A 143,818-nucleotide genomic window follows, 5' to 3' on the forward strand; every position below is an offset into this window, starting at 1 on the left:
GCTCCTGACGGCGAGGTGGCGAGCCCAGCGCCGGCCGGGCGCGGTGCAGACAAAGGCGGGTCTCAGGGCTGAAGAGTTAGTTACCTGGGCGCCTGTGAAAATACAAGTTCGGCGCCCCTCTCTCTCCCGCCCCGAGATTCTGGTGCCGCGTGTTTGGAGTCGGCCCAGGGATATGCATTTTTGTTCCGCACGCGGGCACTTCTGATGCACGTTTTGAGGAAGTACTGAAATATCACTGAAATTAAGAAGGCAAGCTCTAACTCTACCACACACCCTCCCAGGGAAACTTCTTCATTTAACTGGAAGGACTGCTTCAATAACCTGCTTAGGCTGGAGGCTGCAACACCCCCCTCTAAGGGAAATCGGTTCAGATACGGACAGGGCTTGATAACACTGCGTGTCGGACGCTTATCTGGCCGGAGCTAAATTGCTTCGGACTGAGCTCTGCTTCCATCTGTACAGCACCTTTCCTCACTGTAATCCCTGGCTTTTTGTCTAAATGAAGAACTATGCAGAAAATAACAAGTTAGAAAGGTCACCACTTTTAGAATCGCCTGAGTAGAACCAAAGGTGTCTCTAATCCCAAGGAAATCTTTTTAAAGAATATGCGGATGACTTGCATATAGATTAGATACATGGTACATTGAGGAGCGCTAGCAATCTCTTTTCCACCTGTGTGAGTGACGGAGTTGGGAAGACGCCCTCCCCCAAGCCTCATCAATCAGAATGAGACTTAGAATAAAAGTAACGAAGTGTAATCCTCTGTAGAGAGAGCAGCCCTTGAAGACGGATGTCACCGATTTGACCAGTGTCACTCATGTTACCCGAGGTAGGAGAGAATTCAAAGTCTTGACCCAATAATGGAGACCCGCCGATTTCAAGAGCTGACCTTGAGAACTGAGCATATTTAAGCTTTTTCTTAAATATGTTTAGACTATATTATCTCCCAAGGAATGGAATCTGAAGGAGGCTCATACTCCAGTCCCCACCCCTCCTGCCTAACAGGACGAGCAGTCACATCCCCTGTAAGGCCTGTGGCAGACCACTCAACTCAGACCAGGGTCACTGTTCAGGACCACCAGACCCAGCCTCAGGGGTTGTACAGCAAAAGCGGGAAGGAGTCTGAGAGGTAGACTTCGAGATTCACTGGAGGAAGTGCTAATGGTCTTTCCGGGCAGGTGTGTGAACCTCCAGGCAGTAGACCTGGGTTAGGATTGGAGAGATGTGGGTGTATGCAGTGTGGGTGGAGGGCTCCCTCCTTTTGTCTTTCTGTGTCTTCCTTTGTGATGCTCAAAGGAAGGTTACTTCTAGAGTTGAGAATTGCCCCAACCTTTTTTCATTTTTCATTTGGAGGTTAAACCTAAGAGTAATCAACCAATATTTGTTGAGTCCCTATTATGTGCCAAGCATTGGTCCTCACAACAAACCCTTTGAGATACGTAAGGCAGTCAGACCTCTCTTGGTTGCCAACTAAGCTAGTAGACAAAAGGGAGGAATGGACTGTCGACATGAACAAACTGTGACAAGGGTAGTTGTCCAGTGGGCCTCAGGAATTGCTGGAACCAGAGTCCCCTCTCTGCCCCCATCCCTCTGTTCTGCTTCTCTCTGCACATCAGCTTCTTGTTGTCACACCAGCTTCCTCCACATGGCTGGGGACAAGGCCCGATAGCTCTCAAGGTCATATCTTCAGCCTCACCATCAGACAGGCTGAGGGCGACGATCTCTGGTCTCAACAGTTCCTAGGGAAGGACAGTTCATTGGTCCAGCTAAGTGCCCACCCTGAACCAAATGATGAGGGTCTGTAAGAACATAACGTGTACACCGCCATTGAATTACATTACTGAAGTGCAGAAAGAACATTTCCCACAAGAAAAGGGAAGACAAAGCAATAGATATGCATTATAATTAGAATTCTCATTGTTTTCAAACAAGGACACCAAGATAATATAGAAATATTTTTATTTGCCACACTTTTATCCAAGGAAACCAGTTAGAATTCATACACAATTTCAACCTGATAAAAAGTTATTTTGATCAAAAGAGACACTTAAAGGTATAGCATACATGTGGTTCCAGCCTCTGTGTGTGTGTGTGTGTGTGTGTGTGTGCACTGTGCCATGAGGATACTATAGCTTAGTAATTCTGGGTTTCCATATAGCAATCAAAGGAGCAACAGGGGATGTGTGGGAAGACAACAGTATAATTTTTGAGCACTAACTCAAACTAACAATAACAATAATTAACCTAACTCCCTATTATGTCCAATGAACGTTAATAGCAATCTTGCAAAGCAAATATTGTAGCCATTTCACAGATGAGGAAGCTGAGACAGCTGATAAGTAACTTGCTTTTGGCCATATGTAGAAGAGGAACCAAAATTAAAGCACAGGTCTGTCTTTAACTCCAGACCTCTAATTTTTAAACCTCACCTGTTTGCCCTTTGCAGCCACACTCTTAACACTGCCACTAAACTCTTAACTTTTTACCATGAGCCCATGCTTAGATAGAAGCCCAAGACTTTGCAACCGTTGCACAGAAGTTGCACAGAGTTGTTGCTGACCAAGTATACGTATGATAATTAAGTAAAGTGCCTTACTATAAGCTTAACATTAACGTCTATAAATTATTGAAGGCAGTTTGTGGCATTATCTTAATATAAAACTCTTTCCTTCCTTCCTATCTTCCTTTCCCTCTCATCTCATCTTCCCTTCCCTTCCATTTTTTAAAAAATTTATTTATTTATTTTATATTTATTTTTGGCTGCGTTGGGTCTTTGTTGCTGTGCACAGGCTTTCTCTAGTTGTGGCGAGAGGAGGCTACTCTTTGTCGCGGTGCGCGGGCTTCTCATTGTGGTGGCTTCTCTTGTTGCGGAGCACGGGCTCTAGGCATGTTGGCTTCAGTAGTTGCAGCACGTGGGCTCAGTAGTTGTGGCTCACGGGCTGTAGAGCGCAGGCTCAGTAGTTGTGGCTCACGGGCTTAGTTGCTCCGCGGCATGTGGGATCTTCCCGGACCAGGGCTCGAACCCGTGTCCCCTGCATTGGCAGGCAGATTCTTAACCACTGCACCACCAGGGAAGTCCTCCCTTCCATTTTTCTATTCCATTTCTCCTCCCTTCCTGCTATGAGACACAACAATAATGTGGGCAAGAACATGGATGCTGAAGGGAGAGGCATGCAGGTGGCAGAGAGAGAAGACTGGTGTGGTTGGACAATTGATTATGTTGAATAATGATGACCAGATTTCCCACTGTTGGAGAAAATACTAACATGGAAAAGGGGAAGGCTAAAAAGAACCCTGAGGTGTTGGATTGGAAATACAGGTATCATTAGGAACTCATTTTTAAAAATGTAAACAAATATAGAAATATATATAGTTGACCCTTGAAAAATGTGGGGATTAGAGGCACTGACCCACTGCTCAGTTGAAAAGCTGAGTATAACTTTATAGTCAGCCCTCATACCTGTGGTTCCACATCCTTGGATTCAACCAACCTCAGATGGTATAGTACTGTAGTATGTATTTATTGAAAAAAAATCTGAGTATAAGTGGACCCATGCAGTTCAAACCAGTGTTATTCAAGGCTCAACTATATATGTATGTCTATAAATATCATATATAATATATATCGGCTGTTAAATATATATGCTAGGAAATATATAATATTTAATATTATGTGTACATTGTATACATTTCCTAGTTCTGTCCTCTGAGAGGATAGACATGCAGTGATATCTCAGTAGCTATGAGCACACTGCGTATACAGATTTTGGTTTCTAATACCATGCTCCACTAAAAGGAACCAAGACTGTATGATCCATAATGATAGACACATGTCATCAGACATTTGTCCAAACCCATAGAATGTACAAGACCAAGAGTGAACTGTAATGCAAACTATGGACTTTGGGTGATTATGATGTGTCAGTTCTATCAATTGTAGCAAATATACTATGGGGGATGTTAATAATGGGGGAGTCTATGTAGGGGCATATGGAAATCTCTGTACCTCCCTCTCACTTTTTCTGTAAACCTTAAACTGCTCTAAGAAAAAAATAAAGTTCAAAATTTTCAAAAAACATTTATATGGGAAAAAAAGAGTAACCAAGACTCTGAAGAAATGTCAGATTTTAGGGCTGAAGCAGGAGAACTGCAAGATAAGCCTAGAACATCTTGTGCAGAAATTAAGGAAAGGCTCAAAAACTGATAGGGCCATGCTAAAAGGATAAAGAAACTGGATCAAAGAGGCTCCCGTTGGCCATGCTGAGGACAATTTGAGCATGAAAATAAATATTACAGTAACAGATTATAACCTGTTAAGTAAAATAGGAATCCATGAGCTCATCATGATATAACTCAGTAGGGAGAGAAAAAAGCTCTTCCTTTGCAGTATAATGCCAACCAATAAACAGAAAATCACTGACCAACCTGTTAGTGGTTCAGACTGGAGTTGTCAATGGAGGCTAAGAATGGGTGAAGTTTCAATGAGGAACAGGATTTTAGCATATTATTGGAACATTTTCCAACAGTTAACAAGAAAAATAGTAGTTTTACAGTGAAGACATCAACATGAGTAGATGATCAAGGTCAACATCACCAGTGATTGGACAGATTGACATAACGAGAAAATTGAAGTTTCTCAGGAATGCATGCCTGAGTCTGGGCATGAGGCAACATCCAGTGGAATCAAGTTGAGTGTCAGCCTACGGAATATAAGGGCTGTATTCTCTTAAACTCTCAAGGACATGATAGACAGAAGACTGAGGAACTGCTCCAGATTGGAGGAGGCCAAAGAGACGTGACAACTAAATGCAATGTATGAAGGAATCCTAGACCTGAAAACCAAGAAAGACATTTGCGGGACAGTTGGCAAAATTAAAAGTTGAATAGGTTCTTTGAATGGTAGTGTTGTATCAGTGTTGATTTTCTGACTTCTTGGGAGGTCCTTGTTTAGGGAAATGCACATTAGAGTATTTAGGGGTGATGTAGAATCAGGGCTGAAGCTTGTAGTGAAATGGTTTAGAAAAAGACTAAGTGTGTGTGTGTGTGTGTGTGTGTGAGAGAGAGAGAGAGAGAGAGAGAGAGAGAGAGAGAGATGTTAAAAGTTGGTGAATCTGGGTGAAGGCAATATCGGAGTTTTTTTGGACTGTACTTGCAACTCTTCTGTGAGTCTGAAATTATTCTGAAATCATTTTTTAAAATTAAAATTGCTACGTGCTAATGGAACTATAAAGCAGTGGTTCTCAGATCTGGGGAGTCTCAGTCATTAGCACCTTTGAGTATCTGATAAAATCTGTGGGCTTTTTTTCCCAGAAAAACTGCATAAACACAAAATGTTGCATACAGTTTCCAGGAGTTCATGGTTGCCTTCAAGTCCAGGCAGAAACCTCTGGTTAGAAGAGCTTCTCATTTAAAGTACTGAGAAAAATGATGATGTTTACTTCCCTTTCCAAGAATATAGCAGGCTAGGTTATTTAGACCAACAGTTGAAAATACTTGATAAAATATTAAAAACATATTTGTAAAACCACTGAAGAGTTGACAAAAATGGTAAAGCAACTAGCAGGCCAGAATCTAAGGACAGGATATAAATGGAATATGGCAGTTGCTTTTGCTCTGCTGATTACAGGCAAACTTTGAACCTGAATTTTGACAGCTTCCAGGGGCAGGAATAACAACTGTCAAAGCCCAGAGCCTGCCAACGGTGAAACATCTGTTAAGAGACCTTCTACCTGGATTCTCCCCCAGGGCCTCCAGAACTGCGTTCTCAGGAGGAATAGTGAACCAAAAGTAGACTTCTCTCTGAATCTTTTAGGAAAATTTGGTTTTGCTGAGCCTTATTAAATTATACCCATGAACCAACCCTGGCATGGATTGCACCTCAAACTCATGACACACCAGTAACCAAATAATCTCAAGCAATAAATTTAGTTCAAAATGATCCTGAACTACTGGGACTCCTAAGTACCTGGAAGATATAGTAATCCCATATCTGGGATATATATATATATGTATATAAACAAGAACTTACAGATAACAGAAACCATCCTACAAAGACTTCAGATATGGGATTACCAGACAAAGATTGTAAAGAAATTTTACTTACTAGGACCTTTTTTTAAAAAAAGTGATGAAACAATTTTAAAATACCGATTTTATGCCAGAGTTACATCTTTGCTGCCATTTAAACATACAATGAAAAACCTTTATCAAGAAATGAAGGTAATAATATTTTAGGGTGTACACAAGCAAAATCTTTAGAGAATTCTGCATTAGCATGAATGAGGCTACATCTGTCCTTGTGCACTTGGAATTCAGTGGCTGTGGATCTTCAACGGCCGTGGCCCCCTTTCATTTACTGATGTTTCCCTTAGGCCAACACAGGTCTGGACATGTAGTAGTAAGTCAATAAATATTGGCTGAATAAACAAAGCATAATTTTCGAGGAGATACTTTTTGTTGCTGAAATAGCAACATGTGTATGAATGCCTTTCTTAGCAAGAGACACATTCATAAGGTAGCTGAAATATCAATTGAGCAACAGTGATGTATAAGGTTTGGTGTGTCTGTACTTCTACATCTGCACTTCTCAGTTATAATGAATTCAGTTTCAATGCTTCAGGCAGATAGTCTCAACAAGGAGCTACACTGAGTCAAATCAAATCATCAAAACAAAGTACCAAGTGTTTCTTATCCCTAACATATTCAGATACAATATTCAAATAAAAATTATTTGCAATTTAAGCCAAAATGTTACTGAGATGAAGGCCTTCAAGACCAGTTTTTTTCTGCACATTTTATTATGAACATTTTCAAATATACAGAAAAGTTGAAGGATACTACAATGAACACCTATATGCCCTCAACCTAGATTGAACAATTATTAAGATTTAGCCATATGTATTTTAACTATAGTTTTTTTGTGTGTGTCATTTGAAAGTATGTGTTTGAACAACTTTCCCCCTAAGCATTTTAGCATGTATCTCCTACAGTTAGAATAATGTCCTTTAAACCCATTGACACACCATAACAACCTCTAGAATCTAAAGTTTCTATAATTGTCCCAAGAATGTCTTTTATAGTTTTGTTTTGAATTTTTTTTTTTGGAACAAGCATTCAATTGACCTTCATGCATTGCCACTGGTTTAAGCCTACATAGTCTCCCTTAATCTAAAATAGTCCTTGTACCTCTCATTTTTCGATGACAATCCCTGTTGGAAAATCACACGGCAGTTGTTTTATACAATGTCCTTCATTCTACATTTGTCTGATTGATTTGTCCTGGTGTCATTTAACTGTTCCTTTAGCCCCTGTATTTCCTATAAACTGGAAGTTAGCCTAGAGGCTTGATATGACTAAAGTTAAACATTTTTTGGCAAGAATATTTCATAAATGATGTGTTTTTCATATGGTAGCAAATCAGGAGGCCAAAATGTCAGGTTGGACCATGATTACTGATGCCAAGTTTGATCACTTGGTTAAAGTGTTGGCTACTGAGTCTCACCATTCATTAATCACACATAGAGTAGAGACTTTCATGGTGGTCCAGTGGTTAAGACTCCATGCTTCCAATGCAGGGGGCCTGGGTTCAATCCCTGATCAGGCAACTAAGATCACACATCCCTTTGGCATGGCCAAAAAAAAAACATTTTTTTAAGTAAAAAAAAAAGATCTGTGGAGTAAAACATGAAAGCCACAGTCCTTCATATTCTTTCATTTATATCTTTTTCACGAAGTAGGACAGCCAAAATTTTAAATTATTCTTAAATTTGAAAGTGCATGCTATCGGGGCTTCCCTCGTGGCGCAATGGTTGCGAGTCTGCCTGCCGATGCAGGGGACACGGGTTCGTGCCCCGGTCCGGGGGGATCCCACATGCCGTGGAGCGGCTGGGCCTGTGAGCCATGGCCACTGAGCCTGTGCGTCCGGAGCCTGTGCTCCGCAACGGGAGAGGCCACAACAGTGAGAAGCCCGAGTATCACAAAAAAAAAAAAAAAAAAAAAAGAAAGTGCATGCTATCATTAAAAACATTCTTGTTGATATTTGTAATGACAAGTGTATTTTATAAAACCTTCTAAGCTCTTTATTAAAAACTTCTCCTGTAATTTTTGGACTTCCCTGGCAGTCCAGTGGTTAACACTCCACACTTCCAATGCAGGGGGTGCAGGTTTGATCCCTGGTCAGGGAACTAAGATCTCACAAGCTGTATGGTATGGCCATTAAGAAAAAAAAAAGTCTCCTGTAGTTTTTCCAATGAAATAAAACCTTGTTCTGTTTGTGTCAATCTCCTAATTCTTGGAAAGAAAGAGAGGAAAGAGAGAGAGAGAGAGAGGAAGGAAGGAAGGAAAAAAAGAAGGAAGGGGAAAGGAAGGAAGGAAGAAAAAAGGAAGGAAGAAAGGGAGGGAAGCGAAGAAGAGGGAGGGAGGGAGGAAAGAAAGAGAAAGGAAAAGAGAAAGAAGGAGAGAGAAAGGAAGGAAGAAAGGGAGGGAAGGAATGAAAACAGGAAGAGGGAAGGAGGGAGGGAGAGAGGGAGGAAGGAAGGAAGGTAGGAGAAAGAAAGAAAATGAAAAGAGAAAAAGGAAGGAGGGAAAGGAAGGAAGGAAGAGGGAGGGAGGGAGGAAAGAGAGGGAAGGAGGGAGGGAGAGAGGGAGGAAGGAAGGAAGGAAAGAAAGGAGAAAGAGAAAGGCAAATCACGGTTGACGCCTGCAGTTCTTCCCAAGTGACAGCGTCCTGACTGTCCATGTGATGTAACTGGGCCTTGAGAGTTCCTTCTGAAGAGACCAAAGGAAGAAAAAAGAAGTTGGGCTTAAGCCACACAAATTTAGATTGAGTTGCCACATCTAAACTTATTAAGCAGATAAAGAAGATGCTTTATTTGGTGCCGTTTACACAAAGCTCACCCACATGTCCCTCAACTATGGTAAAGGAGCAGAATGTGAGGAGGGCCTCAGAGGACTTGGCATAACAGAGAGTTCTGTGCTCTCTGCTGTAACATCAAGCAAGTCAGTAAGTCCTGAGCAAACACAGCTGAATCCTGGGATGAAGCAACATGTCAGCAGGGGAGCTGGTGCGGAGCAGAGACCAGAGCCCATTAGAGTCAGAGATTGGCACAAGCTCTGAGATTGCAAATAAGGTCAGAAAGGAGGCAGAATCTGACATTCCCTCATTCTGCCAACACAGAAGACACAGTGCAAACACATGCTCATACATTTCCTTTCCAATAGATTTCCCTTCCAAAGCCAAGTATGATTTATGAGTTGTAAAGAGTTGCAGGCAAGTTGGGAAATACTGGGCTTCTCTACCATAGGATTTCTGGGTGCCTTTAATCTATTAAAATGTGTTGAGCATCCTCAAGAGGGAATATGGTCCCCAGTGTTGTTCGCATGTCCTTGGTCACTGAACTCTTTTCTCAGAGGCCATCTCACACAGCTGGAGTGCCTGGGCATGCACTCTGAAAAATGCTAAACTATACAAGCCCCAAGGACCCCGAGGATAAATGGACCAAGAGGTCCACCCTTGCGAGTAGAAAAGTATCTACGTTGGCCATGAAAACTTCCACATGCAGAGGATCCTTTAGCCCAGGAATTTCTTGAAGCTCTGTTGGATATCCCAGCTATATCAGATTGCTTCAGGCTGGCAATAAATGCCACCTCCAAGGGTGGATGGATGATGGTCTGTTCCATGTGAGCTCATTGGCTCAGCTCCAGAATGTCTTGGGAGCTCCATGGCAGTCAACAAGCATTTTCAGGAGTGAACTATGAACGTTTTAATGTTCTTGCCTTGGGAGATGAGTGTCATGGGCCAAATGGTGGCCCTCCAAAACACATCCACACCCTAATCCCTGGAACCTGTGAATGTTACCTTATTTAGAAAAACAGTCCTTACAGATGTAATTAAATTAAGGATTTTGTGATGAGGTCATCTTGGATTATCCAGGTGGACCATAAATCCAATGACAGGTGTCCTTACAAGAGTGAGGCAGAGGGAGATTTGAAACACACAGAGGAGAAGACCATGTGAAGATGAAAGCAAAGATTGGAGTGATGCAGTCACAGCAACCACTAGAAGTTGAAAGAAGCAAGGAATGGATTTTCCTCAGAGCCTCTGTAGGAAATGTCCCGCTAACACCTTGATTTCAGACTTCTCGACTCCAAAACTGTGAGAGAGAAATTTCTGTTGTTTTAAGCCACCCAGTCTGTGGCAATTTGTTACAGCAGTCAAACCAATACTCATGCTTCCGCACCAATCTGAACCTCAATATTGATTCGCTGGCTCCAGAGGCTGTAGAGCCAGTAAGTGTCAACCCCCTCTGCCACACGTGGTTACATGCAGTGTCCAGAGGCAGCTCCCGGGGCCCCAAGGGAGGATCTCTTTAACCGATGAGTCTGTTGAAATAAACATTTTCATCCGATATTTCGGATTCTAACCTGAAATTGTGTAGTTGCCCTAAAGCGAAGTTCTTCCTAGAAATTTTATCTTGTGGAACCCAGAGAAACCTTTAGGGATTATCTGGCACCCCTCACTCCTGTACCTATGGAAACCATTAAGCTCTGAAGCTGAATTTCTTCTGTTACCTTCTTGTATGCCTTCATTATCGTTAAACAGTTACTGAACACTTATTTTGTGGAATATGCTGTTAGACCCGAAACATAAGCAGGTCAGGTATGTCTAAGACCTGATTCCTGTCTTCAAAGGTTACCACTGAATTAGGGATGACTATCTAGTTTTATTGGGAAAGAATCTTTTTTACAACCTCACTTGGAGAACCCATGTAATGATTAGCATTCTGACTAATGTAACTAGTTACATTAGATGTAATTACACTTAGATGTAACTCTGGAGCCTAACTAGAATTTCTAGATTTCTTAGGTTGAAGTCATCTTTTTGCACAAACTTTAAGCATATGACCACACATACATATTATTTCTGTTTGTAGATCTCTCCATCCCCCCTTCTCCTGGCAACAAGATCTGCCTCTTTCAGAGAATGGATCCTCCCTCACTCCAAACAGAATTTTAGGGCACCTGCCAGGCTTCCCACCGGCCTATGCCTCTCTTGCTCCTCCGTCCCTGGGAAGGGCATGCAGTCTAGGCTGGACCAAATCATGCCCACGAACGATGTGTTTCTCCTACTGGCCCCTTCAATCCACTCACCACCCTTCTCTACCCTATTCTGAGGCCAAGTTTCCGACACTTCAGCTGACGGTTACATTAACACAACTTGACATCAATCCTAACAGTATATTTAATTTCAGTTTTTGACCAATTATTCCAAAGCAAAATTATACCTAACATTGACCGAGCACTTGCCAAGTGCCAGGCACAGTCCAGTGAACTTGACGCACATTAACTCAATAATTCTCAGCAGTTTGATGAGGCAGGAGCTGAAGGGAGCACTCGGGTTCAGTGAGTTACCCGCGTCCCGCACCTCCGAAGGGGCCTCACTCCGTATCTAGGGCCTGTGCCAGGAACACATCCCCGACTCACAAGGGACTCTGAGAGTCCCCATCAGAGGTGCCCCTGCACCGCGTATTTCTGAGATCAGATGGGTGTTTAACCTCACCCACCTCCCTCACTTTCCTCCCTGTGATGCTCCACGGCCCACCTCTCCTGCGGTGGTCCTCACAGCTGCCTCTCTACACCGCCCAGTGCCTCACTTCCTTGCTAATAGGACCATGAGGACTAGTCTCTTGGCTGTCTAACTTCTGGGTATTCATTGAGAGACTGAATATACGAACGGACAACAGCCAGGTCATATACGACAACAGAACTCTGACCCACAATCTGCTGCAACCAGCCCAGGAAGCCAAACCACAACCACTGCAGCAAGCACCCCGGAACGGTCAGCACTTAATCAATAACGGTCAGCTTCCCTAGTTTTTGGCCCTGCTTCCAATTCAGGACCAATCAGAGAAAGCCAAATAAGCCACCGTCGCGAATCGCACAGGACGACCCCGCCCCCCGCCCGCCTCCAGCTTCCCCAGGACAACAGCCTCGGATCAGTGCACACCTGCAGCCTTCCCTTTTTCTGTTAGGAGCTTCCCCAGGCCTCCCCGTCTTTGAGTCTCTGCCAAACGCAGGAGGGCGGCTGACTGACTCTGAACAGCAAGCTCTGCGTAAACAGCCTTTGTTTTTCTCATTTGGGTGATCTTTGCTTATTTCCACCTCTCTTTAGTTTTAACTGGCTCTTACCTCTTTCTCTTGATACCCTGACCACCTCTGCCCTTCAGATAACCTTCACCCCTCCCTCTCTCTGAGGCCTGTCCCCCAGCCTCGAATCTGCCCCATTTCTGCACGAATGAACCAGTCTAACAAGCGTCAGGCTTTCCCTGCAGTGACTCATCAATTTCCTCATCGGGCCACACGATTCCATGGCAGGTGAGACCTCAAGCACGGATTGACACCCGCAGAGCCTCATTTTAGCCCCAGACCTGAGGAAGCAGTTGCCATAGCGATAGATGCAGCGGGCGGGCGGGAGAGTGGCTCACTGAAGCCAGCCCACGCCGGGAGGGGCCGGGCCTTCCGCGGCGTCGGAGCAGTTCAACTCCCATTCTCACCTCCTCCCCGCCCCCACCCCCGAACACAAAAGGGCTGGGAGTGGGGACTGTCCGTGTGGATCCCTCTTGGAGCCTTGGCTTAGCGCATCCCCTGGGTTGGCTGTTAAAGGTTGGCGTCCCTTGGTTGTGCCGCTTAGCCTGCGTTGCTTAGCAACGAAAGAACAAACAACGTAAATCGAGTCTCCCTCGAGTCTCAGCGAACGCCTCGTTTGCATGGACGCAATCTCAGTGCGCAGCGTCAACCTGGGGGTGGAGACGGTCTAACCCTTTTCAAGTGGAGGATTAACACATACAGCAAAAAGGGCACAGAGCTTAAGTGCACGTCTTGGAAACTTGTAACTAGCACGCAGATCAAGACAGAATATTTTCAGGACCGCACAGAATTCCCTCCTGCCCTCCCGATAATCAAGACCCACTGCCCCGTATCTGGGGGTGATTACCATCACCATCGATTTGTTCTGCCTGTTGTCTTCTTCTTTTCTCCTCCTCCTCCTCCTCCTCCTCCTCCTCCAACTCCTCCCCCTCCCCCTCCCCTCCTCCTCTTCTTCCTTCTTTCTTCTTCTTCCTCTTCCTCCTTCTTTCTTCTTTCTCCTCCCCCTCCCCCTCCCCCTCCTCCTCCTTCTTTCTTTCTTCTTCTTCATGTTTCAGGTGCACAGCATTTCAATTCGACATTTTATAACTTGTATACACTACGAGGTGGTCACCACTACGAGTCTAGTTACCATCCATCACCATACAATTGACCCCCGTCACCCATTTCTCCCACCCCACCCACCCACTTCCGCTCTGTTTACCACTAATCTGATTCTGTATCTATGGGCTTGTTTTTGTTTAGTTTGTTTGGTTTTTTTTTTTTTAAGATTCCACAAATGAATGAAATCATACAGTATTTGTCTTTCTCCGTCTGCCTTATTTCTTCCCCACCAGTCAGTGCCACCAAAACCCTGTATCCCTTGATCCTAAGCCTGAGAGTTAGGGCATCCCAGAGCCGGAAGGCCCAGACAGTCACTGCATCTCAGCCTCAGGCATTAGAATTCTGTTTCCCCCAGACAGTATTTCACTTCTCTCCAATTAGTTTCCTCTTCTAATTTTAAAAACTGCTTATTCTGAAATAATTTTAGACTTAGAAAAGTTGCAATAATAGTACAGATTCTCATACACATTACACCCACATTCCCCAAAGGTTAACATTTGCTTTGCCATTCTCTCTATCCAGACACGGGTAATTTGTATATGTTAATGTTTCTAAACCGTTTGAGAGTAGATTGTAAACATGTTGCCTCTTTGCCCATAAATACTTCACCATATATTTCTTTTTTTTGGAAAAAGGGACACTTTCTTACATAACCACAGAACATTTATCAAAATGAGAACATTAACATTGGCACACCATTGTTATATAATGTACAGACCTTATGCACATTTTGCCAATCATTTACAAATGTTCTTTTTTTTAAGTTGCCCTTTTTAAAATTATTTTTATTGTGGTAAAATATACATAACATTAAATTTGCGGTATTAAGTACATTCACAACGTTATGCAACCATCACCACTGTCTTAGTCTGTTTGGGATGCTACAATAAAAATGCCATAGGCTGGTTGGGTGGCTAGAAACAGAAATTACTTCTCACAGATCTAGAGGCTGGAAGTCCATGATCAGGGAGCTGGCAGATTGGGTGTCTGGTGAGAACCTGTTTCCTGTTTCACAGACCGCCATCTTCTCACTGTGTCCTCACAGGACAGAAGAAGCAAGGGAGGGCTTCCCTGGTGGCGCAGTGGTTGAGAGTCCGCCTGCCGATGCAGGGGACACGGGCTCGTGCCCCGGTCCAGGAAGATCCCACATACCGCGGAGCGGCTGGGCCCGTGAGCCACGGCCACTGAGCCTGCACGTCCGGAGCCTGTGCTCCGCAGCAGGAGAGGCCACAACAGTGAGAGGCCCACGTACCACAAAAAGAAGCAAGGGAGCTCTCTGGGGTCCCTTTTATAAGAACACTAATCCCTCTCATAACCTATTCACTTCTCAAAGGCCCCATCTCCCAATACCATCAAATTGGGGATTAGGCTTTAATGTGTGAATCTGGGGGGACACAACAGTCTATAGCAACCAGTATCCATTTCTAGTACTTGCTCATCATCCCAAACTGACACTCTGTACTCATTGAACAATAACTCCCCATCCGCCCTGCCACCCAGCCCCTGGTAACCACTATGTATTCTGTCTCTATGAATTTGACTATTCTAAGTACTCCATAAAACTGGAATCACACAATATTTGTCTTTTTTTGACTGGATTATTTCACTAAGCATAATGTCCTCAAGGTCAATCCATGCTGTAGCATGACTAATGTCCTTTATAAGGAAAAATATTTCTTCCTGGGCAGGATCCAATCCAGAATCCATATTGCATTCAGTTGTCATGCCTCTTTAGTCCCCTTTAATAAGGAACAATGCCTTAGTCTTTTTTTGTTGTTCACGATGTGGACATTTTTGTAGGGTGAAGGCTAGTTGTTTTGTAAAACGTCTCTCGATTTGATTTGTTTGCTATTTCCTCACAATGAAATTCAGGTTATGCATTTTGAGCGTGTTGTGCCCTTGTGTTGCATCATATCAGAGCCACCTGTTGTCAATTTGTCCCATTAGCGGTCACATTAACTTTGATCACTTGGTTAAGATGGTGGCCAGGTTTCTCCACTGTGAAGTTAGGGTTTTCCCTTTCGTAGTATCCTGTGGGGAAAGAGCTTGAGACCATGTACAAATCCTGCGTCTCATTAAACTTTCACCCAATGTTTTAGCGTCCACTGATGATTCTCCCTGACACGGTTATCACTATGGTGGCTCCAAATGGTATTTTCTCATTCCATTATCCCTCCTACGTTCATGTGTCGATATTCTATCATAAGGAAGAGCTTTCCCTTCTCCCTATATATTTATTTTTTTACTTACATAATTATATCCATATGCCCTTGTGGATTCTTACTTTAGGCTATGATTATAATAGAATAAAGTAAGAATAGTTATAATTCAGTAATATCATCATCTTAGATTTGTCCAGTGGGAGCCTGCTCAAGCTAAGTATCTTTTGTCTTTTTGATAGGTTCCTATGATTCTTTGAACATTTCCTCACTGTCTGGCAGAATAATATGTTTTGGGCACATCTTGTATCTTGAACCGTGAAACTGGCCATTTCCCTGTGGAGCTCTGGTTCCTTTTAGTGGAGAATGGCATTTGGAACGCCCAGATCTGGGCGCTGGCTGAGCATCAAGACCCTCTTAGCAGATAGAATGGGGCACGCCAGCATTAGCTATGTGGCACTTCAGCCTTTACACCAGTGCGTTCTCACACCAGTTCTGGTTCTCAGTTGACTGCTAAGCTACAGATATGAAAAATCATGTGTTTGTTCTGGGAGGTGGATTACAAGTGACTGATTTTCTTCTTCTTTTTTTTTTTTTTGGCCATGTCATGTGGCTTGCAGGATCTTAGTTCACAGACCAGGGATCGAACCCGCGCCCCCTGCATTGGGAGCACAGAGTCTTAACCACTGGGCTGCCAGGGAAGTCCCTTCATTTTAAAGATGTATGTATTCATGTCCCCTTGCTACTGTAACAAACTACCACAAACTTAGTGGCTTAAAACGACACACATTTATGATCTTATAGTTGTGGAGGTCAGAAGTCTGAATGGGTTTCACTGGCCTGCAATCAAGGTGTCTGCAGGCCTAGGTTCCTTCTGGAGGCTCTAGGGGAAACTCTTGTTTCCTTGCCTTTTCCACCTTCTAGAAGCCGTTTGCATTCCAGGCTAGCGTCCCCTTCCTCCATCCTGAAAGCCAGCAATTGCATCGCTCTGACCTGTGCTTCTGTTCTCACATTTCCTGTGACCCTGACTCTCCTGCTTCCCTATTCTGAGGACCTCTGTGGTTGCACTGTTCCCCGCTGGATGATGCAGGATAACCACCTTCTCAAGATCCTTAACTTAATCACACCTGCAAAGTCTCTTCATTTTTTGGGGGGGGGGGGCTTTAACATGTGTACAGGTTGTGGGCGGACATCTTTGGAGGCCCATTATTCTATTCAGTGTATTTTATCTATTGTTAAATAATGAACACAAATTGCTGTGGTAATAAAAACGTTGTAAGAAAGAAGGGCCCAAGGGACAGCTGCCCTCTTGCTCACCCCTGCAACTCTTGATGGCATCTGCCTCCAGCTCCTGAAGCATCCCTCCACTTTGGCCAGAGGGCAGCAGAGACAGGAACTGGTGACAAGGTGGCCCAAGCTGGCCCCAAAGGCAAAGCTCCAGGGTCACCGCCCAGGTGAATGGCTCCAGACCCGGTGGGGGCTCTCCTTCCAACCCCCAGCTCCCCGGGAGAGACGTCCCCTCTTTTCGGGTCTCTGAGATTCCTCAGGCTGGCGTGCATTTTAGAGGCAAACTCAGAGGACACTGTGGGGCGCCTGGGACTCGGTTTCCATTTTGAGTGGCTGGATTGCAATCACGGGATGGTGGAGTTTAGCTTGTCTCCGTGCATCTCCTTCAGGAAGCGTCCGCACGGCCGTCTTCCTTCGCAGCCCCTCAGCTTACTAGCCCCGGCCCAGCCTGCCCTGCGAACTGTGCCCACCCCGCCCGGCAGGGGTCCCACGTGATCCCGGACCCCCCGCCCGCCCCCCTGCCCCGCCTCCGCTCTAGCTCCTGGCCGCCTCTCTCCTGCTTTCTCTGCGACCCCCAATCCCTACTGCTCTGGACACTCCTATTTGCTTTTCTCCGTAATACAAATATTGCCCTTTTACGAACCTCCCGCCCCCTGCAGGCCCCTCGATTCTGAGCCAGGTCTCGCCGGGAGAGTCGGGACGGATTCCGCTGACTCGGCGCCCCTTTCCCTGCGGGCCCTCCGCTCCCTCCTCGAGTCCCCGCCGGCCCTTGCGGGACCTCGCGCCCACCCAAGGACACCGCCCCTCTCGGGCCCGGCGGCGACCCCGGAGGGACAGGATCCAGGGGTGCCGTCGCGCCCCGCGCCCCTTGAGAAGCCCTTTCCGGGCTGGGGGTGCGGTTATGGTTGGTTCGGGGTCTCCTGGGACGGCTGGGATTGCGCCTGGGGTCGAACACCTTTGTTAGTGTCGCGTGCCACCCTTTCCCTCGGACCGCAGCCCCTGGAGCTGGGCAGGGGTGGAGGGCCCCCCGGGGCCCCGCCTGGCACCACGCGCGCGCCTGCAGGCGGGTCTCGCGGGCAGCGCGCCCCCTGGGGGTGCAGCTAGAGACTCCTCACCCACCCTCTGCTGCCCCTAACCCCATCGCACAGCATCTGAGCGGGAAGAGGGAAAAGGGAAAAGGGAGCCTTGCAGAAAAGGTGGCAGGGGCCACGAGCAGGAGGCTGTTTCCCAGGCGATCCTCTTGCGCTTAGAACAGAAATGGCATACCCTATCCACCCCTCTAAGGACTCGAATACCCATCCTCAGTGCTCAAAGGACAATTATTTTTAACCTCTTTATTGAGATATAACTCACATTACCATGCCATTCATCCGAAGTGTACGCTTCCACGGTTTATACACTCACAGGGTTGTGCCATCACCACCACAATCAGTTTTACAGCATTCTCCTTTCTGTAAAAAGAAAACTATTCCCATGAGCAGTGGCTCCCCCTTCCTGCTCTCCCCCCAGCCCCTGGCAACCGCTAATTGGATTTCTGTGCCTATAGATTTGACTAGCCTGGACCTTTCATGTAAAGGAAATCATTAGACTCTGTAATCTTTTGTGGCTGCCTTCTGTCACTCAGCATAACGTTATCAAGGTCCGTGGATGTAGCACGGAACAGTGCTTCCTTCCTTTTTCTCACCAAATAATATTCCACTGTGTGGATACAGAGCATTGTATTTCTCCATTCATTCGTTGATAGACATTTGGGTCGTTTCCACTTTTTGGCTATTATGAATAATGCTGCTGTGAACATTTATGAGTACATTTTTGTGTGGACGTATGTTTTCAGTTCTCTTGGCTATATTCCTGGGAGTGGAATGGCGGGGCTGTATGGTGACTCTGACATTTCAACGACCCGTCCAAGACCTGATTTTAGCTATTTGGGAAAGAGGGAGGTGGGGCTAGGTCAGAAAGCAACCAAACAGGCCTGCAGCAGCACAGGATAACTACCTCCCAGCTGATGACAGAGAGCCTTCTGTACAGAAAGCCTACCCTGTGGAGACCTACGAGAGGAAACACAAGAGCCAGCTCAGAGAGGGCTCGGTCCAGTGAGGACATGCTCCTCCCGGGGATGGAGACGGAGACAGACAGCCCAACTCCCAGCGGTCACCCTTTCTCACGGAGAGGGCAGAAATCCAGGGGAACGCCCAGCAGTGGCTGTTTGGGGTGGTGAGGGTGTGGGGAGAGGGCGGCTTTACAGCTGAGATAACATCTGCGTCCACCTCCAGGAGACTTTGCAGCAGAGAGGGGGAGCGGCATGGGTTAAAGCCCAGCCGTGTGAGCGCGCTTGATGCACTTGGCCGTGAGAAAAGGAGGACAGGAGTGGGGCAGACAGGCCCAGGAGGGCAAACTGAAGCCTGACTTCGATGCCATGCTAGGGAGTTCTGACTTGAACCTTTAGGTCCTGGGAGCCAGCCAGGACTTGGGTGGTCAGCCCATGACCCGGAGCCAAGCTTTTGGAGGAGGGCAGGGAAGGAGGCCTGAAGCGGGGGCTCTGGGTGGAGGCTGCCATAGGAGAGGGATCAGGAAAATGTCGGGGCAGAGACCGGACGTGAGGGTGGGGAAAGGGGGGAAGAGGCGTATGGGAACCTCACAGGACTGCAGGAAGGTGGGAGGCGGTGAGGGAGAGGGAGAGCCGCCGCAGTCATAAAGGTTTAGTCCTTTCTTCCAGGGAGAAAGAATGGCTACGACCTGGACCGCGCCCAGGGCATGTACAGTTGCTCAACGCTTTTACTGTGTGCTTCTTTCCACTGAGCTCCAATAAGGAAACAGCTTCAGATGAAAACGCAGCTTCTTTGGGTTCGGGAGAAAGCCTTCACTGTCCGTCCCCACGGAGGGGGGTGGAGCTGCCCATTACATGCCTCCCGCCCCAGGCACACACAGTGCCCCAACCCCCCGCCCAGCCCCACTTCTGCAAACCCCTCCGGGCTCCTCCTAGAAGGCTCTTTAGGGGCCACCCTAGGGTCATCAGAAGTGTGAAAAGGAAATACTTGTCTCCAGAAGCCATTCTTTTTCTTCCTTCTTTCCTTGTTTCTCTGTTTCTGTGCCTCTTCTCTCTACTCCCCTGTTCTTCTGTAAGAACTCAGAACTGCAGCTGCCAGTGTCTCTGCAGGGCCCGTTCCCAGGGTGCTGTGGCTTCTCCGCCAGCCCTAAGGCTCAGGTACAGGCTGAGGGTTTCCGAAAGAGCCCCTGACTCAAGGGATCAGAGGAAAAACACATTCCCTAAGGATGCATGTGGGCAGAAAATCTGGGCTGGGGGCAACAGAGGAGCAAGCCAAAGCACTTCCAGGATGCTGACGTTCCTGGTAAGCTTCACAGCACGCTTCATTACTTACCCTTGGGGGGTCAAGTCTGAGGTCAGGGAGGATTGCTAGTGCAAAGGGTTTGAAGTGGAAGAAAGCATGATGAACTTGGTGAGGGTGAAGAGTGGGGGCAGGTGTGGAAGCAGTTCCCAACTTTGGTATTCTTGCATGCCACTTTCTTCCCAGGGAATTTTTGGAATCAGCCCAGACCGCAGAGGTGGTCAGATGTCAGTGTAACCCTGGTCCTCATCCAACTGTTGCTCCTTATTGCCAGAGTGTGACAGGTTTGGCAGCCTGCAGTGACACGAGGGCCAAGTCTGAGCTGCAGGCACAAGGGTTATCCTGGCCTTCTCTGTGCCTTCTGCTGCATTACAGCATTACAGCCCCGGTTCACATGCATGTTCAGCTTTGCCCACATCCTCTTGGCAATTGGATCTTTTCATAATTCTACAACATTGTGAAATGTTTAGACATCAGGAAACCTAAGGGAGTTGACATACAATTAGATAATAATAGTACATTTAAAAATAGCTGATGGATTCGCATTACTTTTCTCTGAGTTGATGGTTAAAATCCCCATAAAAACTGCAGGGTCAGATTTCTCTGACTCATCTATAAGTGGTTTCTGATAGTTTTAAGTAAGGATTAACTGCATCAAAGCTGGAATGAATACAAGCTTCTGATCCAAAGTAGATTTTTAGTCTAATTTCATCCAGGTTACAGTCTCAGAGCCAAGAGCTAATTTAATTAATGTTTATATGAGCTTTAAACGTTATTAACAATAGTGTGGTGCATTGTGACAGTCATGGCCCCCACAAATGGTGTCCTGTGTCCTCATTCCCTTTCAGTGTGACTTTGCTGCTCTTCCCTAAATCAAGAGGTGACACCTGTCTCTCCACCCCTTGACTCTGGGCTGGCCTCCTGACTTGCTTTGGCTGATAGAATGCAGACGAAGTGACACTGTGCAACCTCAGAGACTAGGTCTTCAGAGGTATTGAAGATTTCATTTTCAACGTCTTGGAGCAGACAGAGACCATGTGGAGAGAGAAGCCCCACCAGCAGCCCAAACAAGGTCCCAGGATGTGAATGAGGCCACCTTTGACTCCAGCCTCAGTATCTCCACCAGCAGTCTGACCTGGGGAGACCAGCAGAAACTTGGGAAACAATACCTTGTTGTTTTAAGCCACTAAAGTTTAGGGACATTTGTTATGCACAAAAGATAACAAATATAACTCGTATCCTAAATGGTGGCAGAATGGAGTCCTTTCCTATAAAAATAGACCTCATTCCTAAAAACAAATGAGACATTTCCTCACTTTCCGGAATGGTACGGTAGAGGTTTCACCAAGAAAGAAAGAAAGAAAGAAAGAGAGAGAGAGAGAGAGAGAGAGAGAGAGAGAGAGAGAGAGAGAAGGAGGGAAGGAAGGAAGGAAAGAAAGAAAGGAAGAAAGAAAGAGAAAGAAAACAGGGTTGTTCAGGAAAGTCTGTGTTTAGGTTTGAAAGCCAAAATATAATAATGTTTATCAATTTTTTTAAAAATTAAGTTTTATTATTCAGACTAAGAGCTCGTTAGGGAGAAAAAAAGAAATTGATAAACGCGTTCCATGATTCCCTCTCATTTGTCCTGGTCAGTGCTTTGTTGGCTTCCGAAGGAGTTGGAACCTGCCCTCCTAGCACCTGACGCTGAATTAGCAAAATTGTGCTCTCTTTTTCTGCCCTCTTTCCTTGCTGGTACCTCCTTCACAGCAGCTCTCACCGCACTAGATACACTGTATCTCTCCCCCTGATATCATGACCTTTCTCACTTGCAGGCATTTGAATTAAATTTTATTTATTTATTTATTTATGGCTGTGTTGGGTCTTCGTTTCTGTGCGTGGGCTTTCTCTAGTTGTGACGAGCGGGGTCCACTCTTCATTGCGGTGCGCGGGCCTCTCTCTGTCGCGGCCTCTCTTGTTGCGGAGCACAAGCTCCAGACGCGCAGGCTCAGTAGTTGTGGCTCACGAGCCTAGTTGCTGTGCGGCATGTGGGATCTTCCTAGACCAGGGCTCGAACCTGTGTCCCCTGCATTGGCAGGCAGATTCTCAACCACTGCGCCACCAGGGAAGCCCCAGGCATTTGAATTAAAATGCATCTTCCTATACCAGGTTCATGTGCCAGATGCACAAATGCTAAGATGCGGAGGCTTGCAGCACAGAAAGTGTTTATTCACGAGACAGCCACGCGAGGAGATGGGAGAACAAGTCTCAAATCTGCCTCCCCAAAGGCGAAGGGCTTGAGATTTTTACGGGATAAAGAATCAGAGTGGCCTGAGGTGTGGGGAAAGAGGATCAAGGCCAAGAAAAAGGTGAAGTAATAGGTGTTCTATGAAGGTGTATCTGAATTACATGCTTCTATGGGATGCATGTTCAGAAAATGGCAGTGTTATCCTGATCGAATTTGGAGAACTGTCCAATTTCTGAAAAACAACTTAAGCAACCATTACCGTAGCGACCCCATAGGTCAGAGGTGTCATCTACTTGTGATATATTGTCTAAGCTACATGAAGCTTGGGGGGAATGTGGTTTGCAAGAACAATTAAAGCGAGCTAAGTCGGTGAAGACAGGTTACAGAATATTACTCATTAAGCAAGTTATAGTATAAGGGATATAAGTGAAGACTCCTGCCCTCAGTTTCAGGATTTCAGGAAGGGCCTCTTTGCTCTTTCACTGAAAAAGAAACACATGATGACAATACTCCTTTCATGGGGTTCTCTTGAAATTAAGGAATTTGATAACAGGATTTATTCCCTTTTTCACCAGAATACTGGGCAACAAATACCTAGAGAAAAAGATCCAGGTACGGAATTACTGTTTATCCTTTTTTATATTTGTCTCTTTACATATTTTAAATTATTTTAAATGTACATACTGTAAAATACACATTTGATTTTGGTACACAGCTCTGTGCTTTTTTTTTTTTTTTTTTTTTTTTTTTGCTGTACGCGGGCCTCTCACTGTTGTGGTCTCTCCCGTTGCGGAGCACAGGCTCCGGACGTGCAGGCTCAGCGGCCATGGCTCACAGGCCCAGCCGCTCCGTGGCATGTGGGATCTTCCCGGACTGGGGCACAAACCCATGTCCCCTACACTGGCAGGCAGACTGTCAACCACTGCGCCACCAGGGAAGCCCCTAGCTCTGTGCATTTTAACATACGTGTAGATATGTGTATCCACTACAATCAGGATAAAGAACAATTCCAACACCCCAGAAAATTCTCTTGCATGCTCTTTTGTTGTCAACCCCTCTCCCAATCCCCAGCCCCTGGCAACCACTGGCCTGTTCTCCCTTCCTACAGTTTTGCCTTTCCAGAATGCTGTATAATGGAATCATGTACTATGTAACTTTTTGAAACTGGCTTCTTTCACTCACCCATTCATGTTTTTGAGTGTGCAATATTGTAATTTATATATATTTGGTCACTCAGGTGACCAAATATAAATTTCTCATGTATATATTTGGGCTTCCTCCATAGTTCCTCGCTTACAGCTCCCAAGATCCTTAGAATTTCCTGAGTCATGAAAGCAAGGGGGAAAAAAAAAGAGCAAGGGAATAATAATTGGTCTCTTATCCTCAGTTCCTGAAATTCTTCAGGGAAGGTGACTTTTGAGTCCCACCCAAGACTGGGGCCTTGATACCAGGAGAATCAATTAGGGGATTAGAGGGTTGGAACTTTCATCACCACCACCCCCCAACCTCCAGGGAGGGGAGAAGGGGCTGGAGGGTCAACCATTAGCCAACAGCCAATGGTTTAATCAATCATGCCTATGTAATGAAGCCTCCATAAAACCCCAAAGGGACAGGATTCAGAGAGCTTTTGGGTTGGTGAACACGTGGAGGTTGGGGAGAGGGCCTGGAGCATGGAAGCTCCATGCCTTTCCCCATGCCTTGCCCTATGTATCTCTCCATCTGACTGTTGATTCCTAACAAGCCAGTAATCTTGTGAGTAAGTGGGTTTTCCTGAGTTTTGTGAGCTGCTCTAGCAAATTAATGGAACCCAAGGAGGGGGTCATGGGAACCCCTGATTTATAGCCAGTTGTTCAGAAGTACAGGACGCAACCCGGACTTGGGGTTGGCATCCTGAATTGGAGGGGGTCGTTGGAACCTCCAATCTGTAGCCAGTTGGTCAGAAGCACAGGCTTCCACTGGCGTCAGAAGTGGAGAGTGGTCGTGTGAGATTGAGCCCTTTACCTGTGGAATCTGGTTCCATCTCCAGGTAGATTTAGTTGAATTATTGGACACCCTACTGGCACCCAAGAATTGCTTGTTGATATGGGGGAGCATCCATACACAGACGCACACCACACACACACTGGAATTGGGTCCAGGAACCCTTTGCAAGGTGTATAAATAATTTGTTCCTTTTTCTATGTGAGTAGTATTCCATTGTATAAACGTACCATTGTTTGTTTATCTGTTCACTCACTGAAAGATATTTGGGGGACTTCCCTGGTGGTCCAATGGTTAAGAATTCGCCTTCCAATGCAGGGGATGCGGGTTTGATCCCTGGTCAGGGAGCTAAGATCCCACATGCAGTGGGGCAACTAAGCCTGCATGCCACATCTACTGAGCCTGCGCACCACAACTAGAGAGAAGCCCGCGCACCGCGATGAAAGATCCCATGTGCCGCAACTAAGACCCAATGCAGACAAAAAATAAAAATAAAAATAAAAATAAATAAAATAAAATAAAAAGATATTTGGGTTGTTACCAGTTTGGGGCAATTATAAGTAGAGCTGCTATAAATGACTCTTTATTTAAATTCATTAACTGTAATGTTATTTATTTCAAAACTACTTTATCAGCAGAAATATTAAACTGTAGTTTATGACACTTTAATTTTATTTAAAGTGTTTATTCTAGTAATTGGGGGGTAAATTAACATTTATCTTGTATTCACTTTTATTACATAAATATAGATTATTAAATAAGTACCATGACTTTTCCCCACAAATCATGACAAGGCAAAGATCAAGTCCATATAATGGATACAAATAAAGTAAAATGGTGGTTTGGAGCAGGGCAGTTTTACACATGATCTGAAGATGGAGAGATAGAAGTTAAAATTTTTAAAAATTTGATGCACTTCGGTTGGACCTTAGAAAGTATTCAATATATTGGCAGCCAGAAATGGATAAGGAAAGGCATGGATTTGTGGATAAGTTTTTGGCATCCTTGAGGGTAGTTTTGGGTGCAGAAAGAACTGTGTGGATGTTTATTTTTGCTTTACATTTTAATTTCCCATATATGAAAGTTACAAATCCTAAATCCTTATTCTCTTATTAGTTATTAAAGTTTAGGTTACAGATCTCATTCTTCTTAGTATACATCTAGTAAACCTGAGGCATCAGTTGAAAGAGGTTTTTGGATTTACTAAGTTAATGAACCATCTTCAACTCTTTTAAACTACATTTATACATATAATGTAATTGATTTCCCTTTAAAGTATTTTTGTTGCCCAAATTAACAACAAAAAATATTCCTGAATACTACGTAATTATAGGAAATCGAATAAATTAATTTACAAAGAAGCAAAGCTTAAGTTCTCTTAATCCTTTCAGTATGGTGAATCAACCTAGTAAGACTCCATCCTTGAATCACAAATCTAAATTAACTATTTAGTTACACATTTTAAATTGGTGATAAATGGCTGACCTTTTAATTGGTCAAATTCTATTAAATATTCCAAGAACATAAAATACCAAATATGCACAAATCCTACCTGACAAATTTCATGTTAATACTATGGCTTTGACTTTCATAAAGTTTTGATATTTAATTCTAAATCTTCCCCTATTAAAAGGTATTTACCCAGAGGAAAGGATGGTTACCATTCCAGGTAACTGAGGCTACTCAGGCCAGGGGCTTCAGACAAACGTGAGTCCTGATGCTGCAGACATTTAGAATGGAATAGAAATCTCTGCCTGACAGTCATGCACAGCCCTTTCCACAACTGTTTTGTGATAATTCAATACAATTGACCCTTGAACAACATGGGGGTTGGGGGTGCCAGCCCTACTCCCACCCCACCCCGCTGTCAAAAGTCTGCAAATTGATAAATGACTCAACCAAGGGCAGGAAGCTGAAACAGTTTGGGTAGGATCAGGACTCAAGCCCTAGTTCTTTTGATACATACTGTGGTCTCTAATCAAACACAAACTTCCCCATACTTCACTGTACCACGTGGAACAAGATTTTTAGTAAAGGAGCCAAGTGATCAAACTTAACGTGACTCACAGTGGGACACCTAACGTTATGTTCCTCCTGATGTCCTAGAACATGAAGTTCTTCAAACAACCTATGAAGACTCTTGCCAAAAATGTTTAACCTGAACAACATCAACCCTTTAAACTTACCTTCCAGTTCACAGGAATACAGGGGAGAGTAGTTAAATGGACACTGTATTAGTTAGTTATTGCTGAGTAACTAATTACCCCAGACCTAAGCTACTTAAACAACAATGAACAGTATCTCACACAGTGGTCCAAGAGAAGGCAAGGAGAAAGCCCCAATGCCTCATATGAACTAGTCTCAGAAGGCACAAGCTGTCACTTCTGCCATATTCCATTTATTAAAAGTGAGTCAATAAGGACAGCCCACACTCAAGGGGAAGTTCCATCTTTTGAATGGGGAGAATCAAATAATTTGTCAACATATTTTAAAATCACCACAGGGGTTATTTTAGTTTAAAAAAGATAAAGAAACCAGAAGAAATGTGTGAATGCTGCTTGGATCCTGGATTTTTTAAAAAGTCATAAAAGTCATTTTGAGGACAATCATGCTTAGTGAAACAAGTCAGACGGAAAAAGATAAATACTGCATGCTATCACTTATATGTGGAATCTAAAAAAATAAAACAAACTAGTGAATATAACAAAAAAGAGGGCTTCCCTGGTGGCACAGTGGTTGAGAGTCTGCCTGCCAATGCAGGGGACACGGGTTCGTGCCCCGGTCCGGGAAGATGCCACATGCCGCAGAGTGGCTGGGCCCATGAGCCATGGCTGCTGAGCCTGCGCATCCGGAGCCTGTGCTCCGCAACGGGAGAGGCCACAACAGTGAGAGGCCCGTGTACCACAAAAAAAGAAAGAAAGAAAGAAAGAAAGAAACAGACTCGCAGATATAGAGAACAAACTAGTGGTTACCAGTGGGGAGAGAGAAGGGGGAGGGGCAAGATAGAGGAAGGGGATTAAGAGGTAAAAACTACTACGTATAAAATAAATAAGCTACAAGGATACACTGTACAGCACAGGGAATATAACCAGTGTTTTATAATAAGTATAAATGGAGTATAATCTTGAAAAATTGTCAGTCAGTATGTTGTACACCTGAAACTTAAGTAATATTGTAAATCAACTTTACCTCAATTAAAAAAAAGTAAGACACAATGATATGTTGTCTACAAAAGTCTCACTTTAGATATAAAAACACGAAGATGGTTGAAAGTAATGGGAAGGAATATATGCACCTTGCTCACATAAGCTTAAAAAACTGGTATTACTATATTAATATTACTCAAGTAGACTTCAAGACAAAGAGTTTTGTCTGAGATAAAGAGAACTATTTTATTATGATCAAAAGATTGTCAATAGAAAAACATAAAAATCCTAAGTGTGTGTGCATCTAATAAAAAGAGCTTCAAATACACGAAGTAAACATTGACAGTATTGAAAGGAGAAATAAACAAATCCACAGTGAGATTGAGACAAACATCCCTCTCTCAGTATGCTTATCTGCTGAAAAAAATAGTAAACAAAAATTAGTAAATGTATAGAAGATTTCAATAGCATTATTGACCAGTTTGATCTAAGAAACATTTATAGACTGCAGAAAGAAAAAGAAAAAAGCCATAAAAGTCATTTTGAGAACAACTGGAAAACTTGAATATGAAACAAATATTAGATGAATTAAGGAATTATTAATAATTTTCATAGATATGACAGTGGCATTGTGGTGACGTGGAAGAAGATTTTTGTTCTTAGAGAAGCACACAGAAGTATTTAGCAATGAAATGTCATGAAGTCTGCAACCTGATTTTAAACAGATCAGAAAAAAAGGAGAGATAAAGCAAATGAGACAAGGTATTAACACTTGAATCTCAGTAGAGTACAAATTATTCATTGTACTGATTTTTGACTTTTTCATACTTTCAAAAATTTTCAAAATAAAAATAGGTAAATATATTAGGATAGTTTGGTGTCAAATTAGGGGTGAGTTTCTCAAATTCAAGACTGAGGAATTAGGTTGTCATCCTTGGTTTGCCAGAAGGAAAAGGAGACCCTCTGCTTTTAGTAAATGCTCTTCTTTTGTCTAATATTCCTGGCAAGTGGGTACCACATTAGCTTCAAAGAACTCTCCTCCTGTAAGAGACACAGGAAGAAATCCCTGTGGATTTCTATATGGGGCTCCGTCTGCAAAACCAGGCAACAAAACCACTTTGAAGACATTAAAGACACACAGGAGAAGCAAAGCCAAGCAGAAATTGATGTCAAGGAGAAAAGCCGGTGTACTTTACAAAAAGCAGAAGTTCCAGGGCCTTCCATGAAAGTCTGAGAAGGAAGAGTGGAGGAGGTAAGGAGGTGGGGAAGGAGAGCCCCCTCAAACTTCCAGCCCAGGATATCAAAGAAAATCACCAAGAAGCCTCTGTTAGACACTGAGAGACTCTGGAAGAAAAGAAGGAGAGAATTGAGTTTGAGGTCAACAAACGAAGGTCTCAGGTTTATGCCTCTGTAGGCAGATAGGATGGGCGTCCCCGGAAGAAGAGAACCAGACATACTTTCTAACACAGGGGTCCCCAACCCCTGGGCTATGGACGGGTACCAGTCTGCACAGCAGGAGGTGAGTGGCAGGCGAGTGAGCAAAACTTCATCTGTATTTACAGCCGCTCCCCATTGCTCGCATTACCGCCTGAGCTCCGCCTCCTGTCAGATCAGTGGTGGCATTAGATTCTCAAAGGAGCGTGAACGCTACTGTGAACTGTGCATGTCAGGGATCTAGGTTGCTCGCTCCTTATGAGAATCTAATGCCTGATGATCTGAGGTGGAGCTGAGGCGGTGACTCCAGCGCTGGGGAGCGGCTGCAAATACAGATTCTCATTAGCAGAGCGGTTTGACTGCACAGAGACCATAATAAATCAATTGCTTGCAGACTCATATCAAAACGCTATCAGTGAGCAGCAAGTGAAAACAACCTCGGGGCTCCCACTGATTCTGCATTATGGTGAGTTGTATAATTATTTCACTACATATTACAATGTAATAATAATAGAAATAAAGTGCACAATAAATGTAATGCACTTGAATCATCCCAAAACCATCCCCCCACCCCAGTCCGTGGAAAAATTGTCTTCCACGAAACCAGTCCCTGGTGCCAAAAAGGTTGAGGAGGCCATTTTGGCCTAAGCCATTTTGTGATCTAAGCCTGTCTACGATGCCTGCCTTTGACCAGGCCAAGGAAATAACTTAATCGTATCAGAGACAATAAATCAGTTATAAGGACTCCCAGTTCTGTTTGAAGGTAAGGATTAGCCTGAAGCTCACTCTTGAGCCATCTTGCAGGATCCAAACCCCCTTGAGCACTCAACCACCAGACTAACTGGAACCTAGGAAATGATGATGCTGACCTCTGCTGACCCTCGAGACTTCAATCAACTAGAACCTGGACTCTGTCAATCTTTTCCCCAATTCTAGGCTGAATTCTCCTCTGCCCAAGCTCCCTTGTGAATATGCATATACCCTTGGCTTAAAACTTCCTCAGTTTTGTTCTTGGGGAGACACTGCATTGGGAAATATCCTTGGTGTTTTCCTTACTTGATGCAAGTAATAAATCCTATGTTTCTGTGTTCTTTGGCTTGGTTGTCTTTTGTGGCTTGGCATTCTCCAAGAGGCGAACCAAGTTTTCGGGTAACATCTTCAAAAGAAGCCTACATCCCCTACTTTAGAATACTCAAAGGGAATCCTACATATAGAATTTGAGGTTAATAGTAAAATAAGTTAATAAAATAGTATTTCAACATCCCATAATGATTGAATAACTCTTATTGACACCAAAACATTTCATCCATTTAATAACATGTGGTATTATTTTTAGCAACTAGATATTGATCTAAAAATCACATTTTATTGAAGTACATTAGAAGCAAGTAGATAAAGTCAGAACGTGGGACCGTCTACAGCAGCGGTCCCCAACTTTTTTGGCACCAGGGACCGGTTTCGTGGAGGACAATTTTTCCATAGATGGGGGGGAGGGGGGATAGTTCAGGCAGTAATACAAGCCATGGGGGGATGGTTCAGGCTGTAATGTGAGCAATGGGGAGCGATGGGGAGCAGCAGATGAAGCTTTGCTTGCTCACCGCTGCTCACCTCCTGCTGTGTGGCCACGGACCAGTGCCGGTCTGCAGCCCAGGGGTTGGGGACCCCTGTTCTACAGGATAACAACCCACTGGGGAGACTATTCTAGATAAAAGAATGTTATGAAAAAAGGAAATCTCAAAACTTGGAAATAGAAAAGTGATGATTTAGTGTCCTGTTTTTTCAATGTCACGCTGGGGCATTGCCTAACATGCTAGGGTCGTGCACCTTCATTTCAGGCTATTTAAGATTAATGAAGGTATTTCACAGTTCTATGAGTAAAGATGATAACATCTATAAAACAGAGTGATGCAGATGATTCTTTTCTGATAGCAACTGGGATTAATTTTGTCTGGTAGAGATGCAAATGATTTCTATTTGGTAGCAAAGATCATCAAAAAGATTTTGATTTTAATTTTTATTTTCTTGAAGGTTGTTAACCAGTTTTACAAAAAAACTCTAACTTAGCAATCATTTTCTGATGCCTCAGTTTCTCAAAGTTTCTTTCAACCAACTTAATCATCTTGCTGCTTCCCTTATTACTGAGTTAATTAAATATTTAATACCTAGTTCCTTTATGTTTATAGGAGACTCAGGTTTTGCCTTTTTAAAAATTCTACATTGAAAAGAGACTTGAAAAACATAACACTAAATGCAATAGGGGGACCTTGTTTAGATCCTGTTCTCTAACAAACCAGTTGTAAAGACATTTTTAGGGAGATGGAGGACATTTACAAGATGGTCTAAGCATTAGATGATATTAACGAATAAGTGATAATTTTGTTAGGTGTAAAGATGGCATTGTGGTATGAAGGAAAAGATCATATCTATATATATATATTTAAGTGTATGAGTTATCTAGTGCTGTGTAACAAATTACCCCAAATTATGCTATTTTAAAATGTAGGTTTTATTATTATTTATGTATGGCAAGGCCAATAGATCAGAATATGAGTGCCACTGAAAATATAGTTTTCTATACTCCTACATCCCAAGAGAAGGGAGCACACCACACCACACCACAGGTGAGCTACATGGGGAAGCACCTGGGTCAGTCTGGAGGCAGAGGGACTGAGGGGAACATGTGGGCATGAGACTTTGTTGTGGTTTCTATGGGAAGGAACAGGCAAGGCAGGGAAAGTGGGCTTAGGATTGCCTAGTCTGAAAAATTTCAGTGGGCTTTGGGGCATGGGGGCTATCTCTAGTTGTCTGGTCCCTGGCTATGTGGTCACTGGTGCAGGTAGATAGTGGCCCAGAGTGTGAGAGCCTGACGGAGGAGGTGGTTGGGGTGTGGGCTCTGGATTAACTGGTTTGCTTATGAAAGCTATGTTCTCTTTTTTAATTTTTAATGTTTTATACAATTTTTAAAGGTTAAACTCCATTTACAGTTATTACAAAATACTATATTCCCTATGTTGCACAATACATCCTTGTAGCCTGTTTTACACCTAATAGTTTGCATCTCCCACTCCTCCATTCCTATATTGCCCCTCCTCCCCTCCCTACTGGTAACCACTAGTTTGTTCTCTATATCTGTGAGTCTGCTTCCTTTTATTATATTCACTCATTTGTTGTATTTTTTAGATTCCACGTGTAAATAATATCATATAGTATTTGTCTCCCTCTGTCTGACTTATTTGATTTAGCACAATGCCCTCCAAATCCATCCATGTTGCTGCAAATGGCAAAATTTTATGGCTGAGTAGTATTCCATTGTATGTATACCACATCTTCTTTATCCATTTATCTGTTGAGGGATACTTAGTTTGCTTCCATATCTTGGCAATTGTAAATAATGCTGCTATGAACACTGGAGTGCATGTATCTATTTGAATTAGTGTTTTTGCTTTTTTTGGATGTATATCCAGGTGTGGAATTGCTGGGTCATATGGTTCATATGGTAACTCTATTTTTAGTTTTTTCAGAAACTCCATGCTGTTTTTCACAGTGGCTGCACCAATTTACATTCCCATCAACAGTGTGCAAGGGTTCCCTTTTCTCCCTGTCTTTGCTGATATTTGTTATTTGTGATCTTTTTTGATGGTATCTGTTCTGACAGGTGTCAGGTGATATCTCATTGTGGTTTTGATTTGCATTTCCCTGGTGATTAGCAATGTTGAGCATCTTTTCATGTGTGCCTGTGAAAGGCATGTTCTATCCCTGGGAATTGGCTAGCCCTGGGAGGGACAGTCTTTCCAGGCCCCAGAGATAAAAACATCAGAAACACATGGTTAATACACATAGCGACTTTAAAAAATTTAGTATTTCATACAGTTTCCGAGAGTCAGGAATCTGGGAGTGGCTTTGCTGGGTGGCTCTGGCTCACTCAGGGTCTCTCAGGAGGTTACCATCCAGTTGCTGGCCAGACCGCGGTCATCTGAAACTTGACTGGGGCCAGAGGCTCTGCGTCCCAGATGGCCCAGGCATCTTGTTTTCTCTCTGTTGGAAGAGAGTTCCTTGCTGACTTTGGCCAGCGGCCTCAGCTCCTCACCAAGTGGGCCTCTTCAGAGGGTGGCTGGCTTCTCCCAGAGCAAGTGATCTGACAGTGAGTGAGAGAGTTAAGCCACACTTACAAAAATAAATAAGTATCAGAAATGACATAGCATCACTTCTGCCGTATGCTATTGGTCAGACAGACAAACGATGGTCCATTGTGGGGGAAAGGGCTGCACAGAGTATGAATAGCAGGAGGCGGGGTTCACGTGGGCCAATTTGCAGACCACCACGGTCCACCAAAAATTCATATCCTTCCTACATGCAGAAGACAGTCAACCCCTTCCAGAGTCCCCAGAAATCTCATCCTCTTAGAGCATCTGCTCAATGCCCAGAACCTCATAATGTAAATCAGGTCTGGGTGTTATTATAGTTCCTTAAATCCAGTTTCTCCAGTACAGTTCTTGACAAGTTATCTGCTGCACCCCACCCCCTCTGTATTAGTCAGCTCAGGCTGCTATAACAAAATACCACAGACTGGGGGGGGGGGCGGCTTAAACAACAGACATTTATTTCTCCCATTTCTGGAGGCTGGAATTCCAAGACCAGGGTACCCGCATGGTTGAGTTCTGGTGAGGACTCTCTTCCTGGCTTGGAGCTGGCTGACTTCTTTTTTTTTTTTTTGGCTGACTTCTTACTGTATCCTCACATGGAAGAGAGAGAGACAGAACTAGCTCTCTGGTCTCTTTACAAGGGCACTAATCCCATCATGAGGACCCCACCCCCATGGCCTCATCTAAACCTAATTACCTCCAAAATCTCCACCTCCAAATACCATCATATTGGCGGTTGGGTCTTCAACATGAACTTTAAGGGGACACGAATATTCAGTTCGTAAACCCTCTCCTACTGAACATACAAGGGGACAGACAGAATAACCACTCTAGAAACTCTTGCTCAAAACGGGAGAAGATGAGAGCATGAAGAAGTTGCTGGCCCATATAGATTCCAAGCCAAGCACACATCCTAAGTTCCTTAATTATGTCTCAAGTCTTGGGAACCATACTCCAAGGCTTGGGACTGGGCTCTTGGTTTTTCCCTGTGAGTCATGCTTCCTTTTTCGTGAGGAAAGGTATCGTGCTATAACAGGAAAGGTGTCACGTGTTCGCAGCTGAGTAATAGTCTCAGCCTGCTTCCTGCCAGTAGAACTTTGAGGGTCCAAAGACCTCTTTGTATTTTGTACTGGTTCTGTCCCTTTCGGTCCAAGTTGGTAATGATCCTGTACATAGAATTCTCAGAAAAACTTTATGGATTTCCTGCGAAGCTCCATGGGATCTACTCCATTAGGCAAAGTCAACACCCCTAAATCTCTTTGAGATGAGACCTTCTCCACATAGATAGGGCTTCTGCAGAGAGCTGAGGGGCAATGATCCAAAGCTTCTAGGAGCACTGTTTTTTTTTTTTTTGGCCGCACCGCTGGCATGCAGGATCTTAGTTCCCTGACCAGGGATCGAACCCATGCCCCCTGCAGTGGAAGCGTGGAGTCCTTAACCACTGGACCTCCAGGGAAGCCCTGAGGAGCACTATCCTTTGATTGAGAGGGTCTGTGAGTGTCTTAGTCCATTGGGGCTGCTGTAACAAAACACCACAGACCGGGTAATTTATAAACAACAGAAATCTATTTCTCACAGTTCTGGAGGCTGGAATTCTGAGACCAGGGTGCCAGCATAGTTGGGTTCTGGTGAGGGACCTCCTCCAGGTTGCCGACTTCTTGTGACCTCACATGTGAGGTACACCTTTAATCTCACAAGCATTCGGGCCACAGCAGTGAGGCACACTTTACTCTCCTTAGAGGGCCTTTTGTCTGACAAAAGTACTATGGGGTATGGCTTTATATCTTTCTGAAATCTTTTTAAAATTATTTACAGGCACAGCCTAGGGTCTATCTCTGGACCACAGGTTTTCTGGCAGGGCCCTGAATTTGGACTTTTGCTTGGAAGCCATTCCTTGATTCTAGCATAATTTGTCATCTGGCCTGGCTGAAAAGCTTCCAGTCCCAGCTCTTTTCTGCTTAACGACCCTTCCGTTCATTTCTCTCTCTCCTCTGGCATCTTACTATAAGCAACTAGCAGAAAGCAGGCAGCACGGGCAACGCTTTGGCTCCAAATCTCCTTGACTAGATCATAAGTTCATTGGGTGCATTTTCCCCTGTCCACATGACCGCAGGCAACAGCATCACAAGGATCCTTTCCTCCAGTTCCTGACAGCATTTCCTTCACTTTCCTGCAAGCTCTGACCTGAATCTTTAACGACCTTGACTCGTTTATTCACAGCTTCTTGAAGGTGCTCCAGGCATTTACCAGTGCTCCCAACAAAGCCCACCGCCTGGTGCCAAAGCCACTGCCACATTTTGGGTTTCTGCCACAGTACCCCGCCTGCAAATGTATCCAAATGTGTTCTATCTGTACTACCAATTTAGCCCCAAATTTAGCAGCTTAAAGCAATAGAAATTATTATCTTGCACAGTTTCTGAGGGTCAGGAAGCTGGGACTGGCTTAGCCGGTGGTTCTGACGCAGGGCCTCTCAGGAGGCTCCCATCTAGATGTGGTGGGGTTTGCAGTCATCTGACACTTGACTGGGGCTTGAGGATCTGTGTCCATGAGGCTTTCTTTGCCACATGGCCGCTGACTTCCCCCAGAGCAAGTGAAGAGAGGGAGAGGGAGAGACAGAAGGCAAGGAGCAGCCACGTGTCTTTTGTAACTTAATTCCAGACGAGAGAGGCCATCACTACTTCTGTATTCTACTGGACCAACCCTGTACAGTGTGGGAGGACACTGTAGGAGGGTGTGAAATCCCAGATGCTGGGAGCATTTTGGGTCATCTTGGAGGCTGATAAACACACAGTTATTTAGGGGCGAAATGTCATGTTGTCTATAACCTATATACTTCAGCAAAAAAAAAAAAAAAAAAAAAAGAAATAAGTAAACGGCAAAAATAGTCACAATAATTATATCTAAATCAGGGGAATGTGGGACTTTACTGAGCTTTTCTTTCTACTTTTCTGCATATTTGTACAGTTTCATAGTAAAAAGTGAAAAAAAAGCTTATTTAGGCTTTCTGGCTTAATGGTTCAAGAATCATCTAGAAACCAGCTTTCTTTTCTACCCAGCCTTCCGACCTGCCTTCAGCAGCAATGCTTGCCCTGCACACAGGACTCAGTGCTTTCCCAGCTGGCTACCTGCAGCTGCATTCAAGGGGTGGGGCTGAGTCAGCAACACCGCCCCAGAAATGGGAACAGATGAACTACAATACACTCTCCCCCAGGTATTCCTGGGAGATGTTCTCAAACACACCAGCACTTCTTCTGATTTTGTTCCAAAATTTCTTTAGAGGAGCAGTTCCATGGAATACTTTTCCTGACCTTGCCTTCAAGGTCAGCATTCATCATGGGGTTTTAGCAGAGTCTGTGGTCTTGTTTAACTTTGCCCGGTTTGTTAATTCAGCTTGGGTTCACTCAGTTCCTGGAATTTAGTTCCTTATTTCATAATAATAAATAAAATAACTTTGGAGAGATAACCAGCTGTGTCTGCTGAGTCACAGCTCTTTATTAAGGAACGCTGTGAAATCCCAGTGTTCGCTTATGCTAAGAGTTTCTATAAGAATAGAGCTTTAAAAAAAATGTTTTTTAGAGTTAAATATTAACTTGTGATGAATTTTCCAGAGGAGTTTGGAACTAAAACTGGTGAAGGTGAAAAAAATGCCATTTGGGGTGTTGCAAGCCGTTTGTTCATTTTAAGATAGAAGCAAGAATTTATGTTTAGGGCCCACCCTCAATTGGTTCTGGGTGATAACACTTTGGTGACTTCTTTGACTTATTCAGAATTTTAAAAATTACCTACACATTATTTTGGAGAAATCCCAAGGCAGTGAAGTAATTCAGTTGCAGATGTTTCAAACTGGCATGTGAAAGGTTCTGTTTAATGGTAAACCAGTGTATCTCTAGCAGGATAACGCCTTTGCCTTGGGGAGGACTGGAAGGGTACCCAGCCATGGTGCGATGGTTTGTCGATGTGCCCACTGGGCTAAGCTGATCTATGTTTCCCAGGATTCCCTTTTCTTGTATGTTTCTAGTTTGATGGAGCTATAAGATTTATTTTATCCTGAGAGTTGCACCTGCCTTCCTCCAGCCAGGCTTTCCTTGCTGAACCTATAACATAAAATCATGGAAGGTTGACACTGACATGGCCTCTACAGATTATCTAGCTCAATTGGGTCCTAAAGCTGGTCCATCATAAGAGTCATCTGGGGAGGTTTTTTGAAATACGGTTTCCCCAGTGCCACCCTGTAAGATTCTGGTTCAGTAGGTCTGAGCCCAGGACATCTGAATTTTACAAGTTCCCTAGATGGTTTTGATGGTCAGCCAAGTGGGTTTGCTAGTCACTGTGATTCTCAAAGTATGGTCCTTGGACCAGGAGCACCAGCATCATCACCCAGAATCTTGTTGGACCCACAAATTCCTGAGGTCTCCCCTGGACCTCCTGAATCAGAGGCTCTGTTTGTGGCCCAGCACTCTGTGGTTTAATAAACCCTCCAGGGGATTCTCATGCGTGCTAAAGTTTGAGAACCAAACCTAGTCTAATCCCTCATTTCGTAGTTAAGGAAAACGAGTCTAAGGAGAAGGGACACGTCTTTGGTTTAATGCAAGGAGATGGACAGAGGAGGCAGCCTCTCCTTGCACTCAGGTGTTTTGAGCGGAGAACACTCACAGCCTGCCTTGAGAAACCTCAGGTTACTACACTTGTGAAAGCAAGGTTTTCATCAACTAGAAGATGTTACATGATCCAGTGACCCAGTTTGTAGTACAAAATGCCAAAGGAATCATTTTTTTAGGAGTGCAGATTAAGGAAAATCAAGAGCTGTAGCACTTAAGCAAGCTTCATGACGAAGAATTCTGAAAGCTGGAAAGGATTTGCATAAATGGAAAGAGAGAGGGCGGCCCTCTCCCCAAAGTGGGGAGACCACAGGGAGGAAGAGGCAGGACAACGGAGATTCCAGCCAGGTTCAGGGGGAAGGTGCACGTTAAGACAAAGAGGAGACTGTGAGAGGGGTCTGGGAGATAGCTTTAGGAAACTAGGTGGGAAAACAGTAGATATAAATTGTGTTTGAACGCTGTAGCAGAGGTGTACCTTATAATATAGCACTGTCTCATAATATTGGAATCCACTGCACAACTTTGCCAACTGACACTGATTTGGAGGCAACTTTTTTTTTTTTTTTTGTGGTATGCGGTCCTCTCACTGTTGTGGCCTCTCCCGTTGCGGAGCACAGGCTCTGGACGCGCAGGCTCAGCGACCATGGCTCATAGGCCCAGCCGCTCCGTGGCATGTGGGATCCTCCCAGCCCGGGGCACGAACCCGTGTCCCGTGCATCAGCAGGCGGACTCTCAACCACTGCGCCACCAGGGAAGCCCTGTGTGAACTTTTCAAAAACTTTCTTTTGAACTAGTTTTAACACCTGCCTGGTTTTCTCATTAATTAATGAGTACTGTAAAGTTTTCAACACAGGTCATTTTTATATCTGTGTGAGCATCATGATTTTACCTTTTTCTGAAAATTGCCCTTGAACAATCAGATTAAGTCTCACAAACTTTACCTCTCGAGGTTTTTTATATTACTGATTTGCCATCCCTCTGCAGAAAAGATCCCTTAAGAAAAAGTCACCCTCAATCAGAATTCACACCTTTTCCAACTGGAAGCGTCTTAACTAGTGAGGCTCTATCTCAGGGGTCATGAGATTTTTGGTGAAATTCTTGTGGCGTCAAGAAGCTGCTGCTACTTTTCCCTCTGTCACTTATTTTCCTAATCAACATTTCTTCCGGTTTTCTTTCTTAACCTTCCTCTGTAGCCAATTGAATTGGTTATCACAATCTTAGGTGACCAGACAAAATATGCAGTGGCGGCGGAGGGAGGGAGGTCAAGTATGAATATGTAGCCATCTACTGTTTAAAATAGCCTAATTTTGATTTACAGTAAAGAAGTCACAGGTCTCAGGAGCCAGGCGCACATGTAAATTTCATAGGCGGCCTGTCTTCCTCCTCCCGGTCTCCCTCCCCCCCTCCTTGTCTCCCTCCGCCTCCCCTCCCCCTCCCTCTCTCCCTCCCCTCCCTCTCCCTCCCCTCCCTCCCTCTCCCTCCTCCCCTCCTTCCCTCTTCCTCCCGACCTCCCCTCCCTGCCCCTCCCTCCGGCTCCAGCCTTCCCGGGAGGCCGGGAATCCAGGACAGCCACTGGTCCACCGGGATCCCACCGCCCTCCGCCACCGCGTCCACTTCCGTCCCCGAAGGAGGCGCCTCCCCCTCGGCTTGCCCCTGACCGTCTCCCCTGTGTCCCGCGGGGCTGCGGCGTTGCCCGCTCCGGTCCGGCCTCCTCCGCGCGTAAGGACAGCGACCTTCAGGCAGTTGGACGAGGTACGTGCGCTTCGCGAGCCCGGGAACGCGCTGCAGGTCCGCTCTGCTCTAACTTGCGCATGCGTTTGCTTGAGGCAAAGGTCTTTGCCATGTGCACAGGTCATGAACCTATTAAAGTCCACTTTCAACACCTGGTTTTATCAAAGCAGTACATTGTCACTGCAGAAAAGCAACCCCGCCATCCTACTTTGGCATATTTCCCTGTATTGTTTAGCCATACATTTTGAATAGACAGTTGAAATCATACTGTATGTAAACGTGTATTCCTTTTTTTCCATTTAACACTATGTCATGATCCTTTCCTCCGTGCCATTAAATACTCTTTGTAACCGTTTTCCTACAGTTGAACATTTTGGTCGTATAATTCTTACTACTGATATAAAAGTATGGGGGGAAAATGAGCGTATCTGCATCCAGCTCATTCTCCACATTTTGCAGCCTTTATTAAGGATGGCTGTTAAGAGAGGCGGGTCTGGTCTAGATGTGTAGCGTCCAGGATGCTGGGTCCGTGTTGCCAGGAGAGACTGTACCGTTCCCACACGGCCATGTGGGTCAGGAGGTGAAGCGGTGGCCTCTCCCAGGCCTTGCTGATGCTGGGCACTGCGATTTAGGGCTCCTTGCTGATGGAAATGCCACCTGTTGTTTTCAAAGCCCATTTAAAGTAAGGTGGTCAGAAGTGAGCCCTGTGGGTATCTGCGGGAACGCCATCCAGGCCTCACAACAGTCCAAGAAAAGGCCAGAGGCAGCCACATGATTGGCAGTTCACAGGCCAATCTAGCTTCATCCCATCTAGTTTTCTAATTAATGCTGTCAAGACCGTGTACCCTTTGGAAAACACAATCATGATTACTGAAAAATAAAAATAATTGGAAGGGGCTTCCCTGGTGGTGCAGTGGTTGAGAGTCCGCCTGCCGATGCAGGGGACACGGGTTCGTGCCCCTGTCCGGGAAGATCCCACATGCCGCAGAGCGGCTGGGCCCGTGAGCCATGGCCACTGGGGCTGCGCATCCGGAGCCTGTGCTCCACAACGGGAGAGGCCACAACAGTGAGAGGCCCGCGTACCACACACACACACAAAAAAAATTGGAGGAGTTGATGTTCACAGAACCATCTAAGGGTGAGGAGCGCCCTGCCTTCCCTGCTGCAAGATGGAAGATCAATTGACATGCAAGTTACAGTGTTTACCCAGTAAAGGAAACCCCCAGCCTTCCCCTGCAGCCACCTTCGGGGTCCTGTATTATTATTTCTTAGTGTTGTTTTCGATGCCCTTTCAGGTGTTTCCATTTCTAAAGCTCTGAGGCTGCCAGCATTTTATTCCTAGACTTCTTTGCTTGTTGCATTCCCATCAACATCAATCCCCTTCAGTTATCAAAATCTGCTTCCCTATTTCTTTTGGAGATCTTCATTGCTTTGGGAAGTGTGACTTCTGAGTTATTTAAATCCTTGGGGGTATGAAAGCAGGAAACCACACTAGCTCAACCATACTTTACCACCCCTTTCTAGCTTTCTGCCCTCCAGTGAGAAAAGGGGAATGTTCAATTACACAGTTAAAAGATAATTTTCAGCAAAAGGCAAAATCATGACTAATACAGATAGAAAAACGAGCGTGTGTTAAAGATTCTATTTTATTCATTAAAGAGGGAACAAGGCAGGTCTTATAACTGGTTCAGAAAAAGAAGTCAAGAAACACAAATTTGTTTGGAGTAAAAGAATGCCTCTGGATGGTACATCTTAGGAAAGGGGGGAGGGCACAGCAGCCCCTTGGAATTTGCAGATCAAACATGCACCAGTGATCCCCATAGGTCTTGACTTACAATTTTGTGGAGGCATTTGCTGTGTGAAGGAGGACTGGAGGGTGTCAAAGAAAATATTATTCATTCGTGACACTTGTTAAAGAACGGTAAGGCAGGGCTTCCCTGATGGCGCAGTGGTTGAGAGTCTGCCTGCCGATGCAGGGGACACGGGTTCGTGCCCCGGTCCGGGAAGATCCCACATGCCGCGGAGCGGCTGGGCCCGTGAGCCATGGCCGCTGAGCCTGCGCATCTGGAGCCTGTGCTCCGCAACAGGAGAGGCCACAACAGTGAGAGGCCCGTGTACAGCAAAAAAAAAAAAACGGTAAGGCAGACCCTATTCAGGACCCTCGTGATAGGGGCAGGGACCACTCCAGTAGGAGAGAGACACTGGGCTCAACTCTGAATATAAGAAAAAGTGGGAGTTTCTAGCCAAGGGGCAGAGTAGGGGGTCAGTGGATGGAAATAAAGGGATTCCAGCTAAGCTGACCTAACCGGATTCTTGCAGAAGACAAGCCAGGGTGATCGAACATCACCTGGGGGATGATGCAGGATGAGGAAGCGAATCAGATAGGAGGCTGGAGGATTCTGCTGAACCGACTTAGCAGGATTCTTACTAAAACTGGACAAAGCCCCAAAGTCAGGGCCTAGTTGAGAAGAGAGTTCAGAGGATCCTGACTAGAGTTCGGTCAAGGAGAGAATCTTTGTCAAGGGACCAGAAAAATCAGTCTGTAGGGAACGGGTCTCGCAGTCATTCACAGTTATGTGGGATCTTGCATGGGTGTTATGGGGGAATCAGGTACTTTAGGGCTGCATCCTGGGTGGCATTGACAAAGAATGTACCCATCAGGGTCTCCTCTGCTGGAGCATGTCCTGGCCATCCTCTGTGTCAAAGAGAACCCTGACTTCTGGAGGCGTTACTGGTGGAAACCACAGATCTGATCTCAGGGTGGCTGGAGTGTGTTGCCAAGTCCACCTGACGTGATACAGAAAAGTGCTTCTTGGTACATTTTTTGAGGACCCCACCATACATGTCAGACCCACAGTCCCATCCCCTTACAGAAGGAAACCTTATCCCTCACCGTGACCTTATAATGTCATAGAAGAAACTCTGTGTTTCAATGGAAAAGTACCCATCGACTATAGCCCACCCTTCCGTGCTGTCTGATTCTAGCCCTGTTCATTGTATTTGAGCTGTTTTGCAGCTCTGTGAAAGTTGGGGGTAACTGATAGGTTTGTAAATTCTGTCCGGTCTGGTGGAGAATTAATTGGCTTCCTCCCCTACTGTGGAAACATTGGTTTTGTCTCCATTTACAATTCATCTCAACATCCCTCTACTCCATATAGATTAGAGCTCTTTTCTTTTTTCCTTAGAACCAGTGGTAACATCTGCCTTATTTCCTCCTATCATATGAGTAAAATACAATCCTTAATGTGAATTCATTTTGGTAATTGTATAGGAGTCATAGTTTTACTTTTTTTCCGAAAATTGTGGTTTAACGAATGTGTCATTTGGGAGGGAAAAGAGCCCAAATCTTGAAATATATATACAGAAAGTTTACGTATAGTACAATCAGTAGAGTGTCAAGGGTATGTTTCCCAAGGCTCTTGCCCACAGAGAGACTGTCTGCCTTGCCCACTGTGGCCTTGGCCCGGGACACACTGGCTGGGCTTGGCTGCTGTGCCCCGTGAAGTGTCTGGCAGGAGTCCAGCCTTCATGTGTGGCACATCCAGTCCTCCCCAGCCAACACCCCTTTCTGTGGGAGAAAAGCCTTTCAGGATCAGTTCAGAGAGTGGCTGTCTTGGCTGTAAACATTCCTTTTGCAAAATGGATAGCAATTGAAGGTAAGTAAAAAGATTCGGATTCAAGGCTGCTTGTTTTCTGTAGTCTCGCATCCCCATAGGACAGCCCAGGCAAGAAATCAGCCTGAGGAATAGGTTCTCAGCAAGTAATGTGCAGTGGGACATAAAGTTTACTGCTGTTGATACTGGATTGTTCTGACTTCTCTTATAATAGTTCTATAATGTAGTTTATGGAAACAAAACTATGAAAAATACCATCAAACTTTTCTTTGATCAAATGACTAGCTCTTAATTTCTCTTTCCTTAAAATTCAGTTATTTCTAGTTATGAGCATTTAGAACATTCTGGAAAGTACAGGATATAATGTAATAGCCACCTATAGTCACATGACGCAGATTTATTAAAAAAAAAGATATTAACATTTTGTCCTGAGCTTCCCTGGTGGCGCAGTGGTTAAGAATCTGCCTGCCAATGCAGGGGACAGGGGTTCAAGCCCTGGTCCGGGAAGATCCCACATGCCACGGAGCAACTAAGCCTGTGTGCCACAACCACTGAGCCTGCGCTCTAGAGTCCGTGAGCCACAACTGCCGAGCCTGCGTGCCACAACTACTGAAGCCCGCACGCCTAGAGCCCGTGCTCTGCAACAAGAGAAGCCACCACAATGAGAAGCCCGTGCACCACAACGAAAAGCAACCCCTGCTCGCTGCAACTAGAGAAAGCTGGCACGCAGCAACACAGACCCAACGCAGCCAAAAATAAATAATATAAAATAATTAATTAATTTAAAAATATGTATTATTCGGGGGTTTTAGTATTTACTTAGCATCAAAAAACATTGTCTCTCTTTTTTTTAAACATCTTTATTGGAGTATAATTGCTTTACATTGTTGCGTTAGTTTCTGATGTATAACAAAGTGAATCAGCTATACATATACATATATCCCCATACCTCCTCCCTCTTGTGTCTCCCTCCCACCCTCCCTATCCCACCCCTCTAGGTGGTCACAAAGCACTGAGCTGATCTCCCTGTGCTATGTGGCTGCTTCCCACTAGCTATCTATTTTACATTTGGTAGTGTATATATGTCCACGCCACTCTCTCACTTTGTCACAGCTTACCCTTCCCCGCCCCCCCGTCCTCAAGTCCATTCTCTACATCTGCGTCTTTATTCCTGTCCTGCCCCTAGGTTCTTCAGAACCACTCTTGTTTGTTTTTTTTTTTAGATTCCATATATATGTGTTAGCATATGGTATTTGTTTTTCTCTTTCTGACTTACTTCACTCTGTATGACAGACTCTAGGTCCATCCACCTCACTACAAATAACTCAATCTCATTTCTTTCATTGTCTCTTTATATAGCATTATGTTTTTGAGATTTACTGTATTGATAAATATATATGGAATTTGCTCATTGAACCGCTATGTAATGTTCTTTTTTTTTTTTTTTTTTGCCGTACGCGGGCCTCTCACTGTTGTGGCCTCTTCCGTTGCGGAGCACAGGCTCCGGACGCGCAGGCTCAGTGGCCATGGCTCACGGGCCCAGCCACTCCGCGGCATGTGGGATCTTCCCGGACCGGGGCACGAACCCGTGTCCCCTGCATTGGCAGGCGGACTCTCAACCACTGCGCCACCAGGGGAGCCCTGTAATGTTCTTTTTAGGAGTGTATTAGCTGTAACAAATTACCGCAAGCTGGGTGACTTAAGACAGCAGAAATTTATTCTCTCACTGTCTGGAGGCCAGAAATCTGAAATGAAGATGTTGGCAGGGCCGTGCTCTTCCTGAAACCTGGAGAGGAGAGATTTTCCTTGTCTCTCGCCTGGCTTCTGGTGGTTGCTGGCAGTTCTTGGTGTTCCTTGGCTTGTGGCTGCATCCCCTCCAAACTCTGCCTGTGTCTTCCATGGCTGTCTCTCCATGTGTGTCTGTGTCTGTATCCAAATTTCTCTCTCTTCTTCTAAGGACACCAGCCATTAATTAGATTAGCACCTACCTTCATCAGGATGACCTTGTCTTTAACCTGATTCCTCTGCAGAGTCCCTATTTCCAAATAAGGTCACGTTCACAGGTTCTGTGGGTTAGGACTTGAACAGTATCTTTTTTGGGGGACACAGTTCAACCCACGACAGTGAATAAATGGCAACGTATCTCATTCTCCTGATGGTCGTTATATTGCTTGCAATTGTTGCCACATTTTGGTGGCAAGAACAGCCTTGCATACCCACTGCATGTGTCTGTGTGTACACACACACACACACACACACACACACACACACGAGTGTGACATTCTCTAGGGAATACACCAGTGGGGGGATTTCTGAGTTGCAGGGTGTGTTCATCATTGCCTTTGCTGAACTGGTTCCCAGAGTATGTATCAGTTTGCACTCCCTTCCGTTTCCCTACTTGGGCACCATCTCTTGGTGTAAATAGACTTATTGCCAATCTGCAAGAGGTAAAATGGTATCTTGTTGTTCTTGTTATAATTTCCTTAAATACCAGTGAGGTTGTGTATATTTTCACATGTTTACGGGCCATTCAGGTGTAACCTTTTGTGAATTGCCTCCTATCTTTGGAGCATTTTCTATTGGGGCTGTCTTTTGTTTGTTAATTTCTAAGAATTCTTCATATATTTTATCTGGATACTACAGCCTCTGCTTTGAAAATAATTTCTTCTTTTAGTCTGTATCTTGTTTTCTCACTTTTTTACAGAGACTTTTATCTTACAGTGTTTAAAATTTAATAAAAGTTTGAAAGCTTTTTGTTGTGGGAAATCTCAAGCATGTATGGAAGTCGAGAGGGGCTTCCCCGGTGGCACAGTGGTTGAGAATCCACCTGCCAACTCAGGGGACACGGCTTCAATCCCTGGTCCGGGAAGATCCCACATGTGGCGGAGCAGCTAAGCCCATGTGCCACAACTACTGAGCCTGCGCTCTTGAGCCCGCGAGCCACAACTACTGAGCCTGCGTGCTGCAAGTACTGAAGCCTGTGCTCCAAGAGCCGATGCTCCACAGCAAGAGAAGCCACCACAGTAAGAAGCCATGCACCGCAACGAAGAGTAGCCCCCACTTGCTGCAACTGGAGAAAGCCTGCGTGCAGCAGTGGAAACCCAACACAGCCAAAACTAAATAAATAAAATAAATAAATTAAAGAAAAAGAAAAAGAAAGTTGAGAGACTAGTACAATGGACGCTCCTGAACCACCCAGTTCCAGCACTGTCAGTACTTAGGCTCTCTCCCGCAATGTCCACAGCCTACTGGGAAAGTCCCAGTACATACATCAGCACGTAGCTATAAAAGATAAGGACTCCTTAAAAGAACAAATCACTGTTATAACACTATTCCTCCTTCCCTGCCCCCCCCAGTAAAATGATTCTCAATATTATCAAATATCCAGTCAGTTCAATTTTCCCCAATTTTCTTATGTGTTTTTTACAGTTGGCTACTGCTATGGACTGAATTGTGTCCCCCAAATTTACATGTGGAAGATGGCATTGGGAGGCGGGGCCTTTGGGAGGCAATTAGGTTTAGATGGGGTCATGAGGGTGGGGGCCCCCTAATGGGATTCGTGCCTTTAAAGGAGGCTGACAGGATCGCTGTGTGTGGTAGGCAGTGACTCACAGGGATTTGTTTTCTCACCTGGGTTGCTTGGTGTCCATCCTACCTCCCAAGGAGCCACAGAGCCCTCCTGCCCCTGTCATGACCCGGCAGAGCCCCATCTGTTCTGCCGGCCCCTCCCTGCCTGCACCCTGCAGCTGGACCTGGCTGGAGGACACGGCCTTGCTGACCCTGCCTATGTCCTGGGCCCTCATTTTCCACTTCTATTCTCCCCTCCAACCTCCTCCTTCTTCTACCCTGATCTGTTGACTCTGCTTCTTAGTTCTCTGAGCAAACAGATGCAGGTGGGAGCATCCACAACCTCCCTCCTGGCATCACCCACACACCTGTGTCTATGTCCTCACCCTCTGCCTTCTCTCCCAGGGCTGTGGGACGACCTGCCCAGTGCCTCCTCTGCTGTGCTGGCCTCACCCCTCTCTCCAGAGACCATTGGTTGCCTCCCCATGGTACATTCTCATCCACAAGCCAATATGCTGACATTTCTTCCATGAAGAAAAAGAAAAAAAAAGACTTGTTTCCACATCTTCCCTCCATCTTTTGCTCACTCTCTTTTTTAGGACTGGTGACAGTCTAGAGAGAGCTTTCTGTTTTTCCTGTCTCCCCATCTCTCTTCTGTATCAGCCCCCGGCAGTCCCGCCCTCCCCGCTCCTGCAAACCTGTTCTGGATGCCCTCAGCCTGACTTCCACCGTGCAGAGCCTGGTGGGCAACCCTGTCTGCACCCTTGGGTCTTCCTGCAGAATGTTGCATGGTCTACACTCTCCCTTTCTTTCTTTCTTTTTTATAAAAATTAATTAATTATTTTTGGTGCATACACGCTTTTTCTTTTTTTTTTTTAAAGTATAGTGGATTTACAATGTTGTGTTAGTTTCAGGTGTACAGCAAAGTGATTCCGTTATGCTTACACTCTCCCGTTCTTTTTTTTTTTTTTTCCGGTACGCGGGCCTCTCAGTGTTGTGGCCTCTCCCGTTGTGGAGCACAGGCTCCGGACGCGCAGGCTCAGTGGCCATGGCTCACGGGCCCAGCCGCTCCACGGCATGTGGGATCTTCCCGGACAGGGGCACGAACCCGTGTCCCCTGCATCGGCAGGCGGACTCTCAACCACTGCGCCACCAGGGAAGCCCCTACACTCCTCCGTTCTTGAAGTCCTTCTTTGGCTTGGCTCCTGGACACCACACCTGGGGTTTCCTCCTCTCTCACTGGCCCATCCTTCTCAGACACAGTCACTAGTCCCTTTTTGCCTCCCCAAAAGAAGTCTTAAGTACTGAAGGACCCCAGGGCTCCATCTTCTGCATTCTTCTTTATTGTTATTCCCTGAATGATGTGATTCACTCTCAAGGTTCTAAATACTGTGTTCAGCTGATTCTCATTATTCACAGAAGTTATGTTCGGTAAAGTTGCTGTGAATGCTGAACTAGCTGCTAGCGGAGCACAGGGAAATGTAGTCGGTTCCTGCGAGCCTCTGGTCACGTCTCCATCAACTCATCAATACTTAACCTTGTTTTGTTTGTGTTTCTGTATGAAGAAACACAATGTATATTTACTACATATTGTTGATTCATTAACATTGACTCATGGCCAGCATCAGTGTGACTCACACCTGAACAAAGCTCGTCTAACACGTATTTTCTCTGTAAGGCACATCACAGCCTTCTTGCACTTCGATCTCTAGATGGCACTTTAGCACTGCCCATGAAATCACCAACAAATAGCACAAAATTACCAAACGTGTGGCACTAAATAAACCATGAGAAGGACACTTGTTTACAGCGTGAGAGCTGAAACAGGAAGACAGAGCACAGCCTTGTTCGACCTTGACTGGGAACGTGCATCTCAGTGACTCAGATTTTTTGTGGCTCTACACAGATTTGTGGATGATGCAAATGCCCGGCAAGAATTGATTTTGGAGTTATGAATAAATGTAGCAAGGAGGAAAATTCATGAACACAGAATCTGCAAATAACGAGGTTCGACGACTGTGTGTGCTGCTCACTCTCAAATGCGTATCCTCAGCTTGGACCCCTGCCCTGAACTGGTGTCTTGTTATCCAGCTGGGCGCTGGCTGCTGGCCATGAATGTGAACGTCTCATAGACATTTCGAACGGCTGATGCCACAGCCTGAAGTCCTGGTCTCCTCAAACCTGCTCTTCGGCACTCTCCCCTTTCATTTAGACATTCCATCCTTTTCCAGTTGCTCAAGCAAAAGACCTAGTCACCACTGACTCCTTTTTGTTAAATATCCTATGCATGACATCTGTCAGCAGAACCAATTGGCTGCACCTGAAAAATCTATCTAGACCCTGACCTTTCTCGCTCTTTTCACCATTACCATTCTCGTGGCAAGAATTTGGCTTTTTCAGTGTGAGATTGAAGCTGCTGGAGGATTCTGGGAAAAGCAGTGTTCCCCACCACGCCCTCTCCCTGATATTTCTGTTCCAACTACACTGTTCCTTGTTGTTCCTCAAAAACCGGAAGAAAGTGAACACTTGTGACCACCTAGATTCAACAGTTGTTTGCAATTTGCCATAATTGCTTTATGTTTCTGTCTGTATGTCTGTGCACGTGTGTTTTATAATGATTTGAGGGTAAATTGCAGATGTTGAGACTTCATCCCCTACTTGAGCACACATATTTTAAAAATAAGAACATTCTCCTACGTAACTTCTATTACCACACCGTAGAAAATCAATATTAATTCGTAATAGCCACTATCATCCATATTCACTTCCTCACTTGTTCCCCAAGTGTCTCTTACAGCGGTTCTTAACTTGGAACCAGGATGTAGTCAAGATTCACATGGCGTATTTGATTTCATTTCTCTTTAATCTCTTTTAATCTCGAGCTGTCTCATCACCTTTTTTTTTTTCTTTTATATTGATTTTTGAAGTTAGGAATTTTTTCCTCTCTTTCATTCTGCATATTTGTCAGTTTTTTCTGTTTCTAAATTTATTAGCATAAAGTTGTTTATACTAATTTTTTGTGATTTTTTTAAAGGGAAACATCTGTACTTACGTCACCTTTTTCATTCCACATATTGTTATGCTGTCGTGGTTGTTGTGTGTCTTTATCATTCTTTCCTTTTTATTGATCGGGTTTGCTGGAGATATACCTATTTTATAACTTCGAAAATCAGATTTTAATCACTTTCTGTTTCTCCGTTGTTTATGTTCATCTCCTTATTTTCTCCTTTGGGGTGTATTCTAATTTTTCCCCTCACTTCTTGAATTGAATGCTTAACTTATTTCCATTCTTCCCTTTTGTCTAATACATGCAATTGAAGAGGATCAAAGGATGCCACCCTCAAATATGGCACTTTGGCGTATTGATTATTTTGAGCTGAAGGCAATTAGGAAAGAGCAGATGCAAAAAGAGTTTTTCTCCCTCCCCCTTTCTGCCTAAAATTAGGGCATAAATTCCCTCTCCCCCCATGAGGGGAGCAACTCTTATCACCAGATTCCCCATATATTTCCCAGTCATGCCTCCACAATTTATCACCCTTTGTTAAGATGCTGTATAAACCATGTGTCTAACTGCTTCTTGGGTTTTCACTTCTTTTCTGCAAAACACCTGTGTGCTAAAAATTAAAAATATGAATAACGTGTATGCTTTTTCTCCTGTCAATCTGACTTTTGTCGGTTAAATTCACAGGCCCTCAGTTGCTGAACCTAGGAGGGTAGGGGAAAGTGGTTTTCTCTCTGACTGCAATCTAGGGTATCAATATTTCTCTAAGTACCAGTGTATTGTTTCAACTTTTTGCTACAGAGTGTTTTCATTGTAATTCGGTTCTAAACCTTTTGAATGTTTATTGTCATTTCTTCATTGTGCTAATATAACATATTTTATATAAAATTTTTGTTGACTTGTGGGTTAATATGTGGGCAGTTTGGTAGCTGTTCACATCTGCTTGAAAAGACTGTATATTCTCTAATTGCTAGTGAAGAGATCTCTATCTTTGGGTTCAGGCTTCCTAGTTTTTCCTTTCCAAGGAAACCTCTTTGAATTAAAAACAAAAATTTAATTAGAGAATCTGTCTCAAACAGTGAATTTAATATATTTACATTTGTTTGGATTTATTTCAGCCCACATTGTTTTTTGCTTTATGGTCGATAGGTTTACTGTTCTTTTTCTTCTCCTTTCCTGCTGTTTGTTTGGTCAAGTGTGTTTGGGTCTCTTCCTCATTTCTACCCCCATTCCCACATCAGTCTTCCTGATGAGTGTTTATTTGGAGCACTTCCTCCTGTGAAGCTATTTGTAGTAAGCATCTCTTCAGTGGGAAGCATTTTTCGGCCTGGATTGTGAAAGTCTTGCATTTGTTTCTGCCAGGTGCCCAGGGATTTCACTGCCCCGGGTCCGCTGTTCCGTCAGTTTCTCAGCCTAGGTATTCCTACTTCAAAAGGATGGTGCAGATTTGGGGGGTTGGTTTTTGTGTTGCTGTTGCTGAAGACTTTACATTCATTTATTTTCCAGTTTTATTTTATATTTTATTTTTTTATGGTTTCTTTTTTCCTTTCCTGGGCTTCCTTACCATATTCCTAGGCTTGGTTGGCAGAGTTTTTCTTTTTTCTTTTGTTGTTTGTTTTTAATTTTCTCCACTAAATATGAACCTTGGAGGGCTCAGACCTTGTGTGGGAAAGTCTCAGTTACAAATCCCTGTCGCAAGGGGTCTCAAGGCCTCACTGGACACAGAGTCCTAAGCACTGGTTAGGTGAGGGCCTGTCTCTGGGTCTGGCCCTGTCCCCAGCATCCTGGCTCCTTTACATCCTCTCCTGCCATCCTGACCCTGACCTCCAGTTTCCTCTCTCACCCGGGGATGGGGGTTGCTTCCTTTTCCCTCTGAGCTCCACCATTTTAACTTTTATTTGTTGGTTGCATTCACTCTGGTATTTCTACTGTTTGTAATGGGAATGGATTCTTTTTCTTTTTTTTTTTTTTTTTGGCGGTACGCGGGCTTCTCACTGTTGTGGCCTCTCCCGTTACGGAGCACAGGCTCCGGATGCGCAGGCTCAGCGGCCATGGCTCACGGGCCCAGCCGCTCCGCGGCATGTGGGATCCTTCCGGACCGGGGCGTGAACCCGTGTCCCCTGCATCAGCAGGTGGACTCTCAACCACTGCGCCACCAGGGAAGCCTGGGAATGGATTCTTATTAGCTTAATCTTATTACCCAGAACCAGAAGTTATCATTGATTTCTTACATGAATACACTGTAAGTATAGTTAAAATTAATTTTTTCCTGTACTCTTGATTTTAGTTTTCTCATTGTTTATAATCTTTGAATGTGCCCCACTCAGAGTGTAATGCATGCGTCTCTCTCTGTAGCCTGACTTAAATATCTCCAATGGCTAACGAAGCTCATCCTTGTCCATGTGACATTGGCCATAGGATAGAGTACGGAGGGTTGGGGCATGAAGTTCAAGTTGAGCACATCAAGGCTTATCTCACCAAATCCCCCGTTGACGCTGGCAAAGCTGTGATTGTCATTCAAGATATATTCGGCTGGCAATTACCCAATACCAGGTATATGGCGGACATGATTTCAGGAAATGGATACACGTACGTATAAAATTCTTCTTCTTTTTTTTGCTTAAATTCATGTACATTTCTGTATTTTGTTCCCTTCAAAGGAAATGAAACCAAAAAACCCTGAGTATATTCTGATGTACATTATCTATTTTCTTATCTCACTGGGGTGCAGGTAAATGGAGACTGTCACATACGACAGTCAGTGTCCAGTGGAAGCCAGCTGCTCCCAACCCAATGTCTGGGCTTCAGGTCCTCCTAGGATGGCTAGCCCTATAGACTTGTTGGGCACTGAGAGAGTTATTTCCCGATGCGAGGCCCTGCGCAGACACTGGTACAGGACACCGGGGGCAGAACTCGCCAGCTCTGAAATGGATCCATTACTTGGCCCCTGAAGCATCTCTGCCTGGGGTCAGCTTTCACACACAGGGCACACGTAGTTATCCTGGTCTGAATTAGACTGGCTTCCAGAGCTGGCAGAGTGAGACCTCGGCTCCCAAAGGCTGTCTCTTCGTCACGTTGTGTGACCATGGCCACCTTTGGTGACTGCCGTCACCTGCTTGCCCCGCACCGCTGTGCTGTTGGTAGCAGCTTCAGTAAAGCACGGAGGAGAGAGAGGAGGGACCATCCCTGGCAGTCCAGCTTCACTCAGCGTAACACTCAGCAAGCCCTGAGTGTGGTGCACCCCAACTCCCTTTGTTTTCTTAAAAAGAGGAGCTGAAAACCAAAGCGTGCGCCTATCTCGTTTTCCTACAAAGAGAGACCCATTTAAAGGAAGCACACCCACTGCCGTGTGATGCAATTTCCTGTTGACTGGAAAGAGGACGTCCATTTAGTTTTCCCTTTTTCATGCCCGCACGTTTCTTCTTGTACATGAGGCAACTTAACTTTCCAGGGGCAATACCAGTCATAAAAACAATAGCCAGCCCTGGTTGCTTTCTGGCTCCGCCAAACCCGGCACTAGGGCTTTCCCCGGGGTAGTTACCCTTCATCCTTCCAACAACCCGGACAAGGCGGGGCTGTCACTGTTCCCATTTTGATGGTTAGGAAACCCGGACATGAAGGCAGAGGTCTCAGTTGCCCCAGGTCACCCGCTGCAGCGAGGAGACTGGATGGGACGGTGGCGTCTGTTGTCTTGGGTGGGTCCATTAGCTGGAGACAGAACATAAAAGTGAGTAAAGATGCCTGTGACTTACAAAGCCTCTCACCCTTATCTAAGTATTTTGCCTTCAGAATAATCCTCTGAGGGTGCACGGCTCTGTTAGATCATCAAGAAAAAGAGACTAAAAGTGATTAAGTGACTTGTTAAGGTTTCAGGGCAGAACGGGGCAGTACTGGGACCTGAACTTAGATTCTTCTGACCCAGATTTCAGTGTTCTTCCCACCCCTGCAGAGAGGCTGTGTTCCTGCATCCATGGCCGTGACCTTTACTTCCGGAACCGGCTCTCTGGCGGGGGCCGCGTTGCCCCACCCCAAAGGAAGGTTGACATGGACCCCGCAAGCTGGCTTGTCTGCTCCGCAGCCCCTTTTAGAGCCTGCATGAGACCAAACCCTCCGGGCAGGACATTGTGCCCTGCTGGCATCCTGGGCGGAGGTTGGGAAATTGCTTGGTCATGGTGACTGGGCCGCTCACCAGGTGTGCTCTCTGGCCTGAGGCTAATGCGAAAGGCCAGCTGAGAGGTGCGACTCCTCAGGGGCAGGAGGGGAGCCTGTGTCCGCCAGCCCAGGCTCTTGCCGCCCGGGAACCCTTGTCCTGGGCGTCACAGCTAGCGGAGAGTGTGCACGGCCGAGGCCTCGGCATTTCAGACGGGCTGGGCTCTCGGCTGGCTGCCAGAGGCCCTGCACCTTTGGTTGTGAAATCCGAGATGCCCTGGCCTGGAGCCAGTTGGCCTCTTTGCTGCGATCACAGCTGGCCCTCGTGACCACTACCTTTCTTCTCCTGTGGTCCAGAACCGCCAACGTGACAAGTTCTTAATGAACAGAAGCAAATATGGAGTCCCAGCAGCTCTGAAACTAAGAAATATGAATGTCCCTATTTTACAGAACCATTGTTCCAGACTTCTTTGTGGGACAGGAGCCGTGGCACCCCTCAGGGGACTGGTCCACCTTCCCGGAGTGGTTGAAGACAAGAGATGCCAGAAGGATCGATAAGTAAGTCCCAAGTATGTTAGCAGCCAGCGTGGCTGTCTTGGTGGCGCCCCAGGGCCCCCGGAGCAAGAGGCAGGAGGGAGAGAAGGGCTCGGCTTCCTGGGTCACCCACCCACCTGCCCTCCCTCCCGCCGTGTACGACCTCAGAGGCCACGGCTCGCAGAGTCCTTCCTGAGGCGTAAAGGAAACCGATTTCGTTTAGCACAGTCTTTGCAGCGGAGGGTTGGTTAGAAACCAACAAGTACCCTGCTGGCCAGTAAGTTCACTTGCTTTCCTCTCTGGGAAATGCTTCGTGGCACCAATGCTGAGAGAGCTTCCTTGACGTACCTGGGGGTCCCATTTTCCTTGACAGTTGGGCTATATGGGTCCATAGATCAACACTCCCTCCTTCCCCTCTGGTTGCAGAACCAGTTGAAACAACAGGCAGAGAAGAGAGACTAGAGAACACGTCAGCCCCACTTGCACTTCGCTGATTGGAAACTGAGGCCCCAAGTGCCATCCCCTCCCCCCAGAAATGCCACCCTCCCACCCCCTGCCTCGGGGAAACTGGGTCTTTAGACCAGACCCACCAGACCAGGACTGCGGTCTTGCCAGGGTCCAGGAACTGTGGGAAGGAAAGGGGGGCCGATCCCCCAGGATTGCAGCCTTTTATTAAATTGGCTCCAGCCAGTCCAGAAGCAAGGACCGGAGGGTTCAGCTGCCACTCAGATCCCCTCTTCTTGGTCTGGAGGAATAAGGATGGAGCGGGGAAAGAGGCAGGGATGTTCTCTAGTGCCAAGCTCCTCCTGCACAGGAAAACCTGAGCCCAGGGCAAAGGGGTCCCCCAGCCCTAGCCCCTGACTCACCGTGACCAGGCATCCTCCCGATCGCTGGCCTCTCCCATCGTCGGACGTCCTCCTGTCACGCCCGGGAGCCTCGTGTTTGATAAGCTGTCCCCCAAGCCCAGGTTGGGGCAGCTGCTGATAACACAGCCCTCTGCCTGTGGCCACTTGGTCCCTGGAACTCTCTGCTGCTCCAGAGCTGACGCCAGGGCTGCTGGCCCGTCCAGCTCCTGAGCCGGTGGACCCCGGGCAGACCTGTGTCCACGGCCCGCAGGGGCCTCACCTCCTTCCGCATACTCCACGGGGCCAGACTCTCCTGCGCTCCAGCCACCCTCTTTCTGCGGGCCTATGCCGAGCAGCAGTGCTCCGCGGCTCAGGCCAGTGTCCCCCTCGGCTATCTGCACAGTCCGTCAGACCAGGGAGATGCTGCAGGCTGCCCTGGGGGCTCTCAGCTTGCCAGGCTGTCAGCAAGGGGGAACCTCGGGGTCTTGCCAGCGGCGGGAGGTGCGAAGCACCTTGTCTTAAGTCCCACCCTGGGGAGTCTCACCGCAGGGGTGTGGAGGCCTGGCTCCTTCACCCGGGTCGGGCGCCGCCCCAGCTCCAAGTTCCCCAGTTGAGGCTTTTGTGGCGACCACACCACAGCCCAGCTTCTCTCTCTGCCCGGCTTCCTCCCTTGCCTTCCCCAGGGTGGACTCTGAGATCACTGGGGACCCAACTTCCCGCACCTTTATCCATTTCCAGGCCTCCCTCCCAGGGACTCAGACTGCAAGCCCAGGAAAAACAAGATGAAGCAAGAAGTTACGAGTAAAATACAAGTAGAAACACAAGAGACCCAGAGAGCCTGTGATGAGAATATGAAATTCAGCTTTGCGTGGAGGGGAATAGTTAGGACATTTTGAGGAAGAGCCTTGTGGGGCTGCCTTCTATTTGTGAGCGCAAATCAGGGTGATCCTTTTTGGCGGGCATTAGAGCAGCCCAGAGGTACCTCTCCACAGGGGATAAGGAGAGCCACGCATTTTAAATCAACATGAGACATAAAATGGAGACACTAACTTGGAAATTAGACTGAAGTCCTTGTGTCTAGTCAAGTATCTTTTGTTTGAAAGAAAACCCATCTTGAATGCTTACTGCTTAAGCAGTCATGGAATTTATTGGCTTAGTACCGAAAAGAGGTAATATCTGGCTTCAAGCAGAGGTTGGTCTATAGCTCAGAAGGTATCCCCAGGATTCGACCTCCCAACATCCCGCAGCACCCTTGTCTGATGCTGGCTGCATTGTCAGGCAGCATTTGCCTCTGGGTGGCAAGATGGCTGCAGCAGCTCCAGCCTCCCATTGGCTCCTTTCCCAGCAACCCAGCAAAATTCTCATTTTTTTTTTGTCCTGATGGTTATGACTGGGTCACAAGTCCATCCTTGAACCAATCGTTGTGGCTAGAGATTGCTATGCTGTGATTGGTCAGGCCAGAGCCACATACTCCCCTCCTGGAACTGAGCCCCCCAAAGTATATGGACCGAGCATGGGGAAGGGAGGTTCATCCAAAGCTAAGTTCTGGTGTTCCCAGGAAAGTGGGGAATATACTCGGCAACAAAAGCCAAGATAGGTTCACTTGAGTCAGTTAAAGAACGTTTATAGAAATTCCCGCTTCCTTCTTGTCCCCTCCAGTCAAGGCAGTTATTCTTAAGATCAAAGCATTCGAGAAAAACTGAAAAAACAAAATAACAAAAACTATTTCTTATTCCATTTTACTTTACAGAATTACTTAATTACAGCTATTCTAACATTATGAAAATAACTACTTACACAGAGAATGGTATGATACATATGTTTAAGTGTGTTCAAAGATATCTTACGATTAAAAGAAGAACGTGCAATAGAATTGCTTTCTCCTTTTTTTTTTTTTTTTTCCCTTAATTGCAAACAGACAGCGTTTATTCCTTATCAGATCCAGCAGAACTTTCCGGGCCGGCCTTGCAGCACTACCTCCATTTTGGCATCGTGCTTCTAGTTGCAGAAGCTGTATGAGTTCCAGACAACCAATTTGCAAATGAACCATTTGCAAGGCCAGAGCCACTGTTCCCCGTCCCCTCGGGCTTGCCTCTTCCTCGTGGCTTTCCAAATACTGCTGTGCCCTTTGGGCACGGGAGGAAACAGGCGATGCACAGTTAGGGTGTCGGGCAGGGGGATGGAATGTGCCGAGTCAGACAGAGCTGGGGAGCTGCCTCCTGGTTGAGTCTCTCTCCCTGTTGAGAGAGAGGAGATGAAGGAGCTCCCTGGGGCTGGATCTTGGGATCAAGCCCTAGAGCCGCGCTGTGGCCTTGGGCTTTGATCTCTCCTGAGGCTGTGGAAGGCTGTTGCTCAAGATGGTCTGATTTGTGCCACCCTGTCAGGTGGTTGGAAGAGGCTGGGCTTGGCAGGGAGACTTGCCGGGGAGAGATGTCACTTGTTACTCGTCACCGGGCAGGAGGTGGTGAGGACGGAGCTCTGAAAGTAGGAATCTCAGAACCTCAGGGAACAGCTGCTGAGAAAGCCCTGTTACCGCTCGTGCCTGCTGCCCAGTGTACCTTCAAGGGGCCACAAAATACCTCGTTTGTGTTTTTTTTGGCTGTGCCAGAAGCTTGCTGGATCTTAGTTCCCCCACCAGGGACTGAACCCAGGCTCCGGCAGTGAAAGCGCGGAGTCCTAACTACTGGACCACCAGGGAATTCCCCTCGAATAACTTTTCTTTCCTTCTAGAGAAGTTGACGCGGTCTTGAAGTATCTGAAACAACGTTGTCATGCCAAGAAAATTGCCGTCGTGGGATTCTGCTGGGGTGGAGTTGCTGTCCATCACATGATGATGAAATACCCAGAATTCAGGGCAGGAGTGTCCATCTACGGTAAACCTGCCTTGTACATTTTTGGTGTCGTGGGATTCTGCTGGGGTGGAGTTGCTGTCCATCACATGATGATGAAATACCCAGAATTCAGGGCAGGGGTGTCCATCTATGGTAAACCTCCCTTGTGCATTTTTACACAATGAAAACGGGAGGAGGGGTTGAGTGACAAAGGCCATGAGTCTCTTCCCAAACTGAGGGTCCTGGTGTAACACAAACCCCAGTGGAGCAGAGATGGCCTATCTTAAGGAATTGGTTTTAAAAATCTGAAGGTAGAGGCGGAAGTATGTAATATCTAACCAGGGGGAACCCGGGTCCTGACAGTGTGCCTTTGGGAAAATCCCCTAATCCGAGGGCTCAATTTCTTCACCTAGGATGAAGGGGATAACTTTCTTTCTGTGATAATGGTTAATATCAAGCAATATTTTTATGAGCAACAGCTGTGAAAAGATTTTTCCAAGATATGACTAATTCTCAACTACTCATGCATGCATGCAGTCCTGCATGCACACACACACACACACTATATATATATATATATATATATATATATATATATACATGCATATATGTGTATATATATGCAAACAGGGAAAGGGAAAACCCACTCTAAAATAGCAACATAAACATTTCATCCAAACAAACCAAATGTATCACACCAATGACATAAGAACATTATATCTGTGTATAGAAATGGTTACTAAGTGAGGCTATGGAAACGTCCGACCTTGGCTTTCTTTCATGATAGTATATCCAACAGTTATACTAATGATTCTTATTTGGCTTAATGGTTCCTCACTGCGGTATTTTCACTTACTTTTAGCATTAAAAAAACCCTTTACCTGTTTACTTGCTCAAAGGCAGTAGCAAGCTGCCAGTTGCCGCTGTGCACAATGGGGCTGGCAGCCCTCGCGGCGCCTTTGTGTGAATTAGCACTAGGCGCTCCGGAGTGGACTGCTCGCCGGCGCCCCCTCGTGGCCGCCGCTGCGCAGTGCGCGACTGCGGAGCCGGGCGGGACTTGGAGCCCAGGGGCCTCAAAGCGCTGTGCAGCCACCTAACGTGGCCTTCACAGCATAGGGCGGAAAGCGTGGCCCTCTTGCCCGTGGCTCCCTGCATGCTAGAGAGGAGTTACAGCTAAGGGGAGGCTCTCCGGGTTACTTGGCTTTGCTATACTGCCAACAGGAAATGGAAAACAATTTTTTCTCCTTCGTACTGACTGGGATTCTCTATGACCACCCTTGAGTCAGGCTCCGCTGTGAGTCCTCTTTCTGAGTAGGTCCTGACCTTGGGCTCGCTCCTTGGCCCACTGGGTCAGTTTAGCGAGAACTCCCCGCCCTTGATATGTGATCAAATTCCTCATGTCCTCCCCCTCGATGCCTTGTCACCCTGGCCTGCCTTCAGCAAAGGCTTTGTCAAATATTGTCTGGCCAGAATCCCTGTACCCCGATGATTCCTTAGTCATTTTCCATCCACCGGCCCCCATCCTGCTCCGTGGTGGTAAATCCCACTTGTCCTCGCATTTGGGGTTGAGTCTGGTGTCCCTCCCTCACTGCAAACCCTCGTTGCCTTGGTCTCCTCGAATAAAATCTTCCTTACCGTCTTTGACAAGTGCCAGAATAATCTTTTCTTTTTTAAAATAAATTTATTTATTTTATTTATTTATTTTTGCCTGTGTTGCATCTTCGTTGCTGAGCGCGGGCTTTCTCTAGTTGCGGCGAGCGGGGGCTACTCTTCCTTGTGGCTTCTCATTGCGGTGGCTTCTCTTGCTGCGCAGCACGGGCTCTAGGCGCACCGGCTTCAGTAGTTGTGGTGCGTGGGCTCAGTACTTGTGGCATGCAGGCTCAGTAGTTGTGGCTTGTGGGCTCTAGAGTGCAGGCTCAGTGGTGGTGGCGCACGGGCTTAGCTGCTCCGCAGCATGTGGGATCTTCCCGGAGCAGGGAGTGAACCCGTGTCCCCTGCATTGGCAGGCGGACTCCCAACCACTGCGCCACCAGGGAAGCCCAGAATAATCTTTTCTTTAGAACTCCTCTCGTCTCAGAATGACAGTGGAGTTTGAAACTTCTACTTATTTTCCTATAGGAGTGGGCACACTCAAAGTTGTCTGAATCCCCAAAGTCCAACATGCTTTTGACTAAATGATCTCTAAAATTCTGAAGGCACTTTAGAAGGATGAAAACTAATTATTATGAATGACCTGCTGGGACCCGCTGCTGTGCCCAGGGACTTCACACACGTGGTCTCCTCTGAGTACAAATACCCCATCAAACACTGACGAACCTTGGGGCTTGAGTAAACCGTGAGAAACTTCCAGAACAGGGGTGGTCAGATGGTCCAGATTAGAAAGTTATCACCTCTTAGTAAATGAAGGCACATCCCAAGAGGGAGCATTTTTCAGGCTGCTCCGTATCTTTACCTGCCAAGCAGCCGGCCAGGTCTACAGCCATCATTTAATGGCCTGATTCCTGGTGAGTGAGGTAGAGAGAAGGGAGCTCAGACTCAGTAACCTTCTCTTTGAGCCCAGTTTTATAGAACAGGCCACTTTTGTGGAATTGCTAAAAAGATGAGACACAAAACCCCCAAAGCACATGTTTTCCTTTGAAAAATCTAACTCACGTCGTTTTCTGTGGCACATGTACGGGAGTCATACCCTGTGTCCCTGTCCCGCCCCCATTCTCCAGGCATCATCAAAGACTCTGAAGACGTGTACAAATTAAAGAGCCCCACATTGTTCATTTTTGCTGAAAACGATGCTGTGATTCCTCTTGAGCAGGTAAGTTGGCATCTTAACTCTTCTCGTCTCTGTGTTTAATAGCAGGACTTGACATTTTGGGGAAAACATCCCGAAGGATTCATTTGCTGCTCCAAATATGTTTCAACATTAAAGTTTTAAAGGTGTGTTTTATCGGGGACTTTGAGGGGGACTGTAACCCCCTCAGGGCTCCTGCCATGGCTGGATGGCTGGTTACTTCCCTGCCCGTGCCCCCTCTACGTGGAACCCATGAGTTATCATCATAAGACCTCTGTCCTTAAAGACACAAATCCGTTTGTTTTTTTTAATTAAAAAAATTTTTTATTGAAGTATAGTTGATGTACCATGTCGTGTTAGTTTCAGGCGTACGGCACAGTGATTCGGTTATACATAAAAACTATATATATACATATATGTATATGTATATATCCCTTTTCAGATCCTTTTCCCTCATAGGTAATTACAAAATATGGAGTATAGCTGCCCGTGCTATACAGTAGGTCCTTGTTGGTTATCTATTTTATATAGAGTAGTGAAGACACAGCTATATTAAATCCAGTATGTTGATAAGGAAAAGGCAGACGGAAACTGTGGCTCAAAAGCAGTTGTTTAGAAATTACTGTTGTTATTCATAACTGGTACATTTTATTGATATGTTTTAAACAACTTATATTTGAATCTATTGAATTACATATTGAATACGTTGAATATGGTATATGCAAATAGATTGAAGTATATACTGAATAATATATAAATATATTAATACAATTTCAAATAATTGACGATGTATCTTTTTAAAAAGTATTTATTTTATTTTTATTTATTTGGTGGCACCGGGTCTTAGTTGCGGCACGTGGGCTCCTTAGTTGCAGCATGCGTGTGAGATCTAGTTCCCTGACCAGGGATCGAACCCAGGCCCCCTGCATTGGGAGCACAGAGTCTTAACCACTGCACCACCAGGGAACTCCCCTGATGTATCATTTTTATATCGCTCTGAATTCTCTCCTTTGCCAGAGGTGAGGACTGTGCCGGTTGTAAAATTAAAAGTGAAAAATTCATGATAGCCATGGAAATTAATTTAAAGCACAGATGTTAAAGCTCTTTGATGAGCATTCAGGGAAGATTTGGAGAATGGAAAATATTGCTAGAGGGTTAAAGTCCTATCATCATGAAATCTTTTGCCAACCAGGTCTCTTTGCTGACTCAGAAGTTGAAAGAAAACTGCAAAGTGGAATATCAAATTAAAACGTTTTCTGGGCAGACACACGGGTTCGTGCATCGTAAGAGAGAAGATTGTTCGCCTGAAGACAAGCCCTATATTGATGAGGCGAGAAGGAGCTTGCTCGAGTGGCTGAACAAGTACGTGTAGCCAAGGCCAAGGGCAAACTTTCTCAAAATAGCTCGCATCCAGAAATTTGCTTTGAAATGCTTAGATCATTTGATTTCATTTTCACTTTACAGAAGATGAATCAAGGAATCCTGAAATTCATCTGAAACACAAATTCAGTGTGAAAAGTTAATGTATGAAATACTTTAACCTTTAACATGTGCATAAATAAAAATTTTAACAACAGGTCAGGACCTGAAGAATTTGGATGGTAGAGTAATGTCCTAACTATTAGTAAAAACCTAGAGCTATCCAGGGACCAGCTCACAGCTCGGGTATGGCCTTCTGGCCTTGAATTGAGCACATCCTCTAAAACGAATAATTTGGCAAAACCGTGAAGAGCCTGAAATGTAAACTCAGGTAAAGCCCACCTTAATTGGACTTTTATCTCTGTCTTAATACAGATGAATTTGTCATGTTCATATATTGCACTGAGAAATTTTGAGATTAAAATAGGGTTTTAATGACTGACCTAATCATATCAAGCTAAAGACTTAATTTTTCAGTTTTTGAATTTGTGGCTTTTTCTAAAAGCTAATAAAAAACGATGGATGAGAGTTGCCATCCAGCTCTCTGCTAGGCAGTGGTGTTTCAGACAGTGACGTTTTCGGGTTCCTGGGGCTGGGGTGGCATCACAAATCTCTCCTGTGTTCAACCAGAAGGGTGGTGTCAAGGGTAAAGTTTCAGTTTTTACATTTAAATTAATTAAAATCACATCAAATCGAAGCCCCAGCTCCTCAGTAGCCCTCACAAGTCAAGCCCTCCGTAACCACGGGTGGCGGGTGGGAACCGCACTGGGCGTGCGTGTCTGCACTGGTCAGGCCACTTCACATGCTGTGGCTGCATCCTGCTGATGCTCAGTTAACCCCGTCATCCCCCACGTGACAGCCCAGCGGTCGTCCTCAGTCCCGGCCCAGAGGATCTCTCTACCTGGCCAAGTGCTCACTAGAGCAGGTAGCCGTCCTTCCCGCTGGCCCGCAGGCTCTGCAGATGCTGAAGGGCTACCTTGTTCCCCACCGGGCCGGCCCTGCAGGAGGCTCTCACCAGGTGGGGCTGCGGGGAGGGGGCCGGCTTGGGTCCTGGGTGGAGGGTGAGCTTTCAGCCCAACGTGCATGGCTGACTGGGGGCCGTTTCTTGTCAGGGCTGGGGCTCCGGGAGGGAAATCGGGGAAATTTCTCATCTGGAAGCCGGGGAGCAAGGAGATCCCGGCAGCCTCGGGGAGCCACCCCTCATCTTCCGTGGTCGCTGGGCCTGCAGAGGCCCCGGGAAGGGGTGCGGGCTGACTGTCGTTTGTCCCGGGCTGGGCCAGAGGCCGGGCAGCGGTGGGTGGGGAGTGGAGAGGAGGTGAGGGCGCGGGGAACCAGGCTGGCTGTAGAGGAGATGAGAGGCGCGAGGGAAGAGCCCAGGCCTCAGGACCCAGAGGGGCTTGACTTGCTCTGCTTTTTAAGGGGGGCTACTTGGTGGAGGGTGCGAGGGGTCTGAGGTGCAGTGGAGAGGTCCTGTCAGGCCGGGGGACCTCAGCTCTCAGGGTGAACCTGTCCAAGAGCCCTGACTCACCTCTGCTCCATGCCCACGGCTGCTGGAGGGGGCTCCCATCACGGTCCCTCCGGGGCACCAGGCCGGAGTGGCCGCCTGGAATAACGCACCTGGCTGTGCTGAGAGGAGGGCACCCTGGAGGGCCCTGCGTGGCTGGTCAACGCGCTGGCCTGGAGGTGACGCTTCTCTCCCCTCACTGGCCTGAGCTGCTCACACGGCCCCACTGGTCACAGAATCTGGAAGCGCGATCCCGTCGGGTGCCCAGAAAGGGCCACGTGTTGGCGAGGCTCACTCGTGGCTACCCGAGATGGGGAACTGAGGAAGCAAGCTTGAGAGGAGATGGAATCTAGGGTAACGCCCACCCCCGCCCAACGACAGGAGTGTATGTTTCCTACTGCTGCTGTGACAGATGATCACAAACTTTGTGGCTTAAAGGCAAATGTGTTATTCCGTCGGCTCAGCTGTTTTTGCTGCTCTGGGTCTCACAAGGCCAAAGTCCAGCTGTTGGCTCGTTAGGCTCCCTTCAGGTCTGGGAAGGATCCACTTCCAAATACAGCTGACCCTTGAACAACAGGCCTGGACTGCGTGTGTCCACTTGCAGGTGGATATTTTCCAACAGTATAAACACGGCAGCACTACACGATTCGCAGCTGGTTGAATCCTTGGCTGCGGGACCGAGTGTATGGAGGGCCAAAGGGCCGGCTGTAAGTCACTCAGGGGTCTTCACCTGCACAGGTGGGCGGCGCCCCTAACCCGTGCTGTTCAAGGACCAAGTGTGCACCCCAGTGTTTGCCACAGCTGTCCCTTGCGGTTCGGGACCGAGGCCCCGTTTCCTTCCTCGGTCCCTTCAGGCCTGTCTTCAGGGCCTGCACACGTCCCTGCATCTCAGGGCCAGCAGGGGGGCATCCAGTCCTTCTCACCTGCACCTCCCTTCTGTGACCATGAAGGGCTCCTGTGATGACACGGGGCTCACCTGCGTCACCTCCCTCTCTTAAGGTCAGCTGACTAGTCTGCAAAGTCCCTTCACAGCAGCACCCAGATCAGCGTCTGATTGGATGACTGCATAAGCGGACTGAACCCCGGTTTGAAATCCTGCCTGCCACCGGGAGCGGGGATGGAGGGGCTGTTGCCAAGGTGACCATCAGTGTGAGCACAGAAGCCGCCAAGTTCACACTATCAGCTTCGACCGCCCTTGAAATGGGTCAAGATCACACGATAAGTCTTGGTAAGTGCAGATTTTCAGCGCTATAAACTTGAGTTTATTTCAATGAGTGAATGGTGCAAACTATGCAGTGTCTCTTGGCAATGACCAGCACTATCATGAGGATTTAAGGTGCTAATGCAGTAATTCTCAAACGTTTTGACCTCAAGATCCCTGTATGCGCTTAAAAACTTATCGAGGACCCTCCCCCCTCCTCCCAAGAGCTTTTGTCAGTTACACCCGTTGGCATTTAGTGTTAGAAAATAAAACTAAAAAATTAAGGCAAATATTTATTTTAAAATAATAATGAACACACGTTAATATACACTTTTTGTAGTTTCCAAAACAGAAGAGGGGCGCTGCTTTCCACTTCTGCAAATCTCCTCGATGTCTCTCTTAGCAGAGGACAGTGGGTTCTCACATCTGCTTCTAACACATTCAATTCAGCGCAGTGTAGAGTCTGGCCACATCGATATGTTCAGTAGTTGGAAAACAGTGCATATTGTTTTAGTCTCTTCCAAAACAGAACAAGTGGTAGTCTCAATCAACTTTTCATTGTTACGTTGGTCCACCTACACAAGAATGAGACCGTAATATACTGATGATTGGAAAATACGAGCTCACTGAGCCACGCACAAATACCATCCGTCGTTGCTGGCGGGGTGGGGGGAGAAAGAGGGAGACTCCGGAGACCCTCCGGGAGCCACCGAGGACACAGTGAGCAGGTGGCTGCCGCCTACAAGCGCTCTCACCAGACAGCGGACCCGTCGGCACCTTGACCTTGGACTGCCAGCCTCCAGAACTGTGTTGTCTAAGCCACCCAGACTACGGTACTTTTGCTGTAGGAGTTCCACTGAAGTGACAGGGTCACAGTTCATTCCTGAGCAGCCGTCTGTCTCGCACACGTGTGAGTAACCGGCTGTCAGTCACATTTAAGTAAAGACGGTGTCCACGGGGAGGGGCCAGTCCAGCTGAGGTGGCCGCCATGCCTGTTACGTGAGGTGCTTCACACACTTGCTGTGTCGAGCAAGCACCGGGACGCCGTGTGTATTCAGGGGCCGAAATCTAACGACTCAGTGGCTGGCACTGCTCCGAGGCCACCCTTCAGTGACAGCGGCTTTCTAAGCAGGCGGTGGTGAGGAGTACGGCTTCTAGCACCACCACCTGATCCCTGCTCACATGACTTCTACCCGTCACTGCTCTTGCGCCATCAGTGCGACCGTCAACACGGTGAAAAAGGCACATCAGCTCTTAGTGAGGAGCTACTGTTGACCTCACGGCCCCTTGATAACCGCTGTTATCGCCTACGTAAGACGTTACGACAGCACTCGGGACCCAGCACGTTGCAGGTGCCCTGGCTGCTGCCAGGTCACTCCCCCTCTCCCTGACCTTCAACGCTCCCCAAGGAGCCACGTGTCTTTGGTGCCCTCTTTCCTGGCGCTTCAGATGACCCCCGTCTGCCCGGCTACCCCTAAGCGGCACCTGAAATGCAGAAACACTTCTCCACGCCTAGTAGTACTTCAATTATCTGTTACTTCGTTACTCCCATTCCCCGCCCCCCGCTTTAGTGGAGCTGTTTCACCACGAACAGAGAAAGCAAGGATTAAAGACATTCGGTCACATACAACCCACTAGCCTCTCAGCCCCTGCAGAAGCGTTTATATTTTTGAGTGGTTGTTTATAATTAAAGACCAGGCCACCTAACAAACATCGAATAGGGAATTCCCTGGTGGCCCAGTGCTAGGACTTGGCGCCTTCACTGCTGGGGCCCCGGTCGGGAACGAAGATCCCATAAGCTGCACGGTGCAGCCAAAAAACAAAACAAACGTTAAGGACAAACAAACAAAAACACTGACTAAAGCGGCAAGTGCAGGAATTGGGAACCAGCAGGACAGTGTTGGGCCCTACGTGGGAATCCAGCTTCAGGGTCAAGTGCCTTCACTGCTTGATACACACAGGATGAGGTGTGTGCTCTTGATACACACGGGGTCGGCTACAATACAAGGGATATAAACTCGACAAGCCATTTAGAACTGGAAGATAAAAGGTAACATGGTACCCTGAAGAGGTGCTTTTACCGGAAAAAATCAAAAGCTTGTGAAACAACATGTCTACGAGCTTGTTCATAAGCCACACAGTTTCTCTCAACTGAAACCAGCAGAAGCATGTGAGGTCCACTCCTCGGAGGCATGCTTTAGCAGCTCTTCTCATTCAACCACAAACCCCTTCTTGTAAGACTGGTCCAGAGCAAGTTGCTGTATGTTCTTTATAGGCTAGAATCCATCCTTGTAAATCAACTCACCTGAACTCCTAGGTCAAGATATTTATCTCTGTGGGTCTAAGTCTGACTTGATCCCGAACTTGATGCATTCTGACGCTGCACCCAGAAAGGAGCAGTGTAAGTGAAAACAGTGCCACTTCACAATCCGTTTCATGATGAAATATGTACCAGGCTGTATGTTCATTAGAATGAATGACATTGGCACTTACTACTACGCTTCCTAGCGAAACCACCAACGCATTAACGTAGAGAAAACACAACGACCCAATAGTTAGGACTGGTCAGCACCCAGGTCCCCAGAAGGAACCCTGGGTCGTTTCCTAGTTCTATGGAACCTGACTGGTCCAAATCCTCTCCCCCTGGTGGCACAAGAGTGAACTTTATCATCATGAGTCTCTAAGAAACATCCTTTTAGAGAACCAAACACAAGCCAGTGGGGGCAAAACAGCACAGGGGAGAGGGGAACTCTCGAGTTAGATTGTCAGGGTTTGACTAAGCTCTACCCCGTACTGGCCAGAAGAGGCTGGCAGATGATCACAACTCACCTGTAGGATGTGAATAACAAGAAACCTGTCTCCTTTACAAGGTGGTGAGAACAGGTAAAGTTCTCAGAACACACCTTGGCCTTTGGTAAGGGCTATGTTACTGTTAGCCAGTATTATTTTAATAAGCAGAATTAATTCAATACCAATCTACTCATACATGGCCATTGCAAGGTATTTCCTCCCACTTCACCTATTTTTCTACTTTTCACTCTAACCTCCACTCGTTCTGCTCCTCTGATAAGAAAACCCCAACAGGGCTCTGAATCGCCCTTCTAAGCACCTGCAGGTGGTGCAGGAGTCTGTGTCCACTCTGGCCTTCTCTGGACACATGCTGGCCTGCGCTTAGGGTGGAGCCAGGACAGGATAACGCCAAGGGGACTACGTGAAGGTACGCTGTTAACGTGGTCTCAGTGGCACAGTAATAATGCCCTAGCACACGTCAGCGTAACCTAAAAGCACGTTAAGACATCATCCCACAATCGTTTGGTGGATACTCACCTCTGATGGGTCTCTATAGTCAAAGATCCACCCATTTACACAGATGCAGCATTTAAATAAATAGGACCAAGCCCTCAATTTCTCAATGTTAAAATAAATCTTGAGAACAAACAACATTTAAAGCTGTTAAATACAGGTCCTACGGCTTATTTAAAAAAAAAAGAAAAAAAAGAAAAGAAAACAAATCAACTCAAACCCCTTCAATTAAGGCATTTGATGAATGTTGCAGTGAATGTTTCTTAACTTGAAGAGCAGAATGTAAAGGCTGTTTAAAGAGTTCTCTTTAATAACAAATACAAACACCTGTGAGATCCCAGCTCTACAATTTCATGTCTCTGAACAAGTGACACTACTGCTACCAAACAGCTACTGTTGTTCTGCGCCCACAGAGTCTAACGAAGGACACGGTAATAAACAACTGTAGATGCACAAGACACCCGTTTATTTAATCACGGTAGTGGACCTTACTTCTAAGTTTTATTCTAAATTCTCTTTTTATTCTTCAGATTCTCCAGGCTTACGGATGTCGTCAATCTTCAAAATCATTCTAACCATTTGTGTTGCAAGAGAGATCTGTTGCTTTTTGCCAATCAAGGTTTCTATGACGTGTTGTTGCTTCATATCTGAAAAACACAGATAAATTACTGTAAAACAGCATATGTATTTATTACTAATACCTTGCTCCAATTTATGGAATTAGAGTAAAACTTAAGAAACACAAATTTGGAAGCCACTAGTCCCGGTTATATTTTCCGCAGAATATACTTCCACTGCTTCCCAGGACATTCTGGAACGTGAGCCTGGTTTCCAGAGAGCTGTGGGGACGGGGCCTCCTCAACCACAGGCTGAGTTTCTCAGTGACCCGCCGAAGGGGGAATCGCTCAGTGACACCTCATCCCACAGCGCACCCAATGCCGTCACTTACTGATAGTAAGCCCGATGTGACTGTGCCTGAAATGTAAAGTGACTCCAACAAAGACCTGGGCATTCAAGTTAAAGGAACTGAAATATGTGTCTGACAAGGAGTTGCTGCTGCTACTCAAGTCCTTGGGCTGTTAACCTAAAACCCAGAATATACCTACAGTTCTAAGTAAAAACAGAACAAAACAAAACAAATACCAACTGCTGGAGACTCTGTGGTCAGGACTGACTGCAGAACCCCAGAAATGGCCCCATCAGTACAGGAATCACTGGGAATCACCAGGACCACCGCTCCAACACGCTAAAGCTGCGCTACCTTTTCAGCAGATGAACTATGCGATTGCTACAGAAGTTATAGTACATCCCATTTATAAAACACCCTGGAATTTATGGGACACGACCACACAATCAGCTGTAAACCGGAAGTCAATTTCAGAGCTGTCTTATAGGTCATACAGAACCCACGCCGACAGACATTTGTGTAAAGAAGGTAAGATGGAAATTGTTTTCTAAAATGGAAGTCACCTTTGGAATAAATACCGCACTGCAGCTTTTTGTTATTAAAATTAGTTGTAGGTTGCTAAGACCAGCAGTCTAACAATTCCCAAGGTAATTAAATCAAATGTTCTAAAATTCAGGACCTAAATACCTGAAGCGTGTTTAAGTATTTAAAAAGACAGGATAACACGCAGCACGTAATGCTTCAAGTTAAGTCGAACCGCAGCCCCAGAGCGGTGACAGCGCCTCACCGTTTGTTCCCCTGTGCATACAGTCAATCCCGAGGGCAGGGTTCATCTCCTTCACTTGTTTGGCTCGGACTTCGGTCATAGTCTGGATGGGATTCATGCCGCTGTTTTCGGCAAGGGCCATGGGGATGACCTCCAGAGCGTCGGCGAAGGCTCTCATGGCGTACTGCTCCAAGGTGGGGCACTGGAAGGGCACATGGTTACGGTCAGCGTACTTGGCCAATGCCCCCCACCCCCAGCAGCTATTTGGAAACATAATTAAATCGCATACTTTGAAAAGCTAACTCATAAAGAATTCTAAGGACAGGCCGTCCTATGAAAATGTCACTACAGGATAAGGATGGAGAAGGTACATGTGTGAGAAGTCGGAACAGGTCAGCCCTTCCTGCTGTGCCTGCAGGTACGACGTCTGATTAATTCTGAACTTCAAGTAACGTTAAGAGTGCAGAGATTTGCTGTTGAGGCTGAAAGGTCTGAAAAAGGCTGAGACACGCTGGTTTGTGGTAACCCACACTCGAGTACACGGGCACGAGAATCGATGCAGATCGGACGCCTGGGGTCTAGCATTCCCGCTGCACACGCTGCACAATCTGTGACGGGTCTCACTCACCTTGTCGGCCTCCTGGCTGACGGCCAGAGCACAGGCTATTTCGGCAGCGCCTCCGCCGTACACCACACGGTTGTCACGGATGAGGTTCCGGATGACACACAGAGCGTCGTGAAGGGATCGTTTGGCTTCCTCGATGATCTGGGGAAAACAATTTTGCCTAAGTTAACGTGATCACAATCTAATCACTTTAGAGCCGAATACCGTGCACCTGGGGTTTAATCTAAGTGCTTGCTGGGTACTGAAAACATTCCTACCTCGCCCCCAGTAATATCCTTGGTTAAAAAGACTGGTGCCAGAAGGTTCTTTGCCAGATGGTTTCTATCTATTCTACTTTTCCTCCCTATAACGTAGTTAAAAAACCCCAAAATACAGGGCACCCAGGGACTCCTTCCAGGACCTATGCCCAAGTGAAGGGGGTCAAACAAAAACGACAAAGAAACACCCTCACACTGAGTCTTACTCATCTTGATGCACTAAAACCCACTCCTGGTGAATGGAGGGAGTGCCAGTGGTTACCCTCAGGTTCCCCATTTACACCTACGAGACGGAGGAAAGGCAAGTGTGCCTCGTAGACCCAACAGTGGAACACGGTCTTTAGTATCTTAAGCTGTGACATGTCCTTTTTTTCCCCGGCTGCACCGCACGGCTTGCAGGATCTTAGTTCCCTGGCCAGGGACCGAACCCAGGCCCTGGCAGCGAACGCGCTGAGTCCTAACCACTGGACCACCAGGGAATTCCGGCCGTGTCCTTGCTTCTCTAAGAAACATGCTGTCATCATTCTGAAGGTAACCGTGTCTCAGTTAAATACATTATGGGAAAAGCCAAATCACGTTCCAAATTCTGAAAAAATGTAGGACAAACAACTGCGTTCTCACCATCTTATTTCCTCCTCTGATGAAAATGGTGACGGCTCTGGAGTTCTTGCACTGCTCGATGACCAGCATCTTGTCTTTAGTGGTCCCGAATGAAATCTCCTTCACAAGACCCGCAAAGCCCAGCTTCTCGGCCGTGAGCTCTGAGAACCTCGGGACGATGCGGCCGCCCGTGGCGATGGCGATCAGCTGACCGGCGGGCCGGGGGGAAGGAAGACCAGGCTGGTGAGCGGGGACTCTCTAAATCGGACCACGGAGGAGCCACACTTGACCCACGAGCGCCACGTTTAGTAGAACCTCTGCCCCAGCCTGGCCCAGGTTTCAAAGTCCGCCCCGAAAGCCCAGCTCACTGAGCAAGGTTCTGAAGACCTGGGCGTCCTGGTCAGGCTGCAAGGCGGCCCGGCGCCATGACCCCGTGTGCAGCCCTCAGCTCCCCACCCGTCCCTGCCACGAGGAGCCACGAGGCCACGTGTGCCGGGCTACGGACCACGTGTGCAATGGCTCTCAGTACTGATGGGGCTGACAGCGAAGTGGGCAGCCCGTGCCCCTGCCTCAGAGCGCCTACAAGACAGCCGGGGGAGAGGGGAAAGCGTTCCCAAGTGCCGTGAAACATCAGAAACACACATAAAAATGGTGACAGAGACTCCAGCGTCCTCCTCTCCCCCAGTGCACCCTCCTCTTACCTGTGGAGCCCTGGCACAGAGTGCTGACTGCCCGCACGCGAGGTCACTGCAGCCTCACGGGCAGAAACGCACCGTAAGCTCAACCCGTGTTCAGTCTCTTCTCAGGGAGCCTCCTACCTCGATTTCAGGGCCTCCGACCCAACGAACCGCAGGCAGGTTATTCTGAAGAAGTAAGTGATTTGCTTCGTCGTCAAAGCCCCACTGGCAAATGGCTAGGTTAGCGCCAGTTTCTTTAATCTGAGGAAAGAAATGCCGCAGTCATGTCAATAAAAAGTAAGTACTCCTTGAGCTCTTCTGTTTGAAAAACGGTGAGAAACATAGCTAGGTGTGTGCATTAAAATAATGCACAGAAAAGAGAAGAAAAGAAATATCCAAATGTCTACCTTCTGTCAGCTCTAAACTCTAAATATTGAACACATATCAACGGGAATCACCTCATTTTTTTTTTTTTTTTTTGCTGTACGCGGGCCTCTCACTGCTGTGGCCTCTCCCGTTGCGGAGCACAGGCTCCGGACACACAGGCTCCGCGGCCATGGCTCGCGGGCCCAGCCGCTCCGCGGCATGTGGGATCTTCCGGGATCGGGGCACGAACCCGTGTCCCCTGCATCGGCAGGCGGACTCTCAACCACTGCGCCACCAGGGAAGCCCTCATTTTTAAACAAAGCTTTAAACGTTAGCAATTCACGTGAATGCCACTGTTACAAGTGAAGCAACACGAGGCACGTCAACAAGGCCAAAACCCTGCCCCCCGGAAACCAAGGTCCACAGCTCTGTGTTGCCACGGACACCTATGAAGCAGTTTATTCGTGTGTATGTTTAACAAAAATTGAATCTTGCGATACAATTTTCTGTAGCTTGCTTTTCGCACTTGAGTGGGCTATCCTCCGTGGAACAAGATACAGGCTAATTTACAGGCCGACAGAGGTGACCCTGATTCTAGTACGACCTTCCCCCGCCCCCAATCCCACAAACAGCTAAGTGGCTCGTCCCGGGACGGCGGCAGTGATCGGTACTGTCAATCCCTCCCCGGGCGGTAAGGACCATGCCGTGTCCCACAGCTGCCATTTCACTCCTGTCTCCACCCACCCACCTGGCTCTCCCCCTCCTCCCCCCCTTCCCTGACCCTCTGGAACCTTCCATAGCCCTCTGGAATTCAGCCCATCGCCAAGCTCCTTCTTGGCAATGTTTCCTTTCCATTCTTGCTGTGAACGGACGCTGGTTGTCCCCTGAAAAACCAACATGCCCATGCCTCCTCCTCAAATGGCTATTTTCCCTCCCACATGCTCCAAGCAGGAGGGGCCCTTGCCTCTCCCGACCACCCACAACGTCCCTCTTTGGGTCATACTCTCATTCCTGACAGTGTTGGCATCCAGCCCCATCACCACTCCTGTTAGCGTTCCTGGCAACCTGCACACCTATCAACACGGTCCACCTGACCCCCTTGGCATCTTGGTTCCTGTCCTCTTTTCCTGCAGGGCACCTCGGCCAGCACTTCCATGGCTACCCTAGATAGAGCCCAGATAACAAGCTTTCATTTACAGCCCTCTGCCAGCACAGCCAACCCCTCAGCCTGCTATTCCCAGCCTCAGGGCCTTTGCACGTGCTGCCCACCCCGACCTTGCCGCAGCCTGGAGTGCTCCTCACCCAGACATGCTGCTCTCACTTCTCTGAGGTCTCTGCCCACATGCCATGCCCTTAGAGGCCCTCTGACCAGTGTCTGTAACAGTCCCCCGACCCGCTTTCCCCTTATTCTGCACCCCAAGAACAAGCGCTCTGCTTTGTTTACTGCCATATATCCAGTGCCCACAACAGTGTCTGGTATATACTAAGCAGAGAGACATACCATGAAAGCATAAATGAACTCAACTATTCCCCCTCCCCTCAAAAACACTGGAACAGCTTCTAGTTTGTTTGCTGTGATAATGTTTTAATAGAGACCCATGTTCATGCATCCCTGAGTGCTGGTGTTTTAAACTCCCAAGGACAGAGTCCCCAAAAGAGGAACCGTTTCTTCGGAGAGCAGGCACGTGTAGAACGCTAATAGCCAGCGAGAAAGTTAAGTATTTATAAAATAATCCTCTTGACTTGTTTGAGCAGTGAACTGGGATGACTGACTGCACTCTGGTTTGATTGCGGTTACTCAGCAACTCTTTTGTCTAAAAGTTATACTTGAAGTCTCAAACATGTGGTAAGCCACACTACAACTGTTCAAACCTGGCACACACTGGCTCAGATGTGCCCAGGAGAACAAGCACGTAAAATCGAAGGTGCTGCTCCACATACCCAGGCCGAGTCCTTCATGCGCCCCAGACACGTTACCTTTTTAAGACTTGCCCCCTTATGCCGTTCTGTGCCATTTGATTTGTTTCTCACTGTGAATGTTTATCCATTTGATAATGTAAAAGTAAAGGAGGGGCTTCCCTGGTGGTGCAGTGGTTAAGAATCCCCCTGCCAATGCAGGGGGCATGGGTTCGAACCCTGGTCTGGGAAGATCCTACATGCCGCGGAGCCACTAAGCCCGTGCGCCACAACTACTGAGCCTGCGCTCTAGAGCCCACGAGCCACAACTACTGAAGCCCGCGAGCCACAACTACTGAAGCCCAGAGCCCGTATTCCACAACGAGAAGCCCCCGCTCGCTGCAACTAGAGAAAAGCCCGCGCACAGCAACGAAGACCCAACGCAGCGAACAATAAATAAGTTTATATATACAAAAAATAAGATTTAAAGAAAAAATAAAGGAAAGAAGCCTGTACCTTTAATACCTTATTTGTAGCCACATAAAGTATCAAGATTAACACAGACACAGATCAGCACCACATGTATTCACCACCTGGAGCTAACTAACTGCATCCTTTCAAAGTTTTAAATTTCACCAAGAGCCACGGTAAGACTTACCTGCCGAATCATCTCCTCAAACTTCTCCTTTTCATATTTCTGAAGGGCTTTAAAATCTTCTACAGACGTCACATCCAGCTTATGCTTCGTCTTTGGTTTCGGCGGTTCAAATGGACATGTTAGGATGGCAATCTTAGCATCTTCCACTTGCTACGGTGAGAGACAGAAACGTCATGAACCAACCAGTGGGCTAAGGAGGGAAAAGCCTGATGCTGCAGAAGGCGCTGACTCACTTTGGGCATCTGCGGGTGACTGAAATCCTTGTCCACGATCACGCCCTTGATCAGCTTGGTGTCCTCCAGCCTCCCACCCACTTTGCCTTCTACTTTGATGAGCTCGAAGTCAACGTCTCTGCGCTGCATGTCGGCCACAGTGAGGACGGCGTTCACGGCAATCTCGGCCATTTGTCGGTGACAGCTGTTAACCCTGAAACACATGAAACAAACCTTTCACGTTCACTGAACAGTGACTGCAACCAGAGCACAACACGTGATGTGGTAACTCATACGACACAACATACTGCAACCCACAGACACTGTACAGAAAGAATGCCACCACAACCCTCACTTTCAACCATCTGGAGCAGGGATTCTTTTTTTTTTTTTTTTTTTTTTTGCTGTACGCGGGCCTCTCACTGCTGTGGCCTCTCCCGTTGCGGAGCACAGGCTCCGGACACACAGGCTCCGCGGCCATGGCTTGCGGGCCCAGCCGCTCCGCGGCATGTGGGATCTTCCGGGATCGGGGCACGAACCCGTGTCCCCTGCATCGGCAGGCGGACTCTCAACCACTGCGCCACCAGGGAAGCCCTGGAGCAGGGATTCTTAACCTGGGATGCAGGGGCCCCAAAGGGAATCATAACCTGGGATGGGAAAAAAAATTCCATCTGTATTTTCGCTAACAATAACTGAAATTTACTATATCCTTCCATTATGAATATACGTAAGAGACCACTGAAGTACGGCAAGAACCAAAAATTTACCGAGACTGCCACTTTTTAATACTATTAACATTCTGAAGCCCAAAACAGAATGGGAAAGCGATGAAACCACCGAGGAGAAGCCAATCGCATCCACAGGAGGTGCAGCACTTAATGAGAAAGGCCTGACCATATCAGTTACACAGGGCGGACGTTATCTTTTTTGAAAGTTTTGAAACATCGGAAAAGACTGCTCAGTGATTTTAATTTGATTCTGGAGAAACCACAAGGGAACTCTAGTACTTGAAATACAGTGCCAGAAATCTTAGGTCACCTAGAACAGAGAACCATGAAACTAAAAATACCGTGTGACCTAAGTAACTGATATACAACGTTTCGCTTTATGTTGAGGATATCTGGCCCTCGTTAATCCATTTGGACATTTTCTGTAGTAAAGACCTACACATACCGGGGTTTTATAGACTTGCAAATAAAGCAGGGTCAACTTAGAAAACAATAATAACACACGATTTGTGCACTTCAAGAAAGGGTAATGCCTGCTTTCCAGGAGAAAAACAGAGCTGTACTTGTGACAGAGGCCACCTTGGGTAGGCACCCTTGCCTCGGAGCTGTCTCAACTCAGACCTGCAACAAGGGGACAGCTGGCATCAATGAAGACTTATTTGCTTTAACACCGTGCTGCAGTGGACGCCTTTCCCCCGAGGCACAAGGCAGCAGACGTTTTGGTAGCACTTCCCCTGACCTCTAGGTTGAGACCATGTCTTCCTTCTTGGCACAAACTAAAACATTTCTCAAATTGATATGGATATGAAAAACAACGTAATAAGGCACCTTACACTGGATTTTTATGCTACATTTTTACAAGAGCCCACGAGCCTCTACCGTTGTTCAAAGTAAGTGTGTCCTGGGGCTGACGCTACTTTGAGTCTCTGGGGCAACGACTGTGTCTCGCGTCCCCAAGACTTGGCAGCAGGCCTGGCACACAGTCGGTACCGTGTAAATGTTACAAACGTAAGTCACTTTCCGCTTAAGTCAAACTTCAAGACTGCCCCTTCATACTAAATCAAAACTCTGGATCATTAACTTGCTTGTTGAATGAATAAAAGCAGAACCTCCCCACTAAAAGGCTTCCTAGCAAAAAATGGTAAAAAGAATTGCTATGAAAAATTAATACATCCCACTAGTAGGACCTTCTGCTAGCCCACCCTATCCTGCCAAATTAAAGAACTCTATAGTTTCCAAATACTGTCAAGAGGCCTTAATAACCAAACCTGGATATTCAGCTTCCAACTAAAACACAAAATACCCGTCTACATTTGCAGTAAAGACAGAGTAAACCAAAATAACAACACAAACCGAAAGCAGCTCATTAAATCAACAGGAAACCATCAATGACAATTCTCAGTTGCCTTTCTGAACAAGCACACAAACTCTGCCCACTCTGTGAACGCGCCCGGCAACGCTGTACTGTACACGCACACTTTGGAGCCCAGCGTGGTCTTCGCGGTCTGGATCAGGGGCTCGGTGTCCTTCATGTCGACGAGGACGCTATCGCTGATCCTGTCCAGGTACTCGATAGCGATGCGGGCGGCCTGCTCGTAGCCATCAGCGATCCTGATGGGGTGGATGCCGCGGTCCAGCAGCTGCTCAGCCTCTTCCAACAGGGCACCAGCTAGGACTGCGGATGAGACAGCACATACCTGGCTCAGGAAATCGCTGAAACTCAAAACAAATCAGATGCTGCTGCTGGAAATAGGAAGGCTCCGGAATGAAGCTGGAAGCGTCTTAGAGGCTGAGGCCATCTAATCGAATTCTGCTTCGGTCCTAACAAAGTCCTAACAGGTATCTCTTACAGATGAATGTTCAATTCTTGGTGATATACAGAATGTAAAGAACATAAATCGCAAACATTTTTATAAAGGGAAAAAAACTTCTTATGTGTCCTGGACCAGGGACTTCTGTTCAGGGACATTTATGTTGGCGATACAAGGATTATAAAATTTGTTTATTATCCCCCCCACCCTTGCCTTCCTCTCTCATTTCAGCATCACAAAGATGAAGAGTTGTTTTTTTTTTTTATGGCTCACAGGCCCAGCCGCTCCACGGCATGCGGGTTCTTCCCGGACCGGGGCACGAACCTGTGTCCCCTGCATTGGCAGGTGGACTCTCTACCACTGCGCCACCAGGGAAGCCCTGAAGAGTTGTTTTAATGCTGCTGTATTCCAAGCACATCCAGAACAGTGCTTGGTACCCAATGAACATTTGAAATATTTGCTGAATAAATTCATTCAAATTTCAAATACAGAAAAAGTAACATTAAAGACATTCATCTTATCAATCCTTCCAAACTTTTAAAAAATTCAAACCTTCAGAAAAAATTTCAAGACAGTAAAATGAACACTAGTTTACTCATTAATAACATTTTGTCGCATTTGTTTTTTCTACAGATGTGTGCCTTTTCAACTATGTGAAAATTAGTTGCAGAAGTCAGACATGTAACCCCTAAATACTTCAACACAGCTCCTAAGGAAAAGGTCATTCTCCTGCATCACTGTAACACAACTGTCATACTCAGGAACCTTAACATCGATAAGATACGACTCTAATACATGACTTCACAAATGACCCAGTATGTCCCAAACATTCTTCACAGCCAGGAAAAACAAACACACCAGGCATCCAACCAAGGTTTACACATTACAGCTGGCTGTCGTGTCTCCTTCGCTCCTTGAACCTAGAATAATTGCCGAACTCTACCCCCCACCCCCTTCTTGTTCTTTTATGACAGTGACAGTTTTGAAGAGTCTGGGCCACTTGTCTTGTATCGTGTCCATTTGGATTTGTCCGACTGTCTCCTCATGATTTAATTCAGAATAAACATTCTCAGCAGGCGTGTTAGGCCCGTAATATTAAATGACACCTCTTAAATGAGAAAGGATATTTTGCCTTTTCTTACCAACCACTCCTGTGGTTCCGTCTCCAATTTCATCATCCTGTGATTTGGACAGTTCGACCATCAGCTTGGCGATCTGATGATCGACATCCATCATGCTTAAGATGGTGGCCCCGTCATTAGTTACGGTCACGTCGCCATCCTTATCCACCATCATCTTATCGAGCCCTAAAAGACACCAATGTTGAAAATGGCTTTGACCTCTTGACCCAGTTCCTATCTAGGAATTTATGATAAATAAATAATTCAACATACATAAAGGAATATCTCCATGAAGACCTTTCTAGATTGTCTAATCTAAAGCAAAACATTGGAAACAATTAAAAATGGCTAAAACCAGAGAAATGGCAAAAAAAATTATGCAGCATCACAAAATGTAAGTCATCACAAAATATAATGTCACAAAAGACAACAGCTATGATTTAGAAAATGCTAATGGTAATTATGTTAAGTGGATAAAACATCTAATGTAAAATTGTATGTGCATTATGACTGTAACCGTGTTTACGGTCTGGAATACACCAAAAACGTTTGGCCATATTAGGGGGGAGGATGCCTCCCTTCGTTTCCTAACTTTCGGCAAAGATACCGTATTAACTATTTATCATTTATGACTTTTGTTAAAAAACAGAGAATGTTAGTCTCTTACCATTTGGTCCAAGTGATGTTTTCATTGTATTTGCTACAGCCTTTGCTGCCATTATATGAGACTAAATGAAACAGAAAAAGCCAATATTCAAGTTACATATAATTTTAAGAGTTAAGAACACAGAGCTGATGGTTATAAAAATCACTTATGACATATTTTCCATTCTCTAGAAGTAGCAGCAGACAGGTCCATATCTAACGGTGACCACTTCCCAACTGCTAGTGTCAGAAGGCAATTCTTATGTAAAAGAACAGAACTAAGTAAAAGAACAGAACTAAGTGCTCTGTGTTCTCTCTTTAATCCTCAACGCGTCTACGAGGCAGGTTCTACGGGCCCATTTTACAGCCCAGAGCATAGACAGTCTGACCTGACAGGCCTTGCAAGACCACTGAGCAATGCTAACGTCATGTGATGAGTCTGGCCGTCAACACACAGCACCTTGAACTGTCGCACTACGGTTTACTGCACTCTCCTCTCTCAGGTGGTCCAGCCAGTACACAACCCACAAGGCGGTCAGTGCTGAAAAGAACAGCAGCCTGAATGCATCCTTTCCTCCTTCCACACGATTACACTCATCTGTCTGGTTCCCCGTCTTCCTATTCCTGCCGTCACCAACCTAACCCTGATCCATCGCACCTTACAGACTTCCTGGTCTCCTACCTCACCGATCCTTCGGATTCATCCTCCATCCAGCTAAACCATCCATTTCTCTCAAACATGTTACTCCCCAGTCCCCAGCCCTTAAATGACTCCCCAGCACCTCAACTCTCACGTCCAAAAGCTCCAGCTGCTCTTCAAAGCCCTCCACAGTCTGAGACCCCGCCCCCTTCCAGTGAGGACAGCCTGTGCCTGCGCCCCAACAGGCCCTCTGGTCGCCGAAGCACCGATGCACAGAAAACCCTCCGCCCGTCAAAATCCTGAACAAGTCTCCAAGCAGTTCAAACGCACACGTGCCGTGAAGCCTACCCCTGTCACTCCAACTAACAGGTAACAAAACACACAAAGTTCACCAGGTTTGTGAAAATACTGGTAATCCCCAAAATACACCTTGACTGACAGGTGTGCACAATGGAATTTTTATAGGATAATAACCACAGGGACGTGGCATATATATTCTTAACCAGGGGTGGTACTGCCCCCCAGGAGATATGTGGCAATGCCCGAGACACCTCTGGGTGCCACAATCAGGGAGGGGACCACAGTGAGTAGAGGCCAGGGATGCTGCTAAACATCCTGAACAGGACAGACCCCACAACGGAGAAGGATTCAGCCCCAAATACCAACAGCGCCGAGGCTGAGAAGTGGGCTTTAGACCACTGGCTGCGGAGTCAGACAGAGGTGGGCCTGAACCGTGGTCCTGTTCTTTACTAGCTCTGGGACCTCAAGCAATCCCTTAACTGCTCTGGGGTCAAGTTTCCTCTTCCATAAAATAGTACCTGCCTCAGAATGCGAGAACTATGAGACGTGGCAGATGCAAAATAACCTGGACCTTCTGTTATACTGGTATTTTGGGTGCAGGTACTGGCTGTTACTTTCTCTGAAGTGAAAAATGGAATTGAATACGTAACACAAGTGGTGTGAGGATCTACCATGTACCAAAGACTGGGCGGCCACTCCTTACGTTACCCCGTTTAACTCTGGTCCTCAGCTCGACGGGGGTGTATTGCCCCCACTGGGTTGTGTAACTTGTCGTAAGTCAAACAAACAGCCCGGAGTAGAACTGTACTGCTTCTTAATTTAAGTAAAACCCCAAGAAACTAAGCAAACAAGGACACCTCAGACCTGGTGACACGGTCCATACACAGCAACGTCATGGATTCCATCCCAAATGCTACCTCCCCAAGTTTAGTTCTACTTCAATTGTGATTCTGCTCAAATCCCCTTCAATGGCTCCCCTCCCATCCCTCAGGATAACACCTCGATTGCGGGGCATCCAAGAACTTCCACTTTTCGGAGCCACTGTAACTTAAAGTAGACTGTGCTGTTAAAACCGAAGTGCTGTCTTCTACAACATGTCATGCGTTCTCCTGCCCCGGTCCTTGCGTTCGCTGTTTCCTCTTCCTGGAAGCTAGCTCTCTCCCGTTCAAAACAGAACTCCATCCCTGATCAAAAGCCAATCAATCCTCTCTCCAACGCCTGAAGGACACCCTCCAACTTTTACCTGCCACCCCTCCCAAAACTGGTGATTCTGGTCGCACACAAGTTATGGTTACTGGTGACAACTTTTCACTCCTGCAGTATTATGGTTATTGGTGACAACTTTTCATTCCTGCAGGTCCTTTTTAAATTTTTACGACCCCACGTCCAGAAATACGCCATGCATAAAGGGACTCAAAAATGAAATACGCTGTAAATGACTAAGCCTTTAGGAAGCGACAAAGAAAATGAACCTCATTTCCTTTGGGGCTGTTGTAGGGACACCGCCTGAAGGCTAACAATTAGAGTCCTAACCGGCCAGGTGACCTGAGAATACCTCCGCTGCATCTTACTGCTGAAAACGCTGCTCGGAAGGACTGACTGCAGGCTGGAGAAACCAGCGGGGCCGCGCCTTCAACACCAGTGAATTCAAGCCGCCCCACCCAATTCTGAAGGGCGCCTGCGGGCCACTTTAACCCCCAAATGGGACTAAGGGCTTATACGTCGGCCTTTCCCGGGCCCGAGGCGTGGGCTGCAGGACTGGAGACCAGAGGGGCTCCCTCGAACCTTCCCCGGGAGCACGTGGCAGAACCACTGTGAAGTGGCGCAGGCGCAGAGCCACTGGCTTCGGCCGCGTCCTCTCATCCCACCGCCAGTGCGTCCCCTTCCCGTTACCTTGAGGGCCTCAAGTCCCATAAGACGAGACTTGCGGTCCTGATCCTTGATGATGAGGAAAGGGCGGCCATATTCATCGAAGGCGAGGGTCCCAAAGGACGCCATGATACAGCCACAGCAGTTACTGTCCCGCAACCGGCGGAAACTACCGCGGAAACAAGAAGACACTCTGCTCTCGCGAGCGGGCGCAAAAGCTCGCGCATGCGCAGTACGGGCCTCCTGAGACTTATTTCTCACTAGAGACTAGTTTAACGCCGGACAGTACCTTCTGGAATCAGCGGCCTTCGGAAACTTCTATCATCCAGGAAGCTGTGGGGGGAAGTTGGAAGACACGGACGGGAACTTGAGAACCCAAAAGCCAGGAGTAGATAGAAGCTCAACATTTATTAAAGCTATAAAATTGACTATTTCTTGACAGTGGTTCCCAACGAGGAGCTCATTTACTTAGAGCATTATTTTCTTCCTCCTTCCCACCCCGGCTCCGAGAAGATGGTAGAGTCCACTTCCTTTTTTTAAAACTACCGGAGATGTCGCGATGGAGGGAGGTGAGCGCGGCCGGGCGTGGTGGTGTGTTCTGGGTGCGGGCGTGGGGCGCGGCGTGGGCCTCCTGGGCCTGGTGGTCAGTTAGCCGGGATGTCAGCGACGCAGCAGGTCCGTGTCGGCGCGGCGGAACGGGGAGCCGCCGGGCCGCTGCTCGGGCTCGAGGTCTGGGGTTCGGTGCTCAGTGCTTGTGCCTGCGGCGCGTGCCTGTGCCGGTCCTGGTATCTGGCCACCAGGAACTGTTCTCAGCGCTTCAGAGCGAATAACTCACTTAATCCGGAACGGTCTTCTGAGATGTGGGCACTGGAGTCACACTGTCCGGGTGGGGATCACAGCTCTGCCACCTATTAGCTGTGTCTTTGGAGAAGTGACTTGTCTGCAAAAATGGCAATAATAACAGTAGCATCTCTGTTTACGGCTGCTTTACGGATTCAGGGAGGACAGTGCCTGGTCCCTAGCAGGCTCTGTTTGTTTGTATTATGTGTTTGTTAAAAAGGTTTGTTTGTATTTGTGTTTGTTGAAGAGATCACCGTTTTGCACGAATACTCCAGTAACGTGCCCAGAGTTACCCAGCTAGTAAGAAGCAAAATGGCCTTGCCTTGGGCTAAGAGTCCCACTCTGAAGCCCTGCGTTGTGCTGCCTCTGAAAGATCTTTTCCTGGCAACCCTATCTCACTAATACCAGGTCCTCTGAATCCCCTCTGCTGCTTTTTCTTCGGAGGACTTATTTGTTATGGGTTTCCAGTCTCCCTGCACTCCACCTGCTGTAGAATAGGGACTTACCCTGCTGTATTATTCTTAGCCTTTATCGGCTGCTCAGATATTGAAATGAATGCGTGGGTTTTAACATTTAACCGTGGCCTGAAAGTTAAGAAGTGGCTTTGTCACTGGATGGTTGGTGGTGATCATTTAACCTCTCCTGATGCTTGGTCCACTTAAGTGATGCTCCGAGGACATTTTGGCTTCTGGTCTCAGTTCACTTTGGCTTGGCCAAGTCAGTGTTTCCTCATTCACAGTGATGAATCCTGTAATCCATTTGGTTCATTAGATTGTGCTGAAGTATAGGGAATGTCTAATGATGTCCCCTGTGCAGTTTATTTCCTGTCAAAACATGGAAAAAACGTTTTTTTCTAATGTCAATACATTCTCTATTTCAAAAAGACACAAATGACGTTAGACCAGTACAAGAAAGGCTTCTTAAGGGACAAAATAATATACGTTAAAGAGACATAAAATATATGCTGTAGCTTTTCAATCTGTATGTATATGCAAGTACATGGTGAACAGCCCTAAAATATTGTGACGTTCAAATATAAACCCCACTTTAAACAAACGGCAGGTCCCAATCCCCAAAAGGCCTGGCCTTTCTTCCTGGCCTTTTTCCTTTGGCTTGAACTTGGATAAGAACCCTGTACCTTTTTGTGCCTCTGTCACTGCCTGTAACTTTGGCTGACCCAAATGTGTCACTGAAAATTGAGATTTTCAACCATTATCAGAAGTCAGTCACTAGGCAAGCCTGGAGACGACAGAAGTTCACTTTTTTGGGTCATTTACTTTCAACAACTGGCTCCCTCCAAGTGCTCAGAAATAGCCAGTGGTCCCCACAGCTCTCATGTAAAGGGATGCTGCCATGTTCAAAAGAGCACATGTGACAGAAATCTTATGTCATTTATATGACAGTAAGTAGACTGAATCTAACATGTTCCATCCAGAGGATTAGACATTTGTAGAAGCAGTCTTGATTTTAGCTTTGAATCTTTAAGGATTGGTTTTCACTGATAAAAATCAATACATTTTTTACTGAACGGACATAGCAATATTTTGGATATATACATTGGATTGACACAGTAACTTCTTCAAAAGCTCATGCAAATTTTTGTGACGTTGAAGGACTTTTGCAGGTCTAAAAACTTGACACAGAAGATTGAGTGATTTCATCAAGGGATACACTGCTGCCAGTGTTGACTTTTTTAAAAACACAAATACTGTAGTGCTTTTGCTCAGAAAGTTTCATCCCAGTGTGTAAGAATAAAGTACATGTTTAACCTGAAGTTCAAGGGCTCCCCCGTCCTTCCTGTTTTATCTCCCACCCTGTGCTCATCAAACTGCTCTCCCGCCTTCCACGCCTTGGTTCCAAGGCGTCCGTCCTTCTATTGAGAATGTCCCTTTTCTAATACAGGAATCCTTTGCTTTTTGAAAATGAACTTTACACCACTTTGCTTTTGTGAAAAGCCTACCCTAGCCCTTGTTTTCCCAAACTGAAAGGAGTCCAAAGAAGGTTTTTGCTTTCATGACAAAAGGGGAAAAGGGAACGCAGCGTGCTGAGCTAGTTTTGCAGGGAGCTGTCCCAGAGGCAGTGTGCACCCCGGCAGCGGGAGCAGCCCCGCCAGGCTCCTTCCCCAGGAACCACACTCAACATCCAGCCGCCACAGCCCTGAACTGTGTCTGGGAGCATCCGTGCTTCACCTAGATTTCTTTTGCTTTAAGCCGTTTGGCTTACGAAAGATTTCATAGAAACACTCTGCTTTTGGACAGTGGGGGAAACCTGTACCCTCACGCTCCACTCAGATTCTGTTTCTGCCGACACCTTCCCGGTTCCATCATTGGGATCAGTCTTTCCTCCACCTCCTGTCGTATTCCCATGGCGTTTGGTACACGTTAGAGCATCTCTCACAACCTGTCTTGTAACTGTCTCCACTGGGCCTCCACCACTCACTCAGGCTGATGGGGGCCCTGAAGACCAGGAGTTCTTCATCACATTTTTTGCTGATTAAGTTGAAGGGCCCATGTGTACACAGGTGAAACAGTTTGGGTCATCTGACTCGTGTTGGTCTAATCAACTCCCTATTGGCTTATGCTGACTAGAGAAACAGTCCATCAACAGACAAATGGATAAACAAAATGTGGGCTGTCCATACAGTGGAATATTAAATATTTGGCCATAAGAAGGAATAAAGTGCTGATACATGGTACAACATGGATGAATCTTGAGAACATTACGCTAGGTGAAAAGTCACTCACAAAAACCACATACTGTATGATTTCATTCATGAAAGTCTGCTTTCTTTAGAGACAGAAGGCAGATTTGTGGCTGCTTAGGGCCAGAGGGGGAGGGGGAGGATGGGGGGGTGATGGCTAAAGCCTAAGGGGTTCCTTCCGGAAGTAATGAAAAAGTTCTGAATTTAACTATGGTGATGGTTGCACATATCTAAATCTACTAAGAACCTTTGAATTGTACCCATCAAATGGGCAAATTGTATGATATGTGAATTACATCTCAATAAAGCTGTTAAAAATTATTGAGCCCCCCCGTGGTAGAATTGAGAGTAGTAATAATAGTGGCTAGTAGTCATCACTTTCTCTCTCGGGCTGTGCTAAGGGCTTTATATGCATTGTTTATTTAACTGACCCAGTAACTCTGTAAGGATAGTATTATTTTAGAATCTTACAAGCAAGGAAACTGAGCCTTAGCAACAACTTAACTAGTGCCACACAACCTGTTCAGTTCTGAGACTCCAGAGTTGTGTGGCTGGAATCTTCCTAACCACTGTCTTCTACAATTGGAATGCCTGCAGGAGGATTTTACACAAGGCATGACAGATGTGCCTTGACTTTAAAAATACAAAAATCAAATGCACTTCTATTAGCGTGTAAGTTCCTCCATACGATGCTGAAAAGTATAAATGAGAATGTATTTAAAACTCTTGCTTTCTATCAAACACAATCACTTTCCTAAACTTTACTTTTACTTTACTTCCATCGCCTGCATCAGCAATAGACTTTTGTTGTTGTGTCTGAATTGGTTTTCCTCCCTGACACTAGTTGTAAAACACACTTTAGGGGACCTCGGGTATCAACAACAAAGCTGCACCGAGCGGAAGATGCTGAGGTGGGTCAGCTCCTCCCCCCACCCCCCTCAAGCAGTGACTCACAGCCGTGGGCCAGCTTCTGGTGTGTCCTGTGTTCACATTTGGACCTCACCACAGCTGTGACAGATTCCCACATCTCCTGGGTATGGTAGGCGGAAATAGGTCCATGTGTGAATCCCCGGACCCTGCGAGGCCCTACCTGGGGAGCAAGTTGGCAGATGTGGTTAAGTTAAGGACCTTGACGTGGGGGAATTATCCTGGCTTGTCTGGGAGGGCCAGTGTGCTCACAAGGGGAGGATCCCTTTCCTATAAAGGAAAGGGGGCAGGGCTGTCAGAGGAGGTGTCGCGATGGAATCAGAGGTTGCGCGATGTGGGACCAGTGGCCGAGGAGTGCGGGTGGCCCATCCTACGCTAGAGCTTCCAGAAGGAACACAGCACAGCCAGCCTGTTTCAGACATCTGACCTCCAGAACTGTACGTTAGTAAATGCGTGTTTTTATTCATTTATTTATTTTCACACACACACACACACACACACACACACACACACACACACTGTATTTTATTTTTACAAGAGGTAAATAGACTGACACCAAGCATTGTAAACGGATGACCACAACAAAAGCAACAAGGATTGCAATTACCAAACGCGAAACACACTCACACTGTGTCATAATATTGACATTCAGTCCAGGAATCCTCCACTGTAACAGCGCCTTTACTCTGCAGTGAACATTGATTGGTATATTTTTTGCCTCTGAGTCCTTGTTGGATTTTTTTTTTTTTTAATTCAAACAGAAAGTCACAAAAATTATAATCATCCTCATCAGCTCTGTGTGCTGTTTTAACCCACCAACTTTGGGTAATTTCTTACAGCAGCAGCAGGAGACTAACCCAGTGGGCCTTTTGTACGGCTTACTAACGCCCAAACTATGAACACTAATGTCTTCGATGGATAAGACTCCTTTGTCGCCCCTCCTGTCACTCTTCTTTTTCCTACAGATTCCTGTGGTTTTGGTCTTAGCGCCTCAGTGAGATGGAGCACTGGTTCAGGGCAGCGATGGTCTTGTTCCCTGTGGGGTTCAAGTGCTGGGCGCTGCTCTGAGTGCTATTCCCGTATCCCCTTGTTTCATCCTCCCAAGGATCCCATGATCCTCACCTTACAGAGGAGGAGACTGAGGTTCGGAGAGGTGAAGGGTCACAGCTCTTAGTGAGGGGCGGAGCCAGGGTCCTCACCTTGGCAGCCTCTGCAGCTGTGCCCTTCGCTCTGTGCTGTGCTCATCATTAATCCATTTAGAAATTAACTTCAAGTCAATTTCAGCTTAAAAAACTTGAGATCCTATTAGGAAGACGTGCTAAAGGATAAAACTCAAGAGGAGGTTATGCCAGTTACCATTTGTTTCCTCTGTAATCAGTGACTAGAGTTTGCTTCATTCTGTACTTGTGATAGCATTGAAATGCTTATTTTATTTTCTGTTCTTTATGGATCTGCTTTAAAAATCTCCTTATTACCCTATTTAGTAAAACCTGAATTTTGTCTCCTCTGTTACTTCAGAATTGAATTTGTACAACTGGATTATTGATGCCTGACCAATTTTGATGTAGAATACTTTCATCCTCTCTGAAATAGGGTAATAATCAGACATTTTCATGCTTATTTCTTTATGGGGCTTTGTTCTGAACCATAAAAATATGGAGTACGTAGTTAATATTTGAATTAATGGATACTGATTCATAAAATACCAAATAGATTGGAACACATTGTTTTCTAAGGATGATGCCTAGAAAAAAAAATCAGTATGTTGGAAAGAAAAGGTTTTAGTCTTCCATGAGTATTGAATAATTTTCTGTAAAACACTTTAGTTGCTGGACTCTAGAACTCATTGTGGACTTCTACATTTGTAATTCAAATTGTATTGAGCAAAATTATCCTTTAAAAAGCATGAGTTTATTTGTCAATAAGAATTGTAAAAAAACCCCCACTACATTGGATTTCCGATTTGGTGCTACATGTATCTTTTCTGCTTGCTCTCAATCCAGGGACACCCCCAGAAACACTTAAAGAAGAAAGGCAGTCAGGATGTGTTCCAGCTACAAGTCTTGAGGGCAGCAGTTTGAAGAAAAGCAACTGGGGGTTCTTACTTCCTGGCATTGTTGGGGGGACGCTGGTGGCCGTGTACGCCGTGGCCACACCGTTTATAACACCAGCCCTCCGAAGAATCTGTTTGCCTTTTGTACCTGCAACTGCAAAGCAGATTGAAAATGTTGTGAAAATGTTGCGATGCAGGAGAGGACCCCTGGTAGACATCGGTAGCGGCGACGGACGTATCGTGAGTTACGTGAAGATGTTTTAAGGTTTATGGTTTTTTAGGTTTTAAGGTTTAAAATTTCTGTTTTACATTTCTTGTGAGGCTTATGCAAAGACTTGCTAAATTGACAGCCTAATAAAGTAGTCATTTAATTTTGTGTTTGTTTGGCTGAACTTCTAAGCCCTCCAGCAGGATTTTGGAATTTATTTTTCTCAGATTTAACTTTTCTTAAAGGCGAAAGTGCACTGTAGATCTGCCAGGTAAGAAGGAACAATTAATTTGTAATTATGAAATTGTCCATTAAAAAACTTAGGCAGTAGAGGTGGCATAACCAGAAGAAACATGTTAAGTCATGTAGTTTGTTTTACATTTTTTGCATCATAAATGCTTCTACATTTACCTGTATTTATACAAGTATCATAATTCCTGTGTGGTAATATTGAGTTAAATAGGGAAGAGCCAAGGTGTTGAGCCCCACTTATCCAAAAATCAGACTTTGAGTGACTTCAGCTCATTGTGACCCCAGCTGGGAACCTATAAATAAAGACTCAAAGCCACTGACTGGCCAGCGGTGTCCCTCGCTGGGCAAGGTGGCACCATCTTTAGGCCTCCACCCGGATGATGAGCAGAAAGTGAGGGTAGCAGAAGTATAGGCTCGTGTTCTGGAAACATTTAGTGTGGAAACCAGCAGCGTACAGCACCTTTCACTGCCCCTGCTGACGTGGACCCTGCAGTTTCATGGTAGTGACCTGGAATAATCAGCAAGAGTGACTTGTTTTGAAGAAATCAGGAGATGGATATATTAACTAGGAGGACATTTTAAAATCCAGATATGAACGCTTTACATCTCCGGATGGTCTCTTTCTGGTTTCTAAGAAAATGGCAAAGGGGTGACACTGTAGTTACTTGGGAAATTGCTGTAGATGGGACAGTTCCTTCAGGGCTGCTCCCTTGAACTGTGGTGGCAAAACAGGGTGAGCAGAGACCTCAGCCCAGCCCACCGTCCCTCTCACCTTTGGAGGCCGGGGGCACTCGGCACTTGACTTTATTCTGACTCGTTCCATTTTGCTTTTACCTGTTGTCGATTTTTTTTTTTTTTTTTTTTTGCATTACCATTCTTTTATTGTTACGTAGCTTCATGCTTTTAACTTCTGTGTACCTCCTTTTCTTGTCTATAAAACAGGAATACTTTAAAAACTCAAACCTCACAGGGCTGCTGTGAGGCCAAAGTAGTATAGAAAAGAATTTAATGGAGTTGCTTTCATCTAGTTTTTAAGAACATGGGGTAATTTGTTAAAATGTTTCTTCACAACTGGAAGTTGGTCTGGAGTGTGCTCCATTGGCTTTCTTCATTAGGAGGGGGCCTCCTTGGTGTGTCCTCACAGGAGACCTTGAATGCTTACTTGTTCCAGTGGAAGCCCATCTGCACAAGCCCGGCAGGCGGCCCTGATGGACTTCTACCCTCTCATCATCAATGTTTCCTCGTTCACAAATGTTTGTCTACTATCGATTTTTAAAATGTAGGACATTCCTGCTTTGCTTCAGCTTGACATCTTATTTTGCTTCATTCAGTGGAAACAGTGTAAGTGTTCATCGTTCTTTGATGGACTATATCTTCAGGTAGCTAAACAAATCTAGGGCAATTCCAGCATTTACTTTGGCAAACTAACTTATTTTTCTGAAGAATTTATAATAAAACTGCTCAGGTCCTGACTACTTTATTCTTTTACGGACTCAGTGTAAGTGAAAGATCTTTGAAACCTCCTTTCTCACCCCTCCCTAATTTTCTTACCCCCACTGGGGTCTTTATGTTTCCACAGTTCTTTGAAGAGAGGTGGCATCAAGGTTTACAGTATATGCTCCAATGTCAGGGGACCTGAGTTTAGATCAGGGCTTCCTATTTTAAACTAAATGTTCTTGGGCAAGTCACGTAACTTCTCCCAAAGCCCCAGATTCGTCACCTACAAAATGACAATAATGTGATGATTAAATGTAGTAGTAAATGTAAAGCTCTTAAATAAGTATGTCAACAATTATTATTATCTCTATTATGGCATTTTCTGTTGTTGGTATACGTGTTCCCCCAGTAAGCTGTGAGATCCTTGTGGTCAGGAGTTGTATTTTGCGCATTTCTTTATCCCAAATGTCTAGTTCTATGCTTAGGACATAGCAGCCACTCAGTGAATATTTGTGGAATAATTGAAATTTCTCAAACAGGCAAGAATGGGCATCACAAAACAAAGCTGTGTTGAAGTTCAGTGTTGAATTAATACATGTTAGCATGCCAGAAGCATGATACCAAGAAAGGATAGAAATGGTATTTTCCTATGTGAACACTTATATTTTGTTGTGATGCATCCGGTTTTGCATAATGGAGAAATCCATCTACTGCACGTCTTCCTGTTGTCGATTTTGAGAGAACCATCTTTTTTTTTTTTTTTTTTTTTTTTTTTGCGGTACGCGGGCCTCTCACCGTTTTGGCCTCTCCCGTTGCGGAGCACAGGCTCCAGACGCGCAGGCTCAGCGGCCATGGCTCACGGGCCCAGCCGCTCCGCGGCATGTGGGATCTTCCCGGACTGGGGCACGAACCCGTGTCCCCTGCATTGGCAGGCGGACTCTCAATCACGGCACCACCAGGGAAGCCCAGAGCTCCACCTTTAAATGGTGTCTTGAACAAACACCTTTTGATTGGATGTTTTATGATTATAGACCATAAATTGGAAGTTTTTGTATCATTTGACCATGTGAGTTGATGTTTTTCTTATTTTGAACATGGCCTCTCCCCACAGGTAATAGCAGCTGCAAAGGAAGGATTCACAGCTGTGGGTTATGAATTAAACCCCTGGCTCGTCTGGTACTCCAGATACTGCGCTCGGCGGGAAGGGGTGCAGGCATCGGCCAAATTTTACATCTCAGACTTGTGGAAGGTAAGTAAAGCAGAGGATGGTGCTAGGAAACTCCACCCCCAAACTTTATAATTCATGATCAGTATGACTGAAAACTGAAGATGTATTAAAAGAAGAAGAAATATAAGTGTATATTTCAGCATAATGAAATGTGAACATCTTTTAAATTGATACATTTTACAAATCAACCCTACTTTAGAGTAGAAACTTCAGGTTATAACTTACAGGTCATGTGAATACTAACATTTTATTTACTCAATTAAAGTTCTCATTTCTGTTTATTATGCAGTGATAAGATTTGGATCTCTTTTGGAAGTCTTATACATCGTAGTATAGGCATTAACTTGTTAATGTCATTCTTGGTAAATAGTAGGTGTGTGTGTGTGTTTATGTGTGTGTATATGTGTATGTGTGTGTGTGAGACTGTATGTGAGTGTATATGTGTGTGTGTATGTGTGTTTGTGTGTATATGTGTGTATGTGTGTGAGACTGTGAGTTTGTGTATGTGTGTGAGTGTGAATGTATTTATGTGTGAGTGTGTACATGTGTGTTTGTATATGTGTGAGTGTGTATTTATATGTGTGTGGTTTATGTGTGTGAGAGTGTGTGAGTGTGTGTGTGTGTATACATACCTAGAGAGAGACAGAGATGGTGCAGGAGAAAAGAAGGGATCCACCAACCATGCCGTCATGGTTCCTTCCTGTCTTCATAAAGCACAAGATACTTCCAAGTTTACTTGTTCTCTAAAAAGTGCCCTGTAATTTTGCTTTAGGAATGCTCCATAAAATGCTTTTTCTTAAATAAGAATTTCCCATTGTAATATTGTCATCAGTAGCTTATAAAAATTCACTCGAGTTTTGCTTGCATTGTTTTTATTCTGTATATATGTAAATGATCTCTCTACAGAGTAAATAAAACTTTCATTGGGCACTAAGAATTTTGACTGGCAAAGCACTTTTCCCCCCAGATTTCCAACTAAAGACCATTTTATTGCATATTTTACTTAGTATCTTAGAGAAGAGGAGGGGGACTAGAATTCTAAGGATGGCTCAACAGGAAAAACAGGTGGTTCTGAAATCCCTTGGGCTCTTGCTAAGCTCGTTTGGTAGACAGTGGAGTGGAAAGTGGGCTACCTGGATGGGCACCAGTGGTCACTGGATGAGTCACTGCCTTTCTGACGGTTGACCCTGGGCGGCCCTGCATGGAGTGGCTGTGAAGATGAGATGAGATAACTTACGGGAAACTTTTGGAAAACTGTAACAGATGAACTAACACGGGCGAAAGTGTGAACGTGGGAAATCTTAAAAAGGGCCACTCTTTGCGAAAACCCACTGTTGGGTGAAATGGGAAATTGCTACTCATTTTGAAATAAAACTTAAGCTAATGTTTGGCTTTCAAAAATTAATCTGTGAATTGTTTTCTCCCTCCCCTTTAGGTCACTTTTTCGCAGTACTCAAATGTTGTTATCTTTGGTGTGCCCCAGATGGTGAGTATGCACTCTCCTGCCCCCTGTGTGTTTGGTTCTAGGTTATGAGGGGGCTTCCAGCCCGAACAGACCACCTCTGTCTGGCCTGCTCCCCCCATGTGCAAAATGACAGCCTCCCGAGATTCTGAGGGAACGTCGGATTTTAGATCATTGGTTTAACAAAGTACTTCAGGGCCCTAGAAGATTAATCGTAAAAGATCCAGTCTTGTAGTTTAAAACTTTTGCTTCAGATAAAGGTCTCAATGATCTACCTAAGCCCTAAAAATTCCAGTCTGAAAACTGCTTTATGAGCTCCTGGTGTCTAGTATGGGTGGATATTTTCACGTTCACCCACTTATATTCTGCTGAAATCACTTGGGAAAGTTAAGGGGATGTTCCCTTTGAGTTGATCATTCCTTGGATTTTGCAGTGAGATGATTTTCAGGGTGGATGAGCATTGACTAGTTTCAGTTGACCTCAGTTGACTGATTTGTATTGAACTCTGACTCTGTACTTTCACAAGTGAAAATGCTGCAGCATCAGACTGAAAATGATCCTAAATTTAGCCTTTGGAAAGGTGACCAGAATGGGATGCTTTCATTGTAATTGTTGGTTTACAGACCATAGTAAGAAATCCCCCTTCACGTTTCAAAGTATATAATTGTAGCCATAATAAGCTTGGTAAAATTGCATGTTTGCCGAAATGCCACTGTATGACTGATATGGTTTTTAATTTAAAAAAGAAAGAAATTTACTTTTTTTGTTGTTATGCCTTCTTACTCATACCTTAATTTTTGTTTAAGATGTCTCAACGCTGGAGAAGTTTTGTCTTACTGTTAGGACTTTCAGTGCGACGCCATTTTCTTTAAAAAGTCTATTTACAAGTGCTTTTGTTAGATATTCTTGAAAGTGACAGGAGTTTATATGTTTGTAATTCTTAGCAAGCCTAAAATTAAGATGAAACTTCCGCATCTACACTTCTGTTATAGAAATGAAAAGAGGTAGAAAGGCATGATCCCTGGTTATTAAAGAAAAAGAAAAAAAACTATTTAGGATCATAGAATTGCTATGGAATTTGATGGTTATTTCCTACTTATTGTGAAGTTTGGGCTACTTATTATTATTTTGGAATAATAATTATTTTTAATAATATTTATTATTCTTCTTTTGGAATAATTAGCATTTTGGGGCAAATAGCTTTAATTTGAAATCTGTACTTTCTAAACATAGAAAGTTGATATTTATTCCTCGCTGTCTTGAGAGGCCCGGTGGTGGCTGCAGCAGCAGCTGTGGCCCAGTGGGGGGCAGCAGTGGCCTTTGCTGGGCTCTAGTTCCTTGTGCTTCTAACCACGTTTGTAGTCAGTTTTGGGAACTGTTCACTCAAGGGAAATAAGAGTCTGTTATTTTGAAGAATACTGTTATGATTATTGTCCATTCTTCTGTACACAGAGAAATCTTAAATAAGGAACTTGCAGCATTTCACTGTTCCCAGAAAAAGGGAGCAGGTGAAATACATGAAGCACCCACTTTCCCTGGAATAAGAGGGATTCAGCCAACTTGGAGTCTTCCATGCAGGGGGATCGATCGGGGTGCAGGGCCCAGATGGCCTCTGTGGGTCTGGGGGCCCCGGTTTCCAGGTGGAGGGCCCTGCTTTCCCCCTTGTCAAGCTTTGCCTACGTGGAGGCAGTGAGCGGAGGGGAGTGCTCCCGGGGGACTCATGGGGCCGGGTCAGCCCTCTGCGGGTCGTGTGAGCGCTGGAAAGTTCTTCAACCCGTCTGGGCCCCATCATGTCATTTTCTGTTAATAGAATGCATTTCCCTGGCCAGTTTCCTGGCAGTGGCACGGTGGCTGGACAAAGCCAGCATGGCAGGAAAGGTTTCCAGTGGCAACTGAAGCACACGTAGGCTGGGAGAAGCCGGAGGACGCTTAGGGAGCTTCAGAGGCGGGGACCCTGGTGTTACACATCCGCACTCTGCTCCTGGTACCGGGCTGGTGCTTCGTAGCAGCTCTGTGCAGTGGTAGCTCAGATGAGAGCGGCCCTGACCTTTCATCCTGGTTGTGTGTCCAGCGTAGCAGGAGTGAGGGTGCCAGTGGGCCTGGCAGGCCAGTGCTAGGATGGTAAACAGCCGCACTTAACACAAGCCTGCATCGGCAGGCGGACTCTCAACCACTGCACCACAAGGGAAGCCCTGGCCTGTGTTCTTAAAGGAGGTTATTGTCGTGAGGGACTAAAGGAGGCTGAGGAACCATTACAGCTCCATGCAGTGTGGGAGCCCAGCTGTGGGACAATGTGAAGGACATTACTGGGACATTTGACAGAATTGGGATGCTATTGGAATTATTATTACTGGAATACAATGTTAAATTTCCTGAATTTGATAATTGTGCTGGGTCTCTTTCTTAGAAAACACTGAAGTACCAAGGAGTAAAGGGCCATGTTGTATGCGACCTGTTCTCAAGTGGTTTAGAAAAAATGTTCAGAGAGAGGGGAAGAGAGCAATACGACAAACTGTTAAAAATTGGTGAACCTGGGTAAAGGAATACAGGAGTTCTTTGCTCTATTCTTGCAACTTTTCTATAAATTTGAAATTATTCCAAAATAACAAATTAAAGGAATAAAGTAGAAAAGATGTTTTTAGGAGGTGAAGGTGGTAATATAATTTTAGGACCTGAAGATAAAATTTTAAGCAGCTGTTAATTTGCTGACGTAATTACAATGTCAGTACTCTTATCAAGCAGTAAAACTCCTCCTTCACAGATAGATTAGTAATAAAATTATGCAAAAGTGATAAATAAGAGGATTTTATTTTTTATAAGTTATGTTGACTATCAAGAATTAATTATCAGTGTATTATGGATGCATTTTTAAAAACTATGAAATATTTCATCATATTTCAAGTTGGTAGAATGTGTATATTTTTTCATGGTCTAATGGTATACATTTTTTGTTGATTTTAGGTGCTGTTGATTTTAAGATGTACCATTGCTGTTGGGAAAGAAAAAAAATGTTGCCAATTATAATTCTAAGACAATGTCAATTGTAAGATGTATCCTGATTTCAGACATGTTAAAAATGTGGAAAAAGATAAGTAATTGAGACAGGGTAGATTGAAATGTTTAGGTAGGTAAATAATTTAAGGCTGCTTCTCACATTAATTACTGCCACATCATGATTTTAGTCAGGAAAGTGGAACTCTGTGGTACACATTTGCTATAAATGGCAAATTTTATAATTGATACTAGAATATTCTTATAACTGTTGTTTATGTGACTTCTGTATTTTAATGGATTATTTGATGATGTATTTATGCCCAGGAGTAATCTTTTTACAATCAGTAATTTTGCACAGGTTTTTTTCAGGGATGCAGATACAAAAGGACATTGAGAAATCATTTCCTCCGACTACCCGCTCACTGAAATGATGGCTGTCGTTCTCCACAGATGCTGCAGTTGGAGAAGAAGCTTGAGCTTGAACTTGAGGATGAGGCTAGAGTCATTGCTTGCCGGTTCCCCTTCCCACACTGGACCCCGGCCCAGGTCACGGGGGAGGGGATAGACACCGTGTGGGCCTACGATGCCAGTTCTTTCAGGAGAAGTAAGAAAAGGCCCTGAAGATCCGTGCATTTCCAGTTGGTCATTCAAATATAAACTTTATCCAGAGAGTTTTCTGAAGTGTTGGGGGTCTTTGATTTTATAGAGACTTAAGGCTACGTCTTCAGCAAAGAGTATATTTTTCCTTGTTATGGAATGAGAAATTATGATTGCTTTCCTTAACTTTTGGAGAAAATAAACAGAAGTTGAGAACAGCAGGTAGATTTAAAGCCCCTTTCATGGTGTGTTCAAAACAAATGTGCTTACTGCTTTTCATGCACTCAGGTGTGTGAAAATATGGATGAGCTATGGTCATGTTGATGGGTGGGAGAGATGTCAGCAGCTCTTCACATTATAAAGAGCATGCTTTAATGCCACAGATGAGAAGAAACAGTTTAAAAAGAGGGAATGCATTTGTAAATGTTTGCAATTTCCTGTAACTTTATTCACACTTGAGATTTATCTCTTTTTTTTCTGTACTTAGGTCAAAGTTAATTTTCTAAAGGATTTAGAGATGTATTTATATATTTTCTTTTTAATTTTTTTTAAATTAATTAAGTTATTTATTTATTTTTGGCTGCGTTGGGTCTTCATTGCTGTACACAGGCTTTTCTCTAGTTGTGGCGAGTGGGGGCTACTCTTCGTTGTGATGCGTGAGCTTCTCATTGCGGTGGCTTTCCTTGTCGTGGAGCACGGGCTCTAGGCGTGCGGACTTCAGTAGTTGCAGCAGGCAGGCTCAGTAGTTGCGGCTCGCAGGCTCTAGAGCACAGGCTCAGTAGTTGTGGCGCACGGGCTTAGTTGCCCCGCGGCATGTGGGATCTTCCCGGACCAAGGATCGAACCCGTGTCCCCTGCATTGGCAGGCAGATTCTTAACCACTGCTCCACCAGAGAAGCCCAGTATTTATATTTTATAACACTTATTAGGAATAATTTGTTCCAAAGTTAGTGGATTACTGTATTTTGTTGAATCTAAGCTGTGTATGTGTGTGTAAATGTGTGTCTATAAATACACATTTTAGCATGTCTGAAATTGTGATGTACCTTCCAGTGGGTGGTGTCTTATCACTGTAATTGGCAGTGCTGTACTTCATGATGTAGTTGTATGTCACCCACCATAGACAGAATCTCAGATATGATGAACTGTGGTATTCAGAGAAGACAGAAGGTGTAGTGGAGTAGTTGGTATGGATTTAATAGTAACATAAACAATCCTGAGCTTTGGTGTAAGCCAGACCTGGGTTCAGTTCCTGCTTCCTCATCAGCAGGGACCTTGGACAAGAGGCTTTCCCTTGGTTTCCTGAGCATCCCTGTCGTTGGGATAATGATACACTGAATAGGGGGCTGGGGACCGATCTGTAAAACTCATGGCACAAAGTCTGTGGCCTGTAAGTGGTGTTTGTTATTTTAGACACTAAAGAAAATCTTGTTCACAGAAGTTGCAGATTATTTCTGTTAGTCACTTCTTTATTTTATGAAAGCAGCCATTTATTTAATATTTCTCATTTACGAGAAGAGACTTGACTGATTTAGATAAAGACAAGTTAAGGAAAACCTCTGAATGTGAGTAGACATGCTTCACATATCTGAAAAATTAATATTGAATGGTGATTGAATAATCCTTGTGTGTCACGGAAAATAAACTCCCAATTATATACCTGAAACCTAAATACCAAACCATTTTAAGAGAGATTTGATATAAAGTGAGATGGTTTGCATCTTTAACTAAACGGATAAAAATATGATCAATTTGATGATCTTTATTTTAGTGAGAAGCAACTGTGGACTCATTCATTCATTCAGCAAATTGTTATTGAGTGTCTGCTGTGTAATAAGCTTTTCCAATTCAATGGTTAATGACATGCAGGTTCCTGAATCTTATGGGATGTGTGTTCTAGAAGAGAGACAAACAGGTGAGTGAATGTTACTGTGTGTGAATTCTCTGGAAGAGGTAAACAGTGGGTGGTGTAGAGAGAAACTGGGGTGAGGGGCTGGGATGTTGGGGACATTTGTCAGGTTTTGAGCTGTCGCCATCCATCCGTTTCCCAATAGTCCCTGATTTCTTTATGAAGAACAAATTCTTTCCCACCGTGTGTAGTTTTGGTGTCTGCCCCTTGCTGCCACCTTCCATTCCAGCCAGACCTGTAACTTGGCTGGGTGCATCTGGAGAGGGACCTCTCATAGCTCCCTGCCGGGAGGGTGGGGTGGGCAGAGGCCGGGTTTTGTGGAACCTTGGAGGTATTCCATAATTTCCTAGACATATTCCTGCCGGACTTGTAGAGACATCAGGCTATCTGCGGAGTCATGTACGACTTAGCTGTTTTGGGGGTTTCCTCCTTTAGCTTCCTGAGAATTAGATGATGCTTGGCCATGTAACCTTAGAGAAAAACAGACCATTTCGTAGAAGTTCTGTGATTCATGGCATCTGCAGGGTCTTTAATTGAGTTTTAGTTCCTAGGTTAAGGATGTTGATCAAATTTGCAAACAACACGAGGCATGGAATGAGAGCTGCTATATTTGATGTCAGAAATGGGATTCAAAAAATGTCTATACAGATTGAAATCAGAGGCAAGTGCTTACCTGATAAAATTTAAAGTTAAAAAAAACCAGTAGAAATACAGCTTAGGGGTCATGTAGCATAACAGGAGCCTTTGTGAACAGACCTGGAGGTTCCATTAACACTCAGGTGCTCAAAGACTTGAGCACATTTCCATCTGAACACATCTTTCTCTGGAAGCATGGCCCCAGGATTGCAATGCTTGTGTTCCCCAGGTGTGCCAGGTGGGCACCTCATCAGACCCTCAGCCAACTCTGGCATTCAGACTCCTCGAAATGCTCAGCTCCACCAACTGCACGTGAAACCAAGTTTAGATGATGTAGGAAATGAGACTCTTCCACATACATTATTCACTATTGTTGGGAGATGGCATACACCAGGACAGGTGATAGCCAGAATAAAAAAAATGCAAGATTCCTGATATTTAAACCACACAACTGGATACTACCCCACTGCCAAAGTACTTTCCCTGATGGCCATAATTATTAAAGACCTGCTGTGAAGAATTCAGTGTCCTCAAGTCCAGGAGTCTTCTAAGCTTGTACTAGTATGTGTATTTCCTAGCTTAGCCCTGGCCGAGCACATTCCAGAAAAGACCTTGAAGCCATTGCAGAGCATACGACAGGAGTCTACTAAAGTCTCGACAGACAAGAAGCACATCCCTTGGTTGTGTGGTGTGGCTTGTTGCCCACCGTGGCCCTAGTGTGATCAGCCCTTTATTAAGATGTTGGAGTCGTGTGGGCCACGGTGGAGTATTCCTCACCTGGTCTGGACAGCAAAGTTTGCTGACCCAGGCAGCAGGGGGTGCCAGTAGACCAGCCAAGGAGGTGTGCAGACTCTGCCCCCTCCTGCCCAACAGCCATCTCCCCTCTCCTTGGTGACAGGCACCAGTTATCCAGGTGTCAGGCGTTGATGAGTTCAGGGAACGTGGGCCCTGCCCGTTGTCTGATCCCATCCCCTGGGCGTCAGGATGGGCTGTGGGCAAGTAACCCAGTTTCCCCCAGTGAGGTTGGAGGGTCCGTCCGCTGGGAACTTCGGGAAGGGTTTTGCGGCAGTAACACCTGAAGTTTTAGCAGCCATTTTGCAACCACTGGGGGAAAAATGAAGATGGAACCCAAGATGCTGAGGCTGAAGGAGCAGAAAGAAGGAAAGACTGGGTCTTTCTTTGATGATGCACTGAGTGGCTGAACCGACCTGGAGCCTCTGACTTCAAGACATCTTGTGCAGTGAAGTGATAAGACCATGTTGTTCTTAAGCTGTTTTTACGTGGGTGCTGTGTAATTTGCACCCTCAGCAGCCTGACGGAGACAGGAGGGTTGAGGTTGCATTGGGCCAAGAGGTGCCCGGCAGTGTGAATGAGCCCACTCCCCCAGTCTGGAGGGCACTGGAAGAGGCAACACCTGCTAGAGAGGTTGGAAGGTGTGTCTGGAGTGTCGCAGAGAGACGGGGAGCTCCCAGGAGCAGGGAAGCCTGCTCCCAGAGTGGTGTTTGGGAACTGTACCAAGTCAAGGGGGCTGTGAACTTGGACGTGGCCTTCACAGTGACATCCGAGGAGAGCATCCTGTCCTTGGGTACATGGGCAGGGATGAGTAATAGCAGAGCCTCAGCTGTATCCCTGCCCCCAGGGAGTTTGGTAGGGGGAGAGATGATTTCTCAGTGTGGGAAAGGAATTAGAAAAAGGAAGAAATCACCTTGGACTGCCTTTCTTGACAGGTAGGGTTGCCAAGTAGAGGAGCTGTGTTATGGACTGCACGTTTGAGTCCCCCAAAATTCCTGTGTTGAAATCCTAACCGCCCCCCACCACAGTGTGATGGTATCAGGAGGTGGGGCCTTTGCTTTAGGTCACGAGGGTGGGGCCCTCATCAACGGGATTAGTGCCATGATAAAAGAGACCCCCAGAGAGCTCCCTCACCCCTTCTACCACGTGAGGACACAGCGAGAAGAGGGCCATCTATGAACGAGGAAGCAGGCCCCCACCAGACTCTGGATCAGCCAGCGCTTTGACCTTGGACTCCCCAGCCTCCAGAACTGTGAGAGGTAAATGCTTGGTGTTTAAGCCCCCCAATTAGAGCAGCCCAGGCTAAGACAAACTGGTACTTAGGAGAGCCACGCTTGGCACTACCCAGACTTGTCTGGGCCCTAGCCAGCATTCCCTTAGCTCTGACGAGGAAAGGAAGTTAAAGGGAGCCAAGCTTCAAGAGGACTCTCCCATGTGCCGGCTGCAAAGAGCAGGAAACCATCCCGCTGACTTCATGGTCAGGACTGAATAGGCTCCAGAAGTTCTACTGGGCCGTTGAAGGGTGTGGTTGGACCATGCTCGCAAAGGAGGCCTCCCCGGGAGGGGTCTTCTCTCCAGGTCTCCCCTCCAGGCTTACACGGGGGGAAGCTTTTGGTAGTTTGTCCCTAAACTAACATGGGTGATATAAAGAACTAGAATTAGAAAAGGGGGCAGAAGAAACCGCATTGATAAGCAGAGTAACTTCTAGATGGTAAAGGGTCTTGAAAAGACATCCTAAGAGGCACAGAGTGGTTGTGATGTTTACCCTGGGTGAGAGACGGTTCGGAGGAAAGATCTTTAAGATTTTGAAGGGCTGCCAGGCAGCAGCAGAAAGGAAAGTGGTAACACGGCTGTGTGCCTGGGTTTCCATGCACTGGAACTGTCCCGTTTTCATCCTCAGGGAGGTGGCCCCGTCTTATTTTTCCTTTTTTTAACCAAGGGGGAGTGGTGTGTCATCATTAATTTGCTCAGTTACAACCTGACACGGAGGCGCAGGGTCTTACTACACTTGGCTGCTTCCCTGCAATTCGGCCTGTTTTGTGGCTCTGGGGTGTGAACTGGGGTCATTGGGTGGGTGCCAGAGGGACGTGACGTTCACCCTCAGGATGAAGTACAGTCCTAATAAAGTCATTTAAAGTCAAAATGTGTTGCCTCTGGACCTGGTGAGTCCCTTGTCACTGGAGATGCTGGAGCAGAGGCTGGACAGCCACTTGGTGGGGATGTTGCCGAAGGGATCCTTCCACAAGCAGGCTGAGTCCTAAGACTTGAAATGATGATGAGTTTTCCCATCTTAGCAGGGCCGCCAACCTCCGGGGGTCTGGGAGGCATCACAGCAGCCTTCAGCGGTGAAGGCGAGTCACACAACTGCAGAACTCAGCATCCCCAAGCACGAGGAGGCTGTGATTTGCTAACAAGGTAGTTGAAGTACTAGAGTGCAGATGAGTGAAGAGAAACATAACAGGACTCCAGCTGAGAAATGTGTAGGACCAGAGAAGGAAGTTGGAATCTATAACCCCCCCCGCCCCCGCCCCAGGGCTCAGCTGGAGAGAACACAGTTGTGTTCCCTGGGTCCTGATTAAACCAGGGGACTGTTTTTGAAGATTCTGGTGGAAATAGGTCACTAATGGTGCCTCATCCCCTTCTGACACTGCCTCACCCATAAGCTTGTCCCCAGAGCAGCCTTCTGAGGACCAGAGGCCCCCGACCCTTCTCCAGTTTGTCGACCCAGGTTTGGACATCTGGTGTGGCTGGCAGATAGACGTGAGCTGAGCTACGGGATTCCGTGTTGAGAATTTTAACTGGGGAACAGAAGAATTGGGAAAAGCCTAGTGGAAGTTAAGGTTATGAAGTTGAGGCCAGAGGAACTTGGAGGGTGTGAGAGACGAGAGCCAGGTTTCTCTCTGGGTCAAGGGCTCTGTGCAGGGGCCAGGCCATGGTGCTGGGGGCAGGGACCCCCTGCCAGGTGCCTGCCCCCACCCACCGGGCGGCAGGAGAACCTGTCACTGTCCCTGGAACGTCTCAGCTGCCTCCTCATCGGAGGAGTGTCCTCTTCCTTGAAGAGCTCCATTTAGGGACTAGGTTATTTTGGATGAAAGAAACTACTACTCGTCATAGCAGGTATTAAACAGGAGGAGCTCTTTTTCCCCAAAGATGGTGCAGGTCATATACTTAAATGGAAACAGATGGATATTTGTATAAATGTAAGAAAATCTCCATCTAAATAACACAAAGTTTTTTGCTCAGATAGAAAACTTTAGTCGTCCAGGATCCTCTTGGGCAGGACTCCTCCCTTCGGAGTGAAGTGTTCCTGTAATAAGGACGCCTTACGGCTGTATTGGAATTGGTACACTCGTGACCCAGTGGACTGATGCAAATGGAACATGAGCAACAAAAACCATGTGCCTTTTCCAGGTGAGGGAGATTAGATGTCTTACTCTTTCTCATTTAATATTATGGTGTGAACGTTATCCAGGAGGATGGATAAAACAGTAGCTCATCGATCACTAGGTTTAATTCAAGGATTCGAGGGAGGAATCAAGTGAGTTTTCTCCATAATATTGTAGGATGAACAATTGGGCAGCTGTGTCAGAATAATTTCACAAAACTCCATCCATATCCCAAACTCGGTGGGTACATTCGTTTGGTGAGGTCTTGTACGGTTGGCTATAAATATAGCTTTGCGGTATTGTCCGTGGGGAAAGTGACAGCTGAAGAAGGGGTGGCGTGTCACAAGACATTAGGCGAGTGCCCGTACCGCATAGCTGGTAGTCAGCAAAATCCTAAGGCAAGTTGATGAAGCTGCTGCTGTTCCAGTGAGCTTCCTTTTACCTCCCCCTGCACTGACCTTGTCCCAGGCTGTTACCCTTTACCCCTTCACCTTTTTGTTTTTTGCACACTTTAACATTTAAAAAAAATTTTTTTTACTGAAGTATAGTTGATTTATAATGTTTTAGTTTCAGGGGTACAGCAAAGTGATTCAGTTATACATATATGTATTTTTCAGATTCTTTTCCTTTATAGGTTATTACAAAATATTGAGTATAGTTCCCTGTGCTATACAGTAGGTCCTTCTTGTTTATTTTATATACAGTAGTGTGTATCTGTTAATCCCAAACTCCTAATTTATCCCTCTTCCCATCTCGTAGCCCCTTTTTCACATCTCTGCTTTTAAGCCTTACATTTTCAAAGGCATTTGCATTTCGTTAAGGAGTGTGTTAATATGAATTTGTGTTTTAGTAAGACCGAAAGAGATGAATTTGTAATGGAGAAGTGTCAGATTCCTTGCTTCCACCTGCCCTTACCCCAGTCTAAACTACTCAACTGGTACATCCGTGACAGCGCGGAAAAGCAAACTGTGGTTGCCAGAAGTTTCTCTTGACTTGAAAATGTTAATTATGAATGAAAATTCGTAGTCCAGAAACTATGATAGTAAGCATGGTGCTCGTGTAATGACTGTCTACCATGTGATCAGCCTTTTACATACTTTATTTTTTAATTCTCATGTTAGCTCTGCAGTGTAGACATGGTATTTCTTAGTGGGGTAAATGGAGGCATTTAGAGAGATTCGTTTGCTAAGGCCCAGGCACTAATAGGCAAGTAGTGGAGCTGGTATTCAAACCCAGGCCCTCTGATGTTCAAACTGCGATTTCCCCCATTTCACTGCCTGGGCAGGACGCAGGGGACATTCTGTTGCTTGGGAATCAATCCCGTCTACCCAGTTAGCTTAGCTATCAGCAACACTTGAGAAACTCTGAAGCCTGGGTTCCCTGACTTTCTATCACACGGTAGCAGGCACAGGGTGGTCCTCAAGTAATAATACCTTCTAAGCAGAACTGAATTCCCATCTACCTGCCTGATAGGTCTACCCCACCTACAGATGGGTTAGTGCATTTTCCACCTACGCTGGAAAATGAACGACTGGTGAAAAGTACACATCTGTATTAGTTTGCTCAGGTTGCCATAACAAAATGTCACAAAATGGGTGGTTTCAACAACAGAAGTTTATGTGTCACAGTCTGGAGGCTGGACATCTAAGATCAAGGTGCCAGTAGGGTTTGTCTCTCCTTGGCTTGCAGATGGCCGCCTTCTCACTGCGTCCTCACGTGGCCTTTCCCCTGCGCACGTGCATCCCTGGTGTGTCTTTCTCTTCCTGTAAGGGCGCCAGTCCTGCCAGATTAGGGCCCCACCCTAATAGCCTCATGTTAACTTAATCACCTCTTTAAAGGCCCTGTCTTTGAGGTCCTGGAAGTTAGGGCTTCAACACATGAATTTTGGGAGGACACAAATCAGTCCATAAGAACATCTGACCAAATTAATTACGGCATCATTTTTGTAAGTAAATAATTAGACCTAGCCTAAACGTGCATCGTTTGGAGACTAGTTAGTACCTTCTGGTCTGTGTGTCTGGAGCAGCTGTGAAAAAACTACAGCAGAGTGACACATACCAACGCATGTGTGATTCCGGAGAGAGGTTCCTGTGCTGTGACACGTGTTCTTCAACAATGCACATTAAACGTCACCTGCCTTATGGAAAAGTTGGGTTAATGGGAGACTATTCAAAGTGGGTGCAACCTTGAAATCAGAGCATTAACAGAAAGAATCACTGGTACCTGGGGAGATTACCTGGACTGTCCAGATGGACAGCTCAGTGGCGCTGGAGACTGCCCCAGGGGATAATAATTTATTCAAATAGCGTGGGACTGCTGGTTTTGGGGAATAGCACAGCAACGATGAGTCTCCTAGAGCTTCCACTTGCTGCAAGCCCGGGACTGTGCAAGCCCTTGGGCGATGCAGACCCTCCTTTTACAGTTTCTTAAAGTATAACAGAAAGGGTCCCAGGTTGAGAGCCACTTCCTTTCCAGCCAAAGCTTCTAATTCTGCTCTCATCATACAAAGCTAAGCTCCCCTTGCAGGAAAATCACACATGAACCAATATGACTTCCAGGTTATTCTCTCCGCTCTGCACCAGTGGTCTGCGAGCTAATTGGTGTGATAACAATAGGTGTTGCAGCGTGGGATGTTGTCAGGGGTAACGAACAAGGGGCAGAACAGTGATGTTTGCATCTGTTTATGTTTCCCATACTCACACGTGTTCTGTTTCTAACACACACACACACACATCCTGCCCGCAGTCATCTATGAATATTGGAGAAACTGGTAATAGCTTTTGCATCTCAGGAGGGTGGGTGGCGTTTGGGACTTGAGGTAAGAGGAAGATGTCTTTCATTGCATATTTAAAAAATTATTTTTTGCATTTTTACCATACATACGACTTTTCAGTGAAAAGTTAATTTTTACAAGTTCAGATAGAAGGTAAGCTCCAATTCACATGTGAGATGCCACTTTTTAAAGCACATCTGAGGGACTTCGCTGGTGGCATAGTGGTTAAGAATCTGCATGCCAATGCAGGGGATGCGGGTTCAAGCCCTGGTCCGGGAAGATCCCACATGCCGCAGAGCAACTAAGCCTGTGTGCCACAACTACTGAGCCTGTGCTCTAGAGCCTACGAGCCACAAATACTGTGCCACCGTGCCACAACTACTGAGCCCACGTGCTGCAACCACTGAAGACTGTGCGCAGCAACGAAGACTCAATGCAGCCAATATATATATGTGTGTGTATATATATATATATATATATATATATATATATATATATATATATATATGACAAAGGCTTAATCTCCAAAATTTACAAGCAACTCATGCAGCTCAATATTAAAAAAAAACAACCCGATCTAAATATGGGCAGAAGACCTAAATAGGCATTTCTCTGAAGAAGATGTACAGATTGCCAGCAGACACATGAAAGAATGCTCAACATCACCAATCATTAGAGAAATGCAAATCAAAACTACAATGAGATATCATCTCACACCGGTCAGAATGGCCATCATCAAAAAATCTACAAACAATAAATGCTGGAGAGGGTGTGGAGAAAAGGGAACCCTCCTGCACTGTTGGTGGGAATGTAAAGTGATGAAGCCACTATGGAGAACGGCATGGATGTTCCTTAAAAAACTAAAAATAGAACTACTATACGACCCAGCAATCCCACTGCTGGGCATATACCTTGAGAAAACCATAACTCAAGAAGAGTCATGTACCACAATGTTCATTGCAGCTCTATTTACAATAGCCAGGAAATGGAAGCAACCTAAGTGTCCATCAACAGATGAATGGATAAAGAAGATGTGGCACATATATACAATGGAATATTACTCAGCCATAAAAAGGAATAAAACTGAGGTATTTGTAGTGAGGTGGATGGATCTAGAGACTGTCATACAGAATGAATTAAGTCAGAAGGAGAAAAACAAATACTCTATGCTAACATATATATGGAATCTAAGAAAAAAAATGTTCATGAAGTACCTAGGGATAAGACAGGAATAAAGACACAGAGCTACTAGAGCATGGACTTGAGGATATGGGGAGGGGGAAGGGTAAGCTGTGACAAAGTGAGAGGGTGGCATGGACATACATCCACTACAAAATGTAAAATAGATAGCTAGTGGGAAGCAGCCGCATAGCACAGGGAGATCAGCTAGGTGGTTTGTGACCACCTGGAGGGGTAGGATAGGGAGGGTGGGAGGGAGGGAGATGCAAGAGGGACGAGATGGGAACATATGTATATGTATAGCTGATTCACTTTGTTATAAAGCAGAAACTAACACACCATTGTAAAGCAATTATACTCCAATAAAGATGTTAAAAAAATAATAAAAAAATAAAGCACATTGGAGAGAGACATGCTCAGCAATGCTGTGGGGCTGAAAGCTGGGCTGTTGTGACCATGTACGTTGGTAAATGAGTGGAAAATTGGAGAGCTGGGTATTTCAGGGCACATCCACTGGCAGTCAGAGCCACGCTTTGTGAAGATGGAGAGCTGAATTTCAGAGGTTTATGTTGGTTACATGTTGTTTGTGACTTCTTTTTCATCGTGCTGGTTACATATTGTTTCTGGTTTGTTTTTCATCTTTTCTTTTGGCCTTGCCGTGCAGCATGCAGGATCTTAGTTCCCCGACCAGGGATCGAACCTGTGCCCCCTGCTTTGGGACTGTGGAGTCTTAACCACTGGACCACCAGGGAAGTCCTTTCTTTTCATCTTCAGGTCTTTCCCTCTTTCTCCCCTGATATATGTCTTTATCATCAAATGGAACAGAGAAACACGTGATTCGAGTGATTTAGGTCAGCAGTCCCCAAAGTTAGAGACTGGAAGACAGGAGGTGGGTGGAGCGAGGTGGTGGATTCAGTGGGTGAGGAGGGGAGCGGGCAGCCCTGAGCAGAGCTTCCCTTCCCTGGGCCAGACCTTCCCCTCCGCCCCCCTCCTTCCCAGCCGCTGTAGGTCACGTCCAGCCCCTTCCCCTCGCCTTTGCCCTCGGTGTCCTTTCCCTCCTCCTCCTCTGGGAGATTGCCACTAACGTTTAGAACGGGTCACGCCCAACACCAAATTTTGACAGCAAGTTAAAAGCCAAAATGCGTTCTCTTTTGCTTTTTGTACTGCCTAAAGAAGGACGTCCTGCGTAGATGAGCAAGTGACATGCACGAACAGCGCTGAATGGAACCTTGAGGTTATTGAGTCTCAATAACCATAACTCCTGTCTGAAATGTTTCCTTTGTGGCTAGGGAGCCCCGAGTGAATGCTTCCCAGGACTGGCAGTTCGCTCCCAGCCCTTCAGGCAGCCCGTTTACCTTGGGCACCCCTGTTGGAAATGCCTTCTGTAAATGTGACTGAAACCAGCTCCCTGGCACTTCCCACCCACTGGTCCAATTTTACCCCCTGGGGATCACCCTGAAGGAATCTAATTCTTCTTCCATGGGCTAGAATTTCAAAGATTTGAGGGACTGTCTCCTGTCCCCAGTGAATCTTCTATTCTCCAAGTTCTTCATATAAACTAACCTCCCTAGGCTGGTAACTCTCCTCTTAACAGAAGCTAGAGTTTGTATGACGATCTTTCTAAAGTGTGGCTCCTGGACCCAGACATGGCCCCAGATGTGGCCCAACCAGCACAGAGGAGAATGGATGACCCCCTTCCTCATCTTCAAATTAGATGACACATGACACTCTCAACTCACATGGAATTTTTAGTTATGCTTCTAAGTCATCATCTGGATGACTTATATAAACCACATTCGTGGAGTTTTTTTTTTTTTGATCCAAGAGGGTTTTAGTTTTTTGAAGCAAATAAAGAACCTTAAATATATTCCTTTTGAAATTTTATTTTATTTGACTTGCCCGACTGCCAGGGGTTTTGAGGGGATCCTAATTTCATCATCCAGTCATCTGGTTGCCCCTGTGCCACCCACAGCTGTAACAACCATGCCATCAGTCTTCTCATCCACGCTGTGTGAAGGAAGCAGCCACAGAATGAGGCAGAACCCTGAGACCTCCCCTCCTGTAACCTGTACTTTTGCTCTTCTGGCCGCACTCCTGGGAGGCTGTTGTTCACTGAGCTTATACTCTACTCAGTGATGCTCTCTTACAGCTCATGTCCCTCTGTCTTGACTACAAGGATGTGTAGACGAGTGTGTAGCCAGAATGTCACCTCCATGTGGAATTCATCACTGTGCCCCAGTTCGGAGGACAGTGCCTGCATGTCTTAGGTGGTTGGTCCATAGTATTTGTTGAATAAATGGGCGAATGAAGTGTGTCAGGGGAGAGTTGTTCACATGTCTTACTGAAGTCCAGCTACACTGTTTTCCTTTATCCCACACCCAGTGGTGTTGGCTTCCTAGTTAAAAAAGAAAACCCGCTACCCTGCCATGATTCATTCCTAGCCATCCATACTGTCTTCTGTAGTCCCTACATATTTTTTGACTCATTTTTTAATTATTTGCTTTCTCACATTTTTCTTAAAAAACAAAACAAAACAGGTTTATTGAAGTCTAATTGATACACAACCCCCCCCAACAAAATCCTGGATGTATTTAATGTATACAGTTTGATGAGTGGACATATGCACACACCTGTGAAACCATCACCACAGTCAAGGTATAAACATATCCATCCCCTCTAGGAGTTTCCTCCTACTCTTTTGTGTTGTGTAGTTGTTCTTGTCTTGGTGGTAAGAACACTTACCATGAGGTCTGCCCTCCTAACAAGTTGTGAAGTGTACAGTATTGAATTCTTCACTGTAGGCACTGTATTGAGCAGTATACTTCTATAATATATATATATATATATATTTTTTTTAAATTATTTATTTTTGGCTGCATTGGGTCTTCGCTGCTGCACACGGGCTTTCTCTAGTTGTGGTGAGCGGGGACTACTCTTCATTGTGGTGTGCGGGCTTCTCATTGTGGTGGCTTCTCTTGCTGTGGAGCACGGGCTCTAGGCACATGGACTTCAGTAGTTGTGGCACATGGACTTCAGTAATTGTGGCACGTGGGCTCCAGTAGTTGTGGCATGCGGGCTCAGTAGTTGTGGCTCACGGGCTCTAGAGCGCAGGCTCAGTAGTTGTGGCACACGGGCTTAATGGCTCTGCGGCATGTGGGATCTTCCCGGACCAGGGCTCGAACCCGTGTCCCCTGCATTGGCAGGCGGATTCTTACCCACTGCGCCACCAGGGAAGGCCTAGATTTCTAGAATTTATTCATCCCGTATAACTGAGACTTTATACCCACTGAACACAGCTCCTCTTTATCCCTCTACCAAGCCCTTGGCAACCCTCATTCCACTCTCTGCTTCTGTGAGTTTGACTATTTTAGATTCCTCGAGGAAGTGGACTCATGCAGTATTTGTCCTTCTGTGGAGGCTTATTTCACTCAGCACGGTGTCCTCTGGGTTCGTCCGTGTTGTCACATACAGCAGGAGTTTCTGCTTCCTTTTTGCTGCTGTACATAAACCTTCTCAGTCTGACTCTTTCCTGAGGTCCAGGTCTTGTCAGTCTGTAGTTTCCAGAATTGACCTTCCTCCCCTTTTCAGGACTAATGTTTGCACATTGCTAAGAGATCTCTGCACCTCTGCTGTGGTACATGATTTCTCCAACATCCCCGGTAATAATCTTATTTCTGGACAATATTTTATTCTAACATGGATTCATTAAGAGCAGGTAACTGACCCAGCTGTCTCTCTGTAGATTAAAAAAGCCCTAGTTGGAATACATTTTGCTATCCATTCTGTTTTTTAAAACTTTCTTTCCCTTTGGATGACTATGAAATTCTCACAGTGCTGGTTTCTTCCTGAGTAAATGAGTCTAAATTTGAAATTTCTTTCTTTCTTTTTTTTTTTTCTGGCCACACCCCTCAGCACATGGGATCTTAATTCCCTGACTAGGGATCGAAACTGTGCCCCTGGCAGTGGAAGCGTGGAGTCTAACCACTGGACTGCCAGGGAAGTCCCTAAACTTGCAATTTCTAATGAAGAAGTTTTTCTTAGCATAATCACTAATTGAGATAACATTTCTCTCTACTGACAATTTTTCATTTATAATATCTCAGTTCAAAATCTAAGTATTTTGGGTGGTGGGTTCCAAAATAGAACAATGGATTTCACACTCCCCATGTGTTTCTGCTTGTATTTACAATTTACAAATCACTTTCCACTGTCCATCGGTTCAGCTCAGCTGACTTTTCTCCTCCTCTCTCAGACACTCACCTGCATCTTACTTTCCATCCTGTCTCTCTTGCATTTTGGGACCTGGCATGTGCTGTGTCCTCTTTCTGTTCTTGAGGAGATGTTAGGTGTTTTCCTTCCACATTTTAATTTTCCAAATACAGTTTTTGATCACAAAAATTCACACCCTTACGAAGCCTCTTGTCGTTTTCTGTTCACATTTAACTAGGCATCATCTTGTCTTTTTTTTGTTTTTATTTTATTTCGTAGCCTATCTGCTGATGCAGCATCACTTTTGTTTCCAGTAAATGAAAGGAAAACATTTCCACCCACTTAGTAGTTAGGCAAAGGGAAGAAAAGAAGCTTGAGTGCTCAGCAGTTCTCTGAGGTAAGTACATGATGGATTTACATTTTATTCTGTTTCACTGTTTGGTTCAGATTGGTGTTTTGTATCTTCTGTAGTTTGGTGATTATTTGTTAAGGTTTTTACTTGATGCTTTTTAAGACATGGATTTTGATCCTATATAAAAAGAGTTTCCATTAAAACAGAAGGTTCTGATTTCTTTTTTCAGGCATAAAGAATTACTTTGCTACAGAATGCAATGGATTATGTTTAGCGTGATAGGGACAAACAAATATTTCAAATTATCCATATGACTGTTGGTCAAATCCTGCAAACTGCTAGCAAATGTGAAAATAATTCAGACTGATTATGATGAATTTTGTCCCAGAATCAAATGAACTGTTGCTGGAATTAAAACAAGAACGAGGATCTTACTGCTCCATTTGTATGTGGAGGGAAATGATGAAGGACAGGGATTCGCTATTTAGAGTTTTTCTCCCACAGCGGGAGAAAGCTTCAAAGTTTCAAAGTGGGTTTGATATGTTTTTTTTTCTTTCAGTTGTTTTTGTCAATCCTTTGTTCAGAAAAACCAATATTCTGGCCTAAGGAAATATCAATGGAAATGTCTTCCAAGTGGTGGCCAATAATGATACCATATAAAAATACCATTTAGAATGTTTTAACCTAATGTTTTAAGGTGTTAATGGTAAAATATGAAAGCTATATGCTTTTAAAAATTGAGGTATCATTTACATACAGAAAGACAAACGCATACCGTCACCTAACTACTACACAGTCGAGATATAGAATAATCCCGTTACCCACAAAATTCCCTTGTGCCCTTTGTGGTCAGACCCTCTCCCCACCCTCACTCCCTGGCAGCCACTCATCTGTCTCCTCTCCCTCTATTTTCCAGAATATTGTATGGATGGAATCATAGAGAATGTAAACCTTTGAGTCTGGCTGCTTTCACTTAGCATAATGCATTTGAGATTGTTTCGTGTTTATTAATCTTTATTGCTGAGTAGGGGCCCACTGTATGGATATACCCGACTTTATCATTCACCAGTAGAAAAAATTTGGATTTTTTTCTGCAATTCTTGATGATTATGAATAAAGTCACTACAAACATTTGAATAGTGCTTATTTTATTTTTTATTTTTACTTTTTTGTGAACACGAGTGTTTGTTGAAGTTGGGTAAATCCCTAGAAATAGAATTGCTGGGTGTTCATTATGTTATAAGAAATCGCCAGGCTGTGGCTGTATTATCCGCATTCCCACCAGCAGTGCAGGGGATTTCTGCTTGCTCGGCATCTTCATCAGCACTTGGTTTTCTGAGTTTCCTCCTCTCGTTCTAATAGGTTTGTTCTGGTTTCTTATTAGGGCATCATTTTGCATTTTCCTAATGATGTAATGGGGAGCATCTTTTCATAATCTTATTTGCTACCCATAGCAAATCAGTTCTTTAATGAGGTGTCTGTTCAGATCTTTCGCCTGTTTTTAAAATTGGGTTGTTTGTTTACTTATTATTAAATTTTGATAGTTCTTTATAAATTTAGGATCCAAACATATACCAGACATGTGTTTTATCAGACATATGTTTTGCCAACATTTTCTCCCAGTCTGTGGCTTCCCTTTTTCCTTCGTTTAGCAGTGTATGTTGCAAAGCCGAAGTTTTTTAAAAAAATTTATTTTATTCAAGTATAGTTGACTTACAATATTGTGTTAATTTCTGCTGTACAGCAAAGTGATTCAGTTATACATATATATACATTCGTTTTCATATTCTTTTCCATTATGGTTCATCACAGGATATTGAATATGTTCCCTGTGCTCTACAGCAGGACCTTGTTGTTTGTCCATTCAATAAATAATAGTTTGCATCTGCTGACCCCAAACTCCCAATCCATCTCTCCCTCCACCGCCCTTGGCAACCACAAGGCTGTTCTCTGTGTCGCAAAGCAGAAGTTTTTAATTTTGATGAAGTCCAACTTAATCAATCTTTTATGAGTTGTACTTTCATATCATATCTAAGAAATTTTGCCAAGTCACAAAGTTTTTCTCCTATGTTTACTTTTGTGGTTTAGGTTTATAGTCACAGTTTTAGGTTTTACATTAAGGTCTATGATCCATTTTGGGTAAAATGTTGTGGAATAAGATATGAATTAAGGTTTATTTCTTTGCATGTGGCCATCCAATTATTCTAGCAACATTTGTTGAAAAAAACTTCTTTCTCTTTTGAATTGTCATTGCATTTGTGTTGAAAATCAGTTGACAAAACATATGTGAGTCTACTTCTGGACTGTGTGTTTTGTTCTTCTGATCTATGTGTCTATCTTTCTTCAGGTCCTTACCGTCTTAAGTATTACAGCTTCATGGTAAATCTCAGCTTTGTTCTTTGTAAAAAGTGTTTTGGCTATTGCAGTTCCTTTGCCTCTCCATGAAAATTTTAGAATAAGCTTGCCAATTTCTACAAAAATGTCTACTGGGATTTTGAAGTAATTTGCATTAAATCTATAAATTAATTTGGGAGAATTGACATCTTAAAATATTGAGTCTTCCAATCCATGAATACAGTATATCTCATGTTTACTTAAGTATTAAAAATTTTTTTGCCAGCATTTGGTAGTTTTTAGCATACAGATCTTGAACATATTTATTGGATTTGTACTTCAGTGGTTCATGTTTTGGGGTTCTATTGTAAATAGTAGTTTAAAAAAGTCAATTTCCAAGTTTTGATTTCTGGTACCTAAAAGTGCAACTGTTTTTTATATGTTGATCAGGACCCAGTTATTAGTCCTTATAGCTCCTTTGTAGGTTCTTTGGGATTTTTTTTTTAAACATCTTTATTGGAGTATAATTGCTTTACAATGTTGTGTTAGTTTCTGCTTTATAACAAAGTGAATCAGCTATACGTATACATATATCCCCATGTCCCCTCCCTCTTGCGTCTCCCTCCCTCCCTCCCTATCCCACCCCTCTAGGTGGTCACAAAGCACCGAGCTGATCTCCCTGTGCTATGTGGCTGCTTCCCACTAGCTATCTATTTTACCTTTGGTAGTATATATAAGTCCATGCCACTCTCTCACTTCGTCCCAGCTTACCCTTCCCCTTCCCCGTGTCCTCAATGGGATTTTTAATGTACAGAATATTATTGATTGCATTTCATTTCTCACTTTCTCTTATTAAAAAATGAAGTAAGGATATTAATCTCTGATTTCTCCCTCCTTTTTCATGGATTAGTGAGAGAATTCTGAAAAGCCAGCTTCTCGTAAGAAAGGTGTAATAAGCATTATAATTGTAACGTATTTTAGTTAAGAAATCTATTAAGGTAGCAATTGATACATATGATAATTATAATTCAAATCCAATATGATCAGTGCCCTCTAAAATCTATTGTATATCCACAGTAACAGTGCTGGAATGATGTTAAACATAATGGAAATTTTATCCTCCAGTGTTTTAAACCTTCAGGAGCTTCTCTAGTTTTTTACATTGCCATTTTCTAAAGAATAACAGATTGAGCTTTAGAGCTGTAGGTCAATTTATATCATCTGAGGTTATGAGATAATTGTCATATTTTTATAATTATCTTTTAAGAGTGATCCTTGTTTTAATGAACATTAGATTATAGTTAGTTTCCTTGGACTGGTTGCCATTTCTTTTCCAAAATTAAAAACACGTATACACACACCGTATTTCAAAAGGAACAATGGTGAAATTTTTGATGAGTCAATGAATAGTCAGTGCAAAGTGCAAAAACTGGAGAATAAACTTCAATGGTTGCAAATACCTGCCTATGGCTGTACTTTATTAAACTTCATTGATCATTTTTTTTTTTTGTAAAATGGTAAGCATGTTGAAGAAATGGAGAAAGTGGAGCATAATCAATGAATAGACATGATTTGCCTCCTACTGAAAAATAATCATTGCAGAATATTTTATGATAATTATCCTAATAAAAGAAAGAAGGAGTGATTTTTTGGCCATTTTATTAGCCGTTATCCTATACAAATGTAGCTTTGATGACACATTTTTACATCTACACTCTATGATATATAAAAGTAATGACAAAATTCTATTTAAGGAAAATAGATGCCACCTAAAGAAAAATATTATGATTTTTAGTGTTTTCATTTTCATCTTAATTGTAATAACTTTTTATATAATTTTTGGGACATAATCAGATTTTCAAATATCAGTATTTTGTCTGATACTTTTTTTTTTTTTTTTTTGTGGTACGTGGGCCTCTCACTGTTGTGGGCTCTCCCGTTGCAGAGCACAGGCTCTGGACGCGCAGGATCAGCGGCCATGGCTCACGGGCCCAGCCTCTCCGTGGCATGTGGGATCTTCCCGGACCGGGGCACGAACCCATGTCCCCTGCATCAGCAGGCGGACTCTCAACCACTGCGCCACCAGGGAAGCCCAGGCACTGATTTTTTTAAAGTGTACAATTCAGTGGTTTTTAGTATATTCACAAATTGTGCAATCATTGCCACCATCTAACGTCAGAACATTTTCTACACCCCAGAAATAAACCCTGTACCAACTAGCAGTAACCCCCATCCTCTACTTCCCCAGCCCTTGGAAACCATTAATTTGTTTTCTGTTTCTATGAATATGTCTAGTCTGGAAATTTCACCTAAATGGAATCATATGTGGCCTCTTGTGCCTGCCTTCTTTCACTTCGCATTATGTTTTCAGTGTTCATCCATGTTGTAGTGTGTAACATGTTGTACTTCATTACTTTTTATGGCTGAATAATATTCCACTGTATGGATAAGCCAGATTTTATTATCCATTCATCAGTTGATGGACATCTGGATTGTTTCCAGTTTTTAGCTATAATGAATAATGCTGTTATGAACATTTCTATATGAGTTTATGGTAATTCTATGTTTAACTCTTTGAGGTACTGCCAAATTACATTCCAAAGTGGCTGTACCACTTTACATTCTCACCAATGACATATGAGGGTTCCAGTTTCTCTGCATCCTCACCAACACTTGTTATTGTCCATCTTTTTTATTATAGCCATCCTAACGAGTATGAAGTGGTATCTCATTGTGGCTTTGATTTGCATTTCTCTAATGATGAATGATGTTGAGTATCTTTTCATGTGCATATTGGCCACATATATGTTCTTTGGAGAAATGTCCATTCAAATCGTTTGCCCATTTAATAAATTAAATTATTTATCTTTTTTATTGGTGAGTTGTAAGAGTTCTTTAATTATTCTGGACACTAGACTTTTACCAGATGTATGATTTGTAAGTATTTTCTCCCATTCTATGGGTTGTCTTTTCACTTTCTTGATAGTGTCCTTTGAAGCACAAACATTTTTTAGTTTTGATGAAGTCTTATTTATCTTTCATTGTCTTGTGCATTTGGTGTTATCTAAGAAATAATTGCCTAACTCATGGTCATGAATATTTACATTTATGTTTTTCTTCTAGGAGTTTAATAGTTTTAGCTCTTATGTTTGAGTCTTTGATTCATTTGGAGTTAATTTTTGTATATGGTGTGAGGTAGAGTTACAGCTTCATTCCTTTGTATGTGGATATCCAGTTGTCCCAGTCTCTGTTGAAAAGACTTATTCTTTCTCTGTTGAATTGTCATGCACCTTTGTCAAAACTCAATTGACCATACATAAGTGGTTTAATTTCTGGACTCTCAAGTCTATTTCATTGACCTGTAAGTCTACTCTTATGCCAGTACTGCATAGTCTTGATTGCTGTAGCTTTGTAGTAAGTTCTGAAATGGTGAAGTGTGAGTCTTCCAACTTTCTTCTTTTTCAAGACTGTCTTGGCAATTCAGGGTCCCTTGCATTTCCACGTGAATTTTAGGATCAGCTTGTCAATTTCTGTTAAAAAAAGTCAGCTGGGATTTTGATAGATGTCTCATTGAATATGAATACCAATTTGTGGAATATTACCATCTTAACAATATTAAGTTATCCTCCATGAAATTGGGATGGCATTCTATTTCTTTAGATCCTTAATTTCTTTCAACAATGTTTTATAGTTTTCCATGTTCAAATCTTGCACTATTTTTGTTAAGAGTATTCCTAAGTATTTTATTCTTTTTTATGTTATTGTAAATGGAACTGTTTTCTTTTTTTAAATTTTATTTTATTTTATATTTTTAACATCTTTATTGGAGTTAGTTTCTGCTTTATAACAAAGTGAATCAGCCATACATATACATATATCCCCATATCTCCTCCTTCTTGCCTCTCCCTCCCACTCTCCCTATCCCACCCCTCTAGGTGGTCACAAAGCACCTAGCTAATCTCCCTGTGCTATGCAGCTGCTTCCCACTAGCTATCTATTTTACATTTAGTAGTATATATGTCCATGCCACTCTCTCACTTTTTCCCAGCTTACCCTTCTCCCTCCCCGTATCCTCAAGTCCATTCTCTACATCTGTGTCTTTATTCCTGTCTTGGCCCTAAGTTCTTCAGAACCTTTTTTTTTTTTTTTTTTTTTTTTTTTTTAGATTCCATATATATGTATTAGCATATGGTATTTGTTTGTCTCTTTCTGACTTACTTCACTCTGTATGGCAGTCTCCAGGTCCATCCACCTCACTGCAACTAACTCAATTTCGTTTCTTTTTATGGCTGAGTAATATTCCATTGTATATATGTGCCACATCTTCTTTATTCATTCATCCAATGATGGACACTTAGGTTGTTTCCATCTCCTGGCTATTGTAAATAGCCCTGCAATGAACATTGTGGTACATGACTCTTTTTGAATTATGGTTTTCTCAGGGTATATGCCCAGTAGTGGGATTGCTGGGTCATATGGTAGTACTATTTTTAGTTTTTTAAGGAACGTCCATACTGTTCTCCATAGCTAATTTGCCCAACTCTTAATCTCATTATTGGGCATTTAATTATTTATTCCTTTTTGAAAACTTGGCCGCTGATTTCCACTTGATAGCCTCATTGTTTGCCAAGATCTAAGATAAAATTTAAAATGTAAGGGCTTCCCTGGTGGCGCAGTGGTTGAGAGTCCGCCTGCCGATGCAGGGGACACGGGTTCATGCCCCGGTCTGGGAAGATCCCACATGCCGCGGAGCAGCTGGGCCCGTGAGCCATGGCTGCAGAGCCTGGGCGTCCGGAGCCTGTGCTTTGCAACGGGAGAGGCCACAGCAGTGAGAGGCCTGCGTACCGCAAAAAAAAAAAAAAAAAAAAAAAAAAAACTTAAAATGTAAAATTTCTGTTCTTTTCAAGTCTGTTATATCTGACATTTTGTTCTTTAAGTAATTATGATTTAACAAGGGTGATTTGACCTCAGGACATTAACTAACAGACATTTGTTTTTAAGAGATTTGCTACCACCATTAATCAAGGAAGATGAACATGAAAATAAGATCCTAAGTAAACTTGCTAATTACTAATTTGATAATTTCTTGTATTTCACCTTATCGTTGTCTCTCCTTTAAACAAAGCCAGCTACAAAGAAAACATTCTTGGGCTTCCCTGGTGGCGCAGTGGTTGAGAGTCCGCCTGCCGATGCAGGGGGACACGGGTTCGTGCCCCGGTCCAGGAAGATCCCACATGCCGCGGAGTGGCTGGGCCCGTGAGCCATGGCCGCTGAGCCTGCGCGTCCGGAGCCTGTGCTCTGCAATGGGAGGGTCCACAACAATGAGAGGCCCGCGTACCGCAAAAAAAAAAAAAAAAAAAAAAAAAAGAAAACATTCTTAGGTGAATAAAAAATGTCCTTTCCTATACTTAAAAAAATCAACCGATGTCTAAAAAGTTTAAGTTTAGTTACCCCCAGTTCAGAGAATTCCAAAGCATTCCTCAGTCTGAAGGATATTCTTAGAGGTGGAAAATAAGGAAATTGTGCTACAGCAAAGCAAATTAAAGTCTCAAAGTGAAAAATCTGTAGTGAGATGAATCGTCAATCACTCTTCAAGGTCTAATTCTTCCTATTGAATTTTCTTATTTTGGCTCAGTGACACATTCAGTGAAGGGTCATGATTTTATATAATTAATTCCATGACCATAAGTACTGAAAAAAGAGAGGTTATTAAAACTCGGGAGACTTCTGAGTTCTAGCAAAACCATTAAGAAGGAACTAATGTGATAATAAAATGAAAAGCAATTCAAAACTATCAGCCTAATAAAGAATATTACCAAATACTTTACCATAATAAAAACCTTTGAAAATGAAACAAAGGGAAAAAAACCCTCACCAGCTCAGATTAAGAATCTGTTATGATGGGTTTGGCCCGCATTAAATCAGACATGATATCTTGAAGAGGGTGTTTAATTACCAAGTGATTTGTAACCAGATTCACGGGAAAGTTATAGGGGGAATTGTAAGCATCTTGACGTCAGCAGCACACACACAAAGTCCAGCCACAAACGTGGTCTATCCTTTGGCACTCACCTGTCTTTTCTGTGAACCAGTTAGAAGCCGTTCTTTCCTCTGCAAGGCAGTGAGTTACATATGCAGTGCATCAGAATAACAGCATTCTGCCAAGAAGGACAAAGTATTTCATCTCTGTGAAGGGAGTGTGATGTCAAGAAATGCTTTGTGGTGGATGGCAATACGTACAGGTCTCCCCCCTCCATTTTTACAGTGGTGAAGGGAAGAGAGGATTAAATGTCCAACCTTGGACTCTAATTCCTTACTGCAGAAGAGAGGCTGGCTTTCCCCTAAGGGAACTCGTGCTCATTCCATCTTGTTTCCACACAGGATTGTAGAGCACACAACGATTACATTTCACAACCACCAGCAAGCCTGAGATGAGCCATCACACAAAATTCACGTCATCAGGATCTCAGAGATGCCAGGTGCTCTCTCCTGCTCAGACTGTCTGCTCCCACCTTAACATCCCTCATGGATTTCTCTTCAGCATCTTCCATTCCTGTTTCACTTCCTTCTCCCTCGTCTCCTTTCTTCAAGGCTCTCCTTCTCCCAGTACCCTTAAGTTACTTCTGGGTGCTGTCAACTGAAGAAAGACTCACAACCTAAAAGTTGCCAGTTAAGTTTTATTTGGGGAACTTTCTGAGGACTATAGCCCAGGAGGCAGCCTCTCAGATAGCTCGGAGGAACTGCTCCGAAGAGGTAAGAGAGGGGCCAGGATACAAAGGAGTTTTTGCTGAAAACAAAACAAAACAAAACACGTAGTTGAACATCAAAAGATGACTGCTGATCACAAAAACCAGACATCTCAAGTTAATGATTTTAGTGCTTCTCTTTTTTTTTTTTTCTTTTTTTTTCTTTTTATTAGTTTCTGCTTTATAACAAAGTGAATCAGTCATACATATACATCTGTTCCCACATCACTTCCCTCGTGCATCTCCCTCCCTCCCACCCTCCCCATCCCACCCCTCCAGGCGGTCACAAAGCACCGAGCTAATCTCCCTTTGCTCTGCGGCTGCTTCCCACTAGCTATCTACCTTACGTTTGGTAGTGTATATATGTCCATGCCTCTCTTTCGCTTTGTCACAGCTTACCCTTCCCCCTCCCCATATCCACAAGTCCATTCTCAAGTAGGTCTGTGTCTTTATTCCCGTTTTACCCCTAGGTCCTTCATGACATGTTTTTTTTTTTTAAATTCCGTATATATGTGTTAGCATACGGTATTTGTCTTTCTCTTTCTGACTTACTTCACTCTGTATGACAGACTCTAGGTCTATCCACCTCATTACAAATAGCTCAGTTTCGTTTCTTTTTATGGCTGAGTAATATTCCATTGTATATATGTGCCACATCTTCTTTATCCATTCATCCGATGATGGACACTTAGGTTGTTTCCAGCTCCGGGCTATTGTGAATAGAGCTGCAATGAACATTTTGGTACATGTCTCTTTCTGAATTATGGTTTTCTCAGGGTATATGCCCAGTAGTGGGATTGCTGGGTCATATGGTAGTTCTATTTTTAGTTTTTTAAGGAACCTCCATACTGTTCTCCATAGTGGCTGTACCAATTCACATTCCCACCAGCAGTGCAAGAGTGTTCCCTTTTCTCCACACCCTCTCCAGCATTTATTGTTTCTAGATTTCTTGATGATGGCCATTCTGACTGGTGTGAGATGATATCTCATTGTAGTTTTGATTTGCATTTCTCTAATGATTAATGATGTTGAGCATTCTTTCATGTGTTTGTTGGCAGTCTGTATATCTTCTTTGGAGAAATGCCTATTTAAGTCTTCTGCCCATTTTTGGATTGGGTTGTTTGTTTTTTTGCTATTGAGCTGCATGAGCTGTTTATAAATTTTGGAGATTAATCCTTTGTCAGTTGCTTCATTTGCAAATATTTTCTCCCATTCTGAGGGTTGTCTTTTGGTCTTGTTTATGGTTTCCTTTGCTGTGCAAAAGCTTTGAAGTTTCATTAGGTCCCATGTGTTTATCTTTGTTTTTATTTCCATTTCTCTAGGAGGTGGGTCCAAAAGGATCTTGCTGTGATTTATGTCATAGAGTGTTCTACCTATGTTTTCCTCTAAGAGTTTGATAGTTTCTGGCCTTACATTTAGGTCTTTAATCCATTTTGAGCTTATTTTTGTGTATGGTGTTAGGGAATGATCTAATCTCAAACTTTTACATGTCGCTGTCCAGTTTTCCCAGCACCACTTATTGAAGAGGCTGTCCTTTCTCCACTGTACATTCCTGCCTCCTTTATCAAAGATAAGTTGACCATATGTGCGTGGGTTTATCTCTGGGCTTTCTATCCTGATCCACTGATCTATCTTTCTGTTTTTATGCCAGTACCACGTTGTCTTGATTACTGTAGCTTTGTAGTATAGTCTGAAGTCAGGGAGCCTGATTCCTCCAGCTCCGTTTTTCGTTCTCAAGATTGCTTTGGCTATTCGGGGTCTTTTGTTTTTCCAAACAAATTTTGAAATTTTTTGTTCTAGTTCTGTGAAAAATGCCAGTGGTAGTTTGATAGGGATTGCATTGAATCTGTAGATTGCTTTGGGTAGTAGAGTCATTTTCACAATATTGATTCTTCCAATCCAGGAGCATGGTATATCTCTCCATCTATTTGTATCATCTTTAATTTCTTTCATCAGTGTCTTATAATTTTCTGCAAACAGGTCTTTTGTCTCCTTAGGTAGGTTTATTCCTAGATATTTTATTCTTTTTGTTGCAATGGTAAATGGGAGTGTTTTCTTGATTTCATTTTCAGATTCTTCATCATTAGTGTACAGGAATGCCAGAGATTTCTGTACATTAATTTTGTATCCTGCTACTTTACCAAATTCATTGATTAGCTCTAGTAGTTTTTTGGTAGCATCTTTAGGATTCTCTATGTATAGTATCATGTCATCTGCAAACAGTGACAGCTTTACTTCTTCTTTTCCAATTTGGATTCCTTTTATTTCCTTTTCTTCTCTGATTGCTGTGGCTAAAACTTCCAAAACTAGGTTGAATAAGAGTGGTGAGAGTGGGCAGCCTTGTCTTGTTCCTGATCTTAGTGGAAATGGTTTCAGTTTTTCACCATTGAGGACAATGTTGGCTGTGGGTTTGTCATATATGGCCTTTATTATGTTGAGGAAAGTTCCCTCAATGCCTACTTTCTGCAGGGTTTTTATCATAAATGGGTGTTGAATTTTGTCGAAAGCTTTCTCTGCATCTATTGAGATGATCATATGGTTTTTCTCCTTCAACTTGTTAATATGGTGTATCACATTGATTGATTTGCGTATATTGAAGAATCCTTGCATTCCTGGAATAAACCCCACTTGATCATGGTGTATGATCCTTTTAATGTGCTGTTGGATTCTGTTTGCTAGTATTTTGTTGAGGATTTTTGCATCTATGTTCATCAGTGATATTGGCCTGTAGTTTTCTTTCTTTGTGACATCCTTGCCTGGTTTTGGTATCAAGGTGATGGTGGCCTTGTAGAATGAGTTTGGGAGTGTTCCTTCCTCTGATATTGTTTGGAAGAGTTTGAGAAGGATGGGTGTTAGCTCTTCTCTAAATGTTTGATAGAATTCACCTGTGAAGCCATCTGGTCCTGGGCTTTTGTTTGATGGAAGATTTTTAATCACAGTTTCAATTTCAGTGCTTGTGATTGGTCTATTCATATTTTCTATTTCTTCCTGAGTCAGTCTTGGCAGGTTGTGCATTTCTAAGAATTTGTCCATCTCTTCCAGGTTGTCCATTTTATGGGCATAGAGTTGCTTATAGTAATCTCTCATGATCTTTTGTATTTCTGCAGTGTCAGTTGTTACTTCTCCTTTTTCATTTCTAATTCTATTGATTTGAGTCTTCTCCCTTCTTTTCTTGATGAGTCTGGCTAATGGTTTATCAATTTTGTTTATCTTCTCAAAGAACCAGCTTTTAGTTTTATTGATCTTTGCTATCGTTTCCTTCATTTCTTTTTCATTTATTTCTGATCTGATTTTTATGATTTCTTTCCTTCTGCTAACTTTGGGGGTCTTTTGTTCTTCTTTCTCTAATTGCTTTAGGTGCAAGGTTAGGTTGTTTATTCGAGATGTTTCCTGTTTCTTAAGGTGGGATTGTATTGCTATAAACTTCCCTCTTAGAACTGCTTTTGCTGCATCCCATAGGTTTTGGGTCGTCGTGTCTCCATTGTCATTTGTTTCTAGGTATTTTTTAATTTCCTCTTTGATTTCTTCAGTTATCACTTCGTTATTAAGTAGTGTATTGTTTAGCCTCCATGTGTTTGTATTTTTTACAGCTCTTTTCCTGTAATTGATATCTAGTCTCATAGCATTGTGGTCAGAAAAGATACTTGATACAATTTCAATTTTCTTAAATTTACCAAGGCTTGATTTGTGACCCAAGATGTGATCTATCCTGGAGAATGTTCCATGAGCACTTGAGAAAAATGTGTATTCTGTTGTTTTTGGATGGAATGTCCTATAAATATCAATTAAGTCCACCTTGTTTAATGTATCATTTAAAGCTTGTGTTTCCTTATTTATTTTCATTTTGGATGATCTGTCCATTGGTGAAAGTGGGGTGTTAAAGTCCCCTACTATGATTGTGTTACTGTCAATTTCTCCTTTTATGGCTGTTAGTATTTGCCTTATGTATTGAGGTGCTCCTATGTTGGGTGCATAAATATTTACAATTGTTATATCTTCTTCTTGGATCGATCCCTTGATCATTAGGTAGTGTCCTTCTTTGTCTCTTCTAGTAGTCTTTATTTTAAAGTCTATTTTGTCTGATATGAGAATTGCTACTCCAGCTTTCTTTTGGTTTCCATTTGCATGGAATATCTTTTTCCATCCCCTTACTTTCAGTCTGTATGTGTCTCTAGGTCTGAAGTGGGTCTCTTGTAGACAGCATATATATGGGTCTTGTTTTTGTATCCATTCAGCCAATCTGTGTCTCTTGGCGGGAGCATTTAGTCCATTTACATTTAAGGTAATTATCGAAATGTATGTTCCTATTCCCATTTTCTTAATTGTTTTGGGTTCGTTATTGTAGGTCTTTTCCTTCTGTTGTGTTTCTTGCCTAGAGAAGTTCCTTTAGCATTTGTTGTAAAGCTGGTTTGGTGGTGCTGAACTCTCTCAGCTTTTGCTTGTCTGTAAACGTTTTATTTTCTCCATCAAATCTGAATGAGATCCTTGCTGGGTAGAGTAATCTTGGTTGCAGGTTTTTCTCCTTCATCACTTTAAGTATGTCCTGCCACTCCCTTCTGGCTTGTAGAGTTTCTGCTGAGAGATCAGCTGTTATCCTGATGGGGATTCCCTTGTGTGTTATTTGTTGTTTTTGCCTTGCTGCTTTTAATATGATTTCTTTGTGTTTAATTTTTGACAGTTTGATTAATATGTGTCTTGGCGTATTTCTCCTTGGATTTATTCTGTATGGGACTCTCTGTGCCTCCTGGACTTGATTAACTATTTCCTTTCCCATATTAGGGAAGTTTTCAACTATAATCTCTTCAAATATTTTCTCAGTCCCTTTCTTTTTCTCTTCTTCTTCTGGAACCCCTATAATTCGAATGTTGGTGCGTTTAATGTTGTCCCAGAGGTCTCTGAGACTGTCCTCTGTTCTTTTCATTCTTTTTTCTTTATTTTGCTCTGCAGCAGTTATTTCCACTATTTTATCTTCCACCTCACCTATCCGTCCTTCTGCCTCAGTTATTCTGCTATTGATCCCATCTAGAGTATTTTTCATTTCATTTATTGTGTTTTTAATCGATGCTTGATTCATCTTTAGTTCTTCTAGGTCCTTGTTAACTGTTTCTTGCATTTTGTCTATTCTATTTCCAAGATTTTGGATCTGGGAAATAGAATCTTGGATCATCTTTACCATCATTATTCTGAATTCTTTTTCAGGTAGACTGCCTATTATCTCTTCATTTGTTAGGTCTGGTGGGTTTTTATCCTGCTCCTTCTCCTGCTGTGTGTTTTTCTGTCTTCTCATTTTGCTTATGTTACTGTGTTTGGGGTCTCCTTTTTGCAGGCTGCAGGTTCGTAGTTCCCGTTGTTTTTGGTGTCTGTCCCCAGTGGCTAAGGTTGGTTTAGTGGGTTGTGTAGGCTTCCTGGTGGAGGGGACTAGTGCCTGTGTTCTGGTGGATGAGGCTGGATCTTGTCTTTCTGGTGGGCAGGTCCACGTCTGGTGGTGTGTTTTGGGGTGCCTGTGGCCTTATCATGTTTTTAGGTAGCCTCTCTGCTAATGGGTGAGGTTGTGTTCCTGCCTTGCTAGTTGCTTGGCATAGGGTGACCAGCACTGTAGCTTGCTGGTCGTTGAGTGAAGCTGGGTGCTGGTGTTGAGATGGAGATCTCTGGAAGATTTTTGCCGTTTGATATTATGTGGAGCTGGGAGGTCTCTTGTGGACCAGTGTCCTGAAGTTGGCTCTCCCACCTCAGAGGCACAGCACTGACTCCTGGCTCCTCAATTTGGGATGATTTGTTGTCTATTCATGTATTCCACAGATGCAGGGTACATCAAGTTGATTGTGGAGCTTTAATCCGCTGCTTCTGAGGCTGCTGGGAGAGGTTTCCCTTTCTCTTCTTTGTTCTCACAGCTCCTGGGTCTCAGCTTTGGATTTGGCCCCGCCTCTGCGTGTAGGTCGCCGGAGGGCGTCTGTTCTTCACTCAGACAGGACAGGGTTAAAGGAGCAGCCTCTTCGGGGACTCTGGCTCACTCAGGCCGGGGGGGAGGGAGGGGCACGGAGTGCGGGGCGAGCCTGCAGCGTCAGAGGTCGGCGTGACGCTGCACCAGCCCGAGGCGCGCCGTGCGTTCTCCCAGGGAAGCCGCCCCTGCATCCCGGGACCCCGGCAGTGGCGGGCTGCACAGGCTCCCGGAAGGGCGGTGTGGACAGTGACCTGCGCTCGCACACAGGCCTCTTGGCGGCGGCAGCAGCAGCCCCAGCGTCCCGCGCCCGTCACTGGGCTCCGCGCTTTCAGTCGTGACTCGCGCCCGTCTGTTGAGCCCCTTTAAGCAGTGCTCTTAATCCCCTCTCCTCGCGCACCAGGAAACCAAGAGGGAAGAAAAAGTCTCTTGCCTCTTCGGCAGCTCCAGAGTTTTCCCGGACTCCCTGCCGGCTAGCTGTGGCACATTAGCCCCCTTCAGGCTGAGTTCTCGCCGCCAGCCCCAGTCCTCTCCCTGCGCTCTGACCGAAGCCCGAGCCTCAGCTTCCAGCGCCACCCACCCTGGCGGGCGAGCAGACAAAGCCTCTCGGGCTGGTGAGTGCCGCTCGGCACCGATTCTCTGTGCGGGAATCTCTCCGCTTTGCCCTACCCAGGTATGTGGGGAGTTTCTTGCTTTTTGGGAGGTCTGGGGTCTTCTGCCAGCATTCAGTAGGTGTTCTGTAGGAGTTGTTCCACGTGTACCTGTATTTCTGGTGTATCCGTGGGGAGGAAGGTGATCTCTGCGTCTTACTCTTCCGCCATCTTACCCGGAAGTCTCAGTGCTTCTCTATGTATGGGAAGATGTAAGAGTCTGGGCTCATTGAAATTATTCTCTAGATATGCACCTTAACTGTCTAGGACCAGTGTCCTGTTTTTCTCCATCCTGAATCCCCTCAGGGCAGAAGGTGGTGGTGGCTACAGTGGCTGATGGTGTGATGGCCACAACGTTTGTTGTTTACTGAAATGGCAGGCCACATTCTTTGTCCACAGTGCCCAGCAGAGTCTTAGAAATCTCACTGTTCTCAACTCCCCAGGCACGAAACCCATGCTTATGAGCTTTCCCATAATGATCTCCAGTAATTATAAAATTGGAATGGACTTTAAGAAGTAAAGGTAACTGAGAGGTAACTGAGAAAGTGGTGTGTGCCCCGTCACACAGAAGTGGCTGGACTGGAATGGGAACGCCATGTCTTTGGACCTTCCTAAATGACTGATGAGTTAATTCGCACCAGGCTGGTAATAGCCAATGCTGGCGCATTGTCAAGTCTCTGAAGTGTTTTTTCAAAAGTATATAGAGCCATTGGATGAATCAGTATGGTACATCTTCTTGGAGCATCAATTCAACTAGAACTGATATTGGGAAAAAAACGAAAGACTGTGTTAAACTATTGTCTCTCAGCTTCCTCTACCTTTCCGTGTTCAGTGTCGTGGTGTTGAGCTGAGACTCTGCAAACACGGTTCTACTTTGGAGCCGCTCCTTTTTGGGCGCTGCCTAAAGGGGGCGCTAAAGGGTGGCTGCTAGGCTGGAGGGGGAAGAAGGGACCTCCTTCTTCCTGTTTGTTTCCTGTTAGTGACCACCCAGGGACTGACTACTACGCAGTGACAGTTTCTTACCCCGCAGCATCCGATGTTCCAGTAGCAAAGGTTGCACTCTCCCACATGTACAGAACCCATTTCATTGGTCCCCTTAGAAACACCCGCACTGCTGTTTACGTTTCCTCCCGCAGAGAGCTCCACCCCCTGTGGGACTCCGCCTCTCTGCTTCTAGGGTTTAAGGATCCCAACTGCTTCCTTTTGTTTCCCAGCACTGGGGGGTTGGTTGCTTTCTGTATTACAACCTCTGTGAACCTTGGGGTCCCCTATTTCCATTTTTTAGGTTATAACCAATGCTTGGTTATCAACTTTATATGTTAAATTCTCAGTTAAGATCGTGGGCGTGGTTTCTGTTTCCTGACCAGACTGTGACTGATAGAAGTACTTCAATCCGTATTTACGATTATATTAAAATAATCATAAATAACTATGGAGTAGAGCACAGAATTTAATTACATTTAAAAGACAAACCAGGGACTTCCCTGGTGGTCCAGTGGTAAAGAGTCCACCTTCCAATGCAGGGGATGAGGGTTCGATCCCTTGTTGGGGAACTAAGATCCCACATGCTACAGGCCAAGCCCACGTGCCACAACTATTGAGCTTGCATGCCTCAACGAGAGAGCCTGCGTGCTGCATACTGCAGAGCCCACGTGCCACAACTAGAGAAATAAAACCCACATGCCACAACTAGAGAGAAGCCCGCGTGCCTCAAGAAAGATCCCGTGTGCCGCAACTAAGACCCAACGCAGCCAAAAAAAAAAAAAAGACGACAAAACAGGAACTTCTTCAAAGGAGTTTGACACCTCTTCAGAAATGCCTCCTGCATTCCCTTCCAGACACCTTCATTATCTTCCTTTAGGGGTACCTTAGCGGGAAAGTTTAAGAAGCAGTGGTTTGAGGAGTTATTCCCGAGGGTATTAATGCCAGGAGGGGGGGCTTCCAGAGACGAATGCCTTCATTTAAAGAGATGGAGATGGCGCGTTGGTTGGGAGGATCACTTTTAGCAGCTCTCCACAGATTTTACCTACGAGCAAGTCGGATTGTATCATCAGAGATGAAGAGTGTGTGACTTTAAATGGCATTATGCAAGTAATGGTCGGAAAGTAGCAATGGATTGGTACCAGAAGCACTGTTTTCCTTAACTCTATAATATTCTAATAGAAAGTTTCAGCTGGAGCTGAATGGCCCACCCCTTATGGGCTGGGTAGTTCATGCATGAATCAGAGCTTTAAGCAGCCCTTGGAGATGGGATAAGTCGAAACTTCTGATTGGAGCCAGAGCTAAACTAGCAGCTGTGGTTTGTTCTGTTCACTGATCAGCAAAGCTTCTGTTTCACATTGGAACACCCCTGCATATGCTTGGCAGGCGGATGGCATCTTGTTTGCGACTCCCAGAGAAGACATAACCATGGAGCATCATCCTTCTTGAGCAGGCTCCCAATGTTCTTCTTGAAGAAAATAAGGCAAGAGAACAGCAAGAGAGCAACTCATTCTTGAGAGTGTATCAAACATTAAATTGTTCATAATGCAGTTTAGTGTCAGGAGATAAATCAGTCTTTTTTTTTTAATCATAATTTATTTATTTATTTATGGCTGAGTCGGGTCATCGTTGCTGTGCACGGGCTTTCTCTACTTGCAGCGAGTGGGGGCTACTCTTCATTGTCGTGCGTGGGCTTCTCATTGCGGTAGCTTCTCTTGTTGCAGAGCACAGGCTCTAGGCGTGCGGGCTTCAGTAGTTGTGGTGCACGGGCTTAGTTACTCTGCGGCATGTGGGATCTTTCTGGACCAGGGCTTGAACCCGTGTCCCCTGCATTGGTAGACGGATTCTTAACCACTGCACCACCAAGGAAGTCCCGATAAATCAGTCTTGCATTGCTAAAGTAGTAAACGCAATGGTAACGATAGAAACAGGTACACAGCCTCCTACTACTGCAAATAGAAAACCAGGGCATGGAAATTACACTGTGGTCAAAAGTAATGTCCAGTAATAGTTGGGTAAGATGTATGGAATAGGTTGGAATCAATGAAGCTGCACATGTGGGTTTGGGTCAGGCCCATGAAGCTTATGGAATCTAGGTAAAGCTTTCTTCTACCGTTAAGTGTGTAAAATTGCATGAAGATGAATGACAAGGTAGTCTTTATGGGAAGGGAACCCCTAAAAAAGGGCAACTTGAGAAGAGGACCCACCCCATCCCCTTGCCTGATTAATGGTCAGAAGTAAAGAGCAGAGAGAATCTGTGGTAGGAGAATGATCTATATGAAAACATCTTTCCATGCTACCTGGCGGAAGCTTCCTGAAATCATGGAAGTACAGAATATGAAACTCTGGAATTCTAGAGTTGGTTCCATAACACACAGACACCCTTTCCTAGTTACAGGTAATTTTTTGGATTCCTTCACTTATATCCTTGAAAATAACCAAGCCTAGAATTAATTCACCTGAGAAACAAAACTTAAACACAACCCAGATAATTCACTTACTGAATTATATTCTTAGAAATGAAAGTCAGTCTCCCACCCAAATGTATTTTAAGGTCCTCTCATTCCATGGGATGCTCCTGAGAAGTTCTGCAGTGAGGAAACCCATTAAATGTTTTATCCATTTTGTTTCAACTTTATTGGAACACACAATTCTTTCTTCATGTAGCATCTCTTAAGATCCAGTGGAACCTGCATTTTTTTTTTAAATTTTCAACATGGACTTTAACTTTTTTCTGCTGTCCTCGATTTTGTGGTTTATGTTTTTAGAGGTTTTTTTCATATTTTTTTCTATTATGGTTTATTACAGGATATTGAATGTAGTTCCCTGTGCTCTACAGTAGGACCTGTTGTTTAATCCATCCTATATATAATAGTTTGTGTCTGCTAATCCCAAACTCCCAATCCTTCCCTCCCTCACCCTACTCCCCCTTGGCATCCACAAGTCTGTTCTCTATGTCTGTGAGTCTGTTTCTGTTTTGTAGATAAGTTCATTTGTGTCGTATTTTAGATTCCACATGTACGTGATATCATATGGTATTCATCTTTTTCTTTCTGACTTACTTCACTTAGTATGATAATCTCTAGTTGCATCCATGTTGCTGCAAGTGGCATTATTTCATTCTTTTTTATGGCTGAGTAGTATTCCATTGTATATATCTATCTACCTATCTATCTACCTATCTATATATATATATCTCACATCTTCTTTGTCCATTCATCTGTCAATGGACATTTAGGTTGTTTCCATGTATTGTAAATAGTGCTGCTATGAACATAGGGATGCTTGTATCTTTCTGAATTAGAGTTTTGTCTGGATATATTCCCAGGAGTGGGATTGCTGGGTCATATGGTAGCTCTATTTTTAGTTTTTTGAGGAAGCTCCATACTGTTCTTCATAGTGGCTGCACCAATTTACATTCCCACCAACAGTGCAAGAGGCTGTGGAACCTACGTTTTAAAGATCAGTCTGGGAGGTGGCCTAAACTATTCTCTAGCATATAGAAACACAGTTGAAGATTGGTGTCTTCTTTTTGTGTGTAGTCTTTTGGAAAATTTTTTGGAGCTTATTCTTAGGTATCTCGATCTAAAACAGTGAGTGTGATAATCATAAGGACTGTTGATTATTATTTTGGTAGTCTGCTTTCCACACACCTGGTAGGATTGGAATCCCCCAACTCCTTGAAATTAGGCATGGCCATGTGACTTAATCTGGTCACTAAGATGTGGACAGAGTCTTTATGATTTAGTGCATCAATTACCGCACTCACTTCTTCCTGCCATAACAGTTCCAGATGGTGGAGTCTTTGTCGGACTCTGTCTCTTAGTGAAGACAACAGGGAGCAGAGCCCACTCTGTGCCCCCTTATGGCTGACGCATAATGAACAGGTAACATGAGAGAGAAATAAGTATTTATTTTTTCTAGCCATGGGAGTTGTAGGGCTCTTACTTACTGCAGCATAGTTTAGCTTATTCTGACTGATACAGAAATTGCTACCAGGAGTCGGATGCTAGCATAGCAAGAAAGTTATAATTTGTCATTGGCTTGAAGGACAAGTCATAGGCAGTGAAGAAACTGTGATAAAGGCTGGAAAGACGAGAATCCTTGTTATGCAGGTGCAAAAATTTTGGTGAAACTGTTGTTCACAGTTATTTGGAAGGCAGATTATATGCCTAATGAATTTGCAGTTCTAGAGAAAGAGGCAGGAAAACAATAGGGTTGACTCTTGAACAACCATGAATCACGTAGTACCTTAATATTTACTATGGAAAAAAATCCGAGTATAAGTGGACCTGCACAGTTCAAATTCATGTTCAAGGATAACCTGTATTAGTAACATGTTGGTTTCTGTTGGCTGCACTTGACAAAGTATTGTAAGAGACAAGGTCAGAAAAGAATTAGCTGGATTCCAAGCAGGAGATCATGGAAGATTTGAGGCTTTGCAATATTGGAAAGGCTGACTGATTTTAGATTCCAAACAGCAGAAGATAAAATTGAGAGAAACTTTTAGTAGTAAAGAACATTAAATCTGAGTCTTGCAGCACAGGGCATGACCTCTGTGCCTACTGTTATAAACCATTCAAATGATTATATTTCCTTGGCTATCACACCATTATTAAAACCTCTGCAAGGACTAAGGTGCACCAGAGTAAAGATCCAAATAAGACATGTCTTGAAGGTAACTGTGGTTCTGCCTGTTGGCAGATGGAGTTTTCTGGAATTAAATAGATAAAAGACTAAATTGTTGCAAGGGGTACACTTCCAAAAGAATCACTGGGTTGGACTAAAAGAGACTATAACTATTAAAGACCTAAAATGGCCCTTGGGCCCCAAACATTTAGGTCAAGAAGTAGGCTGAGCAAGCCGTGCAGCCCCTGAGCAGAGCATATACCCTAATGCCCGCTTCAGGATGTGTCAAGGAGCATCATGTAACAGGAGGCCAGGGCCTGTGGAGGATGATGGATATGAGGCTTCTTGCAGGGAGCACGTTCAGGGACTACTATCCCCCCCGCCCAGCATAGACCTCAGAGTATTTGTCCAGGGGGTTGCAGAATTGCTGAAGGCCACTGTCTGTTATATACCTCCCATTTTCCTTCTTTCCAAATAGAAATGTTTGTTGGAGTTTTCTCTTCACTATTTCATCTTCATAAATTGTGTGTGTGTGGGGGTAGATAACTTGTCTTTTTATTCTGTAAGTCTCCAGAACAAGAAGAGGCACATCCAGGACCAGTTTAGTCAGTGTATCACCTCCTTTTATGGACTGAATTGTGTCCCCTCAAATCAAATACTGAAGGCTTAACGTCCAAGGAGACGACACTTGGAGACAGGAACTTTAAAGAGGAAATTAGGGTTAAGTGAGGTCATAACGTGAGGTCCTAAGCCGAAAAGATAGGTCTCAGGGGAAACCAACCTTGCCGACACCTTGATCTTGGACTCCCAGCCTCCAGTACTGCATGAAATAAACTTCTGTCGTTTAAGTCCCGCAGTCTTTGGAATTTGTTACACCAGCCTGAGGAGACTAATACACCTGTGGATGAAAGGACGAACATACATTACACAGAGATGCTGGATCAATGACTGGGGAGGGAATAAGTGAATTTTGTTTAAAGGAAGAAAACTGAGCTGACTCGCCACTAGAGAGGTAGATTGCGGTGGATTCCAGTTATCATTAGGACTCTTCAGCTATTAATGTTATATTTCCATGACCCCTTGAAGAGCGACATGGTCACGTGGCTCCCTTGGCCAATGAGATGTGAGCAGGAGTGACAGGTCTTTGTCTAGGCAGAATCCCTTAAGAGCTAATGCACCATTTGTCATCTCCCCTCCCCTCTGCCACAGCATTTGTGATGTTCCAGATGGTAGAGTGTCTTTCAACTGGTGTCCCTGAATGCAGATTACACGGAGAAGTCCCAGCCAATCTGTTGAGCAGGGTGAGAAATAATGTTTACAGCCATTGAGATTTTGTGGGGGTGTTTATAAATGTGGCATAACCTAGTCTTCCTCGATGGATCTAATCAATAATATGGGTTGGGAAAATTTCCAAAATTCTTATAGAAAATTTGATTGTGTAATATGATTAATTAAATATATTGGAGCTTGTCCTTCATTAGATAAAGAAGTAGAGCTGATATCCGAAGATGCCCATCAGTCACTGTGCTGTCCTTTGTCTTCAAAGGTGATGCTATTGAATCACTGTCGGAAGAACATGTTTTAAGTTAATTTATCAGTAGTGGTAATGGATTCTCTTAAAACCATTCACTCTTCTCCACTCAGCTGCCTCTAGGAAGGCGAGGGTTATATGTAATCATCAGTCGGAGCCAGGAGGGGCCTCAAACCCATCATGTCAGTTCCATTCACTTTGTGCTGCAATAAATGAGCACGAACAGTTGACAGCAACAAGGCAGAGTCACCAGGGAATCTTCAGGTCATGGTTTAGTTTAAACATGAACCACAAGCCAGGAACAAGGAATGGCCACCCACAGATTGCAGACATTTGTAAGATCAAGACATAGTGACCTGAGGAACAACTGTTGTATACCTTCATGAATAATGAGTTTGCAAGAAAGTTTCACCATGTGCAATGCCAATAACTCATCGATAAAATTCTAAGAACGTAGACTGGTGCGTTGTTATAATAGGGAGTTAAGAGAAGCTGAAAACATTCTATGGAGTAGAATGCATGGTTGTCTGTTGTGTAGTTTGTTTATTCTCTAACAGTGCTTCAGAAAGCAGAGAATCTCAAGGGTGTGTGTGTGTGTGTGTGTGTGTGTGTGTGTGTGTGAGAGAGAGAGAGAGAGAGAGAGAAAGGGAGGAATCTTGAAGAGTAAACTTTTGGGAAAGACTGCATATGAGGGAGAAGGTAGAATTTTAGTCTTCAATCAAAGCATCATCCCTGTCTTCCAGAAACTATCTTCTGCCACATTTGCTCAAGCAGTCATTCCGTGCAGTGTGGTCCCTCCTCCCCTGCCCACAACTATTTGCCCGAGGGGCCTCTTGACCCAAAGTGGGCCCTTTCCTGGGCTTTTTGACCAAGAGCCTAGAGTCGCTCTAGTGACAGAAGTCATAAGAGATGAAGCTGACAGAGTGGAATTGCTGACAGAGTGGTCTTGCCCCTCTAGAAGGCCTGTGGTGAGAGAGGGAAGAATAAAGCAGGTTGTAGAGGGGATGGCTGGAGACCAAGCCTGTCAGGGTTCCAGGGCCTGGCTTCATCTGGTCCTGTCCTTGACTAGCACAAGACAACCCAGTGTCCTTATGTATTAGTTTCCTATGGCTGCTGTAACAAATTCCCACAACCTAGGTGGGCTTAAAATAACAGAAATGTATTCTTTCAAAGTTCTGGAGACCAGAAGACCAAGATCAATGTGTTGGCATGGCTGGCTCCCTTCAAGGGCTCTGAGGGAGGGAAACTGTCCAGAGCCCTTTGCTTGCTCCTGGGGATGGGTGGCTGTTCCTGGCATTCCCCTGATGTGGAGATGTGGCACTCCAATCTGTGCCTCTGCTGTTACACGCATGCTCTCCATCTCTCTTTGCATTGTCTTCTCTCTGTGTGTCTGTCTCTATATCACTTCTCCTCTTTTTATAAGGACACCAGTCATACCGGATGAGAGCCACTGTAATGACCTCATCTTAACTTGATCACACCTGCCAAGACTCTATTTCCAAATAAGGTCACATTTATAGGTGCTGGAGTTAAAACTTGAACACATCTTCTGCAGAGGACATAATTCAAACCATAACACCTTGTATGTATCTTTTCCCTTAAGCTTCCTGGAAATGATCTCTGTCTCTTGCAGTTTCACATGGATTTGTGGGGAGGGCGCCTGAGGCAGAACTTGAGGCCCTGAAGACAGAGTGGGTGTGAGGGAAGGAGCACTGAAGAGAGTTGCAGAAGTATTCATCGCTGTTGGGAAACGATACTGGATTAGGAGCTGAACTACTAGAATGACTCAAAGGAGAGGTGTGTGAGGCTGCACAGACTATTGGCTCAGGAGAGGACAGCCAGGGTTAGAGCTGTTGGGACTCTTGCCTTTGGAAGACAGAAATCCAGCTCCAAACTGCTTAAGTTAAAAAAAAAGGGAGGTGGAATTACGGACACATGTAACTGGGAAGAGAGGAGATGTTATATATAAAAAAGAAAAAAGCATAACTGTTGCTTTTTTATGTGGAAATATCAAAAAGAGCCAGGAAATATCTTGTTATTATGTCTAAAAATTAATAATACCAATAATAATATTTAAAAAATGAGTATTCAGCTGTATTTGAATACATTATTGAATGGCCAATTTTTAAACTAAATATGACACTACAATAATTACTTAAACTATACATAACATTACAGGGGTCTAAAGAAAGAAGAAGGCTTTTTACTGAAATAGATAGAAAAGGTTTCTTGGAGGAGTTAAAATACCAGCTATATTTGTCGATGAATTACATTAATTTTAAAAATTTTTTTAAACTTTTTATTTTATATTGGGGTATAGTTGATTAACAATGCTGTGATAGTTTCAGGTGTCCGGCAGAGTGATTCAGTTATACAGATACATGTATCTATTCTTTTTCAAATTCTTTTCCCGTCTCGGTTGTTACATAATATTGAGCAAAGCTTCCTGTGCTATACAGTAGGTCCTTTTTATTTATCCATTTTAAATATAACAGTGTGTACATCTCAACCCAAATTCCCTAACTATCCCTTCTCCCCATCCTTCCCCCTGGTAACCGTAGGTTCCTTCTCTAAGTCTGTGAGTGTCTTTCTGTTTTGTAAGTTCATTTATATCATTTCTTTTTAGATTCCAAGTTGAAGCAATATATTTCTCTTTCCCTGACTTCACTCAGTATGACAATCTCTAGGTTCATGATTTTTTTTTTTTTTCCGGTACGTGGGCCTCTCACTGTTGTGGCCTCTCCCATTGCGAAGCACAGGCTCCGGACGCGCAGGCTCAGTGGCCATGGCCCACGGGCCCAGCCGCTCTGCGGCATGTGGGATCTTCCCAGAGTGGGGCACGAACCTGTGTCCCCTGCATCGGCAGGCGGACTCTCAACCACCGCGCCAACAGGGAAGCCCGGTTCATGATATTTTTAATCGTCCGCCATTGATATACTTTTAAGTCGTTTACAACCTTTTGCTATTAGAAATAATGAATTTTTTTGTGCGTATACATGATTTCATACAGGTGAGAGTATACCTGTAGGATACATTCCCCAAGGATAAATGTGTCAGACAGGGGTCAGTCAGGAAAACAGAAGCCAGTCCATGTAGCTCTGGTGTTAAAGATTTGAATAAAGGGAGTGAGAGCTTACACATCCTTGTCAGATCCAGGTCAGTAAAGGTTAGGGAAGATGCAAACGGCAATCTCAGGTCGAAGCCTCTGAGTCGGGGGTCCTTAGAAGCTCACTGTGAAATTGCTGTAGCTCCCAGGAAGCTCTCACCAAGGACCTCACTGTGCAGTGCAAGGTCGTGGCTCTCAAGAGCTTACCAGGAGCAAGTATCAGACTCCCAGCTTCCATGCCTAGCTCCACCTCTATAGGCAAAAAAGTGGTGGCTTCTCCCCTGTCTCTCATCTGCAAGGACTTCTCATTGGAGGACTAACTCAGAACAAACCTGCGACCGGCTTCTGGGGAATATAGCTCCTCCCTTTTCTTTTCTGATTCAGAGACTTTAGAAGGGGTGGGTAGTGATGAAGGGTTGACAGCAGACAATCCAGTGCAAGCGATGTGTAGAGAAGTGCTGGGTTGATGGGTATGTAAACTTTAAATTTTAATTGATACTTCCTAATTGCTGCTCAGAGAGGCTGTACCAGTTTACATCTCCAGCCAAGAGTGTAAAAGAGTATTTATAAGAATGCCTCTTTCCTTACACTCTTGTCAACACAATGGATTATAAAAAATTTTTAACTTTGCAAAACCAGTAATGGAAAATAATATTCTATTGTAGTTTCTAATTTGTATTTTTAAATGATGAGACTGAGTGTTTTTCAGTTTTAAAAGCCATCTCCCCCCCACCGCCCTGCCGTGACTAGTCTGTTCATGTCCTTTGTCCATTTTTATATGATGTTGCTGCAGTTTTTCTTATTGATTTATAGGAGCCCTTTGTCATAGTGCTGCAAACATATACCAGTTCTGGTCTTTATTTTTGCCATGCATAAAATTTTAATGTTCTTTACTCAGATTTTAAAAATCTTCTATTTATAGCTTTTGGATTTTGTATCATACACGAAAGCCCTTCCCTACTTTGAGAACATCGGGGAATTTGCCCTTATTTTCTTCAACAATATTTATGGATTTTTAAAAATTTAAATATTTGACCCATTTGTGATTTATTTTGATATGATGAGTGTCATAGGGATCCAACTTGATACTTTCCATGTGAATCAAAGGAAAGCAGAGAGTTCTAGATTAAACTGTATTCTTTCTAGAAGTTATAAATTGCAGACATTCCACCTGTAGGCTCGAGCAGCCCCAGGTCAGGTTGGGCAGGCAGAGGACTGGGAAAGACTTCGGGCTGGGACAAAGCTGGAGGCACACGTGAGCTTGGCATGTTCACAGCTGGGAATGAGACTAGCTTAGGATGGGCTGGTGATGTGACGCGGAAGAGAGAAGATGGGTCCAGCTAGAGGGAGCCACGCTACGGATGCGCCTCAGTATCAGGCCAAGGTGATAAGGAACAGAGCTGTGAGTAGAGAGCTGCAGTCACCGCATTGTGGGAAGTCTGGCCTGGCCGAGGATTGGTGGGGGGGGAGGACAGATGACACAGCAGGGGAACCTGAGTGGATGTGCTGTCCCAGCCCCAGGCTGAACCCACTCAGGGCTCCTTCCCCAGAGCTGGGTGGGTAGCTGAGGCAGAGGAACTGCCTACAGACAAGGGGCAAGTTTCAAACCAGGACTCTCAGGGGCATCCCTGGAGTCAGATCGGAGCATCCCCAGGGGGCCTGGAGACCTGGGGTTCTGCTTCTGCTCCTGACTCAACCCCGGAGAACTTCACATCAGACCAAACGTCCTTGTGGGATCCATGGCTCAATAATGAGACTTAATAGAACTGGTGAGGAGTTTGCACTGTGCCAGGGTGTAGGTGAGCTCTATACCTACCATCTCATTTAATCCTCACCTGCTACCATCCCCATTTTATAGGTTGGGAAACTGAGGCTTAACTCACTCAAGGTCACAGGGATTGAAAATGGAGGCGCTGGTCCTGAGAAGAGTCTCTCTGACTCCAGAACTGAGCTCTTAATTGCTCTGAAGTTACCTCTGTGACTCAGGGTCAGCAAAACTTTTCTCTGCTCTTGGTTATGAGGAAAGGGCAAAGATTCATGTACATATATAAACTCTTCCATTGTAATTAAAAATGTACCTACACGTTGGGATGCACAAGAAAGTAATTCTGAATTGTTGACATACATTCTAGTGTGATCAGGTAAATGCCTACATAGATTTTAAGAACCTCATTGGGGAAGACATTCCCTTCCTCCCAAACTGCTTGTCCCAGCTTCTCACAGATGCTGGTGCTCCTCAGAGGGAGACAAGGGCTTTCCTGAGAGATAAGGTTTAAACTAATGGCTGGGCTGCTGTCTGTTCCTCTGTGCCCTTCACATTCTCTGCAGGGCACCTGAAGCAGAGATTTAATTATTTTTTCCTAGAATAAGGGAGGAGAAAAGGTGGCTTTTAAAGTAGTGTTTATCCTTCACATTCACTCCCTATTTTTGTGTAATTATTTGATAAGAAAACCAAAGTTATAGGATTGACCGTGTTTCTGTGAAAGGGAGGGAACACACAGTCTCTAAGCACTTTCTCAGCAGACTGTGACTCTCCCTTTCACTAGCAGTGGGCTTCCTGTAGTCCGGAAATCACGGCTGGCTACAGGGGCACCACCACCCACGCTGTTGTACAGCGTCGCCTGCTTAGAAGGGCTCTGTGTTTTGTTTAATGCACCACGGTCGCTGTCTTAAAATTTTTAATAATTTTTGCACAAGGAACCTTGAATTTTCTTTTTGCACTGGGTCCTGCAAATTATGTACACGTTCCTGCCTGAAATAACGTGGTTAGGGACACTTGTAGAAACTTGGGATAGAATAATTTATTGACCTCCAGTGATGTCCTGCATCTTAAGGGTAGGTGACAAAATGTGGGAGACCCAGGTGCAAGGAGCAAATTTGGTGAGGTTTTATGTAGGATGTCACCCGGCATCTTTCTACAGGCACCTCTGCAACCTTTCTGCCCTCTTCCTTGCTGTAACAATCCACAACCCATAATTAAAGCAGCAGAGCTGTTATTGAGAGAAATGAGAGAAATAAGGTTGCAACTAGGACTTTTACTCCAAACTCTCAGTTGTTTATCCTCCGAGAATTCTGTGAGCCTGTCTGCCTGGGGCTCTTCGTACCTTGTAATACATAGTACCTGTCCATTAATACTGGGAGAATTTCCAGGTGGATCCTGTTTCACTTGGCAGCCTGGCACCAAAGAGAGCACTTAGGGGAGTGGGTTTTGAATCTGGTTCATGTTAAATCATTTGCAGAAGTCCAGGACATAAGACATAATCTTGTGCTTGTGGAAGCAGAGATGCCTCAACTGCTGCATCTCCTTCTTCATACCTACCTTCCCTCTTACCTCTAGAGTGCTATAGAGAAAAGTTTACAAACTCCTGGCCTAGATCCATGTATGGTCCTACCAATGTTTGTCAAAAATCAAAGCTTACTTCAATCTGAAGCATTCCAGCTCAGAACACGAAAATTACAAGAAGAGTGAAAAATTCTCTATGGTAAAATGTATTGCCGAATATTAAAAGAGTTCAAGGGCACTGTTCAGCTGAACAAAGGAAATGGAGAGAAGAGTCCAGAGCAGGCTGGCTCTGTCCCTGGACATTGCAGGTTAGACACCCACTATAGGTTCCTCAGTTCTTCTTGAGTATCTGCTTTTTCAATCTTGTCATTGTATTGCTTCATTCAGTTCTCCTTACAACCCCAGAAAGCAGGGTACTGGGGTAGGTTGATCATGTGAATGGGCCCAATGAATGGCTCTACCCCCAGCCCCCTAGCTTTTAAACTCCCCCAACTCTGAAGCTGGGCTTGGCCATGTAACTTGCTGTGACCAATGGGATGTAGAAAATGTGAGACTGTTTTGCTTGCTCTATCAGTCAGATATATATATATATATATAAAGAAATCCCATAGTCTGCCTCTGCAAACTGGAAAACCAGGAAAGCTGATGGTATAATTCAGTCTGAGTCTGAAAACCCAAGCACCGGGAGAGCCATTGTCCAAGGGCAGGAGAAGACTGATGTCTCAGCTCAAGCAGAGAGAGTGAATTCAACTTTCCTCCACCTTTTCTTTTCATTCAGGATCTCAGTGGCTCGGATGAACCCCGCCTGCCATGGCCAGGGCGATCTTTACTCTGTCTACTGATTCAAATGCTACTCTGTTCTGGAGACATCCTCACAGACACATCAGAACTAATGTTTTCCTGTCTCTCTGGGCATCCCTTAGCCCATTCAGGTCGATACATAAAACCAACCATCACAAGCTATAAGGAAATTTGCAGTCCTCTCCCCATCCTTTCCCACTGCCGTCAGCAAACACTTTCCACCCCTTTTCGTTGTTTTCTCATGTATTTCCCTCCATAACTCTAAGTATGATGCTTTTACTGATATTTCTTGACTTTTAGTTTTAGATTACAGTTTTATTACTGTTGAATTTATATTATGAAAAATCAGGATTTAGCTGTGTTTCATGATTATGTAACCCTCACACAAAGATATTTCCCTTTCCCAGATCTCCCCTTAAAAGTCTGAACAAATATTGTGTGTGTGTGTGTGTGTGTGTGTGTGTGTGTGTGTGTGTGTAATTCCCTTTTCTCCACATTCAGGGGTGGGTGGGTTTACATAACTAGTGTTTTCGTTATTTTATCTGTGTAAATCTTGCTTACAAATGAGACAAATTATATCTTAGTGATTATATTTCATTTCCTGTGCATTTTTTCTGGTTCCTTCTATTGGGAATTGTTTTCTTCTTCGCCCCTTCCTGTCTTTCTTCATATCTCTTTCTGACATTATTTTTTCACATTCTCAACCAGTTTTTTTTTCCCAACAGACCTCTCAGATAACTTCTCAGATATTTGTTTGGATAAGCTACTGAGATTTTATGTTTTTTCCCCCAGCTTTATTGAGTTACAATTGACATATCACATTGTGTAAGTTTAAGGTGCACAGTATGATGATATGATACACTTACATGTTGCAAAATGATTCCCACAAGAGGGTTCATTAATACCTCTATCACTTCACATAATTGCCATTTGTTTTGGTGGTGAGAATGTTTAAGATCTCCTTTCTTATCAAATTTCAAGTATATAATATCAACTGTAGTTGACTATAGTCATCATGCTGTACATTAGGTCCCCAGAACTTACTCATCTTATAACTGGAAGTTTGTACCCTTTGATCAACATCTCCTCATTTCTCTCACCCCACCCCCTGGCAACCACCATTCTACTCTCTGTGTTTGTGAGTTCTGCTTTTTTTTTAGATTCCACATATGAGATCATACAGTATTTGTCTTTCTCTGTCTGACTTATTTCATTTCTCATAATGCCCTCAAGGTCCATCCATCCACCCATCCATTAATTTTGTAGCAAAAGGCGGAATTCTTTTCTTTTTTTTTTAATGGATGAATAACATTCCATTGTGTGTGTATAAATCTGTCTCACATCTTCTTTATTCATCCATAGATGGACACTTAGGTTGTTTCTGTATCTTAGCTATTGTGAATAATGCTGCAATGAACATGGGGGTGCAGATATCCTATCCCATCAAAATACTGATTTAGGGAATTCCCTGGCAGTCCAGTGGTTAGGACTTGGCGCTTTCACTGCTGGGGCCTGGGTTTGATCCCTGGTTGGGGAACTGGGATCCGGCAAGCTGCATGGCATGGCCAAAAAAAAAAAAAAAAGATATTGATTTCATTTTCTATGTATATACCCTGAGAAGTTGGATTGCTGGATCATATGGTAGTTCTATTTTTTTAAATATGTATTTATTTGTTTATTATTGAGGCTCGTGGGCTCCTTAGTTGTGGCATGCACACTCTTAGTTGTGGCATGCATATGGGATGTAGCTCCCTGACCAGG

General features: G+C 44.7%; 3 protein-coding genes across 4 annotated transcripts; 2 read left to right on the forward strand and 1 right to left on the reverse strand.

Moving 5' to 3' along the window:
- The first annotated feature begins 39,078 nt into the window (after window positions 1–39,078).
- CMBL (carboxymethylenebutenolidase homolog) lies at window positions 39,079–62,769 on the forward strand. The gene is made up of 6 exons (XM_082620328.1): window positions 39,079–39,314; window positions 51,831–52,064; window positions 54,075–54,182; window positions 57,734–57,876; window positions 60,552–60,643; window positions 61,812–62,769. Exons 2-6 carry the CDS (start codon window positions 51,850–51,852, stop codon window positions 61,989–61,991), a joined length of 738 nt encoding a protein of 245 aa, XP_082476454.1. The 5' UTR covers window positions 39,079–39,314; window positions 51,831–51,849; the 3' UTR covers window positions 61,992–62,769.
- A 5,564-nt stretch (window positions 62,770–68,333) lies between these two features.
- Window positions 68,334–82,312, reverse strand: CCT5 (chaperonin containing TCP1 subunit 5). The gene is made up of 11 exons (XM_082620499.1): window positions 82,149–82,312; window positions 79,338–79,398; window positions 78,692–78,856; window positions 77,215–77,413; window positions 75,032–75,224; window positions 74,799–74,948; window positions 72,020–72,139; window positions 71,223–71,408; window positions 70,348–70,485; window positions 69,741–69,921; window positions 68,334–68,693 (listed from the first exon to the last, which is right to left on the reverse strand). Exons 1-11 carry the CDS (start codon window positions 82,251–82,253, stop codon window positions 68,566–68,568), a joined length of 1,626 nt encoding a protein of 541 aa, XP_082476625.1. The 5' UTR covers window positions 82,254–82,312; the 3' UTR covers window positions 68,334–68,565.
- A 493-nt stretch (window positions 82,313–82,805) lies between these two features.
- On the forward strand, window positions 82,806–98,599 carry ATPSCKMT (ATP synthase c subunit lysine N-methyltransferase). Of its 2 annotated transcripts, XM_082620503.1 has the most exons (6): window positions 82,806–83,010; window positions 88,596–88,885; window positions 91,654–91,791; window positions 93,206–93,256; window positions 96,194–96,275; window positions 96,677–96,762. In XM_082620503.1, exons 1-5 carry the CDS (start codon window positions 82,983–82,985, stop codon window positions 96,254–96,256), a joined length of 570 nt encoding a protein of 189 aa, XP_082476629.1. In that variant the 5' UTR covers window positions 82,806–82,982; the 3' UTR covers window positions 96,257–96,275; window positions 96,677–96,762. The 2 variants fall into 2 exon arrangements, with proteins under 2 accessions (XP_082476629.1, XP_082476628.1); XM_082620502.1 differs by lacking the exon at window positions 96,194–96,275 and having other exon boundaries at window positions 96,677–98,599.
- The last annotated feature ends 45,219 nt before the right edge of the window (window positions 98,600–143,818 follow it).

Source organism: Mesoplodon mirus (genome assembly GCF_964341445.2).
Source record: "Mesoplodon mirus genome assembly, chromosome: 5".
Classification (NCBI taxonomy): Eukaryota; Metazoa; Chordata; class Mammalia; order Artiodactyla; family Ziphiidae; genus Mesoplodon; species Mesoplodon mirus.

What these genes read in the sequence shown, in the direction of transcription:
- CCT5 (XM_082620499.1), bottom strand. Translation starts at nt 82,253, where the DNA reads ATGGCGTCCTTTGGGACCCTCGCCTTCGATGAATATGGCCGCCCTTTC. An exon ending in TGGGACTTGAGGCCCTCAAG is followed by an intron (nt 79,399 to 82,148) that starts GTAACGGGAAGG and finishes TGTTTCATTTAG; the next exon opens with TCTCATATAATGGCAGCAAA. An exon ending in TCAGCCAGGAGGCCGACAAG is followed by an intron (nt 69,922 to 70,347) that starts GTGAGTGAGACC and finishes GTGCCCTTCCAG; the next exon opens with TGCCCCACCTTGGAGCAGTA.
- CMBL (XM_082620328.1), top strand. Translation starts at nt 51,850, where the DNA reads ATGGCTAACGAAGCTCATCCTTGTCCATGTGACATTGGCCATAGGATA. An exon ending in ATTTCAGGAAATGGATACAC is followed by an intron (nt 52,065 to 54,074) that starts GTACGTATAAAA and finishes CCTATTTTACAG; the next exon opens with AACCATTGTTCCAGACTTCT. An exon ending in CTGTGATTCCTCTTGAGCAG is followed by an intron (nt 60,644 to 61,811) that starts GTAAGTTGGCAT and finishes TTTGCCAACCAG; the next exon opens with GTCTCTTTGCTGACTCAGAA.
- ATPSCKMT (XM_082620502.1), top strand. Translation starts at nt 82,983, where the DNA reads ATGTGGGCACTGGAGTCACACTGTCCGG. An exon ending in ACATCTCAGACTTGTGGAAG is followed by an intron (nt 91,792 to 93,205) that starts GTAAGTAAAGCA and finishes CCTCCCCTTTAG; the next exon opens with GTCACTTTTTCGCAGTACTC. An exon ending in TCTTTGGTGTGCCCCAGATG is followed by an intron (nt 93,257 to 96,676) that starts GTGAGTATGCAC and finishes CGTTCTCCACAG; the next exon opens with ATGCTGCAGTTGGAGAAGAA.